At 39.7% G+C, this 144,179-nt stretch overlaps 4 protein-coding genes and 1 long non-coding RNA gene across 10 annotated transcripts; 2 read left to right on the forward strand and 3 right to left on the reverse strand.

The window, feature by feature from the left end:
* The first annotated feature begins 332 nt into the window (after positions 1-332).
* On the forward strand, positions 333-2,028 carry LOC146307711 (uncharacterized). The gene is made up of 4 exons (XR_014772721.1): positions 333-400; positions 1,369-1,407; positions 1,571-1,648; positions 1,890-2,028. It is a non-coding gene; the product is annotated as an uncharacterized LOC146307711 (long non-coding RNA).
* Positions 2,029-10,230: 8,202 nt separating this feature from the next.
* cdv3 (carnitine deficiency-associated gene expressed in ventricle 3) lies at positions 10,231-16,007 on the reverse strand. 2 transcript variants are annotated; one of them, XM_084746989.1, is made up of 5 exons: positions 15,584-16,007; positions 14,741-14,814; positions 13,764-13,900; positions 13,354-13,516; positions 10,231-12,412 (listed from the first exon to the last, which is right to left on the reverse strand). In XM_084746989.1, the coding sequence occupies exons 1-5, from the start codon at positions 15,770-15,772 to the stop codon at positions 12,286-12,288; spliced, it is 690 nt and encodes a 229-aa protein (XP_084603115.1). In that variant the 5' UTR covers positions 15,773-16,007; the 3' UTR covers positions 10,231-12,285. The 2 variants fall into 2 exon arrangements, with proteins under 2 accessions (XP_084603115.1, XP_084603114.1); XM_084746988.1 differs by having other exon boundaries at positions 14,741-14,817; positions 15,584-16,006.
* A 2,073-nt stretch (positions 16,008-18,080) lies between these two features.
* On the reverse strand, positions 18,081-79,787 carry tmem108 (transmembrane protein 108). 3 transcript variants are annotated; one of them, XM_084747546.1, is made up of 6 exons: positions 79,197-79,787; positions 43,783-43,866; positions 26,089-27,318; positions 24,972-25,123; positions 22,618-22,675; positions 18,081-21,239 (listed from the first exon to the last, which is right to left on the reverse strand). In XM_084747546.1, exons 2-5 carry the CDS (start codon positions 43,820-43,822, stop codon positions 22,625-22,627), a joined length of 1,473 nt encoding a protein of 490 aa, XP_084603672.1. In that variant the 5' UTR covers positions 43,823-43,866; positions 79,197-79,787; the 3' UTR covers positions 18,081-21,239; positions 22,618-22,624. The 3 variants fall into 3 exon arrangements, with proteins under 3 accessions (XP_084603672.1, XP_084603670.1, XP_084603671.1); XM_084747544.1 differs by lacking the exon at positions 22,618-22,675 and having other exon boundaries at positions 79,197-79,772; XM_084747545.1 differs by lacking the exons at positions 22,618-22,675; positions 79,197-79,787 and adding an exon at positions 64,141-64,262.
* Positions 79,788-84,449: 4,662 nt separating this feature from the next.
* Positions 84,450-126,384, reverse strand: dnajc13 (dnaJ homolog subfamily C member 13). Of its 3 annotated transcripts, XM_084746749.1 has the most exons (57): positions 126,228-126,384; positions 121,714-121,794; positions 112,655-112,730; positions 111,717-111,866; positions 111,205-111,246; positions 110,922-111,122; positions 110,434-110,640; positions 108,855-108,950; positions 108,480-108,571; positions 107,603-107,769; positions 106,629-106,708; positions 106,355-106,524; positions 105,377-105,476; positions 105,110-105,217; positions 103,952-104,107; positions 103,812-103,868; positions 103,603-103,724; positions 102,962-103,037; positions 102,680-102,775; positions 102,441-102,581; positions 101,073-101,090; positions 99,175-99,257; positions 98,924-99,077; positions 98,316-98,419; positions 98,056-98,215; positions 97,907-97,969; positions 97,390-97,491; positions 97,107-97,211; positions 96,625-96,827; positions 96,389-96,473; positions 96,122-96,276; positions 95,752-95,797; positions 95,505-95,659; positions 94,879-95,080; positions 94,669-94,784; positions 94,409-94,487; positions 94,179-94,314; positions 93,624-93,808; positions 93,425-93,499; positions 93,215-93,334; positions 92,267-92,662; positions 92,064-92,177; positions 90,878-90,994; positions 90,525-90,702; positions 90,322-90,413; positions 90,135-90,234; positions 89,935-90,009; positions 89,732-89,844; positions 89,452-89,621; positions 89,283-89,325; positions 88,622-88,795; positions 88,346-88,525; positions 88,061-88,201; positions 87,828-87,971; positions 87,272-87,371; positions 86,880-86,984; positions 84,450-84,993 (listed from the first exon to the last, which is right to left on the reverse strand). In XM_084746749.1, the coding sequence occupies exons 2-56, from the start codon at positions 121,779-121,781 to the stop codon at positions 86,929-86,931; spliced, it is 6,744 nt and encodes a 2,247-aa protein (XP_084602875.1). In that variant the 5' UTR covers positions 121,782-121,794; positions 126,228-126,384; the 3' UTR covers positions 84,450-84,993; positions 86,880-86,928. The 3 variants fall into 3 exon arrangements, with proteins under 3 accessions (XP_084602875.1, XP_084602873.1, XP_084602874.1); XM_084746747.1 differs by lacking the exon at positions 86,880-86,984; XM_084746748.1 differs by lacking the exons at positions 86,880-86,984; positions 101,073-101,090.
* Positions 126,385-131,052: 4,668 nt separating this feature from the next.
* Positions 131,053-139,530, forward strand: lztfl1 (leucine zipper transcription factor-like 1). The gene is made up of 9 exons (XM_084747736.1): positions 131,053-131,379; positions 131,681-131,805; positions 133,185-133,379; positions 136,567-136,624; positions 137,090-137,161; positions 137,590-137,655; positions 137,743-137,820; positions 138,735-138,911; positions 139,406-139,530. The coding sequence occupies exons 1-9, from the start codon at positions 131,377-131,379 to the stop codon at positions 139,511-139,513; spliced, it is 882 nt and encodes a 293-aa protein (XP_084603862.1). The 5' UTR covers positions 131,053-131,376; the 3' UTR covers positions 139,514-139,530.
* Positions 139,531-144,179: the final 4,649 nt, after the last annotated feature.

The raw sequence follows: 144,179 nt of genomic DNA on the forward strand, positions 1-144,179 counted from the left end.
GGTATTTGGTTACATGTAAAAGTCAAATTTGGCATTTCTTTGTTTCCACAAAGATTTCAATTTTCATTTTAATATGACACTGACATAAGACTTAACTAGAAATACAGTTGATATTTATTATTTATTGATTTATTTCAGAGCTCTACAGCATGCATCATACTTTTTCTTTGAAAAAGATCATTTGATTATTTAGCAGCTTTATTTGAAATCCAATGTCCATGTCCTTTGCAGGATTTGACAAACAGATTCAGGTTAAATGGATACTAAGCAAACACTAGTATGTATTTGGACTACAGTTAAATGATTTTAAAATTTCAATTTTCAGTGGCTGTATGGGAGCATAGTTGGAATGAATGGCACAAGGCCTGACTCAACCAACACAACAACCAACTCAACTACGGTGGGTAGACTTTTTACCAGAACATGATTTCACTATTCTCAAAAGGCTTTAGGATTAAATGTTCATCAAAATGATGCCGCCTGCTTTGGACAGTGTGAATTGTTTCGATTAAACTTCAGTTTAGATGAAGTGAGGGCTGCTGCTGCAGAGGAGGAAAGAGATTTAAACCACAACAAAATGTGTCTTTACATCTGATCTGGTGAGAGGGATTAATATTGACACAACTGGCTTTTATCTTATGTGGGACAAGTGTTTTCTATAATATAAACCAGAGGAGTATTGAGTTTGGCACTGAGTCTGTGATAGAGAGGTTTGGAGAACATGAGGCTTGATCCAATGTGTTTTACTTACAGACTAAACTAAATAAACGTGTCCCAGATGTTGATATTCACAACGTTTTTACAAGATGCAACCTGGAACACAGCAGTACGACATTTGACTTTCCTAATACTTTCTTTCTACAGTAGAATCTACTGCAACTACTTTTCTTTCAACCATTAAGAAAAATGTTCCTACTTCAAAGTGCTCACAACAAGATCTGTTGTTGTTTTTTTGGCACTTTGACCAACAAAATGCCATTTAGTTCCATTATATTCAAGAGAAAGCAGAGATCTCTATTGCCAGTGTCTCCAAAACTCTACAACTCACACCTTAATTATCTAGATGGATAAATAGCACTGCAGGCCAGAAGACAAATATATATTTTTGATTTTGGAGTGAACTGTCCCTTTCCCTTTGCAGTTGTTTTTCTTTTTCAAGAATCACAGAAAAGGCTGGAGAAAAGCCTGTGTGTATCACACTGTTGCTATTTCTATGAAACAGGTTAATTTTTTGGATTATTTTGCTGCTTTGTTTGAAGTCCAAAGTCGATTACCTTGCAGGAACAAGCAAACAACTACTGTTGTGTCACTGGATTAGAGTAAATATGTACATATTTTTTTTATTGAAGTGCAATGACTCTATTTCAGGCAACAGAGGGAGGCGGACAAAATGTTGTGAAAGTACAGGTGAGTAAACTTACTTCAATAAATAAAGTTCAAGATTGAGACACCAAGTGTGACTATACAATAATGTCAACTTCAGATTAAGTCATCGTTTTCATTAATTGATTGATTATTTGTTTATCATGCTCACTTCACCGTCAAGTGTCGCTGACTTTTTCTCCTTCAGTGGCCGCCTGGTACTCGGGTGCCGGTTCATAATAATTTGGGGTTTGGTCCACCACCTGCTGATGGAGAGGACACCCAGGTAAGACAACAAAAAGACAACATAGACAAGGACAACAAAATACATACAGCATCCTGAAATATTTCTTATTTTCTCATTTGATGTTGACTGACAAATTGTATCGAATCTGAAAAATAAACTAAAAACTTTGCACAATTACAAGTCTCATTTACACTGCTCAGGATGTACAATATGTGTTTCAAAAGAGGTTGTGGCAATTTGTTTTTTAAGCTTAAAATGCTGGTCATCTTATTTTTTCCAGGGAGAAACAACAGAATGACAGAAGACACAGGGCAGAGCGCTCAACTCAACAGTCCTAATGGAGAAGTACCACCATCAGAATGAGGAGCTACCAGACGATTTAATCATTCTACTTCTTTTAATTAAACATTTTATTAAAACCACTGTGTGAAAATGTCCTTTCATTTCCTTACTTGGTTAGTTAATTAAGATCAGTTCAGGTCTATTCCTCAGTAATGCATTCACTTTTAAGAAATTTATGCCCACTCCACAAAACTGACACTGACAAACCCAGATAACACAACAGTTTAAAGGATAAGGCTGTCAAAAAATTCTTAATCAGGATTTCTGCAGGTTTCAACAAATTAAATTATAGACTTTATAAGACCTTTTGAGACCATTTGAGACACTTATGAATGCAGTTTAAGACCAATTTTACACCCATACTGGTAGAAGAGTTCCAGCCCTCACTGTAGTCACTTTAACTTCTGGTTTCATTCACTCTAATTTTTGTTGCAGTTTTGTTTCTTCATGGTCCACCTTCTGTGTTTCTGGTTCTTCTGTGAGGATCGTGTTAGCAGTTTGAGAAGGCTTACACAACCCATACATCAGTAACAGAGACATTTCTGTAGCTTGTCAGCGATGTTGCAGACGCAAAGATGTGTGTTTTTAAAGGCTCACAGTGTGGAGATAAAACTTGGTGGCGCATGCATGGAATATTTGGTGACCACAGAGTAACTTTTTGTGGCCACAGGCCATAGGGCCATGGTTAATATCAAATCATGAATTGGATTTAAAAAATCAGCCAACAGTAACCACCTGGATGATCTGTACTAAGAGGAATTAGAGAACAAGAAACTCCATCAAACACCTAAATAATTTTTAAAAAATTAGATGTACATGAAGTTAAGATGTCCGCAGAGTACCTTTAACTACTATATTTTGCTTTAAATTTAAAGCTATATATATGTGGGCAAAAAATTCACATAGACAAAGTGTGGTGGGGCTGACAGGATTTTCTGGTTCTTTCACAGTCAAGTTTTTGATAATGTCTTCAAGGATTTCTGGTGTAAAAGAAGCAAGTTTTATTAATGTTTTTAATTTCCCCTAATCAAAGAAAAGGCTGGAGAAAGGCTTGTGTGTATCACACTGTTGCTATTTCTATGAAACAGGTTAATTTTTGGATTATTTTGCTGCTTTGTTTGAAGTCCAAAGTCGATGACCTTGCAGGAACAAGCAAACAACTACTGTTGTGTCACTGGATTAGAGTAAATATGTACAATTTTTTTTTATTTATTTATTTTTTTTATTAAAGTGCAATGACTTTCTATTTCAGTCAACAGAGGGAGGCAGACAAAATGACGTGAGAGGACTGGTGGGTAGACTTAACTTTCATCAAGTAAATAAATGATTAAATGTAGTTTTCTGTAGAGGAAGGATAAATGAAATGTAGTTTAAAGGGATAGTTCACCAAAAAATGAAAATTCAGTCATTATCTACTCACCCTCATGCCGACGGAGGGTCACGTTTAGTTTTTTAGTCCATAAATGCCGCTGGAGTTTCACAGGAAAACAGTGTTGCAGAATCTCCCAAACATTTAAGTGAATGTCACCAGTTTTCAGACTTAATAAAACAACAAAATAAAAACATAAAATCCCTCCAAACTGCATTGTTTGGGAGATTCTGTAGTGCTGTTTTCCTGTGAAACTCCAGCACTGTTTTGTGGACTTAAAAAAATAAACCTGACTTTCAACTGGCATGACAGTGAGTAGATAATGACGAGTAGATAATTTACATTTTTGGGTGAACTATCCCTGTAAATTTCAGAGACATAATGTTAACATGCAAAGTGTAAAACTGCTTAGAGAGCAAGGAAAATAAAATGCATACACAGTACCCTGAAATATTTCTAATTTTCGCATTTGATTTTGACAGACTAACAGTGTCTAATCTGAAAAATAATTTAAAATTTTATGCAAAGTATGTCCAAATGTGTTTCAAAATAGGATGTGGCAATTAACTACAAATGTTTAAATTAGGTTTTTTAGCTTAAAATGCTGGTTTTCTTATTTTGAGCTTACATACTTGGAAAAGAGACAGCAGGGTAGTTAGCCTACATTACAAGCTTAATCCAGTGTGGTTTACTTACAGACTAAATTAAATAAATATGTCCCAGATGTTGATATTTTAGAATTAATTCATACTTTTCTGTCATACTGTCTAACTATCAAACAGTACTGTTTGCTAGAAAGTAGAACACTAAATATGAAAATATGAAAAATATGAAAAATATTAAATATGACCACATATCCCTCCAGGTTTTCACTATCCATCGTCTTTTCAGTTGCTGATCAATTGGGAAGCAGTGAAATGATAACGATTTGTCATGTTCGGTACAGATTCGCAAGGCTGGCAACATTCTTATTCAAGGTTTCTGCTGGTTTCAACAAGTTGAATTTCAGACTTTTAAGACCTTTTCAAGACCATTATGAATGCAATCAGCCCAGGCATCGCACCGTGACACATTAGCTAGGTGTGCTTTGAAAAATTCTGACTGGGCTGCACGGTTGGCATTAATAGTTACTGTCTGCAGGGCTGCCACTAACGATTATTTTCATTACCTATTAATCTGTTGATTATTTGCTCAGTTAATTAAATAGTTGTTTGGTCCATAAATTGCCGAGCAGTATTTTCATAAAGCCCAAGATGACATCGTCAAACATAATATTAAAATTTAGGGAATTTGTTAACAAGTAGAAAAATATAGGCTGAGAGCCTTGTCCTTTTAATTGGGAACAAAGCGATCACACTTATGAAAGGGATAGCAGATGGCAAGAATTAATGCAAGCTGATAAAAGTACAACAGTTGAATCAACTGGTCCACTATATGTAAAGCTAATGAATGGGGCACCAAATGTCCGTTTCTAGTACCCAGTTTAAAGTTTAAAAATTAAGATACGACGTTATTCACATGGATTAATTTTTATTTTCGAGCCTCTTCTCTTTTTAATACAATACAGCAGAAACAATTAGTCAGTTAATCAATAAACAGACAGTTCATTACAAACCATTCTGATAATCGTGCAAGTCCTTTTTAAATCAAAAGGCCAAACATTCTCTAGATTTATGATTCTTAAATGTGAAGATTTGCTGCTGTTCTGAAAAATAATCTAAATGATCTAAATAAACCCAGCAGGGATCAGTGCTCTCTGACATTGTTTATGTTAAGAACAATAACATAAATTAAGTTTTTTTTTTATAATTGTAAGCATGTTTCAGGCTTCAGTGTGCTCACTTATATGGAAAATCCCTCACAAAAAAACAGACAAAACATTAGGGTTAAAATGTGACTAAATTATTAAAGCAATCAACCTCAAAAATAGAATGTTTTTGGATTAGGAACAGCTTTTAATTACACTTACACTTTTGGATATGGATTAGGTTGAAATCTTTTTTTTATTTTACATATTAGGCCCTTCACTTCCAGTGGCCTGATGTGAGCACTTTAAAAGGGGACGCAGTAAACATCAATTGTAGGTAGACTTTGCCTGGGTAAACAATTTCACATTTACAAACAAATATACCAAGTCGGACTTTGACAGTAAACTTGAACTAAAGTACAACACTTTCTCCAGTCCAGAAGTGTGACAGACTCCACCTACTGATATGGACACTATAAAGCAGGTGTATGAGATCAGTGTCACTTATGTTCAAGATGAGAGGGCTTATACTGCTGTGTTTGGTGGGATTCATTCTTGCAGCCTCGGTAAGACAGGGTGCTAACATTGGTGCATTTTTCCAGATTTCCTAAAAAAGAAACATCTTAAGATCGATTCAAAATAATTAACACTGCTGATGTATGACACGCATGTTTTACGTATCATGCTTAACGTATTAGTCTAACCCAATAAATAAAAGTACAGCACTTTGCTTCTTACTTTGTTATTTATTGTGCTGTATATTCAGCATTGTAGGACTACTAACAGGTTAGTGTTAGACATAGGTTGCAGAATTAGACTTGATTTTGCTGCTTTATTTGTAATCTTAAGTGAATGACTTTGCTTAAACAGAATAAACAAAAAGGATATTATGCAAATACCCAATGTTGTGCCTTATGTCTTGTATACTTACTAACTTCAAGTGCTACACTTCAATTTCAGTTGCCTAAAGAAGAGGCAGTGCCAGTTACAAATGAAAATAAGGTAGGTGAAAAAAGTGGCAGCAGGAGGTAAAAGTGATTTTTAGTGTCCAAGGGATCACTGAACGTACTGAATGGACCAGCAAATCCTTGCATTTAAGAAGCTGAGCCACCGTGTTTTATATTTTCGCTTCAAAAAGCTGGCCTAACTGGCTGGCAACTAACCCTTTTATCAAATGGATCAATCGACTAATCGTTGCAGCTCAGCACCAAACTACAGGAATCCCAAAGAGGGATTACAACACAAGTAAGTCTCAAGCGTCTCGCAACTCTTTTTAGTGGAAAATTTTCACAAAAATAATAAAATAACATAATAATAATATGTAAATTAAAACCTTGCCGTTATTTCCTCCTTCAAATGGTACCTTCGTGGTAAGGAAAAAAATGACGGTTTTTTCGGTCGTGTCCAGAAGGTAACCCCAGACCCGCGAAAGTGGTCATTTTAAACCAAACCGTCATCTTTCCCTGTGACCGACTGTTTTTGTATTCTTTGTCCTAAATAGATATTAAGCAGTGTTGTCACATAATGAAACATAATTGGGTTGTACAAGTTCGACGGTGAAAAAGAAAAACACATTGCGTGAAATCTCGTGAGATTTTCGTAAAATCTGGGGTTCCCACGTGGACGTTAGACCGAACTGCAGAGGTCACAAATCCGTGTAACGTTAGCCAGCGGTGTCTTGCCGAAGAGATAAAACGAGCAAACACGCCACAGTGGTCATTCACAGCTACATATCACAAGTTGGCAATTAAGTGCTCACGAGGTTACTCCAGTTAAATGTGACCACCTACAGCGGTTGTCACCTCCGGGGCTAGCTAACATTAGCTAACATCAACTTTAGCTCCAGAATCAACGTCAGTGAAACTTAGCTTACCTCCGTCACCTTGCTGTTTTTGTCCCTCGACCTGTTCTCAAAACCAGTGTTTTCGCCTTCTTCCCCAGAGGTACTGAGGTTGTCTGTGTCTCTACTTTCTCCATTTTCACTGTAAATATGTTGCCAGTTTCTTGCAATTTACTCTAAATTTGATTAGCCCGCCATTTTAAATTAATCTCATTTACAACCGGATTAGCCTCAATGCAGCAGCAGCAGCAGCAGCAGCAGCACTGCCACCTTGTGGCCGGCGACGGTAATAACAGTCCAGGCATTTTGACCAAAAGTGTGGATCAACCTCACACAACTTGCAACATAAACAAACTCAGCTGATTTTATGTCATCCAAAATATGTTTTGAATGAGAGACAAAAGTCTTGTGGAATCGTATAAAGAAAAGTTTGGAAAATCACCTTAATGTGATCCTGTCAAAAACTCTCATACTTAATTACAACAGAAAAATTTGATGTTAATTACTCAAAATAGTCTCCCCTATAACATGTAAACAGTTCTGAGAGATCAAAGTGGTGGTTCAAATGTGCTACTTCCAGAAATTATGTAAATTTACATCACTATGTTTGTATACTTGTGTATACAAGTGGGACTGTCACATGATTATCAAGGCCAAAAGAAAACAGTAACTGTTATCACATCTGTAGAAGAGTTTGTAAAAAAAGATCCTCTTAGTCAAATTCATCTTTAACCTTATTGTGCATTTTGTCGCTTTTTTTGTCCAATGAATTACACTTGAAATACAAGTGTTGGGAGGTGGTGTTAGTGTCTGTAACCATAATTACACTTTATGGATAGTGAAAAGGTGTGTGTGTTGTGGGGCCACAAATAATATGATATGCAACATCACCAGTACCGGTACACTGTGACATTTCTAATACAAGGCAACATAAATTAGCACTAATCCACATAAACGCTGAAACTGAATAACAGAAATTTACACAAAATTATTTAAGTGAATAGCACTTTTACATTACTTTCAAAATAATCATGACCTCCATACTGGCACTAATCAACATAAATGTTGGCAACAATGAACATTAATTCAAACACTTGTGCTTTTTTGTTCACTTTTTAGTAAATCTTGATATTACGAAGATAGATTTCCAGAAAACAGTGAAGAACCAATGACTGATAGAGAGCTGAACATTATGATGTTACAGTGAAGTCAACCTTTGACCTTTTCGATATAAAATGCTATCACATTGATAACTTTTTTTTCTTTTCTTTCAGCCTGATATTGTCTGGCACCCTTTTGAAAATGACTCGGGTTTTGGAACTAAAGCGCCTTCCCAAAATGTGACCCAGGTAAACTATTCAGCACTCAGGACAACTTTCATTTAGTAAAGTGGCCTTTTGTCTGAAAAACAACCTTGAAAGATGCATGTGGGTGGCAATTAATTACACATTTTTTAAGATATATATGGTAAATGCTGATGATCCGTTCCTGTCAGGGGACGCAAAAATGGCAGACGACAAACAGCAGCGACACTGAAGAGACGGCCACAATTTAAATTCCAAAAGAGACACAAATGATCATTTAATTATTCTGTTGGTGTTACTGATGCCTTTAAATAAACATTTCAAGCCTGTTGTGCGAGAAAAGTTTTTTTTTTATTTGTTAATAAGTTTGGTATAAGGTCAAATGGAGTGCCTACTCTTTCCAAAAAAAGACCAGGACCTTCTGATAATTTATGCACGATTTGTCAAATTTCACACTTACTCTGACAGGAGGTGACACCAAGGAAATTCAGCAAGGGATTGTGGGAGGAACAGCAGTTTAACACATGGACAACACCACCTTTTATGGACAAAGACACTGTAGAAATGTCCATTTTCAACATTTAAAAATTCAGACAAGACTTCATTCACAAGGATCACTTTATTTTTTTGTTAGGCTCTTGTCTTTTCATCACAAATATTATCTATGTCCACTCAACGAGTCCCAGCAGGGATCAACGCTCCAGGACATCTTTTATGGAGAGGACAGACACATAAAACATAAATCCAGTTCCTTTTCACCGATTCTAAACATACCTATGCTTGTAGTAAAAACCCATTTGATTTTAACTGGGCATACAACTATTTTGTACGTGGATCTCTTGGTTTACGTGACTGTTTTTCCAGATAAGCAGCTGCTGCAACTCTCTGGAAATTAAGTTATGCACACCTGTTCTATGCAACTGCAATGAGGGCTGACAAAGCATGTTTACTTATGAGGAAAAGCCTTAAAAATATGAAAAATCTTAAAACTTGGGTTGAGACGCACCGCTTTACAACAAATTATAAACAGGTGTGAACCACTGTCACGAATAAAGATGAGGTGTTTCCACTTTCTCCCACTGTACATACATGAAGCCAAACTATCCTGGATACGAGCACAGAAACTCTACAGCATCAAATAACTAATTAAAACCAAAAATCAGAAAAAAATGAACACCTGAACAAACATCAGCATGATATGAAATGCATAAAATGTTTTCCTTGCTTCTTAGTAAATCTTGATATTACAAAGATAGATTTCCAGAAAACAGTGAAGAACAGATGACTGATAAGAGAGCTGAACATTATGTTACAGTGAAGTCAACCTTTGACCTTTTCGATATAAAATGCTATCACACTGATTACTTTTTTCTCTTTTCTTTCAGCCTGATATTGTCTGGCACCCTTTTGGTAATGACTCGGGTTTTGCAACTGAAGCGCCTAACCAAACTGTGACCCAGGTAAACTATTCAGCACTCAGGACAACTTTCATTTAGCAAAGTGGCTTTTTGTCTGAAGAACAACCTTGAAAACTGCATGTGGGTGGCAATTAATTACACATATTTTAAGATATATATGGTAAATGCTGATGATCCGTTCCTTTCAGGGGACGCAAAAATGGCAGACGACAAACAGCAGCGACACTGAAGAGACGGCCACAATTTAAATTCCAAAAGAGACACAAATGATCATTTAATTATTCTGTTGGTGTTACTGATGCCTTTAAATAAACATTTCAAGCCTGTTGTGTGAGAAAAGTTTTTTTTTTATTTGTTAATAAGTTTGGTATAAGGTCAAATGGAGTGCCTACTCTTTCCAAAAAAAGACCAGGACCTTCTGATAATTTATGCACGATTTGCCAAATTTCACACTTACTCTGACAGGAGGTGACACCAAGGAAATTCAGCAAGGGATTGTGGGAGGAACAGCAGTTCAACACATGGACAACACCACCTTTTATGGACAAAGACACTGTAGAAATGTCCATTTTCAACATTTAAAAATTCAGACAAGACTTCATTCACAAGGATCACTTTATTTTTTTGTTAGGCTCTTGTCTTTTCATCACAAATATTATCTATGTCCACTCAACGAGTCCCAGCAGGGATCAACGCTCCAGGACATCTTTTATGGAGAGGACAGACACATAAAACATAAATCCAGTTCCTTTTCACCGATTCTAAACATACCTATGCTTGTAGTAAAAACCCATTTGATTTTAACTGGGCATACAACTATTTTGTACGTGGATCTCTTGGTTTACGTGACTGTTTTTCCAGATAAGCAGCTGCTGCAACTCTGGAAATTAAGTTATGCACACCTGTTCTATGCAACTGCAACGAGGGCTGACAAAGCATGTTTACTTATGAGGAAAAGCCTTAAAAATATGAAAAATCTTAAAACTTGGGTGCACCGCTTTACAACAAATTATAAACAGGTGTGAACCACTGACATGAATAAAGATGAGGTGTTTCCACTTTCTCCCACTGTACATATATGAAGCCAAACTATCCTGGATACGAGCACAGAAACTCTACAGCATCAAATAACTAATTCAAACCAAAAATCTGAAAAAATGAACACCTGAACAAACATCAGCATGATATGAAATGCATAAAATGACAGAATCCATCTTTGGGAGACATTTGACGTGTATTCTGAGGTTTTATTTTGACCATCTATTGACACAGAGGAGGTGAGGTTTATCACCTATACTGCAGCCAGCCACCACGGGGTGATCCAGATGTTTTGGCTTCACTTTTGGGGAGTTGTTGTGTTATCCATCTTTTTACATGTCAATGTTGTGAGCTCCATATAGTCAAACAAACTCATTACATGCTTTTAAAGTGGTTTCCCGTCATTTTTCTTGATATGGCAGCATCTGTGACCACCAGGCGTCAAACCACAGTAAAGCATGTTACCAAATGATTGGTTTCAGATTAGAAACAAGTTTTAATTTCTCCTTTGCTGAGACCAAAGTAAAGCAGGGGCAGTAAAATCAAACAGTTGATATGAGAGACGGTTAGTAGTTGTAATCATCAGGCAAACTACAACAGCACTACATTCTTAAACAAAAGGATTTTTTCTTTTTCATTTGTATATGTGGGGGTTATTTTGTCACAGAGTGGTGAGATCCAGAGGCAGGCAGCAGCCCCGTGAGACAACAAGCAGAGTTCTCTTCAGATGACACAGCAGTTTCTCTCGATCAGTAAGGCCACTTTATATAGAAATTCTAAATGAGGACCACAACCTATCGCTTCTTGTCCATAGATCTTTGCAGAGTGTCATCAACATGAATGAGGAAAAAACAATGCTTCAAGTTTCTAAATTAAAGAGCCTGATGGCCAGCTTGTAAGTGGGGAGGGTTGGTGTTTGCCCCGTTCACCACCACAGCGAGAGAGAGAGAGAGAGAGAGAGAAAGAGAGAGAGAGAGAGAGAAAAAAAAAAAAGCTCAGTCCACATCGTCACCACCAGCTATATCGCTGAGGTAGTATCCCCCACTCCCGAAGCCCCAACCGCAACTCAAAAACCACCCCAAAATACCACGTGCGATTGGGTTATAACGATCTTGCAAAAAAATAGATATTTTCACAGAAGTTTGTAAAATCATCTTGCCTAAAGTTATCTCCGATCCTCTGTGGCTTTATCGAAGCAAGTTGAAGTCCAGAGAAAAGTTGCGCCAACACAACTGCTGCTCTGAGTACAATCCACAAAGGACAACTACGTTGTCTTTTGTTGCTGCTGCAGTGTTGTACGTTTGGGTGTATTTTTGCTATTTCCTTTTCAATCATTCCCTCTTTCAACAGCCCCTTCAAATGCAGTCCTTCAGTTTTGCCGACCAATGTATGTGAGGTGTGTTACTGATTTATTCAAAGGGAGTGTCACTGTATTTGCCGCACTGGTGGTGCTGTGTATGGGTGTATACGAGGCTATGTTTGTGTGCGAGTAACCAGTGTGGTGATGGTGGCAGCATGAGCTCTGTCAGGACCGCAGTCACCACAGCTGGAGTTCAGCTTCCTTCAAGGGGCTGGGCCGGACCGTGCTGAAGGGGCCGGGGGACGGAGGGGAGCGGCTTTACTTGTCCCCAAGGATGGCGTACTGGTTGTCGAGCTGCAACTGCTGCATAGAGGCGCCACTGCTCTCCTCTCTACCACGGTTCCTGTGTTTCACAACTTCAAAGGTCTTCTCCATTTCTCTGTCCCTGAAACACAGACACGTGTCGCTTCAGTCAAACTGCAAACAGACATCCTCCACAATGTACAACATTAAACCCAAGAGTAGAGTAGAATAGAGTGAATTTTATTGTCCCTGAGGGGAAATTTGTCTTGCGCAGTGTTATGGTCCACTGCCTTACATAAAAACATCGACAGGCATTTGACACAATGACAGACAGCTACATCTAGGGATATTAATGATTAATCATTAATCGGCTAATTGCTGTTAAAAATTTAATTGATCAAAAAAGTATTCATTAATAATTAATAAGTCTAGGAATGGCACTAATTGCACAGCATTTAACATCGTCTTGTCTGTCTCTGCCAGACAAGGCAGAGACATTTGTTGAATAAGGAAACTGAATTAAGAAAAGAAAAAAACTAGAAAATAAGAAAACAATTGTAACTAATTTATGATTAATCTGTTGTTAGCATTTTCAACTATTAGTTAAGGAAAATGCAAAAAATGTGAAATCCTGTTACATCACATGAAAACATCTTAAAAACAAAGAGTAGGGATAAAACAATACCCAAAACTCAACTCACAATAACATCGATATAAAAAGTCCATGTTACAACTTAGCACGATATTAAAAAACAAAGAAAATGATGACATGAAAAAAAATCTCCTTTAAATAATAAATGTGATGTGGACATATAGAATTTGTTTTTTCCTTTTAATTCAGAGTGCTTCTGCTTTCAGAAAACAAACAGTGGATGTCATTACAGTATGTATTGATACTTTATCGCAATTTTCTACATATAGTTAAATTCCTGATAAAAACGGCTTAAAAAGAAATGGCTGAGTGCTTAAGTGCTGATATATTTATTGCACATTAGATCCATCATTAAACATTAGAGTTCAGCAGCTTGATGGAGGCTGGAACAAATGATAGCATCGAGGGGCTCCTGACTGAAATCTACTTACTTGCGTGTCTCCACATGCTTGGCGGTGGCCAGTAGAGACGGGAACTGTGTGTCACTGAAGATCTCAGGAGGCCCCTGGTTGTGTGATCGTTTGGTGGTGGTCAGCCGAGCCCCTGGAGGGCGATATACCCCAGCAGGCTTCGTCTCTGGCACCTCTACATCCTCTGTAATTAAAGAAATTACATCAGTTAGAAGATAAACATATTTTCTGGGGTAAATTTGTTTTTATTTTATCAAAACACAAGTAAACCTTTGTAATTAGAGGTTTACAACTACTTCAGGGTGTGCACATGATTCTTTAAATTTTGAAAATGTGTACAGCTTGGAATGCACTAGAAAAATTAACTCTGTCATAAGCTCCCATGACTCTAGTGTCCCACAATCAGCGAGTGCCGAGGTTGGTTTACTCACCCACAGGTGCAGCTGCAGGAGCCGGAGCAGCACCAGACTTGTTCCAGGGACCAGATACTTTGTCTCCACTGACCAGAATGATCTCTCCGTCTTCACCAACCTCCTCCTTCTCGTACTCCTCTTCTTCCTTCTCGTCACTGTAAACAGCAACAGAAAAGAAAGAATTTATTTCTTTGTGATCCATTTATTCATTTAACAGCACATATTACAAGTATTTTGTTATTAAATCTAAAATAGAAACTATTATATAAACTAGGGATGGTGAAAGTGAAAACATGCACACCAAAAAGTAAAGTAAAAATTTATTTTCAGTCAAGCTGTGTTTTTCCAGCATTATGAGTGTATTACACAAGTGTTTTTCAATAATGTACCCCCTTTGAAATAATTTTTCAGCCAACACCCTGACCAGTGCAAAACATTTCTGCTAGAAAAAAAAGTCTACATAAAGAGGTATAATACAGGGCTGTACTATCAGCACACCAGACTCTGCCCCACAACCAATGTACGATGAGCGCCACATAAAAACAACCTGTCTAATAAAGTTTAACAAACGAGTGAGTGTAAGACAGCATTAAACTCTTGAAAATACTGGCAGTAGTGTAGTCAGTATGGAGATCATTTACTTTAGTAAGGTATCAAAGGTAAAGGTGCTCAATATGCAGTAATATTGTGCCATGTATCTCTGAATTTCTCAACACAAAGGAGCAACTGAAATTTTAAATTAATATACTTGGATGGGTTTCTCTGGACAGGAAGGGTATGAAAAACGCAGTTAAGTAACTAGTAAATAAACCCGCAAGACACATGTAGTGGAGTATTATGTACAAGTACCTAAAATTTATAGTTGAGTAGAGTACTTTTGAGATTTTGGAGAATGGGAGCCATTTATAGGGGCCATGATCCTTGCTGGACCCCCACAGAGGCTGAGATATTAAGGACAAGATGTCATGACAACCAAATACATATGTTACTCTCACCTTATCTGTAAAGCTTGGAGCCGGAGCCCGCTGTAGTCCACTTCTTTCTGCTCAAACTCCTTCCATTCCTCGTCCTCCTTGGCAAAGGAAAGCATTACTTCATTGAATATTTCAGTACAATTATACTAATAATGTCTTATAACTTACCAGTAACATAAGAGTATATCTGTTTGGGAATGCTTAATTTAGTGACGCTTTTCTTTGTTATAAAATTGCACTCTGGCAAAGTCTTCCCAAGCAATGGTTACACAGGCCGTAACAGGTTACTTTATGGTTACCAACCATTGTGACAAGTCTTTTAACGCTATAATAGGTAACTTAGTTTTGTCACGCAATCAAACTTTCGTGTCATTTGAAGCAAAAAAGCAGTCAGCCTTGTTACAGCTGGTGACAAATGGCGGCTCGGCCTAGCTGGACAGCCACGATTCAAAGAGATGACAGCTTTCCCATGCGAACACAAGGCCACAATCAACGTGAGAACTCGTACATGAGCCTCAAATGTTATCATTTAATCAATATTTTGACATGAAATGAGCGATAATGTCGTAAAATACAGCACAAAACTGGTGTCGTGCCACATTTTGTACCCCGTCACAATGTGTGCCACGGAAACCATATGCTATGTTAGCTAAGCTAGCACCCGGCGTTTTCTCTCTTCATGTCAAACTACATGTCAACAGTTTTCCCTCATAAATTGGTGACACGTTTTCTGACACGCTGGCAGATAATATGGCTGGATTTAAGCAGGAAGCAGATTGTGACAGGGGGTACAAAATTTAAGACGGCACCAACGTCTGTAAAAGACGTTGAAGCAAAAAGTTATCGTCGGTTAGCTTAAGTTACCTTTTCAATCTGTGCGTCTTGATTCTCATTTTTGGCCGACTTCTCCTTCTCCCTCTTCGTCTTTTTCACCGCAGCCGACGTGGGCCCCCCGGCGGCGGACTCCTTGCCCTTTCCTTTCTCTTTCTTCTTCTTTTTATCCCGCTTGGCAAAGAAATCGTCCAGGCTCTTCTCTGTTTGTACATCCGCCATTTTCAAAGAGCAACGTTAACTAGTTTAGCTAACCGAGCAATGACAAACGTGAAAATCTGCTTTCAGAGAACGAGACGAGCTGTTCAAACGGTCAGAAAAGATGGAGGAGCTCCTCAAACTGACGATTTAACTCCTGTTAGAGGCTGATAAATATGTCCACCCTGGAACCCTAGCCGAATCGTTAGCCACTCTGTCAACCATGCCATGCACGGACTATTTGACAAATCTGTACCGTAACCCGGAAATACTTCCACCCTGAACCGGAAACATTATGAGCCTTAAAAAACGAAACAAATAAAAGTACATATATATATATGAAACATTTTTTGTTGTTGAATTGTTTACATATGTTATGTTTAAACATAACTGTATAGCTCAAACAACATACAGATAAGAAAAGTATTAACTATCTCATATATATCAGTAATATTTCATTTTATTTTGATTTAATTTTGATTTCTATAAATATCTAAAATTATTTTTAAACTTAAATATAACTTCAGTTCTTTTCAAAAAGTATTTGTTTTATTATTTTGTTTTTGTTCCATTCTAATAAAAATTCCTGTTATTGCTATATAACAAGTAGTTATATGGCAAAAAAAAAAAAAATTAAAAAAAAATTAATATATACAAATTACAGTAAAAGAGGAGTAAAAGAAATTTTTCAGTCAATGATAGAAAATTATAAAATTATACAATAACAGTTAAATGTGTCTCATCAGATATAATCAGTCACATAGTGTCAATAACTTCATCATCTGTCATAAATCATCCATCACTGTCAAATATAAATCCTGCACAGTATAGACAGATATACATAACCACCTACTTGATGTATAAACATTTAGTATTTATTTCTTTGCTCTATTTTTATTGTTTACACTTCACAGAAACACTTCACTTGTATGTTTATATTGTATGTTGTTGGTCATTGTTACTTTTTATGTATATGTTTATATATACCTCTACTCTTTCACCTACTTCACCTTCATAACAGTTCTCTGTTTATCTTCAGCTATCTTTGTTTAACTTTGTTGGCCTTATTTTAGCTGTGTGTCTATTTCTGTATTTCCTGAAAATTGTTATTGGAACTGTGTCAGCACACTGAGAGCTGCTTTAAAGTTGAATTCCTTGTATGTGTACACATACTCTGTCAGTGAAGCTGCAATTGCAAATGCAAATTATTACTGTGATCTCATCTTTGATTTATTATTCCCTACCACTGACTTAGCATCTCACAATTTTGACTAAGTCATGAGTTAGTATCTTAGCATTTAGACTTTTTAAAAAATATTTCAATTGTGACTTCAAATGTCACAATTTAATCATTTGGAGTTACTTTGAGTCTAGTGGATCTCAGAAGAATTCTTTGAGGATTTCATTTTTGAATATTCCTATGATTTTTGATTTTTTTTAAATTAGTTTATTAACTAATTTTGTTTTAAGCATAACCATTTATAGAACAAGTACACAGCTGGATTGAATGCATTTAAATTGATTTTTTTTTTTTTTTTGTTTACAGAGGATAAATCAGGAACTCTACATAGATTGTTTACATGATCTTGTTTTGGCTGAATATAACCAAAAATCTTTTTTTAAATAGATGAAACACTTGCAACACTGCCTCTTTGAAAATGCATTTGGACAGAGCCAACCAAACAACGTGTATCTACTAATTTATAAATAATTACAAATCTGGACATTGAAAACAGACGCTGTCATATTTTGCCATATTCGAATAGGCAGACAAATCTGTTAATAACACTCACATCAAATTAAGCCTCTCCCCAGCAGGAAAACAGGTTTGTAAACAGATTACTGAACTGATGTCATATGCCCAGAGCTGGAGGTCACCTGACCAGACGCAGCGCTGGTACACAAAGAGAAAATTCCAGCACACCGCATCAATGGATGTGCTGTGGTTGGCGACACTGCTTTGTTATACAGCAAACCGGTAAGCATCATATCTAACCAGTGTTGCTAGATTGATTTGATATTTTCCAGCTCAATAATTGGTCAAAATCCATCCAAACTGATAAAAAAAACCCACACAAATATTATCTACAATAAACAATACAATTTAAGATAAGATAATAAATAAATAATAGATATAGTATTTTAAAGCCTCATGGTACAACAGACCAATTTCTGTCAACCTGCCCGAACCCATTTTGACCCGCACAAAGCAAACCAAAGCTGTATCTAAAAACAATAAAGCACAGTAGGTTACATAATAATAATTTTTGATCATTATTATGAAGTTAAAAACTGTTTTAAGGAGGATATATGAAACAAACAGATCAGTCAGTGTGTTTTTTCCTTGTTTTATTGCTCAGCAGTAAAAAGTACAGTGTATACTACAGTACAAAAAATACATAATGTTGAACACTGCTCCACCGTGCCACTGAACGCTTTGTAAAATATCCACTTTTGAGCGTGCAAAACAAGAAGCCCAGCTGTGAGCATCCAATGCAGGAAATATCAATATGTTTAACCGCGTTATTCCACGTCACCTTTTTGAATCGGCGACTTCAGAACAACATCTCACAATGCAGAAAATCTTTAGCGACGATAGAGGCAGGCAGCATCGATTATTGAAGAAAACTGCAGCAATGCAAAGTGAAACAGATGATAGAAGGACCACAGGTTCGATAATTCAACAAAATATTCAAACACACTTTTTTTTTTTTAATCAAACCGCCTCTGTATGTGCTCACAGTAAATATTCAGCATACATTATTTATCTCAGTGTTTTTATTGGTCAACATCTTTGACAGCCTCTAACACGTATAATGTGGTCCAGCAACTAATTTCACAATCATTCAACATTTCAACAAACACAGTTTGCATTGATGGACTAACACAGTATTTTATGGAGGGAGACATTTACAGTAGCAAGGTTGGTCTAATGTTGCCTACAGCGCTGAGAAACTCTCTCTTGAACTGGGATATAACCAGTAGCCACTCCACGGTACAGACGACAGACAGACAGACAGACAGACAGACAGACACATACAGAGGCACAGACAGACAGACACACAGAGAAACAGATAAAACTGAGCTGAAAAGTGATATAAAGTCTTATTTGACTTAAAGTAACAGTGATATTTGGTTGAGGGGGGCAGCACATTTTGACCTCATCCATCCACTTTTAAGTCACGCTCACACTGTATGCTTACATGCACAAACAGGGCATTCACACGCACGCATACTGATATATAAAGGGCCAACATAAGGAATTAAGACATCTATGTGGTCCCTCTTAAGAGAAGCTGGTGACACATGAGGGGGAAAACCGTTTCAAATCAGTCAAAACTGCAGGTTGTAAACCCCAAATCGTCCAAATATTCTGCTCAAATCAACCTGGGCCCATATTTATCATACTGCTATGAGTCAAAATTTGTGCTAAAGTTCACTTTTACTAGCAAACTTAAGAATAAAAGCTATGGTAAATAGCTGATTTCTCATGACTTGACATTGTTCTCAGATTTAAGAGAACTTCAGAAGTAACCAGAAGGGGTGCACACAACAAGAATAAAGTTGGCATTGATTTTTGTTTGCAATCACTTTCCATGCATCCATCTATCAATCTCTGAGTTCAAAATTCTCCTTATTATATGATTTCTCTGATGTACCTTGTCTACCAGCAGCAGAATTTCTTTCCTGCTTAAATTTGCAGTTAACTTTCCAGTTAATTTTGTTTCCATTTAATCAAACGTCCTATTATTCAATCCCTTTTAAAAATGTTTATAATAGTTTTAAAACTGCTTTAAATATATATATTTTTTGGCCACTTGGGAGCAACAGAACCAAGCTGTCAACACACATTGACATATCGTCAGCTTTTAAGTTGATATGTTGAACCTGTTAGCAAACATTATCATTCATTTGGAGCTGTATTTCTCTTGGCTACGTGTCCAATATTCACTCTGTTTTTGGTCTTCACCAACTCCAGAGAGAAACATCTGGTGCTTTAGCTGCTAAATGCTCTGCTACACTCACCAGCTAGTCTCTACCTGTGTACAGATGGTTTTTACAGATTTTTCAGTGAGTGATAACAAAACGTTACATCAAAACGTTAATTTTTTAATGCCGTTATCCCAAGACTACAAGTTATTGTTATAAAGTTCCTCTCATTACATATAATATATATATATATGTATATATGTTAGCGGCTTTCCATGCCAGCATGCATAGGTGACGTCTTGACAACTGTAGGAAGTGATTAAAGCTGAAAATGTCAGATCAAATGTCAGATCAAGTAATCGGCCTACCAGGACTGATAAATACATCAGACTGTAATTCAATCAAGGTCGAAGCAGACATCAACTTTTGAGTTCTCCATAACTACGCCGTCTCATGATAAATTACCTTGTTGTCGTCTTTTGCCTCTTTGAGATAAATTTACCCATTATCACAAGAACATTAGCTTCGATTTCTAGAGATAAGGAAGTAATTAATAATTCTTGAGATAACGGCATCAAAAAAAAATATTGCGAGCATGGCTGTTCTCAGCTTCCGTAAAGTAAAATGTAGGTGGATTTAAAAACAAAGAATGACCAGCGGGACAGATGTACTTAACAGTAAATCTGTGTCTCTGATTGGTTGCTCCTGCTCAGATCATCCATGTTATTGATCATGTGATCACTTGATAGCTGCTCTTACTTTACCCCATATATAGGAATAAGTCTCTTTATAAATATGCCTTTTATTCTTCACTATTAGCAAGAAAAGAACTATTTTTACTCCAAAGTTTGCTCTTTCTAAAGGACCAGTGTGTGGGATTTAGTGGCATCTACTGGTGAGGTTGTAGATGTAGAAGTATATTCCCAGTTTGATGAATATGGGCCCTGATCTCACAAATATTTTTGCCACGAATTGCTGTTTCCCCCTCAAGACATAGGTGCTATATTCAAGTTCAACAGGCTATAAGTATTTTGGGATTGATTTTAAATGAAAAATAAAACTACAAAGAACAGCTTTAATGTTTTCATAGCACGTTTCTCTCTCTCTAAAGCAGATTTCATGTGGCAACATCCACAGTGCACTCACCATCAAGCCACTGTAATGAAAACAAAACCACATATACTCTGTATTTTATAAAGACAATAAAAACCTTTTATCACAATTAAGCCTTTTTGTAGAAAATGTACATCAGAAAAATATGCGGGTGCATTCTCATAGTAAATAGTGTCTGTTTTACGTCACTCTTCTTTCTGGTTGCTCTTTGTGTTTGTCATATACAGTATAAAGTCAAAGTCTCTTGAATATTTACCACATATATAAAATAGACGACAACAGCAGGGGGAGTAGAAGAGGAGGATCCAACAGTGTGTCTCTTTTTCTGTCTCTAGATGGCAGATGCTTTGTCTCTGTTGATGAAGAGGGTCTCCTGGCAGAAGGGGTTCACCAGGACCACGCTGCTGCCACTGTAGTCTCCATTAGGGGGTAGACAGGTGTCGTGCTCCTGCAAATGCACACACACACATAAAGGAAAATTAGTTGCACTTAATTTGCAGTACACTGATAAAACGTAACAAGCCATACTTTGTACCAAATTAAACAAAAACTACAAGTAATATGTGTTTATTTTAGACAATATTAAACCCTTATTAGACTTTATTAGAGTGTAATTAAGAACACATAACATCAGAACTGTACTGTAAACTAAAGTGAAATAACATATTTGCTACTTCCTGCACAGACTTATTGTAATACTGTGGGCAAATACTGGGATTTGATTGGGTCTTGGCTACTCTGTTAATTGTACTGGACCAGCCAAAGAAGCAGATATGTGATTTCACTTTAGCTTGCAGTTCAGTTGTGTGTCCCCAATTACCCTCTAAGAAAATCTAATAAGGGTCTAACAATGGGAAATTATACACTTTAGTTTACAGTGCAGTTCTGTTGTAATGTGTCCCAAATTACCTTGAAATGAAGACTAATGAGGGACTAATCATGGGAAATTATGCACTTTAGTTTACAGTACAGTTCAATTTCAATGTGTCCCTAGAAATCCTATTATTAAGTGTAATAAAGGTTTTAATACTGGCTAAAAAAAACTATTATTTCTAGCTTTTGTCTAATTTGATACAAAATATGTCTTGTTACACTTTATTAGTCTACTGTTAGGTGTCTGGTGTCTAATCAGGGTATAACTACTGTCTAATAAAGAACATTTTTCTAGTTTTGTCTAATTTGATACAAAGAATGCCTTATTGTGTTGTGTTAGTGCAGTGAAAATAAAGTGCAACCGAAGAAATTTAGCAGAGGAGGCCTAACTGTTAAACAACAGCTGTGATTCACGATCAGCGCTTCAGGGCTTCACCATTAGCTGCAGTCTACTGTGTCTAAGTCACACTACAGGCAATGAGCACACAGTCTAGTGTGGAAGGAATAAAATATGGGTTTGGTGCACCCCAGGGCTTTTAAGGAGATGGTGAACAAAGATATCTGACAAAGCTAGATGAGCGGAGATACAGAAGGAGGCGGAGGGTAAGATGTAAAAGCTTCACGAGCGAGCGCAGAGACAAAAGGGAGGGATGACTCAGAAGAAACGAGGCAACAACAGGGGGACTTCATGTAGGGGGGTGGGTGATGTAGAAGCGGTTGCTGATGGTGAGTCAGCAGTAATAAGTCAGTGCTGGAGGGAGGTGTGAGAAACAAAATTATCTGTTTTATAGCAGAAATCAATCAGCACAAATTTATCAGCACGATCCAATCAAATCAAATCATTTTAGGGCTTTTATGATCATTTCTCCCAGAGCACTGTCATTTAGAGCACCAGGGAGGCTAAATGAGACTGCTGCTCTACAGAGACAGGTAAAGCAGAGGGAAAACAACACCTGGGTGTCACCAGGGGCATCCCACACAGGATCCACCCTCGGCTTCCCTCTCCTGACGCTGCCAACCACAGGCGGCAGAGGCATGCAAAACGAGCGATGGAAGAGGAACAAAAAAGGACACACAGTGAAATGGTCACTGGGGAGAAGGTGGCAAAAACATGCAAACAGAACAAAGCAATGGTCCCTCAGAATTATATGTGAGAGAGCATGCAGTGGATGGCAAAATTGGGAAAATGATACCATTGTTATATCCTGCCAATTCCACTAGATGGTGCTGTAATGCACTGCATTTAACACAAATTGATGCACTTAATCCAGATCTTATCCTGTCATTTTTTTATCACTATAACAGACACCAAATATTATTTGAAAATTGGCAGAAATATACAGCGGAGCGACTAAAAAAATAATGGGAAAATTCACAATCTCAACTGCAAAAACAGCCGACTGGCAGCATTTGTCAGCTCAGAGATTTTATATGTTACAAGAGTTTGCACACAAACATCAGACTAAAAAGCTTCTTTCATCTTAAATAATTAAATATTTTAGGGACCATAACAACATGCAGCATGCCAAACAGACAAACACTATCGATGATAAGATGGCACTAAGTGCACAATAGATAGGCTCATGAGACTGACAAATATTGTTAATTGGAATCAATCAATCAAAAAGCCAATCCTATCTATCGATAGTGCACATTTTAAAAATGACACTAGACCAGAGTGCTGTACAATCAATGCATCATGCATTAAGAGTTGTTTGTTATTTTGTATATAGCTCCTACATTTAAAAGGAATATCTAAACAGCTCTCTACATATATTCTTGACATTCTGACTAATAATCTATTGTAATCAATCTATAAAGGCAAGACTTTTGAAATATAACGTGCGTCCAAATGTCCACTGTAGAGCAACCCGCACTTAAAAATGTTTGACCAGCCACCAACCAAACTAAAATCACAGAATTTCACAGTTTATACATTCATGTACTGGTGGAAAATACTAATCAGAGGCAGAGTAGGACAGGTCATGAATTTGCCCTCCTGTGAAAAAAAGGTATGTGGAGCCCTATGTGAAGTAGCCATAGTTTAGTGCATAATAAATGTCTTTTTTTCAGGATAAAACTGCACATTTGAGAGTGCCCTGTTATTGTGACCAGTCCAAGTCACACCTGTACAACAACCCTGCTGTCTAATCAGATCTCTAACACAGATTTTTTAAAATAATTTGTAGGGCTGCCTGGACATTCTTCAGTCAGTTCAGTTTTGGCCATATAATAAAAATATTACATGTTTTTTTATTTCATTATAGCGCCACACTAAATTTCTCTAACTACAGGAGTATGTTTTACCACCTACCCTGCATGCTTTACACTCCATCAACTCATGAATCAAGGGTTTATTTTAACAAAACCATAATGTTTTTTGGTGAGTTTTATTTTGTTTCAGTGAAGTTTGACTAAAGCGGAAAAATGAGAGTTTTTGAAAGGGAGTTAGTTGGTCAAAGCAATGAAACAGCTGTATCTTACTCTTTAAAAAAGCTCTGTCACTGTAGCGATCCTGGCAATAATGTTGTCCGACACTTTTAATAACAATCTGAGCACAAGTAAATGGCTGACAGCGCATCACCTCTGCTTCATTTCTATCACTCTTCTCTGCTTTCATCACAGTTGGTTTTGTGGTTTGTGGTGATTCAGACACTCGGTTTGTAGTTTACTGCTTGTCATACTATTGCACTGATCTGTGTACAGTGACGCAGCTAAAAAGATGATGAACCTTGTTTACCAAGCACTCGTTTCACCTTCTCTCAGGAAGGAAAGGAAAGGAAAAAAACATCTGCTCAACAGGAATAATCTCAGTTAACCGAAGGGTCTCAGAATGATGATTCAAATCTTCGACTGCCAACTATGTCAGCAAAGTTTGAGAGAAATAAGCCTTTTGTGCGCATAAAAGCTTTCTTACCTCAACTTATGAAATATGGGAGCAAATAATGTTGCATTTATATTTTTGTTGAGTGCAGATGGATAAAAAGGCATGCAGGCCAGAGGAAAAATACGTATTTTTGATTTGGGGATGAACTGTCCCTTTAATAGATACCCTGCAGGAAAATTCTCTTTTTGCTTGTTCCCAGCAGCATCCCTGTAAATCGTAGTAATACAGTGTCATGCTCAAGTGCACTCCAGCAGGCCCCGAGGCTTGCTGACAGGCGAGATAGGACATGGATCCTCTTGTTGTTTCCGTACTCATTAAAAGCATTCTGCTGACTGATGGTGAAACATCAAGTAAATGTCCCTCCACTTCTGTGTGTGCAGCGCTGCACTCTAATAGAGTCAGTGTGCCAGTAGTTTGTACCTCACTCTCCAGAGTGTGTATCTCTCTGGGCAGCTCCACAGCGTGCCTGCTGAAGTAGTCCATGGTGATGGCGTTGTTCCAGTAGCTGAGGTTGTTCTCCTGACTTGACGACTTCTTCTTCCTCCTCATACAGCACACCGTCAAAAGCACAGCTAGAGCGGGCACAGACAAGGAGAAGAAAGCGAGGGTTAGTACGGGTACTGGAGGAGCTGCTGCTTCAAATAGGCTCCAAGAGCGCCCACACCGGCTGCTCAGGTAGAGGCTGTCATGTTTCACGACAACATGCCACCGAGAGAGGAAATTGTGGTTGAAAGGAAAAATAAAATCCACACTAAAATACTGTTAGAAACGGCTACTGCTGCTGTGCCTCGGAGTAATTCTGAGCTATCTAAAACAATAAAGCTGTCTCTCAGTAGGAAATTTTCAGAGATCATGCAAGAAAATGATTTAATTTCAAAGGGGAAGAAATCCTTGCGTCTCCAGCAGACCAAAATGCAAAAAAAAATTATTAGTGTTTTGCCTAAGGTGAAAAAAACCCCTCTTCCTTCCTTGCTGTTATTTTGCTATTGCACTCTCTCCAATTTAATGCAACAAGATCAAGCCCTGAAGGCTGTCTGGAGGCTGTCAAGAACCATTTTAAAAAATGAGGGAGATCACATACTGAGGCGAGTGTAAACCAGGAGAGTTGACAAAAAGTGAGGGGATGAAATGAGTAAATCATAACATGTTATTACGAAATGATTCAGCTGTGACCTCGAGTGATTTCTTTCCGAGAGTTAGATGAGAAGATTGATTGAGCGCTCTCATAGCTGTGTGTTAAAGCTATAATACGTCACATTTCCATATTAACAGATCTAAAAACGCTAGACTTATGTTAAATATTCTAGTTCTGTAGTTACATTATCTTGAATGATTCCAGCTATCTTCAAACACAAAAAATCTGTAATTGACCTATCCTAAATTACGCCCTCAAGTTAGTTAATGCAATCTACATCAATCGTTAGCTAGACAGTTACATCTGATAGCCTGTGATTTTATAATATTTCAACGAATTGTGCGGCCCTATTTTTTACATTCATTAAATTCACCCTCTTCAAGCTGCTGTGACATTACTTACAACATGAGGACACAGGCACACTGATGGCCAGCACGATCCACACAATGTCCATCCTGCTCAAGCAGATGGTCATGCGGGACGGCGGGGAGTCAACAGTGGGGCCTGAGCTGTTGTCGGGCGTCCAGGGGTCCTGGGTGGTGGCAGGCACCTGTCTGTTCAGGAAGTTTCCCCTGTCTGCGGGCTCCGAGTTGTTCCCCTCCATTGAGCTGCTGTTGGACAGCAGCCCTCCAAACTCTGTTACATTCCCCAACTGGTGTCCCAGAGGGACATTATTGTCTGTGCCATTAGCTTGGACCACCCGAACCTCCTCAGTGGTGGCCTTGTTGGCTGCAGTGTGGTTGTTTGGGATATTTGCTGGACTCTGTGTCTTGAGGCTGGGCTCAGTGGACAGGGCTGGAGGGGACCCAGTGGAAGTTAGATTCTCTGGTGGGGTCTGGACTAAAGTGACAGACCCGACCTTCAGCTCTGTCACCAGTCCATCAGTGGGGGGCTCGTTCGCAGCGTTCACCTCTCTCAGGGTGATGGCGTGGTGAGCGTGCTCCCTGAGTTTCAGACCTAGTGCTGGGTCAGCATCCAGTGACGGAGAGGAAATGAAGAGATCTGGAACATCCTGCCGGCCAGGTTCGGTGGGTTCCTCCACACTCAGCTTCTGAGGCTCTACGTGGTGTGCAGCGAGTGTGTCTCCTCTGTCTAATCCAGAGCTGGACATGAGAGCCAGGGGGTTTGAAGCCCGTCTGGCAGTAGATTCCACATCTATATTTGGGAGCTCTGTGCTGCTGCTGCTGCTGCTGCTGCTGCTGGCCTGGCTAGTGCTGACAGTGACTGGGTTATGGACTTGAGGTACCCTGACCGATTTGTGCATGTGGTTTACAATATCAGAGCTCGGCTCCAGGGGCTGATACACATGACGCTCAGTGCTCACAGTGTTTAGGGTGATGGTATTTGTGTCGTCATGAGCCAGGCTGGAGGTTTGGGTTGTGTGAACCAAGGCCAAAGGGTGGAGGGCGACAGTAGGGAGGATGATGTTTGTAGGTTGAATGCCTCCTTTGGGTGACCATTCCCCGCTACTGGAGCCCTCCTGATGCCAGTCCTGGGATGGAGGTTTGGGGGCAGACAGGGGGCTGCTGTGGGCGGCTGCCATGGAGACAGGGTCCTGGGATGTCTGGCTGTGGTACAGCTCCTGTGCTGATGACACCAGTCCTACTGACAGTGCTAGGAATGCTAGAACACCTGCAGAGAAACAGAAAGAAAGCTGATGATTAGTGCATGATGACGAAGAATATCCTTTTTAGCTTCATGAATTACTGGATCATTTCCTTGTAAGCCAGTGAGCACCAACCAGGATTTCAACACTGACTGCTTGTTGAAAATTATTTGATATTCGGTCTGAACATCTAAGGCTTCATTTTACCTCTTTTCAACCAGCAAAAATGTGGTTACAACATCAACATGTTACAAAAACCAAATAACTTTGATGATGTGTTCAGTTGTAGGTTGAAAGAGAGATGATATAAATGTGAAAGCATTTCCCCAAAGTCATATTGCACTGCGAGGTGACACATTTTGCCACACAAAGACATAATTTCAATGTATTCAATGTTTCATATAAAATGTCATATATATGAACTGTACAGACTGTGCGCTGCCAGCGGGAAGCTTTCAGGACATTATAATTGGAGAGGTTCTTCATGTAAAAGAAAGACATTTTGCTTCTTGGTGTAGCCAAACTCAAGTACTTCAGCATACTACTTACAACTTCGACTACTCCAGGATATATGCACTGGGAGTATAAAGAGCAACAGCGAAGTTTAAACAAGTAAATTTGGGTGTGAGTCCTGTGTAGGGCAGATTTTTAGATGTAGTTTCTTGGTTAGGCTCCAAAGTGATGATAGGCTATTTTTCAGAGGCTATTTATTTGCAGACAAATGTCATTGTTGCAAATCCCAGTGAAATATGGTTTACATCTGAACATTGAATCAACATTTTCAAATAGTCAATGAAAAAAATGTTCACTTTTGCACCTTTGCACAAATTTGGACTATTTTACATTCTGAAAGAGGGTTTTATTCTAAGAAAGATGTGCATTAACTAGGGGTGAAACAGCACAGGACTTTTGGATCAGCATGCGTCTTCCTCGGTCGGGACGCCCTGTGACCAAAACTGTCAAAATCATCTATTTACATCTATTATTTGCACACACAGCCAGAGTTTGTAGTGTCATTACTCCTGGTTAGTTACAGTGAAAATAGACAAAAAGGTGGTTAAGGAGATCAAACTGTGTGACGACACTGTTCACCTCAAGTCTGTGCAAACAGTTCAAACACATAATTTACAGCAGCATCACCTGAGAGTGTTGATTAGCAGAACGAGACAGACGGGCAGCTGCTTCGAGAAAGTGTTGTTTCATTATTCTGTCCGTTTAAATTGTTTGTGCTTCACTAATTAATGTTTCACAAAACTAATGTGATGCTAGAAACGTTTAAATAAAACTCGAAATGAGAAAAATATACTTTTGTGTCTTATTTATTATTATTGATTAATGGACTGTTAACGTTTTCAGCTTTCGGATAATGAAAATGCACACAATTTGTGACCCAAAAAATAGTAAATCTCTTCATTTGTAGGCGAAGTAAATAAGAGTGTATTCTCAACATATCTGCCTGCCTAAAGACAATTTCTCTTAATGATCTTGTTACACAAGGCTAGATGAGCGTGCAGCCCGGCGGCTGTAATTGACTGCTCAGGTGTTGAGAGGAGATGCGTAGCCTTGTCTTGCATTCATTATGCTCCTCAGCCTTTAATCTACTGAACCGCTGTGTTCGTCACTCACCTAGTTTAACTAGGTGAGCGCTTTATTAACTGCATTATTCACTAGACGAGTTCCACTGTGCAGTCAGGACTGCGAGGATGTCTCTGCCTTCAGATGCAGAGTTCAAACAAAGCTGCTTTGTTACTTCACTGAGATGATAAAATAACAAGCAATTATTTGATTCTAATCTCAAGATAACACCGAAAAAGGTAATTCAGTGTCTAGAATTCGGTCTAAAAATCAGGCAAGTCACAATAGGATTAGATGTATTCATACTTTTCCAATGGAGTTTTAAAAGCTTTGATCGTTTTCAGCACTTTGAAATAAGGTGTCTTTGTTATTAAGATCCAGCCAAGAACATGTCAGCAGACTGAATAAACACGTTTTCTGAACAAATAAGTAAGTCAAAATGCATCTACAGACAGTTAAATTGTCAATACCACACAAAATAATGACTTGTAAAGATATTTTTACAGCAGCAGTCATAGCGTCCAAATAGCCCACTTAACATGCTAAAACCATCTCAGAGAGCCTGACAGATTCACTTTCTCCGGCTCAGTCCCATAAGGAGGCTGAGTAGTGACAAGTCATTAGCAGGTGCCTGTGGGGAATATCGGTCCTATTATGTTATCCAGACAGCAAGAAAAGTCATAGAGGGAGGAACGTGCAAAGGCTTATTAATTTCCCCTTTGCTCCCTCCCCTCCATCCCTTATTGACACTGTTAAACACAGCTAATGTGACGCATTAACAGAGCTCCCAGCGGGCGGTCTCTACGCATTCAGCTGAGAGCAGAACATGCATTAAACGCGAAGCTAACATAATCAAAATTCCTGTCTGAACAAGGTTATATGGCATGTTTTCAAGCTCAAGGTTGTTTTGACACATTTTTGCATTTTATTTTTTACTTTACTGGTTTAGTGTATGAAGGATAAAGCTGGAAATATTCTACAATTTTCAGATCTTCGAATGGCATGAAAAGACCAAAGCCGACACTGGTTTAGGCCCGTCCCTTTCTGATGCTTTCTCACTTCTCAAACCTGTCCGTGACACTCAGCCTCGAGGCCATTCGCTCCTAATGAAGATGTAAATTAAAACGGCTCAGAAACTTCCTAAGACAGCTGGGCTCTGTTTGGCAAACTTTTTCCACACAGGAAGAAATAGTGCATTAATTAGGGACTATTTTCAGCTGAGGAGTCATGCATATTTGGTTTGCTACTGTGTGTTTATGGCTGCAGGACAGTTTATGTGATCACGGTAATAAAGGAACATCACACCTTGTGCAACAGTACGGCGCACTGTTGTGTTTTTTAGGTCAAGGAGGAATAAGTTTAAGCTTTGGATACACAGACCCTTTAGTCAAGTCATTGCTGCTTTTGGCCTTTTCATAAGATATTTTGAAAATAAGAAAAACGTAGAACAAGACCAATCCAAAGTCATATACTACAGATAGTCTGCAGTATATTGTCAATGCCATATTGAAATATTTTGGGGGTATTATTGTCCAACCCTACTAGACAAATTTGCCCATATAGAAAAGATACAGCCAAGATAATTTTATACTAAATGCTTAAATGTTTTATCTGAAACGTGCATGTAATATAACATGTACAGTCAAACCAAATACAAAATCTCCAGTACATGTGTGTAAAATGAGTACTTACTTATAAAAACATACATAATGTTTGAGTCATACTTAGTTAGAATTATGTAATACGAGAAAAAATGTGTCATAGTATGAGACATAGAAGTCTTCTAAAGCATTTTCCATATTGATACAGACACACACACACACACACACACACACACACACACACACACACACACACACACACACACACACACACACACACACACACACACACAGATGTCTTGCTTCAGTCTAAGAAAAGCCTCCAAGAAGCAAAAAGGGCACCGACATCAAACAGACAAAGAAATGGTTTAAATATCTGGATGCACAGAGTTGGGTATTCAGGAGGTCTTTGTAATCTTTGGAGGGAGAGAATTAAGCATAGTGATTAAGGGTACCTTATTTGGCATTCATAAAAACACCCAAAAATTACAGAGTCAGAGAAAAGAGAGTTTAAAGCCGTCAACGTGACCTAGATGTTGTGGCCATCGTTTGACTGTGGTGCTCCCTCAGTAACTATGGAAACCAAGTTTCCACTTCCAAGCGGAGCAAAAGAGAACGAGATGTTAGACGAGGTGAGAAAAGAAAGCTGTACAAAAGAAAACAAGTAGAAAGGGACATAATATTTTAGAGAATCACCCAGGCAACAGTCAATATCAATAATCTCAAATTTCTTCGCCGTAGAAAAGCTTCTCCATCCTGTTTCCTCTTTGTTCAGCGGGGGGATTTAAAATACACCACAGTAGAACCCCAAAGCACTGACTATTTAAACTCAGCCTCTGAATCATTAATCATTTTCCTCCATACTCAATCACACAGACTACCAGGATAGAGGGTCCAAGCCCTGTCTTCCATTAACCAAGCCTGTCACGTCTCTAATCCACGGAGCCCACTCCAGACCCATATCTGAGGAGATAACACACATGGCCATCCTTGATTTATGACTGCTCGTCTCTCCTAAGATGATCCTTTAAGCAGGGAAATGGAAGACAGACAGATCCAACTTATCAAAGCTTAAGTATCTGGGCTATTGTTGACCATCGGTAATGTGAACAGTCGTCACATTAGGACAGATTTAGAGGATAAGGCCCTTTGAGATGCTCACAAAACATAAATTATTCTCTACTGAAGAAACAACAAGACCAAAGAATGAATTATGTCTAAATAATAAATAGCAAAATCATAGGTACAATATATCAAATACTAACTTTTAAGATAGCAAATGTACCTCAGAGGAATAATTATATTTTTCAATGCAATAAAGTAGATAAACCAGATAATAAAGGAAGAGTGTAGATGTTAACAATGCTGTGGCAAAACTACTACTTGACTCAAGTAGAAGTACAGATTCAACTTATTTAACCAAGTAAAAGTGAAAAAGTACAGGCTCTGAAATAAATAATCAAAAATAATCAACAATTGTCTTCAAATGCATTAATGTTTTGAAAATATAAGAGTGGAAGGTACAGATAAAAATTGTCAGATATCTGAAAAAGCTGCTTAAGTGCAGTAACAAAGTATTTGTACACAGTTACTTTCCACCTCTGTCTGTCTTCAGCCATACCTTCAATCTGTGCCGAAACCTGGCTATCACAACCTGGCAACCCGGCAGCCTGCTCCTACTGAATAAAACATGGCACCCACACTCCCCTGAGAAACAAAGTTACATCAGAAATGAGTAAACTAAATGCTGTGGCACACACACACACACAAACAGGAACATATTCTTCTGATTTGTCCAGGAGATCAGAAACATGTCGTTTCTCCCTGATCTGTAACATGGAGATTAATATTCATTCGGGGACTTTGCAGTTTAGTCAAATCATATTTTATTAAAGATTGCATCTAAAATGTTAAAGAGGAGAATCTGCTTTTTAAGTACGTTTGCACTCAGACATCTCGCTGCTTGTATATTTATTAGTGCTGAATATATATTGAGGTTAACACAGGCTTTTAGATTCTGTATCAAATGCTGTATTGACTTCTTGTTAGTTTTCAGTGATACTCCTTGTTTGACTTTAGTAAGAATAACAGTATCTCATTATTAAGGTCATAATAACAAGGGAATTCAGTGTGAGTGTGTTGTGCACGAACTCGAGGGGTAGAAAACTGCGACTGCGTTTTTTTGAGCAATATGTGTCTATGCAATGGTTCCTGATCCAAACTGAAGGACAGCCTACTCAACTGATGTTCTATGAGTCCACATGAAACAGCCGTCTGATTTCCATTTGGTTCACTGTAATGCAAATAACGTGTTTGGGCTCTCTGACCTGCCAAGACAAGCAGCAGCTCTTTGTGAACTGAATTCACCACTGAACTATTAACAGCAACATCCTTCAGACTCCCTTAAAAAAAAATCACATAATTTTGAGAGTTATTGAGTGAGGAGTTATTTTGTAAACTTAACAAAACCCCTATGGCGTCATTAAGTGTGATGCATTCAGACAGAATCGGGCGCCGCAGCAACAACAACAAACAAAAAGAACCACAGCTGAGAAACTGGGTGACCAATCACAAGCCAGTGATTAGACTCTCTCTACAGTCAGCATGAAAAATCACTGAAAACGGGTGCTATTCATGTGGAGTTCATGATGACACTACAGTTCTGTCCTCGCTTGGTTTATTTCAGGTACCCAACACAAATTTCTGCGTCTGTCTGCAGTTTATGCTGCAAAATAGCAACACCACGAAGCTGACTTTGGCGTGCGCCTGTGTGTTTCAAAGAGAGAAGGACAAAGGAAAAGTGTGCGGCTGTTGGCAATCAAGGTACAGACTGGATGGGTTACGCTGTCAGCACAAATAAACACCCTCTTACACACACACACACACCCACTGCCACACAACCCTGCGGCTAAATGCTGCAACGCCTGGTTCTGTCTGAATGTGGCCTATGTTGTGTTAGTTTGTCACAGGATCACTGTGCTTCTACCTGCCAACATTTAGCAGCTAGTTGCTTAAACACACTGTTTCAAATGCTTTCACCATTTGCACTAAAGTTATGAAAGAAGACAACATTTAATTCATAGTAAATGTGTCAAATTTTACAAAAAACAATAAATTGTAACAATATAGGCTACTTCTTTGTTGCCCTTGGAGAAAGTCCCCAGGCTTCTGTAAAAAATCACCTAACTGTTTGAATTCTGAGTTAGAATTAAAATTTTATGAAACACTATCTATCACAAAGTCTTTCTCATTCGGGATTTTCTTATAAATTCTGCAAATGTTCAGCATTAAGTTGTTTCTATCTTTTGAGTTAAAAGCGTTGTGTCAGTTTGTGGAGTGTGTTGGCTGCTGTGACGCCAGCTAAAAACAACAACACACATCGTCTTTCCAAATGGAAATGATGTAGGTACGTGTTTATTTGCATATAGAGCGGGGAAGTGAGATCTGATCACAAGCGGTCACTTGAGATGCATGTGGAGACACATTGTAATGCCAAGTGTGAACTGACGTACTTAGAGCTGCATCCTTGTGATCAGTAGACCCAAGATGCATGTTGATGGCAGGTGTAAACAGGCTCTTAGAGCTAATGAGGAGATGTTTTAGTGCCTTCGGCTGCATGAATCGCAAAAAGAAATGGAGACAAGTGGTGCCAAGCAGCAACAGCTTCTTAATTTTTCTCTGAAACATGCTAATCGTGGCGGTCAGCCATGACACTGTGGCAACGTGAAGAAGAAATCCATCCATTTTGGCCTATATAGTATATGTTATATTGCTGAATTCCTGTGTGTGTGTGCAGGGATTACATGTGTATCCTTGTGTTTTACACGTGCACTGTGTTGCACACTGAAGCAAATGGGTGTAATTTGTCACAACGGTTGGGTGTCTGGCTGATGGAGTGAGAGTGTAAGCAGTGTGAACGCAGACAGAGAGACCGGCCCTGCCTCCACAAAGACATGCAGCGGAGAAGCAGGTGCACAGGGAGTGAATTAACCAGAGAAATGATTGAAAAGGCTCCAGAAGTGAATTGAGCTTTATGAACATCCATTATTGAGTTGAAGCACTGGGAAGAACATGAGAAAATTGGATGGAAAAGGGGAAGAATAGCAAGGTCGGACAGGGTGGGAAAATGTGCAGGAAGGAGGCCAGAGGTGTAGTGGGAGTAAGAGAGGCACATGTGTGGGTGTTTCATCATTGATAAGACATGGATGAAAGCAAAAAGGTTGGATTAGACACATTAGACCAAGGACCAAAAAGGACATTAAAAGGAAAAGAAGGTGTAAGAGATAGGAGAATATGGAGGCACTTTTTAAAAAAAAAACATTCATCTTGCTCAGCAACTCTTGTCTACTCAGCACGATTTTTACACCATTGTGCCCGTTGGCTGTTTTTGGCCTGACATGATATTTTCTCACAAGCACAAAAAACACCCACAGAAAGAGCCAGTCCATTTTCAGTAGTGATGACGCAGAAGAGGAGGCGAACACACAAGAATTCTCTAAGTCTTTGCTCACAAGTCGTTTCACTGCGTGCCAGGGGTGTCAACTCCTTTTAGTTCATGAACCATATCCAGCCAAATTCGATCTCAAGTGGAACGAACCAGGGGCAGCCTGGTAGCTCAGCTGGTCGAGTGTGTGCCTCGTGTACTTAGTCAGTGGACAACAGGCAGCAAACACATGACCACTGCAGAGGATTCAGACTGTTTTTCCCCCTTTCCTATCCTTCAGTTGTACAACCCAATAAAGGCATAAAGGACTTAAAAAGTGGGCCAGACCAGTATTACCAGTACAGACCATTGTATTACCTAAAAATAACAACACCTCCATTTTCCCCCTTTCTTTTAGTGTAAATAAGTACAAGTACATTCTGAAAATATTCACAATTAATGAACCATCCATTTGTTGTGGCTTACAATTTCTGTAGCCTGCAGCATGTCTCCACAAACTCATCCTCAGAGTAGGCAATTGGCTGTGGATGGCTAATTTCTTGGCTACAACTAAAAACAGATTGCTGTTTTCTAGGGTTGGATGATTGGTCGAATATATTGGCTATAGGTGACGTACCCAGCTATGGTTACAACTAACAATTATTTTCATAGCTAAGTAATCTGTTGATTATTTTCTCGCTAAATCAGTTAACTGTTTGGTCTATAAAATGTATTGTACTAAAAGCCCAAGATGACATCCTCAAATGCCTTGTTTTGTCCACATCCCAAAGATATTCAGTTTACTGTCAGAGAGGACTAAAGAAAACAGAAAGCATTCATGTTTTAGGAGCAAATGAGGACAGACACATCTGTGCGAATATACCAGTGACTGTTAGTGACGGCGATTTTGACAAATCACACTGTTCCTCCTCAAATCTGCCAATGCCTCATTTATTTTCTCTGGTCTCAGTTATCTTTTGTGGTTCTTGAATTTTGCACCATGATGAGTCTGACATTGGCACTGAATATTATATTCTTTGACCATTGAAAGGTGCTGTGAGCACACCGAGCATCCTGGCGTTCATGTAGAAGAAGAAATAGGAACTTGTCTGTTTTTCTTGAAAAATCCAATGGTGTGCACTTGTCCACTTTTGGACAAAGATATTTTCCACTGGTGGCTCCTGCATGAACAATAAAATGTGCAGAATAGCTGCACATTTTATTGACTAACTAGAATTAATGACTCTTTTGTCACAGTATGTGACACTGAACTAAATGTTTTGTCCTTCTTCTTCATATTTTATAGCAGTGGTTCCCAATCTTTTTATCTTGGAGCTTGTATCTATGAAAAGCTGAGCCCCACCAGCTGGTGCACACACACCAAAGGAACAGGTGATCAATTGCAAAGCTGATTCAGTCCAAAATTAACATCAATTAAATTGTTTAAATTCTCAGAATCTTTTCATTTGGAAAATGTCTCTTTTCTAGTATAAGATTAACATTTTCTTTTAACAACTCAACAGAGTAGGTGGATACACAGTCATCCTCACTAAAAGAACAATAATGATTCATTATCACACAGCTTGAGAGGTCACAGAGGTTGGGCTTACGTAACCATTTTTGATTGAAAACAAAGAAAAAAATAGTTTTTAAATAGCTCTGTATACAGTCATTTATAAATTGTGACTTTAGTTGTAATGTGCTAATTTAATTTTGATCAACTCAGAGCAGAAAAAGCCTTGGGGTCCTCCTGTGATTTTTGTTGCCTGTACCCCACGTTGGGAAACTGAGGCTTTACAGGACTGTAGGATGACACACAGCTCTCTCCGTTATCACACACACCAACCTGTTGCCCCCTCTATCTATATCACCCAGCCGATCATCTCAGAAAAGCACATGCTAATATCATGGAGACAAACACCACCCACCCAGAATTACTGTGAGATTATGCCCCCATTTATTTGACTGATGGCGTCAACCTGTTTTCCATTAACTAAGCTCAGGATGTGTGGAGGGAGGGGCAATTTATGCAGGAAACCTGCTGAATTAGGGCTCTTTTGAATGCATAGGGAGCCGGTGACATTCGTTGAAGTCCTCCATTGATGCCATCAGGGACATCAATAAATCATGTTGCAAAGCAGGATCCTGTGCACTGATCCAATGCAGGCTTTGTCCCACCAATCATTCATTATTAGACTCAATGTCAGGGGACAGGGGCCAGAGTGGCTGTCACTGAATCTAAAGTTACACTGCTGAAATAAAAAAACATCACTACATTTACTCCAGCTGATGAAACTCTGCATTATGTTTTTGCCATAAGCTAAGACCCTATTCCAGAAGAACAATATCGCTCAGGCACATGCATCATGAGTCTACCAGCCTAATCAATCATACCAGAGCACTTAGTGTGCGGTACGCAGGCTATCAGTGCTTATGCACTAGCCTGCCTGCATGATCAATCCTGAGGGGGGGCTGCTCTCCGTGGAGGGTGGGATATTTATCTTTTTTTTCCAGGGGTCACCTCATTCTACGTGCACATGGAGAATGATGTGGTTTGAATGTACGGCGACAATCTGCCTATGAAGCAAGTGTGTGAGCCAGCCGGGATGGTTGTGTCGCATCATCAGTGGGCAGCTGGCAGTGGCACTTTTCGAATTGGAGGCTCTACAGGAAGCCAAAAATAGGAGCTGCAAAATCATCCATCAACGAGGGTTCGTCAGGCTGTACTTCTGAACTGTTACAGTTCTTCCTTTATTCACCGTCATGCAGCCTGAGCAGGGAGATGACAGAGCAGCGCATACAGGGGAACAAAATACATACGTCCAATGACAATCTGGACAAGGTCACATTTAAAACTGCAAGCTTCATGAAGATTAAATACCTACCAATATAGCAGAATTATGTTGTGTATGATATATTTACTTTTTAATATTGTTCTACATGCTTATGAAATATTTAAAGGAGAAATGGGTAACATATTTACTGAACTAAATCATAAAATGAACATGATATGTCATCAGAGATTAAGGAAACATGCTAAACTGAAATACTTCTTTGTTAGTTGTTGATACTGCTTTCTAGATTCAATTTGGAGGTCAATGTCCCTGCAACTTGCAAGTAATCTGTCTGAGCTTTAAGTTTTTTTTTGCTGACCTAAAAGTAGATATTCAGTTGTAGAACACTCTCGTCAGGTTGTTTCTTCTTCATTTTTTTGGCTGATACCCAACTGGGGATCGCCGCAGCTGATCAATTGTCCCCAGAGCATCATCTGTGTCTTGTTGGCAAACCGGGCATGGGAATCTGATTTTATGATCCTCATATTTGATTTGGCACAGGGTTTTTATGCCCGATGCCCTCCCAGACGCAACCCTCCCCATTTATCCAGGCTCTGGACGGACAATTAGTAATGCACTGTCTTGTGCATGCCCAGTGGCTGGGTGGCAAATGTGCTACATCCTTGAAATTCCCAGAAATTATATGACCTTTAGTGTCCAAAATGGTAACAATTTTTTTATCTGTCTGTTTCTACCTACAATTGTCCAGTGCAGATTTTTTTTTTTTTTATGTACTGCTCTGGATAAAATCGTTAACTTAATGTCTGAAATAAAAATGTATGAGAACTAAAGGGAATAACTGTATGTTCAGCTCATTATCTAAGGGGATAAACACACATTAGTGCTATTTTGGAAGCCCCAGGGCATTGAAGCATAACCAATAATTAAGGATGTCCTCCTGACCGCCCCGTCGGCTCTCCATGGATCACATTTAGCCTCGTTTATGCTAATCGCAACCACTCCACAGCAGCGGACAAACCTCCATGGGATTCCCCCAAATCCCTCGGGGCAAGTGGAGAAGGCTTTATCTACCGTGCTCATCAGAATACCAATGAGGCTTTATCACATCATACCGGCACACACACCGCGGCGGCTCTGCTACCTAACACAAAATGAATTCATATCTCGCGTCTGAGGATAAAGGCTGACAGACCCAAACCAAAGTAATCATAAGCTTTAAATGGGGAGTTTTGTTGAAGGTAGTCCAAGCCTTTAATTTTAAGCTTTGACGTGCCGTCAGAAACAGATCAGATCCATCAGCTTCAGGCAGACAAAACCCTTTATCAGCAGGCCGACGGGAGAGCTGTCTGACTAACTGCTGCTAAGATTGGATTATCACGCCTGGACAGAGCGCTATGGGCCCTGACTCACTTCAGTGGACCCACTGCACTATTGAACTATTACCACTACCAACAGTACTATTACCAGTACTACTACATGTACCACTATCACTACTACAATTAATACAACTAACAGTACTACTGCAGCACTATGACATAAGCATTTAGTGACTGAGTCTGAGTGACAACCAGTTTTAAAATAATACCTTGATGGAGACTGAAATATGATCATTTACTTGACATCTAGTGGTGGTGATACACAATATTCTGCAAGATTTTTTTTCTGTGGTGTATGCAGGGTTGTTTTATGGTGGTGGCGCCCAATGGGATATCTTTTCACAGGGCACAAAAGCCCTGATGGCAGCCCTGTCCACCACTGTTGGGGCTTGAGTTCCTGTAAATGTGTGCATAGACACTGTTCTTGCTACTACTACCACTGATGTGGTAATGATCCTCCTATTCCTCCTGTCACTCTGACTTAATTGTTACTGTTTGCTTCTAGCTTGTAGCTGCATACATTTGTGTTAATTTGGACATCTGCTGCTAGTAACAGTTGGGTTATAAAGAAAAAATCAAATGTTAAAATGCAAAACGATGAAGTGTGAAGCTATAAAAACTGGGTGAATCAAAGGGTGTTGTGCTCTACAGAAATGCTTCCATGAATGTCGCTCTTCCCAATTAAGAATACAAAGTTTGTTCAGTTATGTAACAGTGATTTCGTGATTAATTTGACAGATCCTTCTGGAAATCTTCCTACTGTAGAGACGTATGTGTCGTGGGTGTATAAATAGAGTGTCATCTTTACAGTAACATAAACAGACACATTCCTTTGGTTTGCCCCTGGGTGTGTTCGTCTGCCACTGTGCGGAGAGCGTCTGTCCCACGGGGGGAAACAGACAGATAGGGCACATCCTGTGGCCCGCTGGAACCATCCTGGTGGAGGAGGACTACTGCATGGGCGGAGCGGGGAGGGCCCTACAGATGTGAGCGCAGCGATAAGAGGGGAAAGCTTTCGCAACAGGATAATGGCTTCCTGTTTGAATGCTCTACAAATTGTTTGTCAGGTTACAGCAGCTTTGAACAGAGACGTGTTTATCAGAGGATCAGGTGGAGGGAGAACGGGAAAACAAGAACAACAAAGGGTTCTTGTGCTGTTTACTGGGATAATGATTTAGCTGTAGCGACTGTGACAGCGGCAAAGGATCTAACAGGAAGGAGAAACGTTAAACAGGAAGTTGTCTGGAATCTGGGGAGCGCACTAAATTACAGGCCTGCAGATATACAGCTCCATTAAAGTCACCGACACTGACAGTGTTTTCCTCATACTGAGAATTTCGACATTCTTGCTGTTGTTTTGCCACTTTAAAAAGACCACAAACTGTTGCAGCACCACACTTTAATCACACGAGACGAGACAAAGTCAGATTGGGAAGATTACTCAAGCCTTGTGTAATCATTTACAATTCACACCAAGTGGTCTTTCAAGCTATCATTCATTTTTTAGGGAGCTGACTTCAAAACACAATTTGCAAGAAATTGCCTTACTTGTCAGGCTTTGCTTTGAAGACCGAGCTGCCAGACGAAACATAATTGGCAAGAAACAAGTAAGTTCTCCCCATTGTTTCAGTGTTCGCTTAAGTACATGGGGAGCACTGACAGAAAAGGTAGAAAATAGGACAAAAACCAGCGCAGAAGGCAGAGATCAACAGTAAAGATTGCTCGCTTGCCTGGGGCAAGTGAAATGCCACGTCCAGCATTTTTCCCAACAAATGGTAAAAAAAGCACATAACTATTTTCTTAACTGATTAGTTGTTAAAGTAATTTTTCATGTAAAAATGGCTAAAAATGCTGTTGTTTTTGGTAAATTTTCAGTTTTCCATCAATTGAGAAGTAGGCTCATGAGCGTTTTGATTTCCTTTTGCAACTAGTAGAGTTGCCCTCTGCTGGTCATTAGAAAGATTACAGGTTTAAGGCACCTCTGCATTGGCTTCACTTTTCAGACCTGGAAGCTCCATCCACTATTTATTACGTGGTCTAAGATCGTGATGTGGATCATCCATCTTAGTTCTTTTCTATCTGCAGCATCTCTTCTCTTTCCTGCAGCTAAAGGATGTTAAGGCACATCTATCGGCTTGTCCAGAGAGAGAAATGAGAAATGTCTCTGTGCTGCATAGAGACAGAGATTTCAGAAGGGCCTTTCAGCTCTGCACACTGTAAAAAGGGAACCCTGATGGAAGTGTAACGTGCCTGAGGTAACTCTGGCCCCTGCTGGATCAACTGAATATGCAAAACGAAAGGGAGTGCTATGCTTTCAAAGACTGGATCTAACTGAACAAAACCAAGAAGAACCTCTATAATATGGTCTCAGTATAACCTCTACACAAAGCTAGTCCGCAGCTTCGACTCACACTTCCCTTTTTCATATTAAACTGCTGGAGTCTGACCCCGCTCCACCTCTGCTACAGCTTAAAGCACTTCGCTCACAGCAGTCCAGTCTGAGTTTATCACTTCTGAGGGATTGAGGCAGATTTGTCTGCAGACAGCCTTTGGCTCCGCTGCCCTGAGGTGGAGCTTCGGGGTGCATACCAGATATCATCAGCCTGTTTAGCTAACTGTCCAGGAGCCTGGTGGGTCCCAGTCTGACCCCCATGTTCCATATGCATGTGACATTCTGCGCTGGTAGCCTGCCAAAGCTCTGTACATCCACTCCCAGAGCCTTGATCCTGTCCTCTGAATTTCAAGCAGCACAAACTCCAACTTTAACAAGAACTAAGGGGATAGATCACTGTATGTACAGTATCTAAGGTCTACAAATTGAGGTTCCCCATCAGGGTCTCCAGCTTTAAAGGAGTGTTCCTTTATTCAGGCATGACTGTACACCAAGAGAACAAAGCAGCATTATTAAAAGGTTCTATATACATATATATATATATATATATATATATATATATATATATATATATGAGATTTTGAACATTGATATAGCAGCAAACAACTATTTGCTATGTAAATATATAGTGGAGTAATGGTGTTCTGTGCAGAGAAATAAGTCATACTACCCATGTGTGTTGTAATCCAAGCTTTTCTGTTCTTTGTTTTAGTAGCTGCTGCATGTTAGTAATGTGAACTCTAAAGGTGCTAAAGGGCTCTAACTCGACTCAGACCTGGCTTCTCTTGTCTTCCATGCGAAAATAAGTAACTTCATGGGTACATAATGTTAAATTTCCCAGACCAGATTTATTTGTTCCGCAAATTTTGCAATCTCTAGATGTCGCTGAATGTCGTAGCACCATTAATGGATTAGTTTGAAATTTCAGGAAATACACATATTTGTTTTGCTGGAAAACAGAAGAGAAGATGGATACAACACTCATATCTGTCCATAAATATAGAATAAATATAGAGCTACAGTCAAAAGACCAGAGCTATTCAACTTCAATAGCAAGTGGGCCAAATAGGAAAATCACTGGGGGGTCATGGGCCACACAGAATACTTATTAAAGGCTACAAATAACCGGCAGCTTCTTGAGTCCCGTATCTGACACTTGGGCCTCTGATTGAACAGGCTTGCAGCTGACTATTAGCTTACCTTAGCATTAAAACTTGAGGCAGGGAGAAAGAGTTAGCCTGGCCCTGTCAAAGGTAAAAAATCAGTTTCCCAACATCTTTAAAGTTCCCCAGTTAGCATCTTATATCCTGTTTGTTTAACCTGTACATAAATTATGGTTTTAACTGGGATTATCTGTTATACATGTATGTTGTATAATGTCCTAATTAATGAGCTGTAGAGGTGCTGGAGGGCAAATGTTTTTTACCTGACAAAGCAGCCAGTTCCCCCTGCTTCCAGTCTATATGCTAAGCTATGCTAACTAAGTCCTGGCTGTAACTTCTTATTTAACTGACAGATTTGGGTGTGGTATTGATCCTCTCACCTAACACCCTACATGAAAGAGAGTAAGCCTCTTTGCTAAAATGTCAAACTATTTCTGGAAAATCAGATTGTACTGAAAGCTCCAATATATATGACTTGGCATTTAATAATAATATAGAAATGCCTGAGCAGCAAACAAAATAGATGGCTGGCATCAGCCAAAGTCTGTCGTCTGAACCCAAATCTAATCAGTATAGAGTTATATTGTCAATGCGCAGTATTTTTAACCCTCACACTCTGCAATCATACAACTAACTTCAGATGTCTGATGACGCGAATGCTTGCCAGTCAAAAACATGTGCATCATTCCTATCTCTATCATCAATCCCATATGACGTGACTGCAGCATAAATACTAAGCAATCCCAACCTTAAACAATGGCTGAATTTAGAAATTTCAACTTAAAATGGCCCCAATCTGCAATATGTTTCATGTAATGTGGTTACTACTCACTGGAAATTTCCCACTGCCTGATTTTTTCTTTTCACAATCATTAAAACTCAATTAATGACTGTTAACTGTAACATGTAATGCAAAACTCTCAAAAATAAACCAATTATGTTAATTTTTCTTCAAGTAAAGATGTTTGGTTATCATACCAATAAAAATGTACATTGTTTGTGTTCAGTTCTTCTAAATTCATATTTGTAACACAGACGTTTACAGATATTGTCTATTTTAACTATTTTAAGCATCTGCAGTGCCGACTTGCATCCTGAATTCCTGGTTGCACAGCCAGGACACCCTGCTGATGCCCTCATCTGTCTCCCTGTTGGGTCTACTCACTCAGCAGCTGGCAGCGCAGGACCTGCAGGCTTGTCTTCATGGTATCATGTGATCCGGCTCCTCCTCCACAGTGCTCATGGTTATCTAGTAAAGAGAAGAGACAGGAAACACTCAGCACTCCGGTATAAAAATCATAATTATTCAAGTCATGGTCAAGCATCCGTGTGATATACCGCGATTATGTCTGGGCAGGTTTCAGTCGAGTAGACATGGAGAAGGAAGAAGGGATTGTAGACATGATTGTGTGGATTAACCCTGACAGTTTAATCCTGGTAATGACTGCCAGACAACAGTTACAACTCTCACAGCGGATGATATGAATTATATCTACTAACATTTCGCTATAACAGAGCAGGTCGGACTGCAGTGGCGGTCAGCCTCAGCTGCCAGGCTTCAAATCAGCATTGGCATCCTGCAGGCTGTGCTGGTCAGTAAAACCAATTATGGAGCATTAAACATTGACCAGTAAGCCTTGTTCTGAGACAGCCACTGCATGTGTGTCAGCGAGGCAAGTACCCAAGGGTGCTCTTTAGGAGAATGACTCACTGATGGCCTTCTGTTAAATGAAAGGCACACACACATCTCCTTTCACCCCCAGAAGAGTGTGTGCATGCATGTGTGTGTGCATGTTTGCCTCTCTTTGTGGAAATGCCCTTGGGCAACGCACGTGCCCACACCACTTCAAAAGGAGAGTATTTGAACATACACACACACCTAACCACCCTTCACCCTACCTGCATGAATAATCTGTTGTGAGTGTGACTTGTGAAATTGGATTTGCGCCCCCCAGGACGAGGGGTCTGGTTTCAGGCAACCTGTATTTCAGTGGGAGACTTGTGTGAGAGGATAGGGACAGACAACAAAAGCAAAGGGTAGTAGGGTACTGATCCTTTCATAAGGCTTCATTTCTCATAAATGCAGCCTTGCTCCGGAGACTGAGAGGAGGCAACACACTACATCTGAGTCATCCTGTTTATATTGCTGCCATTGTGGCAACCTTTTAATGGCTGCAAACTCTGTGGGCATATAAATCTGAACCGTGCACGACCAGACTATTCTGAGATTTTTGAAAACTTTGTTGAGTAATGGTGGAAAGAACAGATGAACATGCTTGTGCACACAAAGAAAAATATGACAAAATGTTTAGATTTGCATACAACAGCGACTATGACAAAGGTATAACTGCTGAACAATATTGCACATTCTGTAATAGGTGCTGGGCGTTGTTGAATACTCTGCTTCATTCAGATTCAGATTCAGATTTAAATAGCTTTATTGGCATTAATAAAAATGTTACTGCCAAAGCAGTTTGCAGAAAATTCACAACATATATGTATAGAACAGACTGTTGCTATGGAGGCAGTTCTGATCATAGACTAGAGGAGCAATAACATAATTTTAAATCAATATTTTGTATCAAATTATTGATTTTCTTTAGTAAATAACCATGTCATAAGTGGGGTATCTATCTATCTATCTATCTATCTATCTATCTATCTATCTATCTATCTATCTATCTATCTATCTATCTTGTCATTCTCTGAATAACTAGATAAACCATGCAACAGGCAGGAAATTTTAATAGACCTCTGGTGTATTTGCCTGTTAACAAGGGGAAATCAAAAGCATGAAATAATGGGCACAGCACTGTATCAAATAACAAATTGGAAAGCTCATTTCTCCTCCTGGCTCCATTCTCCTATTACAACACGGAAATAAAGAATAAAATGAATGAAAACAATAATGTAAAATAAGCAACTAAACTGGCTATTAAGGCACACTTTTGGATGATGAATGCACACAATTCTGCACTTGTTCCAAGTGTTTAGAAAATGAAAACAGAGATGCTTGCTGCTGTGCTACCCTTAACTCACAGCTTTGACTATGAAGGCGTGGGCTCAGTTGTAATATAGTGCGAGTAATTGCAAAAGAGATGAGGCTGCAAGAATACAGTAGTACCAGCAGAAAATGAGTTTTTTCCCAGAGTCACATCTGAAGAACTGATACTAGCTGCAAGCGTCCCAAACCCCTGCTCACATCCACTCATAGCAACTCATAATGCTGCAGTGACAGACACCATTGCAGCTTCACTGTGCTTTTAATTTTTTTAGTGTCATGTTCCTGCCCTAATGAGCTCAATGGCAGGGTGCGAAGAGAGCAGCTGAGCCTCTCCACGGTGATTACACCTCATCAGCGCTGCCAGGCCAACGCAGGCTCATAGACACGCTCTTTAATTTGCAGGGCACAAGGGGTGAGGCTAGGGGAAGGTGGGTTGGGGGAGAGTGGATATAGTCACAGGGAGTGTTTCATTTATGCTTGTTATCACTGTGCAGAGCCAGGGTTTTGTTGAGAAAGGAGCACAAGCTGCATGGACAAGAGACAGGCTGCTGCTCGGGCCTCCTGCTGAGCAGCTGAATCATGGTTCAGCTCTGCTCTGCTTTTACATGCAGGTAAAAGATAATACAGGATGACAGTCAGGGTCGCAGCACTGCCATAACCAAAGAGGTTCACTAGTGGCTGCTGACAGTTTTGTTGCTGCGATGCTTAACACTCTACCACCAACACAGAAACATGGATTCATATCCAGGACTTGCTAGCAGACGGGAAGCTGGTGAGGGATCACGTTCTTGCTGCTGCACAAGGGACTCCTCCTGGGTTGGTGGATGGAGACCCTACATGGAGGCGGAGTTGGTCTGTTCACACAGACATTACCACTACGTTACATTAAAAAAACGCAGCCCCCTCATTCACTGCAATGACACCGCTGCGTGGATGCAGCAGGGGTGCTAACACACAAAGGACTCCAACAGTTTATTTGGATTCCCATTAGCTAAAGCCATGACGTCAGCTAGTCTCCCTGGAGTTTGGCAGAGAGATCAAATATTGACAACAATTACATTATTATACATTCAGATAACACATAACCTACAAAGATACAAAATGCAAGCTAATCTACATCAATAAGTTAATTGTTAGCTCAGTTAGCGGTCTTATTAGACTAGGACACAGCCTCCAAGACCAGTCGAGGACTGTTTGAGGACAAGAATACAGTACCAAGATGATCTGCAGTGGCTCTGACCAAGACTATGACTAGGCAGATAATGAGGACAAGGTGGATTCAGGCAGGGACAGGAGGCGTGAAGCAGTTGAGAAGCAAGTACACATCATCTGTCATGTTAATAAGTCTATGAGTATTTATTGTTGTGAAGTTGGCAGTTACTTATTCATGTGTTTTGAACAAAAAGACTTGTGTGATGTTAAATTGTGTTGAAAAAATTAACATGTACAGTTTCTTCATAGCCCAAAGAAGTATATTTTAACAATTAAAACAACATCAGAGACATGCGCCGAATTGTCGACTAATGACCTGAACTAGTAACTATTAGCTGACAAGGAAAAACTTAGCAGCCCTACTGTTCACCGCACAATAACTTTCCATAGTTGAAAAAGCATCTTTTTTTTAACCTCTTTGGCATCTGATACCCAAACTACTCAAAACAGACTTCCAGGATCATATTTCATCACCTCACTGACATCTGAGAGAACATACTCCCACCAGCGCTGCCCTTTGTCTTTTTTTAAACTCACTGTTGTTTGGTCTGAACACCCTGTGAGACCTGGAGGTGAGAAACTTCATGAACAGTATGTGTTAATGCACTTTTGAAGTTTAATGCTTTAAAGTGAAAAGAAGGCAACTTCATCTGTATCTGCGAGGGCAGATGGATGTCTACACCCACTCCAAGTCAACAACAGTGTTAGCAGTGACTGCAGAGCATAAGGAATTTGGCATTCCAATTAACCCTTCTTAAGTCCCGCCCCCTTTTGCTCTGTGCTCCAATGCAACTGCACATTATGCAGAAGGAAGTGTGCATCCACTCATGGAGGAGAGGCCATCTAGTTCTATTATATTTGAGAGAAGCCAGACATCTCTACAACTGATATCTCCAAAAATTGGCATCTCACACAGAACCATATGTAGTTTTGATTTTGGGGTGAACTGTCCCTTTAAATGAATGAGTCAAACACTAGGCTACTGGACTGACCAATGATAGGAGGATTCACAGATGCAAAAATGCATCATACTTTTCCTTTGCTTCACAGCGTCAGTTTAGCACTTAGCGCTTAGCTTCCTACTGAAGAGGGAAAAAAAATATTGCATGGCAACTGACATGCACACAGACGGCAGCCATCACCATGGCAACCCTAATAGTACATTATATTCATATTCATTCACAAGGACATTTCGGGCCTCAAACAGAATTGGGAAAGAAGAAAAAAGGAGGAGATTTGGAATTACAGAAACCATATAGGCAGAGTGAGAAATCCTGGAACAATCTGCTTGTCTCTGGGACTCTGGGTACAGGCTTTATGCATGTGGTCCTGCTGACAGGCCCTGGTCCCCGAAGGTCCCAGACTGCAGCTCTGAATAGTGTGTCTGGAGGGGGCGCAGACTGGAGGCCAAAGCCAAGGTCACCCGAGACGTCACAATGAAATAAGCCTGTCACTCCATCTCTCTGTGGCCACCAGCCGCAGGGATAACAATGCTTTTAATTTTGGACTTCCCTCGATTCTGCGGTTATGTATAGGAGTTGTGGCAGCGGGCTGGCTGCTTGCCCACAACGGCTGCAGCCTGAGAGCTTTTCCATAACAACAGAGGAGGAGGAGGAGGAGGGAGAAGGAAGGGAAGTGTGGGAGTCGACAACGACGGGTGTGAACTACTGTTGTGTTCTCACAGTCAACTGATAACTGGACCTGCAATCACAACTGTTCCAACTGATGCTTCTGCGGTGCCACGCTCTCATGCTTTGGTTTATCTCCGCGTTCTGACCTGGACGGAGCTTCTATCTGAGGGAGGAGGTTCAGAGTGGAGAGAGGTGAAGTGTGAGAACCGCGGCTTTGGAATAATTGGACGGATACATGCAGCAAAATTTTGTGATGTGTAAAGATCAAGATAAATGGCAACTGCAGCAAAACTATTTCTCTGTTAATGAGGTCCTGTTTTTAAAAAGGATAGTTTGGATCATTTGTAGTGAGTTTGTGTGATGTGTATTTATAGTCAGTGTATTACCTACAGTAGGTGGTGGTTGGCACATCATCCAGTTTGGAGTAGCAGGAGTACTGGTACATGACGCTTATCATTGCACTGCTATGGACAGAGTCAGCAGCAAAATGTAGGGTAAATGGGGGATGTTTGCAACATGGGACAGTTGCAACAAGTCTTACTCCAATCAGAAACATGCTAGAATGATGATCCTCATACTGCACATGCTCAGTTAGACTCTCCTCACATAAATATATACGTTGCAAATGTCCCCAGTCTCTGACAGGGAACCCTCATAATATGCCAAATAATCAGACTCCATTAGCAAAAACAGCAATTTTCCTTTGCAAAACAGGGGAGCTGCTGGCCTAACACTGCCTCGATCTATTTGTTTGTTTGTTTATTTTATTGTGGGACTTTGGTGAACCTGAACTAGCCCTTTAAAACACTTAAGTCACACAATAACACAAACTTACCAATCGAAGTAGTGGTAAATCAGCAACTCAAATATTCTGTGAGGTACAATTACTGTTCTTCCCAAAGGAGTCTGGTGGCTTTGAAGAGAATGATATTTGGCTTATATAACTGTGGTTTCCCGTTGGAAAAGGCTGACTAACAGCAAAGTAAAACAGCAAAAATATTATGAATATAGCATACACTTCAAATAATATAAACTATTTTTGGTGGGCATATATAAGGTGGCCAAAATGCATTTTGCTGTTGACCCTGTCCATATCAGTGCAGTTCTTACTGTAGCTTCGTACACTGAGACTCCAAATTGGGGGCTTGCTGAACGCCATCTACTGTAGCTAACACACTGGCTATAGATAAGAAGCCTGCTTCAAATAATCCACACTATCCCTTTAACGTAATTTCTTCTTTCAGCATTTATAGCACACTTACAGTAGGATCTCAGTGGATCATACAAAATGTGGTTACATCATTGCTGAATTCATTGCATCAAAGCGAGGGCTCGTTGTGATCTCAGACTGTTCAGCTCCATTTCAACTTGTGTGAAACCGACTTCCCACAGCCCTGCCCTTCCACAGTGACCCAGGGGACATTCTCACACAGAGGGCGTCCATTTTTCCTTTGATGTTGTTTTACCCTTTAATGGAAATCAGCAAACACTCCCTGATAGCGCTGTGGCTGCAGTCTTGCTCTGTCCATGTGTTTCTTGCATTCATGTTCATAAGGCCCCAACCTTGCGGAGATTGTGGCTGTAATTCAGCTTTACCTTTGAAGGTGCTGACGCCATCTTGGTGACCTTGCAAAACAACCAACTGTTTGGCACCAGCCACATAAGACTGTGGCTTATTGTGCAACAGAGAAGCTGATTACTGACTATGAACAATTCTGTTATGAAACCATTTTTCGTCAGCAGGAGCGTTAAAAACCAGTGCCAGTGACTCAAGCACAAGATAGACTCTGAGGCTTTGATAACTTAATTGTCCAGCCAGGATACACACAACAACTGAATGGTTACAAATATTGATCTGATGCAACAACAGGCCCAAATCAAATGCAAGCAGCAAGACTACAAAGCAGGAATGGGCTTCCGGGGAGCTTTCGAAATCCCTCCATCCCAGAAGGCGGACATATTGCTGAGTCACTGTGGCGAGCTGTATGTGTGAGCGCTGTCAGTCGCGGCCCTGGATGGTAAACCTGGCAGGATGAGTTGCTGGTGCTGCGTCATGAAGGCTGGCAGAGGATGAGCAGGTTATCAATCAGCTGCACCACTCTGCTCCAGGCCCTGCCCGCGGTACAGCAACACACCAGCCATTAAAAGAACATTAGGCTCCCAGCATGCCGTTCACTCACCCTCCCCGCCTCAGCCAATCACTACTATACATCATTTGGTTACATAAAAGCAGAAAACATAAGCCTATATGATACTAGCTTCAAATATTGTATCTTTAAACAAACATTGAAGAGTTAAAAAAGCTGTTATGGATGCAAAATGTTCTTTACTACTGAATAATTACATGTGGCACAAGCTGTATGGTCCTCAGAGGAATAAAGCATATTTTATTCAACTTCATGTCTTTTCTAACTTTGTTTCAATTTCTTTTATTTTCTGTTTAAAGTTTCTGCAAAAATATGAGTTTTTGGATCATACTGAGCACAGTGATGAACACCAAAGAAGCAGATTTTGCCGCAGTGTTTGTTTCAGAAGTTTCTACTGAAAATTTCATGTTATTTTTCTATATGAATCTGGGTCACTGTTGGAATCTTTTGTAAAAGTTGTAAATCCAAGCTGACTACATATTCTACAGATCCTACATGAAGCAGCATGACAGAAATCCATTCTTTTTAAAGGTCCGGTGTATCAGATTTACAGGGATTTACTGGCAGAATGTGGCAGAAATGTCAAAATTGCTTCATTTTCTGTTTTCTTTACTGTTTGTGGACAAAACAAGACATTTGAGGACGTCGTGTCGGGCTTTGGGAAACTGAACAACATTTTTAAACAGAGTAAGTGACAATGAAAGAAACTGTTAGTTGCAGCCCTAGTTCAGTTAGATCTGGTGTTGCATCCATTGACAGCTGTTTCTTTTATCAGACAAACAGGTAATGAATGAAAGCTTTGTAGGTGGGATTAGGAATGGATACACCATCCTCTTGTATTGGAGCCAAAAAAAAATAAGAGACAGACAATTTGCCAAGAGAAGTGAGACCAGTGTGGTCGAGATCGATGCAGCTGTACAGAAACACCAATTCCTAAATTGGCAAATGTTTCAAAGTGAGCTGCTTCTGTGTTGACTGAAATTATGTTGGATTGATGCACACCTGCCTCTGACCGGTTATGTCAATACAACCTCCTCCAACAGAAAACCTGAACATCATGTCAGATTTAATAGGCAAGTAAAACGAAATGGCAGGTCAGTTTGATTATTAAAGTCCACATGAAGCTGAAAGCAGAGTGCTAGCTAGGGAGGGCATGAACGCCACGCCACCACATCCGTACAGCTACAGATGTCAAGTAACTGAACTGATTCTTCTGAAGCTGAAGGTTTATTAAGGTGGTGAAAATCTATTTTTCTGTTGCTAGTTTGCTAACTAACTCATGAATCCTGGCCAACTCTGTACCACTAAAAGTTGAAGCATGATTGACAGGTGAATGTCATGATATTATTGGTGGAAATTGGTTGTTTCTAGTTTGCATAAGGATGCGTAACATTTTAATGAACAGATTTTCCATCATTTTGTTGCAAAAATGCAATGAAGTAGATTTTTTTGTTGTTTTGTTTGTTATATGACTGGGTGATTTAAAAAGGTTAAAAAAAACATTTTTCATTTCATCTTGACTTTGAGCTAAGGATAGTTAGCTATATGGACCAAATTTTATTAAGAATAAAGGGGAATCCAGGTAACCAAGCTCTGCTACATGCCCATAAAGCATCTACAAACAAATCTCCAGGTATGAAGCAGTTAACAACAACAAGTAAAACGCCTCCAGGTTTGTGTTCATATGTCACCGACGGCGGCATCATGTTTATACAGATAGATGTAATGTGCTCAGTGAGCAAGCTGTCAGCTCACATCCATGTCTCAGCTATAGGCCCCCGGTCGACATATTTTATATGTCAGTACTGAGAAAGCAGGATAGTGTAGCATGAAAGGATGATGCACTTGTCAATAGACATTAATGTTGAAGCTACAGAGCGCAGCACAAGAGCAGGAACATACTGTTCTGAGTATGTGTTAGTCACTACCTTATCTCAGATATTAGTGGGAGTGTTTCTTTATCTTACTTTGAAGTCCTCCATCCTCATTGTCATACATGACAAAACAGAGAATCTCAGCTTCACTCTCACATCGCATCAACAATGAAAACCTATTGTAGCTCTCACAGGATGAATGAATCTCTAACTCGTTCAGTGGAGAACTCCCACTCAGGAAGAGCAGTGCTCAGGGGCAACTGAGGAGGAGTTGAACAGCATCACCGGCCTCTTCATTACTCAACACGCTCACACACAGCCAGGACCAATGACTAAAGCAATTCATCAGAGGAGGCATGGCCGAAGCCCTATCTGTAGGTGTGTGAACACATGTGAGACACAGACAGAGAGATAAATGGTGGTCAGGTAGAATTCCTGCCCATTCGCACAGCTGATACAGGGTCCTTTCACAAGAAGAAAGTTTCACAGTATGAGCTTCCTGTGCTCTTCAGAGTTGTTTTACATCTTTTGGAGCAGGTCTAATCAGGTCGCAACTCTGTCATAACAGGTCTCAAGTCCTTTAGGGCCAGTCCAAGTCAAGTCAAAAGCAAGATATTACAAAGTCAAAAACCGAGGGTTTTGCTTTTAAGACTCAAGTCTTTTGCAGTTTAGGATGAGTCTGAGTCTCAACTCTGTCTTGACAAGTCTCAAGTCCTTTAGGGCTGGTCCAAGTCAAGTCATAAGTAAGATATTACCAAGTCAGAAACTGAGGCTTTCGTATCTAAGTCTCAAGTTCGTTAGACAGTCCAAATCAAGTCTTAAGTCCTAATTTTTGTGACCTGAGTCTGACCTGAAACTGTGTCCCAAGTCTAAAGTCCTTTAGGGCCAAGTCAAGTCATATGCAAAGCAAGGCTCTAAATTAGAAACAGAACCTTTTGCTTTCAAATTTTGGTCTACTCAAGTATGCCATGATCCACCACAGTCAAGTCCAAATCAAGTCTTAAGTCTCAACTGCTGTGACTTGTGTCCTGCCTGAAACTATGTCCAAGTTTCAAGTCTTTGAGTCAAGTCTCAAGTAAGTCAAATCTCACAGATGTCCAAGTTAAGGCAGACTCAGTTCTACAAGGGTGCTAAAGCATGCACTGCAACTTCAATTTAATATTTTGCATCCTCATTTGAAATGCAAAACGCAAGGTGGTAGGTCAGACATCCATGGAGTCCACAGCTGTCCGTGTACATGTCCTTTTGGTAGTCAGGGCGCACGGATGTGCATCTTCACACGCATCTTCTATTCTGATTTGTGTATGCGCAGCAGTACAATGTGCAACTGGGCAGGGTGAAGGTGAATATAGATCAGCGGGTGCAGTGATTATTAAATTCTCTCTTAGCCAGTCACATCACTGGTCTTATAGCTCTGAAACAGCTGTGCCAGTCACAGTAAAATGATAAGCAAACAGAAAGCTTTACCTGAGGTGTCATGACTGTCATTTTATGGTTTCTTTTTTGAAAAGTATCAGTTCAGGCACCCTTCAGGCACTGGGAGACTCAAGTCCTCATCTTGTTGATTTAATTTTACCTTGTCAAGTCTTTATTGTGTCAAGTCTAAACTAATCATGCCTCAGAGCAGTCTGGTCTAATTCACATCTCAAGTCTTTATTTTGTTTATCAAGGTCCAAACCAAGTCTCAAGACAAAAGGCTTTATTAAGTCCAGTCTCACAGCAGTCAAGTCCAAGTCCTCAATGTTATGACATAAATCAGGCTTGATCTAAAATCTCAAGTCAAGTCGAGCCAGCGCTTTCAATGTTCTATAAAACTGTAAGAGAACGTGTCAGACTCAGGCATCGTCACTGGGCAGTCATTAAGACCAAGGGAAGGCCAGACTGTCTGACGGGTTCGGCAGGGGATTGAATCAGTGGAACAAAAAGTGAGACAGGTAACAGAGCCCCAGGGAAGCACCTGTGACAGACTCGTTATATCACTGGAAACAGGACACCGCAGACTGAATATCAAGCACTTGGAATGATTGAAGGAGGAGTGCTGTCAGTAGGTGCCTTTGATTACTGCTGTTGAAGTCAAACCCGACACGCCATCAGCACACAAGGCAAAACATTACTTGTGATGTGCCCTGTGTTTTTGTGCCCAAAACTGTTGTCTGTCTTGACATATTTAGACATTACATTATGATATTTAGAGACAAGGGAGAATTATTGCTAGAATCAAAGAGTAAAGACTATTTTGCACCAAAGTTCAACAATCACCCGCAGCGAAATCCATTATCCAACCAACAAAAGCCTCATTTGGCACATTTTTAAGAAAGGGAGTGGGCGATTATGGGAAGATCACAAAATCAACTAAAACAAAAATAGAAGAGACAGTTTGAGAGAAAGAAAGCACAGCAAAAAAAGTTAAATTACGCCGCTTCATCACAAAGACCTCAATGTACTGAACATCACAGATAGATAAGCTGTTAGATGATGTCCAACACTGAGTCTGATTTGATGGATTTCTCCTGTAAGACCTCCCAAGTGGGTGATGGTTGGCTTTTCTGTTATTGAAAGTGCACAGAAACTCACACACCTGGAGACTTTGAGACCAGTATTACCTGCAATTTCTCTGCACAAGCTTATTCCTCCTCTCCTGAGAGAGTTCTTGAGCCAGGCAGTAAAGCAGCAGACATTGGGATGCAGCTCACCCTCGCCACTGTCTGAGCCGTAAATATCCTCCCCTCTATCTCTGTCTCCCTCCTTCTTCTTTCCGTCCTTACGTGACCCCTGGCCAAGCGAGTGACTGACTGCGAGCGGCTCGCTGTTGATGAAGAGTAACGTGAAACTACAGCGTGTCACGTCCCGCTACGCTTGTCACAACCGGTAACACAATCAAAGAATAACATCGCCGCCAAACAGGTGAAAGGGGCTCAGGCTGACAGTTAAATTCACCACACTCACTGGATGCATAATGACACTTGCCAGAGTCATTTAGTTTTTGGTGCATTGGACTGAATACAATCCAGACACTCATGAAATCCACATTTTAAAGTTCTCACAAAGTCAAAAACAACCTTTAAATGCAACTGAATATATTTGTGGATAAAACAAGACATTTGAGGATCTCATCTTGGATTTCAGGAAACATTAATTTATATTTTTCACCATTTTCTGACATTTATAAACCAAACAACTATTTTTCAATCAATCGGAAATAATGGACCAATTAATCAACTATGAAAATGTTTTAATTTCATCATAAAAACATTATTTGGAATAATAAATTGTCAGGCTCAGTAATCATCTTTACCTTTCTTCCTCCATCTCCTACACTCTTCTTCTTCTTATCTGGGCTCCTTTAACACACAGTTAAAAACAGGAACACTTCAGGGGACAGCTCCAGCTGGAGACAAGCCAACAAAAATGAGCACTGTCCCTGGGAAACGGGGACATCTGGTCACCCTAAGGTAACTGTAACTGTTAGCAGCATTTAGCAGGCAGCACTGGGACGAATACAGTCTCTAAGACCGACAGGGAAACAGTCCTGAGGTTGTTTACGGAGTTTGCTGATGGAAAGCTATAGCACTACTTGTTGCTAAAGTGAGTTAGCTAACTGTGCTGTTAGCTCAGTTAGCTGTGACTCAGCCCAGGGGTGTTGGGAGAAAAACCCAATAAGAAAACCACCTTCTTACTGTAGCATAGACAAGACGAAATGTATCCATGAAACATTTTCTCCATGGTATCGCAAATGAAACATATTTCTCTTAAAACAAGGCTGGTATCATACAGACTTGTGGATTCTACAGGAGCACATATCATTTTTTCACAATCTTGAACGCTATTGGCTACTGTGAATGCCAGTGAACGTCTGCAACATGTCCCTCCCTAGCTGCCTGTTTTTACAGGAAACTTTTAACCAATAAACACTCTGCTTGCCGAACTTTAATGCACCCCAGGTCTGCAAATGTTATGTCAGAGTAAATATACAGCATATCCCTATTACAAATAATTATAATATAGTGTTTTCAACCCAAACACACCTCCTTGAATATAAATATTTGATCACACAAGAGATTATTTGAGTGATCAAGCTGATATAACTGCAAAGCCACATAAAAAAGGATCTGTGCTAAAGGGTATAAGTGCTTTCTAGCAGCATTTGGTCGATAGCAGATTGCCTTGTTTCAGACTGTGCTGTTCACAGGGGATATTTGATTTGTCGACACGTTTTCCTCCCTCCTGTTTGTGATTCCGCACTAATGAAGTGAAATGAGGTACTCTCTGAACAAAACACTTCTTTCAGTTTTGTTCACCAAAGAGAGAGGAGAACGGGAGACAGAACAGGTCAAAAGGCAGGATGAATAACGTGAAAAAATTATTTTGTACAAGGTGTCTGATCCGCAGCCTTGAGAATAAGTGAATAATTAGACTGCATATGGAACTAAGTTAAAATGAAATGAAAGCGTAACCCTTTCTCTGCCCTTTTTGTCTTTCAGATCTAAAACGCCCGGGGAAAAACATTTGATCAAAGCCTCATCTTTGGCTTCTGTCTCACAGCCAGATCTCCAGACCGTTACATCTCTCGGTGCGGCTGGAAGCTGTCAGGCCGACAGACAGATTGATATGTAAAGTCTGCCTCTCTAGCTTGGCCACATTGATTATCGGACCAGCGCCGCTCGATGAGGCCACAGTAACGGATAACAAGCACATAATCCGCCACGTAATAGCTGTCAAGGGTCTAAATTTACTCCAGAAAAATAGGCTGGGAGACCTTTGATGAAGTATTTGACCTCATCAATCAGAGATTTTATCACAGCTGGATAGCTACGTCTCTGTAGACTCAGCTTCTTAACTTCTAAAGCATTATTTTCATTTAAGAAAAACTATTTTCATACTTGATTCAGACTCAGCTAATGTGGTTTTGACTACAGCTCTTGATTTAGCTTCACCAAAGGCTGAGACGACCAGTTTGTCGAGTGATAACTCTCATTGCTGTATGTTCTCCAAGCATGGATCCTTGGCAGGCTGGGGATGATAGTGTAACTTTGAATAAGCGCACGGCTGTCTTATTCCCTGAAGCGGAGGGAGACGTCAGAGGGAAAGGCTGTTACCGCTCAGTAAAGTGATCTCCAACAGCGGTTCTAACTCAGGGCTTGATGTTGTAGAGAAGCTGTGAGCTGCAGGGCCTTTCTTCTCCTTCATCTCACATCTCTCTTTGCTCCCCACTTCTTTAATGTCATGTCATGCTTTCATCCGAATAAGTATCTTCCTCTTCTCTTATCTTTTCTCCAGGCTAGGTCTTCATGCTCAGAGCGCCTTGAACCAAAGAGGGCGTTTTAAAGCTGCCGGGGGTGGGACATTTCACGGGCAAATGGAAAGTTTTTGAAAAATACAAATACAAAGAATAATTTAAATACTTTCACCCAGCAAGTAAATGGGAACCAGCGCTTCAACCTTTCTTGCAGCTATGTGTATCTATGTGCACATTTTAAGTGTGCAGAGTCTCACTCACACTTCAGCACAACGAAATGCTGATTCTTCTACTGTATATCGTTTTGTACTAACAGTGAATTATGCCAAGCAAGTACAAAACAATGTAGTTATTGAGCTACTTCAGCTCAGTATAATCTATTTCCAATACCACACATAGATTACAAAACAGGTTAAAAAGTTTTTCATAACTGGGGCTTCATTTATAAAACAAAAGTTTGATCTTTAGTATGACACAGATTTAGGGAGTAACAGATTACATATAACATATATTAATAGTTTTTTTTCCCAGTGAACATGAAAATTGTATTGTGTAACTGATCATTTCCAATCATATCACAGATAGCAATTGCAATTTCAGTCAAAAATAATCACAATATGACTTTTTTACCAAACCGAGCAGCCCTATTACTAATCAATAACTTTAAGTTAACAGTGGATCAAATTATTATATGTAGTGTAAAAGGGGCTGCTTATCATGACATGATTGTTTTGGTTTCATGGCCCTAAGTTTTACTGTTTCGGTTCACTCTTCCTGTTCTCATCAGTGTTGTTCTCAGTGAAAAAGTTCTTAAAATCCCATATATGCTTTCTGCACCTTCAGCACCAAACAGCAGTCAAAATTAGCAACTCACTAATGAACTGGGACATTTGGCAGCTAAACAGCCAGATGTTTCCCTCAGGAGCTAAGAGGAGAATGACTAGAAACACTACTGACAATGAAAGCTCATGCTGTTCTGAGTCTCCTGAATGTAAATAGACAACAGTCTTAATGCGTGTTCTGCCTCAAAGTGGCTCAAAAAAAAAAAACAACAAAAAAAAAAAACAACCCAACAAAAAGCAGTTAATGCAACTTAAAAGTCGACATTTCTACACTGTTCCTGCACTTAAAACACAGTGAGAATTAGGACATAATGTGCAATTTTCACTCATCATGCAAATGTCAGACAAAGACAAAAGACAAAAGAAAAGAGCAAGCTATTATCATGACTGAGGAGTGACATTCAAAACGTATGTAAGCTGTACTTGAGAAGTGGAAGAAATTCTGACTAATCAAGTTTAGCAGAATTTAAAGAAGACTGACAGCAGACTGAGAGGAAAATTCAGGGTTGCATGCTTGCATTACAGAAGGCTGACTGTACGGTAAAATGAGTGTCAACATAAGTAAGTGTTCACTTTCCCCTGTGTACACCTCTCTGACATCAAATTAATAAAAAAATCTACCTGAAAACACAACTGCCCTGCTCCATCCATTTATTTTGTGTTTTAGGTAGCTTTAGGTTGAAAGACTGATCATTATTATTATGAATATGACTTCTGTTATTATTGTCTAATTTTAGGATATACTTTTCCTTTTGTCATATGGACGTTTAAACAAATGAAAAGCTAAAATATGAGTTGTCCAAAACTTTTGATTGGCAGATATGTCTGCGTTTACAGGAGCAGCGGAGGTTAGCAGATTTCTTGTAAAGCCGGTGACGTGGGTGTCCTCCATCTGACAGACAGCCCGTCTGCAGCAGGTCGAACACCTGTCACACCTCACTTTCTGCCAATGAAGGTGATGGCCGACCTGCTGGTGGCCAAACGGCACTTCAGGGACAGCTGACATGTTTTGAGAGTCACCACTGTGAGGAATAGTATGACTCAGCTGGAGAAACGGCGCTTTTCAAAGTGCACAACGTGAGTCAAGATACTGCTGAAAGCCCAGACGAAGACCCGCAGCGGTCGAAACATGTTGGCATTTTAAAGGAGAAATCTGTAATATATTTACTGTAATAAATCATAACATGGTCATGATATGTCATCAGAGATTAAGTAACGTGCTTGGTTAGGTTTAGGCAACAACAACTACTTGGTTAAGTTATGAAACAAAAGTACTTTGTTAGGTTCAGGCAACAAAACTGATAGGTTAGGAGTCAGGCAGAGCAGTGGGCTTTTGTTTTCTGGATAATGGGGGCAAGCTTCACCTTGACAGACAACTAACAGTTATAAACAGCTGAACAACTCACATTGTAGGACTCATTCTTGCTTCTTATTGTCAAATTATGATGTAGTGCTTGTCTTGCACTCCTGCAGCCTGCCTGAGCTTCCTCAACTCTGGGGAGGAAAGGGCAGTTGGAAACAACTTAATTCAACCATTGACTGTATATCAAAAAAACATTTAAACCTATTTATTATACTGCAGTTTGGACTGCAGTAGTAATTTTTGGATGTGCAAATGTTACATATTGCTCCTTTAAATAAAGGCTATTTAAGTTTTAGTTGTTACTATTTATATTTTTCTTGTTTACCCTGTTTTTTTTTCCTGTTTTCCAAGAGCATCCGCCACATTGTTCATTTATGATCGAGTATACCAAGCAACCACTCATCTCCCTTTCTCATGAGTCAAGAATAATTTATTTATTTTGTAGTTTTTTCAAAGGTTGAATGACTAATTTGTTATGAATCAATTCAAACTGCACCAGGGGAAATTTATGTGTGAATATACACTCGGTTTTAGAAATCACAGATTATAACTGAAAGAGAGAAGCGCCACCTTCCTGAATAAGACCTTATACATTTGTCTTGTTTGGAGCAAATTATTTCTAAATTATGATTAGACTCCTAAAATAATTTCAGCACAGAATGAAACAAGAAGGGAGCTACAGAGAGGGAGAAATATGCAGACTGAATGAAGAATTTATCATTAAAAAATTATCTGTGAGATAAGGCTTCAACCAAAGTGTGAATCTTCCTTGTGCAACTTTAAATTCCGATTCTCATTCAATAATAAGCTTTGCTTTTCTTTGTCAAGGTTTAGAAATGGTTAGCAACCTCCATGGGACATCCCGTCCAATCACATCTCTCTGTTCAATCTGTGCTCTGCTCTGATTGGTGAGGCAGGAGGTATTTTTAGCTCCAGATATTCAATAAAAGCAGACACTTCTCCAGAGATTTTAAATTGAGACAAACAGACAAGCCAACACCACAGCAAAATAGCATGACACAGCAGTTGCACTGCAACGCCAAGGGTGCTGTCAGCCACCATCTATCCTGCAGCCCCCCAGCGGGCATCACAGTTAACACAAGGCCTCCCTGAACGCACCTTACCCTCTTATACTGAGCAGGTAAAGAAAGCCAGCCATGCTTAATCACAGAGAGGAAGAGCACGAGCACAGGCTTTGATACACAGAGTCAAAACTTTGAGAGTAGAAGCAGTATTAGAGCACTGCAGCACGACTGCTGCAACATTAAACTGAGAAGGACCATTTGTCAAAGTGCTTCCCACTGAAGTCCCCTCTGCGAGGCTGTTTCTGGTCTTCAGACTCGTCCACCGGCCTCAGAAGAAACGGTGACTCATACATCGATAAAGGTTAACTGCACTGCTCTCACATCCAGACGAGCGCTGATGAAAGGATGGATCTTCACGTACGAAAGAAAGACGCAGTTTGGAGTTGAGCTGCGTGTTTAAATGATTCATGTCACCTAACAAAGTATCAGGCATGAACATAAAAGCAATTTTATTTGCCTTGAGGGCGAGAGATTAAAAATGTAGTGGTGCAAGATGACAAACGCAGGATCGTACCCACGGGGCGTGAGCCTGGCCTCACTCTTCTAGGTTTTACTTAATGCAAAATAAGACGCCCGGGGTTGCCACCAACATTGAGGGCATAATACCATAAACAAGTCTAATCCCCTCAAATCAACATAACAGATGTAACAGGGTGGGACAGTGTGTTGATTTCAACATGCTGGGTGTTGAGTGCAAAAACAAACTCTGGTCTCTTAGAGTCACTGTCAGAGCGGTTTGACGTCTGAGGGGACTCAAGTTATTATTAATGAAGATGCTGCAAAATTTAATGGACTAATGTAATAGAAAAGTGGTTCCAACCCTGGGGACTGGGACCCCCTTTGGGGCCGTCAGATAAATCAGAGAGGTCTTGAGATTATTTACAAGAAAGGACTTCTCCATGGGGCGGGAACTAACAATTATTTCTAATTATCAATTAAGCTGATGATTATTTTTAGTCTAGAAAATGTAAAAAAAATGTGTTAAATAGGCTCATAAAACCAAAACCAAAGGATTCTTCATTTATGATCAAAAATGACAAAGAAAAACAGCCTGAAAAATCACAAACTATTTATCAATTATCAAAATAGCAACTTATTTCCTTTCAAATGACTAATCAATCAATCAACTAATTGTTACATCCCTACTCCTTTCTTTATATTGTGAAATACTGGATAATTGACCAAATAATCTTAACTCAAGATCAACTAACTAGCTTCATTGCTACTGAGGACAGTCAGATGCACCAAAGATTCACAATGAGACAAAACTGTTTTTGAATGTTTCAGGGAAAAGTTGCAGTGGTGTGAACTGATCCATCTCAGCTCGACGAAAGCCAGGTGATAGCGTCACCAGAGACTCAGCTGTCAGGTAAGCAGTGTCTAAAAAGATACGTCACCTGTTTTTAACAGCCAATCAGCTCATAGCAAAGTCAGCTGGTCACGTTGGTTACAAAGTTTTGGACAGAGGAAAGAGAAGTTCACCTCATCAGTTTGTTTGAGGAACAGCCTGTATGACACAAGGCTTAAAATGAAAATTTACTGCTAAACTCACAACTTCACTGCTTTTGCTCTGCTCCCTCACTCCACTCCTTTAATGTTTTCGCCGTTTAATCATTACTAGAAATGCAACTGAAGCAAGTAACTCACCATCACTGTGCTCATTCATATTTAAAGATGTTATATCTTCGATACGGCTATAAAAAAAAGCCTGAAAAACCATCAATTAGGGCTAAAGTACGGAAAGTTGTTGCTATGGAGACAATACACTGTCTCATGTGGTCGCATTCGTGCAAACTGGCAGGTTTTCAGAACGCTGCAGACGTTTGCAGGGAGTTGAAAGTTTCAACTTGTCGTGTCGCGAATCTTTGGACTGAATAGGACTTAAATTAAAACGTGAGATGGGAAAATCAGTCTCATAGACAAATGCAACCTGTGACGAGTAATCTAAGCAGATTTTTCTGGTCTTGAACCCTCATCCTACCAACAAATTATACAACAGCTGACTGGGGACCCAAAGAGTTAACTACTGTAAGAAACAAAAACCTAGAAAACCTTTAGAAAAGTTAAAGTAAATTTACTTGTTGTGTAAAACAAAAATAGTAGATGACATGAGGAAATCTCTATCTGTATCTTTTAAAATGAGTGTGTTACTTTAAATTATTACCCATGCAAACATAAACTCAACCAATAAATAGTTCCATCTATTGAAAATCAATAGGTGGAGTTTATAGAGTATTACACTGGTATATTAAGAAGCAGGAAGTAAAACAGAAAACATGTCATTCAGGACTCAACAATAAGAAGCAATTTTTCATGCAAAGTGGCGGAAAATGTTGTTTTCTGCCTCTTAAATATGGAGATTTCCTGCTCTGCTTCATTTATTATCAAATTAAATTATCTTGGACTGTGGTTGACATTTTTCACTGTTTTCTGACATATTACAGACTTTGCAGCCTTAGATTAAACATGACAATTATAAATATAACTAAGGGCTGTGGGTACCCCAGTCAGTGGGATTAAGATTAAAGGGTAACAAATCAAAAATGTTGGGAAATAAAACTGTGTGTCTTTTACAATTGAGACCGATGTGCGACTAAGGAGACTAAAGAAACTGATGTAATCATAAAAGGGAATAACTAACTGAGGAAATCCCTTTGTTCCAGAACAATACTGTTTGTCAGTTCCACTGAATTCCACCCGCCTATTGTCACATTTTTGTTCCCTTACATCTTGAAATGCATATCTTTCCTGATCTGATAATGTCACTGCGAGTATCTATGACCAGCACGGGAGCTATGTCCGGAGCGGGACAGGAAACAAGGCCTTCTGGTGCCCTCAGGAATGTCCATGATGTAGACACAGCAATCCTGTGCTGCTGTATACAACAATTTGCATCACGAAGGAGGAAATACATATTGCTTCCACTGTGTCTCTATACTTCCCGCCTCGGTTCAAACATACTCTCTGCAGAAACAGGACAGCAACATGCCTCTAGAGTCCAGGAAGTTCCTCACTCTATGCACACATTCCTAATTTTACCTCTTGACGCAGCCTCTTGTCTGGGTGACAATGGCAGGAACGAACAGCAGTGGGGTAGGATGTTTTTTGGAGGGGGGGCGCGTATTGTACCTCGTTTCCTTGAGCGGTGCAGCAGGGACTGCCGAGAGCCAGCTGGGACGAGAGAACGAGAAGAGCCACATCCGTAGAGAACGTCCAAGGTCCAGAGGTTTCCCGCCGAGCGATAACCACGTGTCCGGAGAGGCAGGGAGAGACGTTGTATTGTTCTCCTCTCTCCTACTCCTCCTCCCCACTCCGCTCCATCCCCCACTATTAGAGAGACGGATTAAGTCCAAGAGCTGCTAGTCCTGAGAGTGTGTCTGGCTCGCTGTACGCACACACACATAGCGTCAATTAGGCCTCCTCTGTGTGATTCAGGCTGACAGACGAAGGCAGATGCACTCTACAAAAACATGACAAGGACAATTGGTCTGAAACTGGAGAATTTACTCATGGATGAGGAGCCCAGTTGCTCAATTCTCCAAACAGACTAAAGGCCTAATAAGCCAATTACAGCAAGGCTAAATTGCATGTGGTACAACACACACACACACACACCAAATAACACATGCAAGTTTGTGGTTGGCACACTTCAGAGGTGATTCAGAGTGATTCAGAGCTTGGAGTCTTCCATCCGGACAGCGGTGACCTTCTTAAGAGAGCAAGAAGTAGAGAAGAAGCGGTATTTGGTTTGGTGCTGGAAGTGTAAAACTTGATGGAAAAGGAGCAGTGGCAGCCACAGCTTTAATGGCTTGAGCCGGCGCTCCCTGCGGCGCTGGGACTGATGTTTACCTGGAGATGACAGAAGATGTGACGGCGTGCGGACCTGACAGGGTTGACATTTTAAAGTGAGATCCTACTGAGGACAGTCCAGTGGGAGTCCAGTTACAGTGGAGGAGGTGTCACTGGGGCAGAGTTGTGACACATTATTTGGATTAATATCACGGAGCAGACAGCCCCCTGTGGTGCCAGCACTGTCATCAGAAACACAGCAAATTACTAATAATGGCGTATATTAGAATTGGCCAATCTTGCGTGTCTACAGACTAGAAAGACAAATTATCAAGCAGACAAGCACTATTTGTACAGAAATATCTCTGAAAAAAACATCCTGCAGTTTATTGAAAATAAAGAGAAAATCAACAGTGTGTGGGATTGTGTTCTTTGTTATGATCCTATCTGCTTATTGGACTTTCTTAATGTCCCTGAAGGTGCACAAATCAAATTAAATTAAAACCCGATTAAGAAAATTAACTTTCCCCAAACTGACATACCCAAAATGCAACTAATGATTACTTACAGTGCTGATTAAAATCTAGTTTCTTCATGATTATTTGATTATTTATTCACAGAACTGTGGGAAAATGGCCATTTTATTACTAAAAACACAAGGTGGAATCTTCAAATTGCTTGTTTTTAATGCTAAAGTCAGCATGCTAACATGCTGTGTAGCAGGTATGATGTTTCACCATCATTTAGGTAACCTAGCACGCTACTTAGCATCATGTTAGAATGCTATAAGTACAAGCCAAACTGGAAACATAACTAAAAACTAATACATGATAATCAAAAACTGCATGTTAGCATGCTGTAAGGACAAGCCATGCTGCTAGTGTGGCTGTAAATAACTTAAAACAGACAATCAAGTTGTTGTCTATTCATTTTCTGACACAATAAATCAATCAATTTCAGTACTGAATTCAAAGCTCTGAGCTGCATGATGTCTACTTTTGCCTTGAAACTTTTGAAAGCCCTTCAGAAACATCAACCACCTTGGAAACAATTCCAGTTTCAGGGACATGATTGGCCTAATCATTGCTGACAATGACTGAAACCCTCAATGAGAAACAGCCATTAATATCTTGTAGCATCCAAAAATAATCCTTGTTTGTGAAACTGGGCCACACAGTTGATAATTGCTGTCCTGCTCACAGCATCAGGCTGAACCGCTGTGAGCAAAACAAGGCAATTATTCTGAATCAGTTTTGAAGTCCTCTTATGACACTGAGGCAACCATCTCTTGCACAACTCTAACACTCATGAACGGGAACACACAAGCTATATGAGGATTTGTGTTTATGTTGAGTTAACTGTGCAATGATGGTTCATTACATTGAGCTTTGGTGTTGCACTGAGTAAATCTTATGCAAGAGGATCAGGGTGTGAGCTTCTCCTAGGATGTAACGTCAAAACCCTTTAGTAAATAATGATGTTCCTATAGGTGTTGGGTAGCTGAGCCTCAGAGGAGGCAAGAGTACACACGTTCTGTACTCAAGTAGAAGTGCTTTTGTCATGTCATGTCTTTCTACATAGTTTTCGTCTTGTTATGTCTTTTCCATTTTTGTTTTTTGTCTGGTTACATCTTTTTGGTCTTGTTACATCTTTTTTTTTCTTCTTATAACCTTTATGTCTTTTATATCTCCTATGTCTTGTTACATCATTCAGCTCTTGTTATGTCTTTCTTGTCTTGTTATATCTTTTTTGTCTTGTTACATCTTATTGCATCGTTTGTCTTGTTACATCTTTTATGTCATGTTATGTCTTTTTCATCTTGTTATGTCTGTCATGCATTATAAATACTGATGGACACTCCACGGAATCGTCTATTCTATGTGTTATTGTCTCATCCATTTAGGCTTGAAATCTGTCTTGATGTTGGGGAGGTGGTGCACAATGATGCAAAATACAGATAATCAATAATTCCCCTCAAATGCATTAAAACTAAAGTAATGACCCTGAGTAGCAAGTGCCGAAAATGCAGGAAGTAAAAGCAAAAAGTTGTCAGAAAAGTACAGTAAAGAAGTATTTGTACTTTGGTTCTTTAGCCTAGCGTTAAAGTTTTGAAGAGTATGATGTTCACATTAGGAGCTTTAGCATGGATTACTGTCAAACATGCAACATCCATCAAATATCTCTCACAGATGCCTTTCGGAGAAATAATGAAGCAATCAGTGCAACCACTCAGCACGCTAATTACCAACGCTAGCCCGGGACGCCCACCGGCAGCATCTTGGAGCACTTGTGTGTGTGTGTGTGTGTGCGCACGTGAATGTGTGTGTGTGCGTGCACGTGTGTCTGTTTTTAAAATGCTTTCCAGGAGAAAAATGTCTCACCAACAGACGTTTAATTACCAGAGGATGGAGAGCTTTGGTTTGCCCGTGCCATCACTCATGGCTGAATTAATGAATAGGTAAACAGCGGAGGAACAAACTCGACTCAGCATGGACAGGATGAGATCTGTGACACCACAAGTGCTCTCTCTCACACACACACACACACACACACACACACAGTCAGCAGTGTTTAATATTATGGATGAAATGGTGGTTCCACACTAGAGATGGAGCATCACACAGTCTATGATTAAGTGATAAACCACAGCTGATGCACACCCTTTACATCCAGCTGGTTACATAATGAACTGTGTTTCATCAGCGAGGTACATGGAGTTATCATAAATACTGGTCTCCACCCACTGAGGGACAAATAAACAAAGTTGACAAATTAAAGAAAAAACAAACAAAAAGTGTCTTAGTAAGGTGTTTTTCCACCATGAGCCACCAGCACAGATTAACTCTCTCTTTACTGCATAAAAAACAGACTATAACGTCCATAACCTATTTTTCAGTTAATTTCCATATTCTTAGTCTCAATCCAAGGACAAAAAATACCAAGATTATGGGGTTGTCAAAAGCAAAGCACAGCAAAATCTTCCAGTGGGTCATAAGCAATGGTCGAAAGGAGTTATATTTCCATACATTTTGTTTTTTAGGAAAATGTTGCATATTTTGCCACCTAATAATTTGTCACCCGTCTGCAGACACCACTGGGTCCAATTTGCTGTTTTCCAATATTAAAAGAATGCACTAATTTAATACAAGTGGCCTAAACTGCTTACTTTTAATTTGAATAGAGAAAAGCAGCGAATTGTCCCAGTTGAAAAGCTGAACTGTTTTTGCTTTTTTTAAAAAAATGCCTTAAATGATAAGTGATTATCAAAATAGTGGATGTTTACTTTTCCATTAATAGATTATTAATCATTTCAGCACTAGATGAAACGATTTTCCGCAAAACTTTTCTGCTGCTAACTCTTTCTTTGCATATAGTTTCAGAGAGATGCTTCCTCACTGCATCCCGTCTTGGCTTTAAACTGTCACGGAGCAGAGTTGCACAGAAACAAAACCAACCCGGTGAAAAAAAAACTGTGCCAGACAAAATGAATGTCAATGGCATTCCAGTGGCCTGTTTACGGCTATCGTAGTTAAATGTCAAATGCTCGGCCCCGCGGGGCGACAGGGCTGGCTGGGAGAGAATTTGCAGGTGTCTGTGCCTCCATCACTCTGCTGTCTCTCTCTCCTCTGTGTGATGTTGGGCGTGGGACAAAGCATCGGGATGAGCAGCGGGATCTATTATTAGTGGAACAGTGAAGAATGGAGCGAGTGCCCAGGGGAAAGCAGGGTAGCCGGCCAAACCTCACGGACATTATTTTAAGAGTCGCTGCGGTGACAGTTTCTGCAAAAGATGACTTCTGGACCGCAGAAGGCAAAACTGTGGGAGCGTCACAATTTAGAGGACCATTCCTGTGGTTCTGCAAGTTGTAGATAATTTACTACAAATCACTTGCACGTTTGCAAACCGAGCAACCACGTTTTAAAAAAGAAAAGCCCAACTCGAGCCAGTGTTAAGTGAGGTTTTTAGATTGATGTTCTTTCTCAAACACAGAATAGGGGTGAGGTTAATTTGTCTCACACAATCCATTACCATGGGAACCAGATTGGTCAACACATGATGAGCACTAGCATGGAAAGCAGTCACTCTCACAACGCAAGTTACGAGACTGAGGATTTTTGTGGAAGAGAGCCAAGCTGCATCCCTATCTCCCTGGCTAACCCTACATCCCCGTGGGGACGGCATCACTGCCAATATGTGGCACACACTCAAGCCAAGTCAAATTTTATTTATATAATATTAGCCCAAAATCATTAAACACAATTAGCCTCCAGGTGCTTTACTCTTCAGTTCATGTCGTGTCACTGCAGAGGGAGCAGCTAAAGCGTCACTGTTGGTAGAGGCACTGGAGGACAGCATTCGACTTCATGCTTCTATTATAGTCATACATAAGGCTGTCACAATATCAATATTAAAATGAAAATCGATTGAAATGAGCCTTCAGTTTCGATAAGTGATGATACCTCTAGTCATATGTCATAGTTTCATTTTTGCCATTTTAACATTGAGTGAAAATATTTGACGAACAGTCTGGTTAATCAACAGTGCAAGAAAATGACTCAGAATAACATGACTTATCATAAAAATGCCGAAATACACTGGAGTGGGACTTTGGGGCACTTTTGCTGCCCCTTGTGTCACCAAATCAACAAGGACTGAGTGAGATGAGAAGATCAAAAAATACATCCAACATCTCTAAAACTCAATATTTAACATCCTGCATCTTGTCTGTAATTCTTGGCTGGCTGTTCTCAGTCGTTATGCTAAGCTAACAGATGTTTTGCAAAGCAGCCATTTTGTAATGTAACAGAAGTGCAAAGAAGGTCAGCAGGTCAAACAGAGTCAGGGAGCTGTTATTCTGCATGTTGGCTCACTGGAAAGGCTCTGCTGCACTAAATGGAATGGGACCTTATTGAGTATCTTTGGTAACACCTGTGTTTATCCAACTATTTAATATCAATGTGGCTGCTGCCTCCTTGCTCTAATACACAGGAATGACACAGAGAGTGGTATCAATCTCCCCCTGTCATTTCCAGCAAGAAAGTGAATAAGCATAATTCACAACACGCCAAAATATTTCTTTAAGGATTATAAGTTTAAGGAGGTCAAATTTGCAAACGCACTGGCATGAGACTGCAACTGTGTATGCAACAGAAACAAGAAAGATGTGGAACGAATCCAGCAGCACCAGATGCATAAACTCTCATTACAGTGTTGAGAGGGAGAGAAAAATCATTGCAGTTACTACAGCATGTTTGACATATCGTATACCACAGCGAGCTGCGGTGTTTTTACAGCACAAACAGCCGGCGCAGCGACCAGTGTGTCCAATTTATTTGCAGCTTCTGACAAACCCAAAACGTCAAGTCATCTCTTCTTCCCCAAAGGACACTCTCCTCTTCAGGGAGTCAGGAGGAGCAGGAGGAAGAGGAGGAGGGGAGTCATTCCAGCAGCTTCAGCAGCAGTTTCATTCGGCTTGTGCTGCCCGTCGTTCACAGCAGTTCACCATTCTCAGTGCATGTGAGATAATCTGGGTGTGAACACGGATCTCGTGGTTCAGCGGATCGGGGTCAGAAGATATGAAAGTGAAGACAGTGAAGTTAGTGAAAGACACTGAAGGACATTTTAAAGAGGAAATATTGCCAAGTGTCTGGTTTGATGTTAGACCAGACGTCTGCCCAGTGGCCCAGTGGATTTTGTTGTTGCCATGTTGCTCCTTTCTGCTGCCAATGCTGTACTCACTCCAGCATCAATGTCCTCCCTACACGATAATGCCACTGTCTCCATGGTGATGTAGCTGCCACCACTACCAGCAGCACCACAAACACTTTCACTCACAAACACACACAAACATAACAGGCGAAATCCCACTGAGTCATTTTGCAGTTTGTTTTTTTTAAATGCCGCTCTGTATATGGAAATTAATTTGCAGGGCCAACGCCTCGCTCCATCTTATTCAGTATTAATGCTGTCTCAGATTACTAGACAGCTTTCCAGCCCCTCGGGGGCCACGAATCTCTTCGACTGGAGAGCGAGACGGAGGAGGAGGAGAATGGGAGCAAAACCGTGTAAACTGCTCTCTAATTGGGGGTGACAAGCGCCGATAGTTTCATATTTGAGGAGTTCTCCCAGAGGTGGTTAACGCAATGATTACAATGAAATGTCAGCTCCCATGACACCTTCACCAAGGAAGACGTCAGGGACATACTTCATTCTAGCCTGTGAGCTAGCAGTCTTGTAGGCTAAGGGCAGATTCACACCTAAAGGTCTGTGCCTGGATGCATAAACTACTCTAAGTTTTAAACTGGAGTTTAAAGTTTTGGTGCAACAAAATTAAATTAAATTTAATTTGATTTAGAGTAAAAACTAAAGTGAGGTTTAAAGTGAGGTTAAAATTTTAACTTTATTAATTTTGAGCTAGTTTTAAAGTTTGGTGCAACATAATTTTAAGTTAAACCATGATTTGAAACGTGACCATTTACTATGGTTACGTTTCACTCTTTAATGTTTCTGGAAAGTATTATTGTCAGTTGTTAGCTAGCTTAACTAACACACTTGGTTAGCCTGTGTTAGCTAGCTGCTCCAAGATGGATAATACAGAGAAAATAAAAAGAAGCAGAAAGCCAAACTGGTTCTCATAAAAAAAAAAATGGACGTACAAGAACATAATCCAAAGTAAATTTAACCCAGCTGTTACAAATTTGCACAAGAAGAAGATGCAGCAATAAGGAATTGACAAAATCAGAGTGAGAAATCTTTCTGTGCAATGAACTGGAGCTGAAGTCATGAAGAAGTATAAAAATATTACTGTGAAAACATGAGCCAAACATCGCAGGAGCTAACAATAAAATATCAATAAAATGATAGTTGGCCTAGCTAATGTAAATATAGGAAACAGAGTTATGTTAATGTTTGGCTAACTAGCTGCAAAGTTGCTACTGCTAACATCAAATACACTGTACAAGTTGCACATCGCTCATAGTGTCCAGTGGGTTTTTCCTGTCCTGAAAAATGCATCATAGTACCAAACCTGCTACACTGCTAGTGTGTGTCTGTCAATCATGCTGCTATTGTTTTCATAGTTTAGCTTCCTTAGTCCAACTAGCCAGCTTATACAACAAACGTACAGACATATGGTGCAGACATGAAGGCCCTTTTAAACCCAGCACGGGGATATATGCTCACCTGGCAGGGATGCGAGAGTTGATCTGCCTGCTCCCTTCACTGGAGAGTTTTCTTGGCTGAGTGAGACAGCTGGATGCTGTTGTCAGAGCGACAGTGTGGAGCTGCTGTGACTACACTGGCGAGCTGGTGAGCAAGTCAACTTCTCTGTTCTGGGACAGCTGTGGACATAACTGCGGACATCGTCATATGCCAATTTTGATATTGCTCAACCCTTACTCTGATGGTGTTCACAGCAAAAATGATCCGCTCCAGGCAACCTAAATGAACTGCACCAAGGGGGTAAACGCTCCAGAGTTTGGTTCAACTGGACTAAACAGGACTGGTTCTTGTTTCTTGTGTTGATAATCAGCAGAGGACCACACATAAGAGAGTATTAAATAATTTAATAATGCATGCATTTCTCACTTCATCATGAGTCAAGTTTGTCCTCTGCCAGTCCGTATTTAGTAGTAAATGTGCTACTAGTTCACCAGTCACAAAAACAGGAAGAGAAAATGAAATGACACATACAATGGTATGTTCCAGGGTTAAGTTGAACCGGACCAAACAAGGCTGGTGTGAACTCGCCCTGAGAGTTCCTCAGAAAATCACCTTTTGTGCTTAAAGAGCATTTTGGCACAAAGCGCACCCTGTCGCAGGCTGATGAATCCTCTTCCTTCTTCCATTTCCTATGTATTTAACTTTTACCTCATATGACCCATCGAGCACTTGACTCCCGCCTTGCCGAGCACTGTACATGAGGAACACCAGCCCTGCTGGTCTTCAGCCCATCAATCAGGCTGTCCAGCAGCCATGAAATGAGCCGTATGCGGCATGGGCAGGGCACAGAGAGAAAACAATGGTTTTTATACACTCAAGAGCTCCGGATTTCCTTCCCTGGCATTTGCACTGCCTCAACTTGGAATCAAACAGCTTGAAAAAGAGTAGTGTGAGTCATGAAATCAAATGCTGGCTTTGGCAAGGTGATTACGAATGCAGAGGGTGTGTGTGAGTGTGTGTGTATTTGGAAAAGGAAATGCTTCGATTTAGAGTAAAGCCGAGATGACCAAGCATTTAAGACAAGATAGGGGAGTTGTTCCCCCCGTCACCTCAATCCTCCACAACAATTAGCTGCTGACAGTGACATAGAGCACAATAATAAGCTCTACCTTGGGGAGGGGGCTCCTCAGTCCCCAGCATATGGTGCTACTTTAATCTGCAGCCTCTACAAGATGAGTCTGGCCAGTACACAAGGTTCGATTTTAACTGACTGCATGCTCAAAAGCTTCGACAAAGACTATGAATACAATCTGCTGTGTCCAGATGGGATTCACAAATTATCAAGGAAAGGATCTTTGTGCTTTTTAGTGTTGCAATAAGTTCAGCGCTGAAAGAACAAATATCTAGTTTGAAGAAGTTGCCAAGGAAACCAGAGACTAGAAGCTCTGTCTCTCAACTTGATAGAATAGCACTTTTCTGGGTGAGAGGGTGGCGATTTGCTTCCTCGCTGGCCGGGGTCACAACCTTCCATCCATTAGAGGCTCTGACTAATCCCCATAGGTGAGCCCAGCCTCAGACCCCGTAATCATCGGACTGACACCTGCTAGTATTGTCCCCCTTCATCACATGACCCCCCTCAGGGCCCGGGTTTGCAAGGGTAACATGTTTCCCCCCATGGACCTCTCCTCCTCCCACCAGGCCTTTTCATAATCCTATTAGCACCGGTCATCTGCACTGAATTAAAAAAAATGTGACGAATGATCCTAAAACACAAACCCTCTGTGTCCCGAGGAGTCCCTGTGTTTCACTTTCCACGTGAGGATAATAAACACCAAACAAAATATCAGACACATTTTATCCTTCTGCAGGACATTTTTTGAACATTTTGTTGTGTGACATGACTGGTTTAAAGGGGTTCTCAAGTGTTAACAACACAAACACCCCTCAAACAGACAGGGGGAAGAAAATACCTCATATTAAAGTAGCAACTGCCAAACTTAATGGTCTTATCGGTCAAAAAATCTCAAAATGTTTTCATAGACTCAAGTTAAACCCAGCCTTATGGTGTCCTTACAGAAAAAGGCACCAGAGATTGTGTTAAGCCTTCAGAGCATTTAGTATATAACAAAAAAACATTAACTGTATCCACATATTTAGGTTGATTTATCACCTGATGATAAAATATTACTGCAACAGGCTAACATGTCTTTTCTGCATTGCCTCATATGCAATGCCTCATAACTCTACCCAAGGCATCTTGGGATCGTCAGTGGGTAGCTAACAACGTGTTAAGAAAAACAATTTCAGCTTTCAAGAAAGAAAAATGGACACATAACTACAAAAGACATTCAGTGTTGGATTTATCTTTATGGATTTTTTTAACCACGTTTCCAAAAAGATGCAGCAGCAGGATCAATCGAGCCAACGTTGTAAAGAGAAAACACCAGCGTTAGCATTAGCTTAACTCTTAACTCTTTCTTGCTCAGCTCTTTTCAGGACTGACCCTGTCACCAGCAGATGGAAAATAACAAAGGAGACTTTTTGCAGTGTTTATTAAAGGACACGCTGTAACCTGAACTGTACATTTACTGCCAAGATTATGTTTCTGCTTTGCAGCACCTGCATGCAGCACACTCTTACGCACTGCCCTATTCATTAAAAGGTGCTACGATCAGGACAGTATACTTAAATAAAGTTCAATAAAACGTAATTATTAAGGCAGTTGCGGTTAACTGCAATCCTGCAGGAATATGCTCCTTTGTCACCTCAGTAAGAGAAAATCCATACCATCACAGCCTTAGATAACATCACCTTGGATACTACCAACAAAGTGAAATGTATGTAAAAACTTCAGATTCAGGCTTTGACTTATCTTTCTATTATTCCACTCAAAGCTAAAAATGAGCCTTTGTGTGAATTTTAACCCTGCAGGGATCTGCTGCACGTGTTCCTCAGCCTGCCGTAGGAGCTCTATCAAATTCTTCCCCAAATCTCTGAAGCAAAAATCGCCTTACATAACACATTTACAGCGGCTATTTCCTGAGAAGGAACTCATTGGGCCCTTTCACCCCTTGGGTCCCTCTTGGCACAGAGGGTGACCATCAGTGGGTGGAGGTGCAGATTGGAGTGGCATGGCTGCAGCTGAGGAATGTGAGGAATTCCCCTTGTAAACACCTCATGCTCGGACGGTCACCACCGCACTCTTATCTCCCCGTGCCCACCGCCCCCTTTAATCATCATAATGGTTAGTTATTCATTACCAGCGCCCCCTCTTCTTCTTCTATCTGTGTTTCCTGTGGCCTCTGCTCGGTCAGGGCAGGTGGGGTTACCTCTGCTCGAGGCTTTTGTTTACCTGAGGCATATCATTCACTCTGATAGCCCCGATGGACAAACAGAACCTGCTCTGACACTACTGTATACAGTACAATGGCTTTCAAATGCCAACAACTTGAAAGAGAGGGTTTTCTTCTTTCTGCACGACTGACCCAGGCTCCTTCTGGTCCTATGGGAACGCTCTTTAGCTGATAGGATCATAAGTGGCTGAGGGGGAGAATTTATTTTTCTTCTTGGTTGAATAGAGCAGCTTTCGCTTGCTTTTCAGCTCGGCTTCTCCCCCCGTGGTTCCTGTATATGAGCCCCGCTCAGCTTAAATGAAAGTCATTTTGAAAGCATCTCAGGGCCTTCGTTACGCTCTTAGAAATAAAGGTGCTAACTAGAACAATAAAGGGTTCTTTGGCTTTTTGGTTCCCAGTGGAGCCTTCTATAATGGTTCCAATTGGAAACCTTTCACAGAGTTTTACCTAGAACCCAACATAAAGTGTTTTGTGAAAGGTTTCACTTGGAACCCACTATGAGAGGTTATAAAGGAGAACCCTTCTGTGGTTCCAATCATTCTACTGAAGGTTCTATCCAAAACTTTTCCTTCTTCTAAGGGTGCTAACCACAACCCATCCAGGGGGCTCTGCAGAGAACCTTTTTATACTCCAAGGGTTTCATGTAGAACCTACCCACGTGGTTCTACTGCAAACACTTTATATACTAAGGGATTTATCAAAAACCCACCCAGGGGGTTCTACTACAAAAAAACAGGTTTCACAGGTTTCATCTAGTATCCACCCAGGAGGTTCTGCCGAGAGCCTTTATACACTTCAAGGTATAGAAGGTTTTGTGGTAGAACTCCCTGCGTGGGTTCTAGATGAAAACCTGGCCATATCCCCAGGGTTTTATCCAGAACTGACCCAGGTTGTTCTAACAAGAACCCTTTTATATTATAATGCAAAGCTTTTCAACACTCTTCGAAGAACTTGTTCTCCCAAAAGGGTTTTGTAATAGAACCCTTAGTCTTACAAAGAACCCTTGATGAACCCTTTCTTCAAAAAAGGGTTCTTCAGAAGCAAATGGTTCTGTGTAGAACCTCAGCCCCTCAGGAAGAACCCTTATTTGTAAGAGCGTAATACTTTGTGGCATTTAGAAAACACAGGAAGAGAAACCGCGCAGGCACAGGCCGGCTTTTTCCTCCCTTTGCTTAAGTGAAATCCTGTTTTGGCCACTCGCTGTTTTGGAGGAAGGTGCGAAGTCCATCCTGAGCACATACTGTGTAACATGAGGGGCCCGTGGGGGCTGCATTCCACCTCATGGTGTACCACTCTCCACCAGTCATGAGGGACGCTTACTTACAATCATGAAAGCCGCTCACACCGCCGTAGTCACGTTCCCCAACAGTTTCCCATCAGCTCCAACTTTCTGCTGCCAGAGTCAGAAACCAGATTTTCCCATTTCCTGGAACTTCCTCCATAGTTTTTTTTTTTTTTTTTAAGGGAGGTCTGTTGCTCTGGATGGGAAAGCTGATAATTTCCGGGTGTTTTTCAGTGTTAACGTAGACTTTTCCTGACAGAGGTGATAAGAGAGCAGCTGTGGAGATTGTTCTGCCGCTGCCCTCTGAAAGTTCTTCCCATTGTTGACAGTAGGTATCACACCAAATAGGAAGGTGTTGAAATGACCGAGACACACTTTGGCCTCTATCACACAGAACAGCACCAGAAAGAACTGGCAGGATTTGTCAGCAGTAACCTCTAAATGTAATGGTAACTGTCCTCTTTATGTCATTCATCCAGTCATGACTTTATGAGTTTTTTAAGGGAGGTTTTCTTTACACAAATCAAGGATCAAATTATCCAGGGTATCATGTGTTGTACAAACTGTGAAGCCCATTGGGACAAAATTGTGATTTAGGTAGACTATAAACACCCATTACATATTCTCAGAACACAGGGACAAGTCTTTAAAGTGCTTGTTTTTCTTATAAACACTCTGAAAATATTCCATTTAAAATGAAATAAAGCAACAGATCTTCATTATTGAGAAGCTGAAAACAGAGAATCTTTGATGTCGTGGTGGCTCTAGGGGTGGCAGCACTGCTGGTCCATCACTTTTTAACAAACATCTCGACAAATATTGAACCAACTTTCATGAAATTTTACTCAACTGAGAAAAGTCTCCAGCAAAGGGAGAGGGCAGCTAACTCTTCCAGTAGAGCGTCCAACATGTATCCCCATGCTGGGTTTAAAAGGGTCTTCGTGTCAGCACCCCGTCTGTAACTTAGGTGTGTTCAACTTGAAACAAAGTTAGCTGGCTAGTAGGGCTGCAAAAATAATTGCAATAAAATTGCAATATAGCCGAGTGCATTATCCAAATGGCAGAACCAGAACCAAATCGCATTTTTTGAAAAAAGAAAAATGTATGAGAAAACAGCATTATGGCCGATAACGGTCAGCCATCAGCAACACTAGTTGGACTACTAAGTAATTTTAACTAGCTTGCTCTGTCTTGTGTTGTTGCACTTGATGCCTTGTTAGCTTTTGAGTGTAAGTTATGAAATCATGACAAATGCAGGCGTACAGCTGTTTATATTTACAACAGTGCACTGAAGAAACTGCAGAGTCACCGAGTCACACAAAACACCAATTCTTGAATGTTTCTTTTCAGATTAATCAATTGTATTCAGTGAAAACAAAATGATTTGTAGAAAGATGAATCTATGACACAAATCATCTTTGTCTACCAAGTTACATTAAATAAATGTTTGCAGCCTTGCATGATATCTCTCTGGATACATGACGGGTCCCTGAGCATCGTGCCTAAAGAATAACTGTCCTCATTAGTGTAAAGTTCTCTGCTCGTATGTTCCCTAATACCCATTCATGGTATCACAGCATGTCAGCTCGACCCGAGGAAGCTGTCAGCTACAGATGTCAATACCCCCGCTGACCCCTCTCCCTCCCCCCACCACTGCACACACATGGCACTGGAGGATTGTCCCCCAGAACAAAGGAATGGGGGGTTTCTGTGGAGAACAGGCAACCAAACATTCCTGCCACAATGGAGAGAGTGGCCGGCAGGTTCAATTAGTACACACTTTAAACTGGGCTCTATACGAACCCGCTGTGCACGAAAACAAAGCTGAATGGGATGTTTGGTGAAATTCATGGTAGTCTTGCATTTTAAGAGAGTTTCTCCTATTATCGGCTTTGTTGCTGCCATGTTGCCAGAGAAATAAACCACTTGAAGGACACTTTGAGCTGAGATCTTCAAGCTGCAAGATTGATGGCTTTCTCTCTCCTGAAAAACTTTTTTTTTTTCACTTTTGGAAATGAACTTGCCTACTGCTCACTGCTGCAAATAAACTGGGACCACAGCCAGCCACTGCAAGGAATCTTTACCATTAATCTCTCCAGGAATTAAGTGTCACCCAAAGTCTAATGAAACACTTTAGAACACATCTCCTTAACTGGCCAAGATAGCCTTCTCCCTTTTGTAGGATTGTCAAGGGAGTCTGAGACTGTTCCCTCACAAAACATGATCAGTAAATTGTAACAATTCCTCCTTTTCGTCTTTCAAACGATTTTGCAGGAGGCTTTCAGAGAGCTGGCCAGCAGCAGCTCAACTTCTGATGATGACAGCACCTTTCTATGTCATGCAATGCATTAAATGATGCTCTGAAGGGAATATGTTGGGGTATGTTGCAGTGTGAGTTGGATGCAGCACTGACAGTGATTTGATGCGTGTCTGTGACAGTCACTGCTGATCATGATTGCCTGGAAACCTCCGGACAAATCCTCAACACAATCAATACGCAGAGGTACTGGAGGAGCACCCAATCAGACACCCTACAGACGGACACAGATCAGAGGCTGAGCTGTCTGATCTGAAGTGGAGAATCAAACTGATGTACTTACCTATTACACAAGGTGCGCCGTAACGTCGGGTACTTGGCGTATCCGAGAGAAATGAAGCCCCAGAACCGCTGTCACACTTCACACCATCCAGGCGCACATGTTGCCAGTCAGTCCCCACAGAGAAATGTCACAATCCTGAGCTGCAACACGGAGCCGGCGGACTGTCTGCAGGCGCGGAGCGTGTCGCTGTGGGTCGCGGCACAGCGTGTCCAAGCGCTGGATAAGATGCGTAGGGCGCCACCCTTTGCCGGACCTCTGGGACTCTGCGCCCACCTTTCCTCCTCCCTCAGCCTCCCCGACGCCGTAAATAGCGGGACATGAAGCGCAACTCTCCGCCTCAAGGCAGCGTGATGATCCGCGGTGATGAAACTGTGATCCGTGGTCGCTCGTTAATGCGTGGTGCGCAATTAAAGAGGCGCGCAGGACGCCGGTGCCACCCACTAAAGGAGGTTTTCGTGGTGAGTGTACGGGCAGGGAATTTTAATGAGGACTGCTGCAGAGTTTCCTCCCTGTTCGGAGAGTCGTGCTCTCCCTGTGCGCTGAAATCGACTGTCCCGACAAGAAAACCTTTAAGTTACCGTACAGGACAGGAGGGGAGAGGAAGGGGCGGGATGACGACACGAGGACACAATCAAACTCAACTGTGGGCCACCTGCCAGTCAACAGAGAGGGACATTAACCCACCCCTGTGGGACACCTGTTGACTGAAAACAGTTCAGGCATCCTGACCAACCAAAGAGACAGATGTTAAATGTCAGGTGTTTTATATCTTGTTACATATATTAAGATAAGATAAGATAAGATAAGATAAGATAAGATAAGATAAGATAAGATAAGATAAGGCAGAACTTACCGAATCCCGGAGGAGAAAGAAATAAGAAGAAATAAGTAAAAAAAAGTACACAAAAAAGAAAAAGTAGCCAGAATGTTACACATGATAATGAATGTAATATTGCACATGATGTTAAATGTAACATTCTACATTTGAGTAATAATGAAAAGTAATTTTGCACATGATATTAAAAGTGATATTGCACATGGTATTACATGCATGATGATAATAATAATGAAAAGTAATATTGAACAAGATAATAATAATAAACATAATATTGCACAATATATTAAACATATTATTGGACATGACAATGCAACAATGTTGCACATGTTAAAATGTAACCTTGTGCATGATAACAATAATGAAGTTATATTGCACATGATAATGAAAGTAATATTGTTCATGATATTAAAAAAGAAATATTGTACATGATAATAACTTAAAAGTAACATGGCATGTGATAGTGACAAAATATTATTGTACATAAACAAGTAAGCTTCCTGCATTCAAACCGTTTACTGAAGTAAAATTATGTAAAATTTCTTCTTTTCTTTCTTTATTTCTCTCAAATTTTGTTCCTCCTTTGCCAAAATAATCCACCCACCTGTCAGGTGTGGCATATAGAGATGCAGATTAAAAAGCAGCAGTGTACATTGGATTGATAACAATAAAAGATCACTCTAAAATGTTCAGTTTCATCTAGAGATGCTCTGATACAATTCTTTCCTCCCTGACACCGATTCCGATGCATGAAATTTGCATTTCAGCCAATACCAAGTATTGATCCCATACCAGTGCATTTAAAAATATGTCATATGTTTAGTGTCACTGTCCTGTAAGAACATTTTGCTTACTTTGGTCTTTCACCATAACAAAGTTGTATAAAAGATCATTATTATAAAGGATTTACACTAATTAAAGTACCTTAACTTAGCTACCTTAGAAACCTAAGTACATGTTTATGTGATTCTTGTTATAGCGCCTCCACCAACACTTGAGACTTTTTAGAGGTTTAATATTGATCATCTTTTTCTGGAGAGTTTTATTTCTTGTTTGCTGTAACTGAAAGCTGATAGTTTTCACTGATAGTTCAGTTGGTGGTACAGAGTCAAACACTGCATGCTGTTTTTGTACAAGTGACCTTAAGCTACTCTCTTCTTTGTTTGAGGCCCCCAGAGGCTCCCGGACCCCGCAGCCTGAGTCATGTTCCTCTGTCAGAACAGCTCTTTCTCCTCTAATCCCACACCTCTCAAACAGCAGCTCAAGCCTGAATCTGTCGGGCGGCTGTCAGCTGGTCCATCTTTTTACGAGGTTAAACCACTTATCTGTCCATATGGGAGGGAGCAGGGGCATCTGACCTCGGCTGGCACCCTGGTATGAAACGGCACATTGCTCTACCAAAAGCCTAAATCGACACCGGGTAAACAAAATCTGGTGTTTACTGTGTGGGGAGATCAACAGTAGATACAAGTGGCCCATAATCACATGGGTGAGGGAAGAGTACTCTCAGGTGGTTTAGGTTTGAGAGGGTTTCGATTGGTCATTTCAGCCACTGGATGCCTCTTTGACTTTTTGTGAACAAGCGTAGAGGCACAAGAGCCGCTGACTGACAGTAGATAATTATTCTAATAGATGCAATGAAAAAGTGATCGCTTCAGTGAGGACAGAGCTGCTGGAAACAGCCACACTGAGAGTGGATTTGATTTGAATACAGTGCAAATACGAGCCAATCCCAAAACATTAAATTAAGTCATTAAATATACCTGCTCATTATAGTTTTTCAACAGATAAATCAGCACATTAGAAAGTCATTTTCTCATTCTGCTGCTGAGAAATCACTTGTAACAGCCCTGAGTCTTACAGTGTAGAAGCACTGCCCCCCAGAGGCCACGTAACAGCATTGTGCCCAATTACAAAACGTGACTCAACATTTTCTGCAGACCCTCATTGAGTCATCCATCACAGCTACAGTCTCACAGTGCAGCCTGCTGCAACGCTACTGAACGAGGATGCTAGAGCTGCAAAACAAAAACTTTGCGCATTTTATTGTTATTTATCATTATTAATACTGTTAATGTGTTAATGATGATGATTAGATAGTTAAAGAAACTATTGAAGTATTAATGAGACAACTTTTTGATCTTAACTTTGTGTAAATTAAATTGTGGGGAAATACTTGGTTGATGGATAATGTGGTAAAACATAAACATACTGAGTCTAGAAAGTACTAGAATCAGCTATTTTAAGTGCTACAATCTACAAATACCTACAAATATAACAAGGCACAGTCTCAGAGTCTTCAGTGGTAAAACTGGCCTCATCAAATCAAATCATGTCTTTAATTTGGAGGTTAAAATCAGATCATGATGATATGATGTGGTGTGGAAAAATGAAACCAATATTTTTATATTATTCACTCCCTGAGAAAATACTTGACATAATTCTCCTTTTTGGCAAAGATAAACTGCTTTTGATTCCTGCTTTTCAAACACAAGCAAACAATAATCATCTCTAGACCAAAATGTTATCAGTGCAGTTTGTTTCTTCTTATTGCCTTAACTCGCTACAAAAAAAAAAAAAAAGAAAAAAAAAGATACCTTAGCTGTTGTCACCCTGCTGGCTCAGAGACTGATATCGACCAACTGGAAATCAACAGTAGCAGAGAGCAGGAATGAAAGTGTGAGTGTTTTGTATTTCCCTCTTTGCATAGAGATGCATTTATTTAGAGTAACTGTATTTCATAGTGAACAACATACACGTATCTTCTACCAGTGCCAACTGTTTAAAATTGTGGATAAATGATTCAGATGCAGTCAAACTGGACTTTGATATCCCATAATCTTACTTTTGCTTCTCTCTGATCGGACAAAAGTAACAGTTGGATAGCGCTTAACACTAGTACTTTAATATTTAACATGGTATTTGAACAAAATCCTCTAAAATGGGGTGAGAACATTGATGAAGAAAGTTTATTAGGTGCCTGTGTTTCATCCTGACAATCTGCTGCAGATGAGCTGCAACAACGCACCAGTGATTAAATCTAAATATTTAAACACACTCCAACCAAAACCATTTACATTTATGTAAATGTATCCCTATAGATTCATTTACAGTTGCAACCTACAGTATTTGGGTTTACATATATATATATATATATATTTGAGAAAGCAGTTTATTCAAGCATTTACCGATTTAATAAGGATTTTAAGATACATTTACCACTGTTAATAAACACTGTGCTTTGTTTTTCTAGCTGTTTTTGGATATCGTTGTGTGTTCAAAGGCAGAGTGATTTGGATTTGTCTGAGCTGTTTCTAAACGCATCAGGATGTCAATTACCAACATTTTGGGTTGGTGTAAAGTCCAAAGCAAAGCAAAACAAAGGAAGGAACAAAACAAAGGAAATAACAGGCAGATGGTGGAGTTTCTGCAGACACAGCCAACAACACACACTTCTAGTGGGTCATTAATGATGATTAAAAGGAACTGAGTCTTTACTTGTTTTCTTTATGCAAGTATTGCAGATTATACCTTTAATAGCTAATAATTATGTCTTTTTATTGCACATAGGAAACGTGATTGGTTGTAGACCAGCAACTTCCCACTTTAGATGGCTTCTCATTGTCACAACCCATTTACCTGATGAAGGTCTAGTACTGCAAATAAATGTTAAATTGCATATTATAAAGTCTGCAGGAGTTCTTTTGCAACTTGTTGGTCCACTCGTCCAAACTTTTTTAATGTGCAGATGTGCAAAGCGTTTTTTGTTTTATAAATGCCAGCAAACAAAGTTAAAAACAAAACAATAAGCAGCTAATTTTGTTGAAATCAAATGTAAATACAAAAGAACAACACTGTGGATTCCCTTTTATTCTTAAAATTTTATGTACAAGTGTGACTGATTTATTTATTTTTGTAATGTACATTCAATATAGAAAGTTTATATACGCAATATTACATTGAACATTTCACAAATTGCACTAGTCTTTCACATAGATTCATAATCAGAGTCAAAGTCATTCGTCATGTCTTAGCAGAAGCTCATTTCTGGTGGTTATTTATTCACTTATATAAATATTCTAGTGCTTTTTGCATTCTGGGGAAAAGGAGAATTACTTTAAAAAAAAAAAGTGAGGCAGAAAGGGCAGCCTTGAAAGAGAAGAGAGCAGAATGAACGATGAATTAAGATCAGAGGAATAAGAGGCCGGACATCTGGAGAGCAGATCTGTGTGGAGGTCAGCATCAGTCTGAGGGGTCAGTAGAGAAACAGGGACACACATATTTTCTGATTTCTTATTTTTTAACATAGTTTTCCTTTTCCATATTAGAATCCATAATGTAGACTAGTAAATGGCATGTTTAAGTAAGAGGTGGGTAGGTCCAAACAAGGCTAAGTACCCTCTGTTCAGGATTTAGGGTCAGTGTAGCCAATCAGGATATGACAAAGAGGAATAAGATCATTGAGAAGAGACAGTTAGACTATAATAAGCCTCAGTCTTCCAATGTCTTTCTCATGAAAAACAAAAATCTAGAGTAAAAAATATATTCATACAAAAAGTAAACTCTTCTGTGTGTCATTGGAAGAAACAAGAAAAGTAGCACAGAAACAAAACATCCGTTAAAACAATTTGTTTATGAAGACTTGAGTGCCGTTTGTAAAGGGGAGAGGAGAGTGATGCTGGAGGAGGTGTTTTGGAGCAGATTTTGGTGACGGTTGACGGCGGCCCGCTCTCCTCCCCTCTCCTCCGTCTTCTTCTCTCTCCATCCCCTCGTCCGGGAGCTGAACGGTCCCTCTCTGAGCTGTGGCCGTGAAGCCGCAGGGCAGTCTGGGTGGCCTGAGCGTGACGCTGTGTGTGTGTGTCCGTCAGCCTTGGTCTCCAATGTCGTTGTCCACGGGGGGTGGGACGCTGGGCATTACCGTGGTGCCAGTTCCTGCTGTAAGGTAACCCGCTACTCCTGGACCTGCAGGAGACAGGACAGGACGGAGGAAGACGGTCAGCACGGGTGGGGCTGTGTGGGAGAGCTGCAGCACTAGGGGTGAGCTATAATGACAAACTAATCTAAAAGACGACTGTATGTACAGAATGGAGGAAGGGCCACTTCTGATTTTAGTTATTAGATGCTTCTGACAAATGTTGAAGGACGGGTGACAGAGTTTGGAAAAGTTGCTGAATTTGAAGTAATGTCAGAGGATGAAGACAAATGAATATCTGCTCCAGTCATCTGTACTTTCTCTCAGGAATTTGTTTTCCCTTTTCTGCTGCTTATTAATGAAATTACTTTCATGTATTTCCATTGACTGCTGTAGAGTTTTTGTGCCAACATCCAGGTTTGGTCAGTAACCAAGACGTGCAGCCTTTTCTGAGGCTGTTTTTTTCCTGCTGAATATTCAACTGAAGCCAACTTTAGGACGTCTAAACCACAGAAATGTCCAGGAAAATGTGTGGAAGCTGCTAAAACTTATGGAGAAGGACTTGGGTCAGAAGGACAGAGTGCTACGTTTTGCATTTTGGAAATTTAACTATTGAAGAGTCTGATAGTTTACTAGTACAACTTTTTGGATCAAAGTGCCGATCTATCATATAAAAAATTAACGCCTTTCTTCAACCAGTCTATTAAGGACGTCAATTGATGAGAAACTGATTTGTTGTTCAGACAAGTTCATCTTCAGTTGACCAAAACTGACCATCTTGTCCAACAATTGCGAAAAGAGTTTTCAAAATTTACACTTACGAGGCCGTGAATACCACAAGAGGAAAGTGTTCATAGGAACCTGAAAATGGTAAACCAAACTTCATTTGAAGGCAGCAGGAACAGCTGCGAGTTCGGACGTGTTGTTTATGTTAAGCAGCTCTAAAATGGCCAACCTCTGGGCTGATAACACGCTGCGTAAAAACTCTGTTGAGACTTATTTTGGAAAACAGAAACTCAAACTCACATTGTCATCATCATCATCATCCTCACGTCAAGTCATTTCCGTTTCATTATTAAAAGTAATTTTAGAGGTTTAAAACTGAACATATGAGTCTATTAAATTGATGTCATTGACCATTAAAACTGATTGGACAGCAGAATGTTTGTGTGCATGACACGTGCATGTGATGTGAAGGGGGCATCTTGGTCATTAATCAGGCCCTGATAAGTAGCATGTGAACAGAAAAATGAATGCTCTAACTGTAAGTGAACATATTTTCATTTTTAATTTAGATACCTGAATATTTAATAACTGTTAGTGAGATTGTCAAGTCAAGGAGACAATAACTGTAATATTACAGTTCATGTAAACAATACTCATCTGGGTGAAAAAATAATTCTGTTGTCCACATTATTAATTAGTTTATCTAATTTTCAGGAGCTTTTTGATTCTGTCAAGGCAATTCCTTCCAAAATAACACTTGCTTTGTACAACACTGCAAAAATAACCCTGAATTTGGTCCTTTTTATTTTTTTTGTATTGTAAATAAGAATAAATGGTAATTTTAACCCCACACTTTAATTAAAAACTTCAATGAAAAGAGATTTTTCTTTGAATTACTGGCTACATGCTGTGAACTTTTTTTTACTTTCTTCCAGCTCTAGTGTTTTCTAATTGAAACCCATGCTAGTCTCTTGCCCACAGCAGACTGTAAACTCCCTGGCATTTCCCAAATCACATCACATGAGACAGTAATCACATTCATGTGTGGATGTCAGGAACATTTTTGTGGGATAAAGAGTCAGTGGATGGAGATGAAGATGGTCTGACATTATTTTCAGTAATGCGAAGATGGAGAGGGAGGAATGGAAAAGTAAGTGTGGGACAAAGATGGAGGAAAAGAGGGAAGGGCAAATGTCAGGTCAAGGTCTACCTGCATCAGAGCAAGCGAGAGGAGGGCTGCGAGGGCCCAGCTTAGGAGTCTAGAGCCCGCCTCGCAGTGGGCTGCTGGCGGCCAGGAGAGAAGGAGTGGATACCCCTGAGGAGGAAAACGTTGAGGACAAAGAGGAAGAAGGGAAGGGCAGAGCCAGGAAGTTACAGGATGTGGAGAGAGAAAGGGCCGCTGGGTTTAAGCACAAGTGAGGAGTCAGCCACAAGGTGGTGTTTAGGATAAAGCAAAGCATCAAGATTCAACAACAGCAGAGAAAAGACTTACCTTTTAAAACACTCAGAAAAATCATTTAAGAGCTTTGATTGAGAAGAAAATGTCAGGTTTTGTGTTTTGTGAGAGTTTAATAGCAGCTTAAGTTCATAGAAACACTTTACCTGTCAAGTAACCTGCAGTCTGAGACTCTGAGATGAATAGATCATGTTTCTGGTCTTTGAAGGCACTCCACACCGAGGACTTCGCTAGAATCTCATTCACCTGCAAAGCAATTATCGGTTAAGAATTTCAAATAACATGAACAACCAGCATGATGTAATTTCTAACAATTATTGGACACCTGAAGTCGAACATATCAAGCAAGAACGGGAAAGAATTTCACTTTCAAAACTTCAGCAATTAGTGCCCTCAGTTCCCAAACATTTACTGAGTGTTAGAAGAAAAGGTGATGTAACACAGAGGTAAACAGGCTCCTGACCTGACTTTTTTGGAGCGTGTTGCAGGCATCAAATTCAGAATGAGTATAAATTTACAAAAAATTATATAGTTTATTCGTTTGAACATTAAATACCTCTGCACTGCATTTGCAAATCATTGTGATGTATTTTTATTTGCATTTTAAACAAAGTCCCAACTTTTTTGGAACTGGGGTTGTACTCTGCAAATAAAAAACATTACTAATCATCTAAAAGCTTTAACAGTTAATTCCGGCCTTACCTGTTCTCCAAATTGCAGACTGCGAGTCATGGACTTGAGAGCCTTCACTATCTGGGCCTTTGTAGCCGAGGGGTTTTCTAGAGTCTCCAGTCCGATTCCTTCCAGTAGCTTGAGGAGGTATGGAACCAGCTCCACTCTCAGAGCCTGATCAGTTCATTAACCAAACGACGCGGTCATTAAACATGATGCCCATAACAAAATAAAATCAAACAATAATGCTGACTGGTATTTACCTGCGCCACTAGTTCAGTCTGCTCCTTCTGGAACATGCGGTTGAGAGCTTCACAGGCCAGTCCGGCCATGTCGGGCCGACATTTCATCCCGGTCATGAGGGGGCCGATGGTTTCCAGAGAAGCCATGGAGCGCACACACAGCTACAAAAAACAAGTTTTAGCCAAGGAGACAAAACTTCTCTTCCTAATAAATGTCAAAATCTTTTAAACTGGACTTTTAATAAATACAAAGTGTGAAAAAGGGTGTACAGAGTTCAGAGAGTTAAGAAACAGTCATGTCCTGACCTCATTGTCTGACAGCACGTGGAGGAGGCGGATGGAGCTCTTGGGCACGGCGTTGTTCTTGTGGTTGAGTGCTGCCAGGATGCGAGGCAGGTGACCCAGAGGAGGAACCTGATCGGCCAGCTGGCTCTGTGAGCTGAACAGACATACTGCTGCCGTGGTAACCGTCTCCAGGGCCTCACCCTGCAGGAGAACAGAGATGTCAGGAAGAGGTGAAAATCGTTGGCCTGAGACAACAGAATGCTGTGCATTTGTTTTCTCAATAAGGGCGCCGCTCACGTTGGGGTTGTTTTTCTCCAGCAGCTCAGTCAGCGTCTCCAGGAGCGACACCAGGAACTCTCGAGGCTTGCGCAGCACCCAGCCCGGCTGAGCAATGAAGATACGCAGGAAGACACCGCCCACTTCTAGCTCGCCCTGTCCTGCCCCATATGCCACTGTGAAGTCCTCTGGCATCTGAAAACACAAACCAACAACTTATTGTCACATTAAATCAAACACAACGCATTACTGTTTCATGGAAGGATTACGAGACAACAGACCCCATGACTGGGCACACCCACCCTCTGCTAAAAGAGCTTATACAGATTTGAAGAGACACAGTTTTGCAGTTTTTTTGAGTCTCTGTGATAAGTTTGTCTTTTTGAAGTTGTTTTATGTCTCAGTGGTACTTCTTTGTGATCTTTCTGGTAGTTTTACGGCCCCCCTTCATCAATTTGTGTGTCTTTGCCCCTTGTAGTTGTTCTGCATCTATTATAGTTATTACTGTGTCTGCAGTTTTGTGTCTCGTCGTGGCACTTCTGTCTCTTCTTGGTCAATCTGTGTCTCTTAATCATAGTTTTGTGTCTACTTGTAGTCTTTTGTGTCTCTTTATGTAGTCATATGATTGACTTTGGTAGTCAAGTTGATAGTTAAAAGTTAAATTATAAATTCTTACACTTACTTTCCAGTTAACATCAGGATTATCCTTTTGCTGTTTAAAGTGCCTGGAAAAAATTTAAAAAGTAAAGAATTAAGTTCAGTATCATATCACACAGTTAGGAAACATTTCACACCTGACTAATCGACAAGCTATTGGTTAAATATGTTATCGAACTGGACTCATGTCATACTCGAGCATCATCTCCCGGACAGTCGTGGACACTTTCTCCCTTGAGTTGTCGTTCCAGATGAGTTCTGGGTTCTCATGTGTTCCCTCGAATATGTGCACTGCTGCCTCGGCGTTGTCTCGCATGGCGTCCATGAACACACCAGGGAGGAAACGCATCAGCGTTAGACGCACCTGGCAGAAAGCAAACGATTAAAAAAGGATGATTAGGGGTTAGATGAGGATCGGCAATGATGCAACAAGGACATGCATTATTTCACTTCTTATCTATCCATCGCACTGACCTTTGGTCCGACCAGCTTGTCTGAGGTCATCTTGGAGAAGAGCTCTGCAGTCTGCGTGCGGACCTGGGGATGTGTGCAGTTACAGAAGAGGTCGAGCAAGTAGATCAGAGCACCTGGGGAGCAAAGAGATAAGCATGAACATCCAAGCACATAAATATGGAGCAGTCTTCAGAAAAAAACACCCAACACAGAATCACACTGACCTTTGGCCATAGCCTCTTTCACTATCTTTGTGTTAGAAGTCAGCGCATACAAGGTTTCCAGCACCATTTGCCGGCCTAAACGATACAAAGACATGTTTTAATCCAAAGATACAACACTGCAATACTTACAGAGAAGGCAGCAAAGAGCACAAATGATAAACCAGTGATTTTTCTTTCTGTTTTAAGAGTTTTCTTCTTACTGGAGGGGAGGGAGTGCAGCAGCAGCAGAAGGTTGGACAACACCAGCGACTCTGCAATGTTGCTAACACATTCTTGATTTGATGTCACTGTATTCACAACCTGCAGGGGAAAACAATGTGAATAAAACGCAGGGAGGAACATTTTGGGAAACACAGTAATTAGATGTCAGGACCAAATAATCTCTACCTCCAACACCAGCTGCTGTACTCTGCCGGCCCCGTGAACTCGCAACAACGAGAAGAGCAGTTTGAAATGTCCGATGCACTCTGACTCAGAACCTGAAAGGATACGAAGAGAACTGCTTAGAAACATAAGCTCTAAAATTAGGGCGTCTAAATTAAACACCTCGACAACAGGTTGGCCAAGCTGGTTGAAGTGTCATATCTCACCGGGGTTGTTCTTGATGACATTGCGGAGAGCCTCTAAAGCCATCTCAGCGAAGCGGAGCCTCTCTGCGTGCTGCTGGGACTCCACCTTGTTACTCTGACTCATGGCCAGCAGAGTGTGGAGGTACTGAGCCTGGGAGCCGACGTAGTCCAGCAGACTGGCTGCAAACGCTTTCGGGTACTAAAATCAGAGATGGTAGAACACATTATGGCATTAAAAAAAACATTTTACATATTTTTCATGAGCTGATCTGAGCTTGAGTTCATGTTTTATCCTACATAAAAATTTGATGAGCAAACGTTTTTTAAAAAGCAGACTGAATGTGGCTGTGATACCATCTTGTTGTTGTACTCACCTCGAGAGGGAAAGTTGGTTGCTCATTGTAGACCCGCACAAAGATCTCCCCAACTATCAGCTCTTTGCTGTGATCACTGAACACAAACTCTGCACCAAAGCTTTCATCATTCTCTCCCTAAAAAAAAAAGACCAGAGAGAGGATGCAATTTTCATAATATCAATATCAACAGCTTTTTAGATCAATCTCAAACATGGTTGTAGCCTCTGCATCTGGGTTCTCAAAGTTTCTTCTGATTGTTAAAAAAAATCTGAGCACCCAAGAAAAAAAAACACGACCTGTGTCACTTCATCCGAGGAAGTGTTATCTAGCTTACAATAAAAAAAACACCTTTGTCTCTACACGATGATGCATCATGATTGGTATAGTGAAATAAATTTAACTGGTCACTGAAAAAGGGCATTTTAAGAAGTTATTTTTTATTATTTATGTGAATTCTTGAGCGCATTTAGATACAAAAATAACTAGCTTTGAAAATTACAAAAATACTGCAGATTCTAGGAGGGGTGCACCTGAATCCAAATATGTTATTTAAAAAACACAAATAATGTGACAGAAACATATTACTTCTATCTTAAGTTGCTCATTATCATTTGGAAAAAATCAGCTCCATGATTACCTCAACACAGGTAACAAAGCTCACGTCTGCCTGAATCAATCACTAATTTAATGCACCAAGATTATTCCCTCCAACTAAAGGATATTTTTACATACTTTGGTATTTGAGGTTGTATTTTCAAAGCAAAACACATTCATTCTTGATTTGTAAAACTTTTTTTTTTTCAGTTTCAGGTGGTGGTGGGCCTCAGACAGTTTAGAAAACTCAGCGTAGCTAAAAATAAAGAGGAAGAAAGACATGAAAAGTTCAGAGTAAGGATGTGGAAACATTTAATTATAAGCCAATACTAAATCATTTTGATGCTTTGTAGGCACAAGAATTGTTTTGCCAATGAATATCAGGTTAGAAGATAAAACATTTGCCCAATTTAACGTTGCGTCCGGTATAAACCACCACTTGAAAACAGATCATTTTGTTGAGTCTCCAGTATCACTGTTCTGTTTCGTCTTTTATCTATTCTCCGAGTAAAGTGAGGTTTGCCAACCACCACTTACTCTGCATCATTTGTGAGGAAATTTAATAAATAAAGCTTGGAAAAGAAAAAAAGTATATATATTTTATTCCTACCCTTTTGATGTTTCCCTCCTGCTGACCCTCCAGGAACTCCAGCAGCTCCGCTCGTGTTCCGTTGTTCCAGATCAGGTACGGGTTCTCAGAGTTACTATTCAGCAGCTTCAACACCTGAATGCACAACAGGGCACGTAGAGCTCAGTCTGGTGTTGTGGTTTATGTATGTAAACATTTGTATCCACCTGTACAACATACTGTACCTCAGCAGGAGATCCTGTTCCCAGCTTCCTGGAGATGTAGGGTGTCAACATGGCCGCTAAGCTCTTGCGGATGGTGGGGTTCTCTGGAGGTGTTCCCTCGACACCGTTGGTCTCCGACACGGGATTGTTCCCGTCCGGGGTGTGCGGCGTCTGGGCGTAGCCTCCCAGACGGCTGAGAGCGACCAGGCTGAGCTTGGCCAGGTTGTTTGCGACCTCCTGTTGGTTTGTTTCCTGGCTGGCCTGCACGCCGCTCTCCTCCAGGGTGTAGTCGTAGTTGAAGAGGTGGACCAGCAGGTGCCAGAGCACGCCAGCGTGGTACAGATGGGTCTGTAGGAAGAAATCCACGGCGAAGGAGCTCACGCACTGGACCGCCAGGGCAGCGGTTTTTGGGAGACCCTGAGAGGAGGCGAGAGGGAGAACATGAATCCATGAATTTATTGACTACTGTTTGGATCATTTTCTGCTCGTTGTGTGTGTTTATTGCTGTTCATTTATATTTTTTTTTTTTTTTTTTACTACCCATCTACAATTTATTTGTATTGTTTTTCAGTGTGTTCTTCCCTTTTTGTGTGATTCACCTACATGTTTTGTCACATTGAACATATTTATATGCACATGCAATCGTTTATGAAATCGATTCTGTTGATTACAGTAATAAAGTAACGGGATGGGTATTTATCAAACTCAATCTGTGATTTATTGGTTTTTTATGGCTTTAACTACCAAAACAGCCTCTTTAGTTTCTTCAGTAAAGCAAGCGAGAAAATCTTTGTCAACTGCAGGCTCTAAAATGCACGTAGCACCATTTCTAACTGATTCAAGATCTCACAGATAAAATTACAATGACATGATGCTGAAAAATACTGCAGACAGATGGAAGATTTTTATTGTACAGACAGACTTTGTAATTACAGAAATAAGTAAACATAGCAGGTGTGTGATCCTCACCTTTCCATAGAACAAGATGTGACAGAGGTCTCTGATGATATTGGGCAGTTCGATGATCTTTTCCCTGCATTCCTCAAACTGGGCTGCTACGCTGTAGCACTTACAGATGTGCCCGCACACCTGTGGCACAGATAAATGTTGAAGCGTCAGAGAAATCATTACAGGCAGTATTATACATAAGGTGTGACTCAGTGTTTGGTGATATTTTACCTGTACGGCCATGTCATCAGGCTTGCTGGATGCAGTTAACACGGCAACACACCGAGAGAGAGCCTCCAACAACACCTGATTAAACACAAAATTTGATGATTTATGTCAATCACAGTTCCTCAAATCCACACGTGGATGGACCGATATAATGTTCCATGTTGACTGGTCGATATTTCAGGATTTGTGAGTATGTGATTACCTCGATGCCGTTGTCGCGGCGCAGCTCCTCTGCGTTCAGAGCCGAGCAGTTGACAGTGTGGAAGGCCAGTTCAACGGCAGCTGGGAGGAGAGGGGACGTCTTGGAGAAGAGCTGATCATCCTCTGTTTCCATCGTGATCGTTTTGATGAGCATCGGGTATCCCGCGTACTTGTAAGGTTCCAGCTCTGTTTATAGATAATGAAGTTAGTTATTTTTTTACTGAAATCATTCAGCAAAATGTTCCTGAACTTGTTTCTTTTTTGAATGTATATGTAGAAAGAAAATAGCAAAAATGAAAGAAAAGAAAATTGATCCATCCACCAAGGTGTCTACATACATCAGCAAGGTAATGTATGACTTTGAGACTTGTTAATGCCACAGTTTAATGATACTATCTCATGGTAGAATTCCTAATTTCTATGCTGAAGGTCATTTATTACCATGTATTATTATTATTGTGATTGTCAGCCCCCCAGTTTGGGAGCCACTGCTTTAAGAGCTTTTACTAGTAAATTTGAATTTAAGACTTTAAGAACCTGTTGCCTGCCTACGCACCTTGTTTGTGTCGGTTGAACAGGATGCTCTGAGTTTTGAGGATGAGGATGATGTTTTCTGGGTCGGGCCCGTCCACGATTCGTGCCGACTTCGTACAAAGGAACTCGTAGGCTTTGTTGACTTTCTCAAACATTTCCTGAAAGATTAAAGTTGAAATGAAATCTGTGGGTAAAGCTACAGGATGTAAGCACGAACGTATACGTCATGTCAGTAATGATCTTTATACGTACTCTGCCCTCGGGGTTCTTGTCAGGATGGTACTTCTGCGCCAGTCTGAAGTAAGCTTTCCTGATTTTACTCTCCTCATGCCTGAAGACAGAAACACAAACACTTCTTGAGTCCTACTATCCAACTGACATTATCCAACTTATTTTTTCCTTCCACACTCCACCAACTTCTTCGTCTTCACCCACATCCGCCACATTTATTGCCACTCATCAATAAACATGATTCAGGACACAAGACGAATAACAACTCAAAGGCCACTCACTGCCCCTGTCCTTTGGGGAGGTTGAGGACTTCGTAGGCGTCATCTACAGACATAGACGGAGGCTTTTTCTCCACCTCCCTCTTCCAGGCTTCAAGAGTGTCTTTTAGCAGCTTCACCTGTAGAAATAAATGCAGTGGACTTTAAAAGATGTCTTAGAAAATACAAGCAGGACATTTATAAGCTTGGATAAATAAGGAAAAAGAGACATACAGGGTCTCGAATGGGCCAGTTGGGGAAACGAGTGGTGTCACACAGATGTCTGAGGTAGTAGATGTTGCAGAAGAGCTCGTTGTCCAGCTGAGGGAAACTGATGACAGGGATGGGGCAGTACTGGTAGAGGGCCCGCGTGTTACTCTGCAGCCTGGGGCTGAAGTCAGCTACGTGGGCTGCAATCTTCTCGATCATCATCCGCCTGAAACAGAGAGGTCAAACACAATGTGTTAAAATTTCTATTGGTCACGACTCTCTATATATTAGCTGGATTTCCACCCAAAGTAACCAGAGCTTATAGTCTCAAGAGCAACTTTTCAATAATCTGAAGGGTCTGTCAGCCCATTTTGCCAACTAGGGGCAATTTAGGCCTATCAAAGTCATATTTAAGACACGTGAAGGCCTAAAATCCACTTTATTAGATTTTAGACTTTTGAAGGAACTGCTGAAACACTGTCACCCCAAATGTCCTGTACTTTTGCAAAGTAGCAAGTAGCAAGAACTTTTTTGGAGGTGATGTTTCCGGAGTTCCTCCAAAGGTTCCTAAACCCTGCAGAAAGTTCCTGTAAACAAAGCTAATGTCTTTTAAGGCACACTAATTAGACATAATATAGACTAATATCTACCTCATTTCACTGCTCCAAATGGCCTCAGGTGTGTCAAATTCTCCGAGGAATATCTCAGAGATGCGTTCAGCCTCGTAGTTCTCCAGGTAACAAACCATGGCCTCAGGCAGCACCGGACCCAGAACACTCCGCTGCACTATGTCCTGACCCTTAGACTGTGGAGGAGGCACATCAGACACATGTCAAAAGGTAATTGGAATCAAACAATAGAATCTGTTGCAATTCATGCAGGGAAAATCTACTTTACCTCCTCTGATTTGAAGGCTTGTTTCAGATGTGTGTACTTCAGGAACCTGAGGGAAGCACAAAAATGTCTCATTAGATCAAAAATCAAAATCAAAAACCTTGTTGCTAGTGTCAACGTGTAAAATAGTCCTCCTAGTGTAATATTTAATTTGTAATTTAAATTTTGGTTTAAAGTAAGTTTGAGTGAAGAGGAACCTTAAGTTGTTTTTTCTTAAAGCAAAAATCAAACTACTGAAATCAAATTAGGATGAAATGTCAATGGAATAATTAGATATGTAGAATGAGAACATGAGATCATAATAATAAATAAACAAGCTCTCAAATCCATCCTGGTGATAACTTAATAACTTGTTTTTGTTGCATGTTTTCACCTTGCAACAGGAAGCACATTGGATCCTGTGTACATCATGATGAAGAAGAAGACTCCAGTTAAATAGAGGCGCTGCAGATTCGGGTTGTCCTGCATCACCAGGTACAGGACGTTAGCTACCTTCTCCACCAGGATGGGGTCAAATGTCAACAGCAGCTGCAGTGGACAAAGAAAAACAATGCCATTTTATTTAATTCAGAAATTCACCCAAGCGGATATGACATCATTTTATAGACTTAAAAAAATCAGAATCAGATTATGAGATTACCTGAACGATGTGAGGGAGGCAAGCGTTGTCACTGATCATCCTCTTGATTTTGGGTAAAGGACGGATAATGGCATTATCTTGGTCCCTGAGCAAAAAGCAAATAAACAAGTATGTTATGGTCATAGTCTAACAGTTTAATGTTTCAATAAAAAAACACATACTAGATTGCTTGATGTACAAATTTTATAATACCATGAAAAGACATTTTCAAAAAGGAGGTATGTTCTTGCACCCACCTGCTGGGGTAGTAGGAGCACATGGTGATGAGCATGTTAAGGATTAGTGTAGCCAAGTCGGACTCATTCATCACTGCCTGTCCAGTGGCCAAGAGGCACCATTTTAGCTGTGGGATCGCCTGCAGGGGACGCCAACCGTCCATCCCCTGAGCCCAGCAGCGCGTCTTTGCTGTCAAGACACCTGTGTTCCAAAACTCCTGCATCTGGATAAGGAAAAGTAAAAACACAACACAAAGATGAGTACAGGAGATTGCTGCAAAGGAACATAACACAGTAACTGCAAAAGGTCAATAAAAATCAAACAGATGCAATGATTTTTCCAACATGTGTCCTTGAGATTACATCAAAATACATTAGAGGTCAATTTTTCCTCTATATTATAATAAAGAAAAAAAAACAAATTAGTATCTGCACAAACAAGACGTTATTAGATTTACCAGCATTATATTACATTAGAGGGGCATTTTAAGGAGAGCACATACCTCCTCAAAACTGAAAGGCCCTCTTCTTTCTTTGTCTGCGTTACCGAAGTACCACTCCTTCTCGCTCTCCCTCTTCATGTCTGGCGCTGCCTCCAGCACGTTGCTCTGTGGAAATTAAAAAGGCCTCTGTTTGACACTCCAGACAGATTAATTAAGATTTTTACACGCGGGTCAAGGTTGAGTTAAATCTCATCTACAGCTCATGGGGAACTACAACATCATCAGATATATAGAGCCATTCTTGTCCTATAATATAACTGAAAAGCTAAAGCTGTGAGTTCACCTGTAGGGGCACAGTAGCTCTGCTGGTATGCAGATGGGCCAAGGTGAGCAGATCCACCAGTATGCGTACTCCGTTTGAGTCCATCACCTCCTTTACATTTTTCTGCAAAGAGAAAAATTAATTATTACTTAAAATGGAAAGACAGAAAATGTTATTTTCCTGTTTTTGTGTCTATCTGACTAAAGGGGACAAAAAATTTGCAGCCAGCAGAAGTGAAACTCAGCTACAACAAAGTCCCTCTGAACAACTGTGCACTTACAAAGAAATTCCATTGAAAGTGCTTGTTTTTTTGGCCACTGACAGGCTCAGATTGCTATTTTAAGAGTCTGACAACATTATGGAAAGGATCCCTATGGAGAAAGACCCTTTTCAAAACACAGGAACATTTTTGTTTAATCAGAAACAGGGGCTGTCTTGCTCTGTTCAAAACAACCAGACTCCACTGATATAAAATACCAAAGTTGCTCTCTTAATGAGCAGGCGACTCCGAGAGGCAGTGTTGCTTTGAAAAGCTTACCTTGTTGAGAATGAGTTTGTTGAGGAAGAGGATGAGTCTGTCTCTTTCCAGTTTGTCTGTGCACTGCAAAAACACACAAGTATTTTGTATTTCAGGATTAATTTAAACACACAGAAACACTTCCACTGCAGGAGTTTGCCTGTACTCACTCGGTCCAACATGCCCACAATGTATTTTGTGTCCGTGAAGGGGCCGATCTCCTCGTAGCACTTCCCGTAGACTATAGCGAGCGCCTGCAGGCACAGGCACTTCATCGTAACTTTGGGTGTAAGCAGAAAGCGATGGTAGAGTTCATTGAAGAACTCGTATCTAAGAGCAAAGAGAGGCAGAAGCACACATTATCTTTTAGGATTCAGTGCAGAATGATAATATCAGGGCAGCTGGTCGGGTTGTCGTTTTGCCGTCTTACGATCTCTTGATGGCGTTTGATTCTTCGTTTTCATCCTCCTCAAGTAGCAGACGCAGGTAATAATCCCCGATCTTTATCTCATCTGAAAGGCACTCGTATTTCACCTGCAAACGTGAACATACACACACAAATTTAGCTCACAGTGTGTTTTTGAGTTTTAGACATAATACTGAGTGCTTCTCTCTGGGATTAGGTTTAGAGGTCTGGCCTAAAACTCCAGCAGTGCTTTAGAGATACAGATGGTTCTAATTATGGAAGGATGATGAGACAACAGGTCCCTGGACACAGACATGTTAAAGGGCCCAAACCCGTCCTTTAAAAGGAGCACACTCAGACTGTAACTTTGTGCCCCCCTCATAGTCATTTTTTGTCTCCTTGTGGTACTTTTGTTGCTCTATAGTTGTTTGTGGTATCTCTGTGTCTTTGTGGTCATCTTGAGTCTGTTTGTAATCATACGATTAACTCTGCACTTTAAACAGATGCTGACACCTTGGGCCACTGGACCTGTGCCCAGTGGGGCCCGATCAGTAATTCATTCATCGTTCTAACAAAATTAGTCATGGGATCCAGGAAGCGATGAGTGTAAAATTTTCCCGTTGAGCACAAACCTCAAACTCCTGGTGGTTCCAGGAAATGACGGTGGCACTGCCAAGCTCGCGGTCCACACTGAATGCACGCATCTCCCCCTCCAGAGCGTCACGCAGCTCCTCCCTTGTCTTCAGGTTCCAGATGAGGTTGGACCGAGCGTGGTCGAGCTGGAATCTGGGGACAACAGAGGAGCAGGTTAAGACAGTGGGCTGAAAAAATATGTTTTGCAGCCTGTTGTGTAACTTTAAGGTTGGAAGAAAAGCAAGTAGACCTGTAGTAGAAAAGCTCCCAGTTGACTTCAATCTTTATCCTCTGCCGTCTCTTCCTCAGGATGACGGGCTTTTGGTTTGGGTTCTGAAAACGACCAAAAGACACAAAACTTTGAGGAACCGTTTCATGTTCATTCACAGCATTCAATATGTGTCCTTTTTCAGTTTATGGCATGAAGAGAGGGGTGAAGATAAAATGACATGAATACATGAATAACATTTTACACAGACAAGAACACCAGAAACGACATGAAGAGAACCAGTATGGATGACAATGAAACAAAAAAATATTTTTCAGAAGGGAGAAAGTCAGATATTAGAACAAATAAACAAGCAAAAAACACACCTCAAAACAATGTCATCGTTACACAAACATAGAAAATAATGTTTTGACACACAAAAACCAAGCTGGGATCCCAACATTGGGTGTGTTCTGTAATTCTTGCTGGGCGAGACAGATCTTTGCAGAGCAAGCAATGTCGCCTTAGTGCTTGCTGCTCTGTGTGAAAAGTGTCCTGAGATAACTTCTGATTTGATTTAGTGCTGTATAAATAAAAATGACTTGTAAATAAATTGACTTTATACAACATGTGATGCATTTTGTGCTTCTCAAAATTATAACGGCAATTTTCATAAATCTGTTTATTACTGTTGCAGAGAGGAAGTTACTACTCAAGCCTTTCAATTGCAGCTAACTTATTACTTGCATTTTTTCTCTCTTTGCATTATCAAAAAGGGTGTGGACAATGTAACATTGCTGACAGCAGGGCCATTCAACTTCCAAGAACATGTTGGTTGAACAGAAATATCACTGTGAGTTCATGGGCCAAAATACTGTCAATTATTTGCTGCAAATAAGTCTTTCAGTTTAATGATAATAAATTACTGCATGGAAGAAAGCAGTCATGTGCATCCCTTATCTTTCACGTTAATGGATTCATGGTTATGACCAAGGACCACTTGAATCCATTTAAAAGATTCTAGCAGGCCCTGTGCTTTCCTTCTGCAGTCCTCCAAATCCTCAGAAAAACTGGCAGAAAACAAGCCCTGACTTGACTTGTAGTGCCTCTTTACAAAATATTCTTTTATCACAGCATCAGTTTATTACTTGTTGGGGCTGGCAAAGTAAATAAATACTTTGTGCGATTTTCACAATCAACTTTGCCCCTTTATCTTTGAGAGAGACTGGGAGCTTGTTGTTAGTTTAACTAACGCAAATTTCTCTGTGGCTGACTGACCCAGCATGCAACATGAGGCTTGACTGAGGGAACGGCAGGTGCACAGCGGGTGTTATCTTATTGCAGCCAATCACAGAAAACGGGTGCTTTAAAAAAAAACATAATCAATACCATATTGGTCCAGATCCTGCAGTCTGTGGTTGGATGTCTCAACATAGCTCAGAGATATTTACCTTCGTTTTTATTTATCATATTAGAGACATGCCAGTGTGATTTGCAGGGAGCCTCTTGCGGGCCATAGAAAAATTCAAAAGGGTCAAATTCAGCCAGTGTGCCGCTGGTTGAACAGGCCTACCTTACAGGCTGCTTGGCAAAGGTCCTTCTGTTAATGGTAATTATACTCATGTCTTAAACTAAATAGGGTTATAATTTATTGATGGCAGAACACTACAGGAAATGTCCTCTTACTGACAGTAAGATACCAACAGACATGTTTCAGATCCATGCTTTTATTATCTGCTGTATAATATCATATTGACCTATTTCTGTTTTCTTGCATCTGTTTGAAGCCACATGTGGAAATCCCTTGTGAATAAAAGGTCATCGCCTGTCTGAATTAGAAAACACACTCAATATATCACAGGAAGATGGAAAACTGGTTTGGTGAAGAGAAAGAGCATGGAAAGGAAACAGCATGGATCCCATTGGTCAGTCCTACTTACCAGGTTATTTCTGTCCTGCTGCATTGTTTGACAGCAGAGAAACCAAACAAGACACAAGGGGAGGGTGGGGCAGAGACAACACAGAGAGATTATTGTTCCTCAGATCAAACAGGGATGAATCGAAACAAAAAGGGTCACAGGTCACTAGAGTAACATCATACTAAGAGACTGAAGTACAGAACTATCACTACAACCAACAAAAAATTGCTATAAATACATATAAATGGAGCATATGCTGCAAACAGGAAAGGATGATTGGGATTAGGGAATACTTAGTGAAAGCAAGCCAATCTAAACATGTAGGTGATCAGCCATTTTGAGTCACTTGAAATGAAAATGTAGAGAAGGAAGGAAGCCAGGTGGCATTCAGGTGAAGTCAGTTTTTTAGGTTAAAGTTTCATTCGAAAGTAGATTTAGGTCTTGTAGAAACATCAAAGAGCAGTGGCCCAAGGTTTTATTAAACCGTCTAGAGGAAACCACTAACCTCAACACACTCGCACACTTTCTATGACAACAACTCACACAAGTTCCGGCAGAACCTTGGTCGACTTTCTCCTTTCCTGTTTCTTGTATTTGTATGCTATGTGCTTGGCTTGTATATGTTGAAAAGAAAACCATATTCTGAAGATTGTTATAAGATGTTACTGAGGGATCTGTAAAAACCTGAAGTTAGCTAATGTTAGAAAATTATGGCTGCTAACTAAGGAAGAATCAATTATTACATATAATTCAAACGGGAGGACCTTTGGTCACATTCAAACCAGGGATTGCTTTTATACCCAAAGTTCTTAATTAGAGTGTTTTCTTGCACAAAGTGCAGTGGGTTTCAATTTAGTTTTTATTCAAATTTAGTGTAATTTTCCCCCAAAACTCATGCAAAATTGAGACTGAAATTCATTGAACTTTATAAAAGTAATGCTAACTTCAAAATCCAATCACGTTTTAACATACAAACATAATTATTTTTCAAGACCTTTTTGTTTCTGAGACTTTTTGGGGACCCACAAACACCCTCTCAGACACACCTGTAACAGAAAACTTTTCACAGAGCTTAAGAAGAAATGTCTGTTAAACATATATGAAAGTTAAACAGCAAATATGCAAGGCACAGAAAAATCAGATGTGATCTTGACAGGTACGGTTTCCCCAACGTCAGGCAGCGTCACAGCTCTCACTGCTATTCATGCAAAATAAAGGCAGCAGCTGAAAAGTGTGTTATTGAGTTTGCCTCTGGATTCTGCAGCACTGTTCAGCATCAGCAGGAGGAGGAGCAACAGACAGAGACACCTGAGCAAACAGTCAGCAGCAACAGCAGCTTGTCTGATAGCAGGTAAACCAGCTCCTTTGTGAAGGAAGATAAATCCTCACCTCCTTCTGGGCTATGCCCATTTTATCTCTCCAGTGCATCAACACCAGATCAGCCTTCTCCTTGGCAAACTTCTCCACCTCTTTGGCTGCTTTTCCTGCTATCCGCTGCCACTCAGGCACCTTGTTTCGATTTAGCTGGTCCTGTGGGAAACAAATACAAAACACCAATTACAGATGTCAAACTCTTTCTTTTTGAGATTTTTGTTCACTCTGCAGATGCGATGTGTTTGTTCAGGTACCGTGGCGATTTTCAAGTTGTCACGGATGTGCATTCTGTCCACATCTTTCTCCGGCACTGCGTCAGGACTGTCCAGGTACGCCAGCAGGCCTGTCGGCTACGAGCACACAAGACAAAGTGAAATGGGTAAACACTTATACAGAGTGCCTCAGCTGCCAAACAGAAGCATTGGCTTACATCCTGGAGTACTCTGCCCGTATCACCATCATTATACTAATAGATTCTGCCATGAATAACGACAGGCATCAAATATTTGTTTAAAAGTCTGGACTTGCAGCCTTACCAGTATTCTCTTCAGAAGATTCATGGCAACAGGGTTCTCTGCAGTCCACAGGCCCACAAGGTGACGACTTAGCTGCCTGATAAATAAAATTTTGAGATAAGCAGCTAAACCATTTTGTTTTTGCTTATATACAGAAGCCTTTTCTACTGTTATATGCAATAACAGGGTTTTCCCTGCCTATATAACTCAAAGGTGGGCCACCTTTGTATTCTTGGCTGCCACATTTGTTGACTCTTCCAATAAAAAATGCAAAGGATTCTTTTATGCCAATGTCTTTGCGCTTTTGCAATATTAGTGAAAATTATGATTGATAAATTGTTCTAAATTGATCTCATGCAGCACACCTATTTTGATTTCTGATGTGAAATTAGTTTATTTTACATAAATGTTTGAATAGAATGCCTGAATGCGTTCATTCCTGGTCTGAAATATTTGCTTTTTTTTTTGTTCTATCTTGGTATAACCTTTAAATCACTTTTGTATGTCAGATCATGACTCTCTGTCACTTAAGGGCTCTGTGTGCACCGTGCACACCACATGTTCTTTAGCCTTTGCCACCTTTGTCTTGTATCCAGGGAAAACCCTAATTGTGTCAAAAATCCGGATGACTAAGTGACTGTGTGGATTTATTGAGTTTGGACCTGTTGGTGAGCATCCGCTGGTCGCTGCTGATGGTGAACAAAGATGTGTGCAGGTGTCTTGGCAGAGCCCCTTCACTCAAGGCCAGCTCCTGCATCTTAGTGGCTATTTCCTTGTCTCCCTCCTAAATTTGAACAAACACATGATGGTTATCATCACAAAGCATCAGCACTGGAGTCAATCATCACACCAAACACACAGGAAGGCTCACCTCAATAATAGCTTTCATCACCAGGCCTGCTCCCTTCACTATCGCCATAGAGGGATGCTAGAGATAAGAGCAACTTAATTCAATAAACAGGCATCCACTGAATTTACATCACTCAGCATGCGTTCACATAAGTGATTTACCTGGAAGAGTTTGAACAATGTGCGTCCATTGGAGGCAACCATCTCAAGCAGCATGTCAAACTGCTGCCCCTCGGTGGTTTCGCTGTACGGGGCGCAGAGGGCGAATGTTAAGAAGTCCAGTAAGGAGCTGATTACCAAAGCTCCTGTTCCATGGTCCTGGAAAAAAAGGAATGACACCTAATGTTTAATAACTATAACAAAATATGTCTGTCAACAATCTTTTTCCATGATTAAAACAAGACACTGATGGCATTAAATATTAACTGTGACTATAATCAACATTGCAATATTGGTGACTAAATATTTTTATTGACAAAAAAGTGGATATTAAATATAAACAGTTTTTTTATGCAGCGGTTTTGTTTCCAGTGCTTTATGCACTGTATCAGGACTACACCAGCAGAACACAATGAGCACAAGGAAGACTTTGGGCGACCATTAAACTGGTAACAAAAGGTTTTATTGTCTGTACAGCTCTCATTGTTTTATAATAGTTTTAAAGAGAGTATTGGTCCTCTGGGTAGTTGTTGTTTGGGTGCATGCTGCAAAGCTGCATTCATATTCTTTGAACCTGTTTTTCATCAGATAATTAAACTTGACTAAACTGACAAATAATATATGGATTTTGGCTAGAGCAGTTTGACTGAGGTGTTCATTAAAATCTGATGACTAAATATAAAAAAGACCAAAATACAGTTTTCATTTCCTTAAGTCAGACTGAAATAGTGACAGTCATGAACCAAAATTAGCACCAGCCAAATGCCGGTAAAATATGCAGGTGGCTGGTAGGTTTGTTTCACTTTCCAACAAAAAGAACAAAATATAATCTATTGAATGGCTCATAAAATTTGAACACTGACTATTCATTTGGTTGGTGGACAAAAAAGTTAATTTTTGACTCTGGTTATGGCTTTGTTTAACTAAGATAAGACTAACATGTCCAGACTTTTAGTAAACTAAACTTGACTTTAAAAAAGAAGATGAAGTTGACTAAATATGGTAAAAAGTACTAAGTAAAAAAACACAAAAAAACAGTACAGCTAAGATTCTGAATATTACAGAAGAGGTTTATGAAACTATATGAAACAAGTTTGTAATACAAATTTCATTATTCTCCTGAGGCTGCAATCAGCTCGCTGACAACAGAAAGAAATGTACCACATTAGTGATGAATTTTTCAAGGAGGTTTTCAAGGAATTTCTTTGAGGACAGCAGAGAGGCCTTGTTGAGCTGCTCCTGCCTCAGGTCATAGTCATCGTGCATCGGCTGCAGAGAAACATGAGAGAAAAGGTCTCAGCCAAAGATGCCAGTACCAGTGAGTGGAGCTTTCACACAAAATCCTGACTTGGATCCACAAAGAAGACAAACATGGGTGATATTTATAAATGCATTTAGTTGATGTAAAGATATTAAGGAGATACTTACACACATAAGAGCACAGAGCATGTCTACAGCAGCATGTGTCACACCATTGTTGTTCCGTTTTAAAGCTTTTACCGTCTTCACTCCCAACTTTTCCCTGAACCTGGGACACACAAACATACAATCACAGATTTAGCAACACTACAAAAACGAACATGCCTTGAAAAGGCTGAGAAACACAAACAACAGAATATAAACCATACAAATACAGCATAATTTAAACGAGGTCTGGGGTTGGATACACAAAGAATTCATTGCTCCAGAAGTGGCTTGTTGTTTCTTTTGCTCATAAAGTGTCACAGCATCTTCCTGTGAACTAGTAAGTGTAGCAGCATAAAAGAGATTTTCCTTGAAGCAAAAATATTATGCATTTATAATGATCTGTGTCTTGTGGTTGGGTGGGGGGAAACACCAAGCTACCTTAGCAATGAATCTTTCAGGAAAACCAATTATGGCTCATTTGCCTCACAGGAACGAATAATAAACAGTAAATACAGCTCCTCTCATACATCTCAGTGACCCAGAGAGACTACTAGGATCTTAAATATAATGATATACAGGAATTTAAAGGATAGAGAGGGAAATGCAGATAGTGGAAGAGAGATGGAGGCACAAAAATAAAGAGTATGAGATGGCCAGAGTGGAAGGTCAAGACAAATCGAGGCAGACAGCTGAGTGACATAACCTCCCTTCTGAAGTGCCTGTCTAAAGGCCTGGGATGAAAGACCGAAGATAAAAGAGGAGAGGGCTGATCGACAGACAGCTAGAAAGACTCTGGAGGAGAACAAGAAGGATAAGAAACAGGCAAAAAGGGCAGACTGAGATGTATGGATTCATATTTACGTTGCATCTGTGACTCCAGACCCTTGACCAGACCTTGGAATGACAGAGCATGCCTGTTAACAGCAGCTCAACATAAAGTGTACGTCAAAAAAATAAAAAAAGCAAGAAGGTGAGGTGGGATAACGGCCGCATTCTTACTTAGGCAGCTGTGTGAAAGCCTGGAAGCCAGCCTTGGAGGCCACCAAGCGTCGAATGGCCTGGAAGTGGCTTTCCAGCTCAGAGTTAAGTGCCGGCAGCTCGGCCTCCTGGGATAAAAGAGCCAGGATGGCGTTGTTGATGAGCTTCTCTTTGTTCTCAGAGAAAAGACCCTGAAGAGAAACAGAAAGAGAGAGATAAAGGTGGGGAAATGAGTGTGGATCCTGCTCAGGCAGAGGGAAGGACATAAATCACACAGGAATTTGAACACACTCACATCTTGGGTTACTGCATGCAGCACTCCACTGTAGGATATGTTGGCGTTGAATCTGAACACTGCATCCGCAAAGTTTCCATCTGAGCGAAGGAAGGAGGGATGGAGAAATTAAACAAAGGAATATATCACCTCAAAGATTTGCGACAAGATGAACTGAAACTTGCAACTACTTGCAATGTGCAGGTCTGAAAACCTGCCAGTTTACACCAAGACAACTAGATGAGATGGTGTAGTGTCTCTATAGTAACTATTCTCTGTACTTCAGTGCTAACAGCTGACTAATGTTTTTTTGGTGGGTGAATGTAATTTGTAGAGTCTTAAAATATGAATGTTCACAGTGATAGTGAGTTACTTGTTAAAGTTGTATTTGAAGTATTGATGAAACTGAGAAAATATAAAAGATAGTGTGTGACAGTGAATGAGAGCGGAGTAGAAGGTGTGAAGTTTCCAGTTTAGCAGTAAATTTTAAGGCTTGTGTCATACACAGACTTCCTGTAGGTCTTTCACAAGTTAAATTTAAGACTTTTCATGACCGCCTAAATCTGCCATTTCCGACAGTTTGCAACTGACTTTATCAACTGACTTCTGTTGAAAACAGGTGACCTCCCATGGTACCAATGTACAACAGTTTCTGCATCTCTAAAATTTAAAACAGATCTTATTTTTGCAATATTTCTGAGGTGATGGAAAGTGAATTACCACACAAACATGCTGATGTTTAGCAGGTATTATGTTTACCATCTTAGTTTAGCATGTTAGCATGACATTATTTGCTAATTAGAACAACAGAAGTACAGCTGAGACTGAAGAGAAAGTCATTAGTATTCGGCCATAAAAAGAAAAAGTGGCCTAACCAAAGCGACAGATGAAAAATTACAGGATCTCTGAAGTCAGTAGGATTTACCCTCTGGGGATCATGGATCTATGATAAAAAAAATCCATGAATCTCATGAGACTGAAGGGTTTAGACTCACTCGGAGGTGCTGCCAGGAATTTGAGATGCAAACTCTCCACCTCCTCATCCACGGGCATGCTCAGCAGGCCCCATCTTTGCCCTCGCTGTGTGGGGGCCATCTTGACACACACGTCCCTGTTGCCTGATGCGCGGACTCCATCGAGTAGGCTGGCTAACAGGGAGTCCCTACAGACACACAAACTAACTCAGCTAAATGCATTACAAACGATCTGTGTTACGGAGAGAGAGCAGCGAGCGCACAGTAACAGGAAAGAGTTAAGGAGGAAATGCAGCAGACACATGCACACAGGCGAATTACTCATCATGTAAATCACTCATTCTTTAGAAAAGGGACAAAAATGTTGGAAGAGGTTCTTCAGTTATGCTGGGAATATATATTTTAAAGGTCAAAGTCTTTATCTTATCTTATCAGCCCATCTCTAAGTATAGAGAGAGAAAAAAGACATTTAAAACAAAGATGATTATAGTAGTATATTTTACATTTATGTTATCAGTCAGAATTATCAGTTTTAGATTTTGAAGGCTTTAAGTTCAGAATTCTTGTCTGAGACAATAATAATTGTAACTTTATTTAAACAGCACCTTTAAAAACACACTTTATTCACTTTAGTTTTTGTTAGTTTGCTTGAAAAGACAAAGTAAAAAATATTAAGGCAGGCTAAAACATTTAATAAATTACTTATGTTTCATATACATAAAAAATGGAATTACAGTGTTAGTAGTAATAATTTTTAAGTTTTTCTTGGCAGGACATGATGTCCTAATTCTCAAGAATGGGTGAAATACAGTAAACAGCACTGAAAAATAGCAAAAACATAAACATTGGGCAAACCCACAGGACCATAAAGAAAAGTGTATGAGTTACATCTGCGTACCTTTCTGTGGAGGAAAACTTCCTGATCTGACCTCTGATGAATTCAACTGTGAACACCTGAGGGTTGTCTACATCACAGATGAGAGCAAAGACCTGAAGGGAGAGACAAGAGGACAAGAGTGAGAAAAACAGAGGGAGGGAGCGGAGGGCGGGGGGGACTTCACTCATATCACACAGACTCAAGTGCTTTCATCCAAGCTGTTAACTTACAGTGATGCAGTTCATACATAATGAAACAAAGACCAGCAGCTCAATTAACATTTATCTTCACGGGAGTACGACACAGACTGAACAAAACGCTCTTCTGTATTTGTGTTTCAGCCTGAAATTTTTATGAATTGCCGTTGTTGTTTTGGTGTAGTTTCTGAGTGCTCACCTCTCCGAAGGGTTTGATGGTGACTATGTTGTATGAGGCTGGGTCTCTCTCCACTAGACATGTCTCTGTCAGGGCCAGTATACGCTTAACAGGCTCCTACGGGAAGACAAAAGATACACACAAAGATAAGGCATAATACTAACAAAACTGATTAAATATGTACTACTTCATGAAAGAAATAAGAAATATAACTTCAGAGCACAAGCAGGTGCTGAAACAGTGGATACTTCTAAATTATAAACATTATAAGCATCACAATAAGATACCTGAATATTTTCCATATGAACAATAGATCCTGTCAAACAATTTGCTAATTGTCAACATAACAGTGTGCCATTTCATAGAAGGTGAGAGAGTTATAGTGACGGGGAGGATAACCAGGACATTTGGTTGGTTAATTAGCTAATATTAAGTTGGTAGATGTAAGGTGTAAATGCACCATGATTGGAATGAGATCGGATCTGCCTGGGGTGGTGGTCTGGCTTGTACTGTGGCTCTGATCTCATGTAGGTGTAAATGCAATCCGTACACAACAAAACATAGGTTTAGCTAACATAAAATATATGTCGTTGAAAATTTACGATGGGAAATGAATGATATACAGTATGAAATATCCTTGTGTGCAACGCTGCATTCATCAGTGCAGCCGTTCTGCTGTTAACAAGGCATAATTTATTTAGTCACAGAGAACTCTGCAAGCCAGTATTGCGACACACCGAGACAAACCGACATATTTTTGATACAAAGAATGAGATAAGTTTATGTATTATGTCTGCAGAATTCACATTAGGGAAGTAATTAAGAATACATTTTAGACTGTGATACACAAAGCATGTTAAGTTTCCTCTAACTCAACAACTCACAAAGCTCTGATATTTAAAGGAAGCTTGGGGCTGCTTTGCCGCCTCCTCAAATTACTCATGAGCAGGTTTTTGCTGTGCAGGAGAGGGATCCGATCTCACTAAGAATAATGATAAAATACCAGGTGTAAACACAAAGGCAAGATCAGATTGTTTATTATGCAGATAACATATCCTGATGGCATTTTAATACCAGGTGTAAATGGAGTGTTAGAAAGCCAAACTTAGAGTCATGACTGTCAGATCTTGTGAATGCTAAACTGATGTGAATTTGAGAACTTTTTCGAAATCAGAGACAAGGCTGTTAAACATATTTACAATTTGACACTACTGATAAAGGTTCTGTAAGCAAAAATGTGCAGTATGAAAACATACAAAGCATTATTGTGCTGAAAGTGGATTCAGAGAGCAAAGAAAACCAGCTAAAAACTTTCCAATAATTCTACTTAATACATTTGTTACCTACATTTGTGTAATTTTACAGAATGCGTGTACAATGCACAGTAGCCTGTAGAATATGACACGCACTTTTTGGTTCCCTAACAGGAAACCTGCAATTTTCTTGGTTCAAGCTGGGAACCAACTTTTCAGGTTCCAAACCATTATATTGTGGTGGAAACGCTTAGAACTGGTCAAAATCAGGTGCTTGTTGGTTGAAAAGGCCTATTTCAGAACCACACGGCAACGAGAACAGAGGAGGAGAAACAGAGTGTCCTAACCGGGTGTCGAGGGGTGATCTTCTGCACCACGAACTCGGCCAGTGAAGTGATGCTCTCGTCCGAGCTGTACTTCCCCAACCTGTCTGTCACGAAGTTCTCGAAGGTCAGGGCCTCCTTCCTCAGCCGTAGAGTGATGCCGATGAAGTTCCCAGCATGCTCAATGGCACTGCGGATGATGTCATCCCGGTGCTCCGAGGCAAACAGATGCTAAGAGGAAGAGGCAATAGAAAAAGGTATTGTAGTTAACTAAAACTAAACTAAAAACTAAAAAAAAATGTGAAAAAAACTTAGAAACCAGACTTTTGAACAAATGCAACCTAACTTAATAATAGTGTACTTGCAAAATTAACTAAAATAAATTAAAAAATATAGGAGAAATATCTTTAGTTTTAGTCTTTTGTCCCAATTTGTCACTCTAACAAGCATTAGGAAGCTTTGGAGCCCCCGGCAAATACCCCCCATATTATAATGAAAAAAAAAATACATACCAGCCTGCTGAAGCCCCCATAAAGGATGCAGAATCCTCCCTGGTAATCAGAGACCTCAACAAAGCCCTCTACGTTACGATAGTCGTAGGAACACACCACTCGGTTGGTGTGCGGGTCGATCTGGTCGATGCCGCCCGGTGTCACCTCTAAACTCACAGACTTCCTTGTGTCGCTCCAGTGGTGCTTGTAGCAGTTGTAACGCTGTTCGGCACACATTTTTGGCGTCACCACAGTGGCAAACATTCACTCAAAACAATAATTTTTATTCATAGATCATACTTACCCTGCCTGTTATCTTTCCCTCTGAAAACTCTGTTCTGAATCTCTGTGAAGAAGAAGAGGACAGACACAAACTTACAAATCTTGCTGTTAAATCATGGCTGTGTGACATTTATGATGTATTGTCTTCACTGCAAAATTTCAAATACATTTAATGAGCTCTATGGGGAAAAACCCATCATGTTGCGGTCTTAAAACACCTCAGCATAATGAGCTTATTTCATCACAGCAACAAACTATCTGCTGATTCACATTTGTGATAAACGCCTACAGTGAGTCAAAGGGCCTGTGATTTGCAAGCACTGCATTCCCAAACAGAACATCGCACACTACGTGACTGCTGCGGCTGTTTTTTTTTTTTTAGACAACACAGCAAACTGTGCAGCTATGACACAACCAGAAAGCATGGATAACCCACATCAAACACCACTTCTGGGACCCTTTTCATGAATATGTTTATGAATGTCTGTTTATTCATTGTGAAGTAATGCAGCTGCGAGTGTTTATCCTCCTCACCAGTGCTTCTGTGAGCAGCTCTGTCCGGTGCTCTGTTGAAAACTTGAGCGTTTCAGACTTCTTGCCACTGCCTTTGCGGAATGTGAGGTTGAACTCTGTTCCCTGACCTTTTCCTACTGGACCGATACCACAGATGTCTCCATAAGGCCACTGGTACCACAGACAGCAACAACACAGACATAAACACATTGTTATAGTCACACACAAGCAGTTTGAATATGAAACAAGATGTTATGGTAAGACTTTAATTAAAATCCCCTCTCCTAAGCATTTAAAAATAATATCTAAACATTTAATAAATGGTTTAAAACACAAGCAGATATTAGTGTTACTCCTTATGATGGCACCCATAAGATTCACATAAAATGTTCCTGCGACGAACCAGAACCTGATCCCTTATATTGGCTGTACAGAGGGAGTTCTGTTTAGCTTTATTAATCATCTTCAAATAACAAACAGGCAATATTGTTGTTTAACTAACAATAATACTGAGCAGCATGCTTTAACAAGAAAAAATAGTGAAGAAAAAACAAATGTAATACAAAAATTATACGTATACCTATAAATTAAATTAACTTTAATGCAGGTTTAATCCATATATAATGCCAGTAATTCAAGGAGAAACAACCATGATGCTATTTTCTGTTAAGCCATTTTCTTGACTCAGGTTTCATATTTAATGTGTATTGATTACATCATGTTTCATGTGCTAATCAGTGTAAACACATGCTGTTGCATGTTCAGTGCACAACTGAAAGCTTAATGCATTTAAAGGCTGGACACAAGACGTTAAAAATACTGCTTTTCAGCTTTTAGACGAGAAGAGAAACAGGCTTCAAATGGCTTTTCAGTAGTCACATCCCACAACCCCTGCAAGGAACTGATACCTACAGTAAAGAGGAGCTTCCTGAATGATGGCAGGCTGCACACATACTGACCTGATTTGTTACTTCTAGTGTGGTTGGGTTGTATGTGGTGATGCCATGCGTCCCCACTGAGAAGACTCGCTTGTACCTGGAACACAGAGATGAGTCAGACACGCAGCCTACAGCCCATCACAAACACCTACAACAGCACAGACAGTCACATAACATTAGCAGTGAATGTGGGAAAGAGGCCGACTGTGCGGCGGTGTTTCCAGTGTGGGGGTTAGCTGAGGCAAAGCTAACAGATCCAGTTAGCCCTGATAACTCTGTCTGAACATCACTCTATGAACTTGTGATCTGAAGATTTCGAATGTGCCAAATATATCACAGAAATAAAGCTCGATTACATCAGATAGCAGGCAGAGTGGTGTGAGAGGAAAAGGTCCAGTAGCAACCCCACTGTCGCCTACCGAAAGCTAACGATGAGTCAAGGACAGGTGACATCACTGGGGCTCAATTAACTGATGATATCATCCACATACAGGTTTATTGTGTCAGTTTCCAGACATTTTTATGAGGCGATGGTTGAGATAAGGCACAAACAGGGTGGAAATATGATGAGAAAATATCAGTAACTGCCACCGTTATAGCTTCAGTTACAGACTGGACTGAAAGAGATGTAGCTTTAATTCTCACCATCATTCAGTGTAGACATGTAATAACAGACTGAAGCAACTGCAGCTGTGATTCATGAGTATTTACCTAAATTAGTACTCGGAAATGTCCTGTATTCTTTTTGTATAGTCTCTCAGTGATCTTAAAATGAAAGATCACAATTTTTGGTACGTTAGTGGTTCTGAGTCATTTCTGATCCTCTAAGTCACAGGAAATGCTATGAGAGTGGCGCTTTCTCGCATAGTAGGAAGGAAGTGTGAAATTCTGTTTTTCCAATCTTTCTGCATGTTACGTTGAGTGAATGTGCAAGTGTGTGAGCAGTCAAGCACGTCTGCATGTGCTTGATCGCCATGTGGTTTGCCAACTGTTTCAGTTCTCATTTTTGCCCAATTCATAACTTTCTGCCTGGTGTTTGATATCAAAACAGGTCATTTAAGGTTTCTGAGTTTAAGTGGAGGGTCTGTTAAATGCGAGGGTTTGATTATTATCTTGATTAATCGATTAGTTCAGTCTCTAAAATGATGACCATTGTTTCCCAAAGCCAAATTGACGTCCTGAAACGTCTTATTTGGCTCACAACTGTCATAAAAAAGTAAAGAAACCAGAAAACATTCACATTTAAGAAGCTGGAAAAAAATTACTCAAATTGATTTAGCGATTATCGAATAGTTGACAATTAACACAATAATTGAAAATAATCGGCTAACTGATTAATTACTGCAGCTCTAAACAAATTTGCAGAAAATCAACAATAGAAAATGTAAAGTATTGTGCATTTCCATTAGGGCTGCTGCAAAATTACTGTTGAATTCAACTCAATATGGCCAAGTGCAACATACAAATCACAGAAGCTGTGATTTTTTTTGATAAAGCTCAACCTAAAACGGTGGAAAACAACATGGAAATAACGATGGAATATGACATTTCTGACATCTAGCTGTTTTTATACAGGTGAAGGAAAACCATTTTAACAATTATGCAAAAGAACAGCAGTGATCAGGCGATTATATAACAACTGTGACAGGCCTATGTACAACATGTTCTTCTGGCACCTCCATAGCACTGTTAGCCTGCACACTGAACATGCTGACTTGGCTCCTTTCTGTCTTGCACATCCTCATTATGTCAGGACAACATTAAGAGATCGAGTGCCCGGCCAGTTCTATTAAAAAGCTGAGTTAAAGTAAGTCAAACTGAGACATTGCTTCCACATAAAGCATTCATACTTGTGTACAGAGTTCAGGACTAACATAAACAGACAGGACGGGCAGCAGCCCAAGGCAAGGCCGGAGTCAAATATTAGGTCAAAGCACATCCCACAGTCAGTCTCCTTCCTTCTCCAGAATTATACAAATGTCACATCCTTTCTGTGAACCTTCCCGATTAGAAAGCCTGTTGAAATTTATTCTTTCTTTTCTCACACTCCACTACTCTCTTCCTCTATCATCTTGGACCACAAAGTTTGGGACCATGACTCTGTCCTGATGTCAGGGTGCTGTCTCTATACACACTTTGACCTTGGTGTTAAGAGGCTAGCTTAACTGGGTGTCAGCACAAACATTGTTAATTATTCATTCTCTGCGGGTGGATTTTTCTTCCCTTAATTCTATCTTAGTACACAGGCTATATACAGCCCTCTCTGGCCAGGGTGAGTTTGTAAGACTAACAAAGACTGCCATTTTCACTTTACATCTCTTCCTTTGATGCTCTATAACAAAGACGCTTACTTAAACATTTCGTACATATTTTGGAAATTCAACATACTTGTGATCAGTATATGAACAAGGTTGTGTTCTACATGAAGAAGTCACAGTTACTATCTGTTTGGTTTGAGCATCTGACAACCAATTACTTGCTTTTATGCTGTAACCGTAAAAATCGAATAGATACAGAGCTCGTCTTTGAACATAATGGAAGCATGCGTAACAGCACAAGGATGATCGTGACGGACATTCCTTTGAAAGACAACCAGAAAGCAGAAAGACAGTTGAAAACAAACTGATTTTCTGACTGAAGCATGCCAATTACTGCACAAAGACAAGTGCCTCTCTAGCCAACTCCATGACCAAGTGAAGCAGTTAAAAGCACAGTTTTGTCTACACACATAAAAGCCAGAGATACCTGCTAAAATAAAGTAATACCCGCATGCAGGAAGGTGGGATTAGTTGAGATTAAAGTAAATTTTGGACAGTAATGTTTATCATTTATTGAAATATGTAGAGACCATTGGTATGAGACAATCTTACCGATGTGTTTGAATGTTTTGACTTATCTTATTAACAAATCCCTTCACATTACTACTGATCATTTTACAACTCTGCTGCTGAGGTTCACATTTCCATTCATACAAAGATATGAAAATCAACTCAGCAGAGACTTGAAATTGGCCTGTGGTGGCTAAACATCACAGTGAGCACCAGGTCTGCTTTTATTATTTAGTTTGTTTGATATACATGAAAAGCAGACATGATGACATGATGTCAGCCTGGGCGATATGAGCAAAATCTCATATCTTCACATAAATAATTTCATATGCAGATAACAATATGGATCACAACACAGCACATTTTATGTAAATTTAATGAAAAAAAATGTTTAAAATGACCACAAAGAAAAGCCTATTTTATATTATCTTACTCTGAATTAAAAACTCAACAAATAAAAGGGACATAGTCATATTTGATTAGTTTTCTCCTTTTATTTAAACAGTCTGTGCAAATTTCAATTATGCATGTAACAAAATTTAAAATATGAAAAGGACGTTTCATACCCAAACCATGTCTATGTGACAGAAGTAGCCAGACTTTCACACAGTCCTGTGTTTACAACGATATACACACAGGACTGGGAGGGTTACTGGAAACCAATAACTGTCATGACAGTAGAAAAACATTCACAAAAATCTAAATTACTCTGGTACAGCACACCTTGAAAGATGGCAAGTAACATGATGAAGCTGAGATCTGTACTAGAGATGATAAAGATTAGTTGTACAATGAATAACTGGTCCTTAAGGGTTTGGTCGATTGAACAAAATTTAATCAATCAATTACCAAATAAAGATCTTAAATATGACAGATTATTTTTTATGAGCAATGTTATCTGATATTCAAGTATATGTGTCTAATATATAAAGCTGTTTTTAAATAACAATTTATTAATTAATTGATTGTTAATGTTACCAATGTGTGATTAAGGAAAGTGCTTACAATTTGAAATCATAAACTATATATGAAATGGTCCTGAACAGTGGTCTGGATCTGCAACTCTTCCATAAAAGCAATATATGAGGAGAAAAGTGCACATTATAAACTTTACAAGTACAGCTTACACCTTATACTGTATACAGCTTGTGATAACAGGTTACTCCTGGTTCAGTCATACTGTACAACATGGGTGTAGAGCTTTTCCTACCACTTCCAGTATTTCATAATGTATCACATTAAGCAACTTCCTCTATCTGACTAAACCCTCTTAACAACCGCCTCCCTCTTTAAATACCATTTTTCACAAAGACAACTGAACTGAAGATTTGTTTGACTACATAAAAAGCAAGAAAAACACTACATAATCCCCAATACACTCAACAAACACCGGATTTCAGGGAGGAGAGCTGAATGTGAGAAACAGACCGCCTGTAAAATGATGGGAACATCTGCACTGAAAACTCTGATGTATAATTAACACACAGCATAAAAGATAGTTCTACCACTTCTTATGTGCTGGTATGTAAAACTGCTAGTGAGCAGCACAAGACTTACTTATTGTTGGATGGCTTAAGAAGTACGAAGGCATTCAAAAAAGATTCAAAAGAGTCTGTGATTTGTATTTTCATGCTCTAAAAACTATAGAAAAATGTTGTGTTTGAAAAGTAAAGCCCATACATGAAACAAAACTCTGAAAGAATCCATTTGAGTCAAGAAACATGCAAATGTCCTTCATTAGGACCACACAGATCTAATATTCTCTACAAGTTAGAGTCACAAGACTTGAATTAAACATGATCATGAGCACAGACAGAGGGGGAAAATGCAGTTGTAATGCTAAAGCAGCCCTACAACATTTGAGGTCTAGTCATCCGTGATTTCAGTCTCTCAGACATCCAGTGATTTTTACAAATTTGATTATGTCACCGTGCAATCTGAAGCACGGAGAAACACTTGTTTTAGACACGCAAAAAGGAAGCCAGACAGAAAACAGGGGAAACTACAAAACAACACCACATCATAGTGGATTTTTTTTTATTACCCTTCAACTCCCTGCAGAACAGATGACTGATATTCTCCATGTTCCTCACCAATATGCTGCCATATATTCCAGTTATTAAAAAGTCTGACAAAACATGAGCATGTGTCAAACTTATGACCAGGAGCTGAAGCCTGATTTTTATTCATGCATTTTAACTAAAGTAAAACTGAACTTTTTCATATGTGCACTTGAAATAAGCATTTAGAGTAAAAAACTAGGATAGTTCTTGGAGAAGTTGACACATCAAGTGATACTGAATATTATTATCTAATATGCTCACAGTTCACATGACAAAAGTGCTTTCTATATATGGCAAAAGGAGCACACTAATCACAGATGAGTTTAATTAAAGTTTACATTTGCTAACATGTTCTGTATTCACAGTGAAGAGCTGTGCAAGATGATCCTGCACCTGAAACAGATTTCTCAACCCAAGGCCATGGTTAATTTAACTTTTAGGCAAAACCTGGAATATTTTGTCCATGCTGACAGATGTTTTCATAGTTTGACTAAAATAAAACTTAAAAAGAAAAAAAAAGGCTCTGTCATTCACAAGCAAGAATGGGAGCTTGAATAAAGGATATAACTAGATGGGCTCTTCAAATGATTTCATTCTGCTTTTATTTACATTTTGCACAGTGTCCTAACATTTTTAGAATCAGGGCTGCATTTTGGTTGGTGAAAATCAAACTGGACAATTGATTTTCATGATTTAATATCCACTGAAGACAAAAGTAGCCCACAGTATCTGAGGCTGGTATGAAGCAAGATGAAAGAGGATATCCTGAAATACTATGGCACCTTCTCTTTCTCTTTTTGTTCCAGCTAATAAAGCTCTGTGTGACTTGTATCCTCTTTATGCAGAAGATGACGCAGATCAACTGAATTGTGTTTGACCCATTCATACGAGACTGCTGTCAAAAACTAATATCTGCTTGTCAGCATTTGGACCCTTGCGTCCGTCACTGCAGATTCGCTTCACTGATCAGCAACAGAATTGCATTACAAAAGCACCAAATAAAAATTTCATTTTCATTTTTCTCTTCTCACACGCTCTTTCATGGTTGCCCACTTATTCTGCATTCAATTCAGGCAGACAGTGGAAACAGCGAACCAGATATCATTTATCATGGATGAGAGAAGGACAACAAAATTAGGTGAGGCCGGCAGAGAACACTGATAAGCAGGGATGTTATGATTAATTATTCATTAGAATTTAACAGATTAAAAATATATTAATCGATTGGGGAGCTGCAACAATTAAATGATTATTAGCCTTAATTAATCGCCAACTATTTTGATACTCGATTATCTTGAATATGAATATTTTCTGCGTTCTTTTTTTACAGCCGGGTGTTATGTAACACTAGGGTTGGTTACCGAAATCTGGGGCCAACATGCCCCATACAACCTACCAGACCAAATCACAACACAGATTACAATGCCTCATATCAGTGACAAACGCCTGAGCTGTCTATTGAAGTAGTTGCCCTCTGGTGCAGACACTACAGACACATAATCAAACGTGCCTAGTTAACATTACAGCAACATTACTGACACCACATGGTTCTGGCAGCAGGTATAGTTATGCTAGGTAGTTGCCACAGTAAAAACCAAGCTAAACAGTCTAAAGCGTATCTGTATTTCGCCTCAAACAATTCCAACATTGGTCGAGATGTCCAACAAATGTGTAAAAACAATTGCGTGTAAACAGGACAGACATTTGGTGACACGCCGAATCCATGTGCATGCAGAATTACTAATACTGTCCTGTCCGACTCTCATATTTCTGTCTCTTTCTCACTCTAGAGACCCAGATAAATGACCTTCAAATCTTAGAATCGATAAATAAAATTTTCATCCTTGAGTCATATTCCACCCAGGTCAGGAGGAGGCTCACGGACCAAGGTCAGCTTGTGTCGACCCGTTCAGATCAACCATCAACACAGGTTTATACTGCATCACCGCCTTCTTCTAAACTGGGTTATCTGTCTCCACTGTCCACCACACACATGCATCAACACTGGTCTCTGACGGACACTTCAGGAAGCATTAGCAGGATGAAGCTTTGATGATGGCTAATGCTCTGCAGGCCTGCTTAAGTTACCCAAGTCAATGGCAGGCCTTAATGGGACAAAGACATTTAGAGAGCAGGTATTGGTAATGTGATCTCACCGGCTCACAGCTCAAACTGGAACTTGTCCATTCTTTAGTTCTGAGGGCCACCAAGTACCTACATCATGCCCCATCTAGTTTTAGGCCTATAATAGCTTTAATGTGTGCATTTATATAATTTATGCAATGAAATCTATGCACTGATAGAATTCAGAAGTGTAGATTTAATCAGTGGATGATCATGTTTACATCATAGACACAGTAAGCTGCCCTCATTGTTTTGTAATGTGCTGTGAAAATTCACATCTGTTGTTATGTCAGCACCTCGAATTGGGTTAAAGTAAGGTCACAGTTTCACTTGAGACATACTGTACATACTGCAAACACTCTCTTCCTGTTTTAATTCAATCTAGAAATGAGAATAGTGCCCTCAGTAGAGTGCAGATCTCTGCCAGGTGAAGAATTTACTAAAATACTACCACTACTGCCAGATGCAACCATCAGATATTTGTGAGTTTTGAATGAAGTGTTTTTGTATACTATAGTATACTCATTCATAGGTCAGAACCTGCATGTCCCAGTGGAAGATGTGGCTATTCAAAAGGTTGATGCCATTACAGTGTTAATGTATTTAATGTGTATGTGTTGGTATCATTACACCTACCCAGGGACTACAGATCAAAATTAGCCAATACGGCTAAACTGGCACATTTACAGAAACGTTTATGAATGTGTACTGTCTCTGTAACTTAAAACCTTAAAAAATAAATTATGTTTTGGCACAGAGCTGATTAGATCAACCCCAAGTAACTAGGGATGTTAATTATTACTCATTAATTGATTAATCACCATTATGAATTAACCAATTAAAAATGTATTAATTGATAATTTATTAAAAGTCTAGAGATGGCAGTAATTGACCCTCATCTGATATGGTCTGTTGAATAAGGAAAATTTAACTTAAAATGAGAAAAAAAATGAGGAGGAAAAAAAGAAAAAAAATGAAAATGAGAAAAAGTGTGTTTTGTGTCTTATTTGACCTAAATATTAATGATTAATTAACTGCTCATGCTTTTTTAAGGAAAATCCACAAAATGTGCATCCCTACAAGTAACTTTGAAAATGGTCAAACCAGTTTTCGCCCACCAAAGTTTAGCCCAATTTTGGAGTATTTGAGTACTTTCCCAACAACCATGACATGGTTGTTAGAATAAATTGTTGTCTGAGGTCCTCTGGTTTCATATGATAGCAGTATCTCCACTCAAGCTTTAAAACTGAGCACACTATGGACTGATGTAACAGTCACACACACACATAAACAACCAAACATGTGACCTGTTCTAGGATTACACCTGGTGGAGATAAAAATAATGACTGACGAATACAATCAAACTTGGCATAAAATACTGAGTGCACAAAAATGTCAACCTTGTAATCTTTATAAGGAAGACACTACATGAAAGAAGGAATATTTACTTAGTTGATTGCATCTTGCGACAACCAGCAACTATGTAAAAATATCAGAGTATCAGTATCACACTGTTCTGTCCTGGGATAAAGACGTTATCTATTCAAGATAATGCAGTGTTTATAACAAACAATCTATTTACTTACGCTAACGTAAAATGTAGGTTGAAAGCTACTGTCGTTTTTATGAGAATATAGGGAGAAATTGATGAGAAGGAGAAAGAATAATATCTGTGGCCTTGGGTAAAGCAGCTTTTCATGTTGTCATCCACACAATACATGAATGTCAGTACCAGTGCTGTGCTGTGTTCACTGTTAGTATCTGTTTCTCTTGGAAACATTTCATAAGATAATGCAGCTCTTTAAAACACACGTCACTACTGCTGATCAGTGACTGCTGATCTTCAGACCTCCTATCCCTGGCTAAAATAAGGAAGGCAACACAATGGAAGCACTGAGTCAGGATTTCAGTTATTTTTCCAAATTGTCTTAAAAAGGTGATACAGGAAAACATTTAGGTTAGCGCTGCCTTATGCATAAACCAAAACAAAGACGATGTGGAATAGATAATGCCACCAGACCTGAAATCCTATCAGTGGGGTTAAAAAACAAGCTGTGGGTCTTACTTTCCCCTCCAGGAGTGTTTGGTGGTGTAGAAACAGGCCAGGTCTTTGTTCTCTTTGACGACATTCATCTTTTCACAGGACCTACGAAACAGAAGAAAAGTTACTATTCCTGTAATCAGAAAGTGAGACTCCAACATTTTCAGCACAGAAAATAGTTCAGAAAATAATGTTAATGTTTTTTTTTTTTTCACCTGCCTGCTTGAGAAAGTGGGTCAGAAATGTACTTGCTCGTAGTCAAATTTTTACTTGCCACTGTATGAACTGGCCTATTATATAACTACTGTTACATAAGGCAAACATCGATCTCTCACGAACAACTAGACTCCTTTGGTAAAAACCGTAATTTTGCTTAGCAAAACATAGGAGTTGCTGGTCTAACGTTGTCTTGATCTTTTAGTTTGTTTGCTTAATTCAGATTCATCTAAGTCACACAAAACCACAAATTAACCAACTGATCAGGGCAGCAGTACACCAGCAAGTCTGGTCTTCTGTAAGGTAAATTACAGTTCTTCCTAAAGGAGTCTGGTTGCTTTGGAGAGAGCAAAATTCAGCCAATATAACTGTTTTTTTTTTTTAGGCAGACCTTTCATTTGGTGACTAAAATGCATTTTGCTGCCGACCCTGTCAGCAGTACATTGCTTAGCTTCCGTGCTGGTGCCCCTCTGCTTTTACAAACTGGGGGGGGTCAACCACCATTTACTGTAGGTAATACACTGCCTTTCGGTTTAGAATCAAAAAATCTGGAATACCCCTTTAATGTCCTTTCTATAAGAAGTGATCAGATGACCTGCACCTTTACAAGTCATTACTACCTCAAGTTTGTGTAACACACACATTCCAATATACTGCCACACACACTTCACACAGTCATTCAACATTTTGCAGCTGGAAGGGAGCCTCCCTCCAGACACTCCCTCTGCTACAGAACTAATAGAATAAAGAGAGATTATTCAACAACAGAGAGAAGGCTATCGCTCCATGACTGGCTGATTCTTCACTGTCATTACCTCAGCTATGAGCCATGGCATCAGGGCAGCTGGCTGCACATGACTTACAATTTATTACAAACCAGTGATCCTTGACATCCTCACGCCCTCCTTCATGCATGTATTTTCACAGGCTCACTTTGAAAAGAGGCAGCCACTGGGATACAACCGGCTCAGCAAAACACAGAGGAAGTAAAGGTCTTTCATTCCAGCCTGATATCAAAAACAACATAACAGTGCTCCAGCTGAGTATGTGTCAATAAAATCTGGTGCAAAGCCAGTGTGGCCTATTGATTGCCTAGATAAACAGAGGTTAGGTTTAGTGTTTTGGCCCAGCAGTGCCCATTTTGAATGAAAAATCCTTGTAATATTAATTTAACACAGCTAGATGTTCTCAAATCTGGACAATAGATTAACTAGGGTCTGTGTTCCTGTCACTAAATACCAACAGTTTCCTTTAAAACACAAAGCAATGGTGGGATGATTAAGAGCGATACTTTGCAACAGATTGCTTCAAGCTAATTAAAAAAGAAAGCATCAAAGAAAAAGACCAGAATAGAGCAAATGGTGGGAATAGCCTAACTGCCTCTCAGATCCTTAGTGCAGTAATTTGCTGGCGGCTGCATTGTGACAAGGGGAACCTGTGTCAGCACTCTGCCAGGATCCTGGAAAAATCTGACTCCAGTTTTCCTTCCTCTCCGTTTCAGTGACCGTCTGAAGCAGCAAAATAGCCACAAAAAATTATGGAATCCACTATTCACCAAGGGGACAACTGTCTGGCATTCAAAGAGGGCAGAACGCAGATATGAGCTACTTTCAGGTGTCACAACACTGGACGAGGAGCCTTTAAAAATTAGCCTCTAACAGCATCTCAATAATTGATGCCTGTGCTAGAGAAACAAAGGTGCAAGGAACAGTCCGGTGCCAAGTTTTGCATCAACAGTTTTTTTTTTTTTCAAACACTCATTCATGGGGCTGCATAATGAATCTAATCCAAAGCAGGGGGCTGATGGAACGCACAATAGGAGATGTTAGGAGCAGCAAGCAGCGCACAGCGTGCTCTTTGCTGCTGCAGAGGGCAGTGCAGTTTTTATTATATTACTGTGATGAGTGTAAAAAAAGACCAAGGCAGATTCCAGGATTGTGTCATGTGATTACCCCTCCCTGCTCTTCCTGCCTGTATGCAGATCAATAGCAAATTATTCATGGGCAATCCTTGACAGTTTAACGAAAAAAAAAAAAAAAGAAGAAGAAGAAGAAGAAAGTAAACAGGAGGATAGTCAAGTCAATGGAACGAGGCCCAAAGCCAAGCACACACAACATTTACATGGTAACTTGTTTTAGACAGGTCTCACAACTTTTCAGAAACTTTAACAAACACGGCTTTTGATCATTGCCAACACAGCTGACAGTCTATACAATCCAGGAGGGTATACTAGTGCTCGCTTCAAGTAGCACTGCTAATAGGATTGTATCAAACCTCTAAATGAGACCTATCTGACTGTCCACCTCTTAGGAGGTAGTGACTAATCAGACTACAGCCACAGGTTATAAGTCTCATCATTGAAAATTAACACTTAATACTGCCGAAACAGCTCTTTTGGTCTGCTTATATGTTAGTCTTAAGTCTGCTGTCTACCCACATCTGTTGGAAAATTGTTGGATCTCCTGCTTCCCTTTGAAAGGTAAAAAGAATAGGAAAACTACTGCTGCAGAATCAGACAGTATGGGTACAATGGTCAAGCTGTCATGTGCCATGTCATTACATCATTATATGGCCCTAAACATTTTTGACTCCTGTCACAGTTAAAACTATGCTGAATAGAAAGCTTTTACCTTACCTGCACTTGCAGTACAATAAAAGTAACATCACATGAGCCAAACCTCAGCATTGACCACTAAAATAACACATCGAAAGGGAGCATCTGAACCTTTTCATATAGCCTTGAAAGGCTGGGCAGTATATCTATATTATTTTGATATTGTAATATGAGACTAGTTATTACCAGACTGATCTAGCTGTTCTATTATTTGCTGTTACCCACTTAGTCATTAAATCTACATCACTGATGATTATTTATCAAAAAAAAACCCATCTTATCAATATGCAACAATAGCCATCCCTGCAATATTGTAGAATTTACAGATTTATCTTAGAGAAAATGTGTATATGGAGATATATATTGTACATCGCAGAAAAAAAAAAATTAAGATATTATTTGAAAGTCATATTGGAAAAGCTCAAAAAATAATAAGTACTGTAACTAATTACTATTTCCATTATTAATTAATCTGACAATTATTTTTCACAATCAATCAATCATCTATTTGGTCCATAAAATGTAAGAAAATGGTGAAAAAATGTTGATCAGTTTGCCAAGTCAAATGCCTTATTTTGTCCACAAATGGATCGCTGCAGCTCTACTTCACAATCAGATATATCACACAGCCTTGACAAAGCCATAAAAATAATGCATACTGTAATTAGGGCTGCTGTTATTGCTGTAATTAGAGCTGTTGTTCGATTCATAAAATGTCACAAAAATGGTTAATAGTTTCCCAAAACCCAAGGTGATGTCCTGAAATGTCTGGATTTGTCCACAACCCAGAGGTATTCAGTTTGCTGTCATACCACAGTCACATTTCAGAGGCTGAAATGAGTGACTTTGGACATTTTTCCTTAAAACAAAGTCTCAACGCGATTAATCGGTCATCAAAATAGGTGAGTAATTTAATGCCTGACAAAAAAACAACAACAAACAAACCAAAAAAAAAAAAAAAACAGCAAATCGCTGCAGCTGTAATATCACGCTTGTTTCTGCAATGCTGTTGCCTTCTTGAAAGCCGTTTCTGCACTGAAAAAAATGTTGCAATGTCCTCCCTTTATTTGGCAATTTTATGTAGCAATCTCCCTACCGAGACGGGAACTTTAAGGTCGGGAACTTACTCGACTTCATCTTAATGCGGTTCTGTAAGGATTTCATGAACCACTTCCTTGCAAAATATGACAAACTTGCTTATTAGTTAGTTACACCTGACAAGAGATTTAAAACTTGAAGTTACACAAAACGCACAAAAACGGCGATTCTTAAGTCCATTTGAGGATGTGCGCTGGCTCCTGATCTGTCAAGTAAATCCATGACAAGCAGCATTAACGGTTACCTGCTGGCTCTCAAGCGTTTAGTCAAACTCAGCTTCATTGCAGCGGGCCTACACGGTTCACTGTTTGGTTAAAAACAAGCACGACAAGACAGTTTTAGCGATGTTAACGTTATTGATCCACCTAGCTCGAATAACAGACAGCCCAGACACTTTTGTTATCAGCATTTGTTTGTTTGCCAAATGCAGAAAAGGGCTGTGGCAGCAGGCTAATGTTGAGTTAGCTACAAGCTAGCGGCTAACTAGCACATCATCACTTGGGTTTAATGGGAGAGCTAGCTAGCTAGTCGCATTAGCAGCGGGGTTCAATCAAGCAAACATGGAGAAGATGGCTTGAAGAGTGTGGCAGGTGCTAACGGGAGCATTTACCTGTAAAATCTCTAACGGGTGTTGTTCGTAGGCGTCCCTCAGCCCCCCACCCTCCTCTGAGTGCGCTCAGTGCTTCTCAGTTTTCCCACTCTGATGCTGAAGTTGCTCAGTTACGGCGTATTCCCCCCCAACAGGGTTCAGGACGCTGCCATATTCCTGATACCAAAAGAGTGCTAGTGCGCATGCGTGAGGCCTGCCTGTCATGCGGCTGTCAGCTGATTGGTTTGTCCGGACGCGGAATTGTCGAGATACCTGACTCGAGAGCAGTTTTTCTTCATTTTCCTCAGTGTTTTGCATTGATACATACAGTCAAAGCTGATCTGGGAACAGATTATTGTTTTAGACTAATGCAGGCAGTAGAATCTTCAGTTTCCATTTGGGGTAATTTGAAACAAAGAAAAATGGCAATGAGTAAACAAATAAATAAGTAATAAAAGAAAAAAGTAATAAAAGTATAATAATAATAATAATAATAATAATGATAATAATAATAATAGTTTTATTAGTAGTAGAAGTAGTATTAGTAGTGGCAATAGTAGTAATATTAAACATTGATTTTATTTTTCTAGAAACTTACTAAGATAAGAGATAAAATATTCCTTTATTAGTCCCACAATGTCGAAATTTATAGTGTCACAAAAGCAAAGCAGATAGCTAAAATATAAAGAGGCACAAATAAGAATACAAAAATGTTAAAAAATCTAAAAGAAGAAATTAAAAAAAAAAAAGAACAAATTAAACAGAGGAAATATAAAAAATAAACATTGGAACATTTTACACAGGGAAAATATTACTTATAGTAAAAAAAAAACTATATTTAATGCAAATGCTTTTGTACTTTTTTTTTTTGACTGCAGGACTTTTACTTATAACAGAGCATTTCTGCTATGTTTGCTACTTTTACTTTAGTACATGATCTGAATATTTTTTCCACAACTTGTTTGTGAACTGCTCTGATGAAATGTAAACTAAATTACACTAATCTCTATTTTTACATTTGCCTACCTCTGCATGTTTTGCTTCATGACATCTTTCAAGCAGTATTTTTTGTTTTTCAGCTTTCCAGATATCAGTGGCCTGTTAGGTAAAATGATACACTTCAGGGAAGAAGGATTATTATGCCCCCTAGGGACACTGTCCCACCACTGCAGTAGCAACTGAGGGTAAAGTTCAGCCAGTTTGTACAGTATGTGCCAAGTTTAAAACACCTACAAGAAGGCTGAGTCCAGGACAAAAATTAATCTGCCACACATGAACACATGCATATTCAGGCACACAAATCTGTGCTATCAAAGTCACAAAAATTATTTAAAAGTTAGCAAAGTTAATACTTGTTACTTATAAACATAATTTACAGTAATACATGTCAATTTTAGATGGTTTCCTCTGTCAGATAACAACTGAGACCCTAAATTAGACTACTTGGAAAAAAATTTTTTTCTTGTAGTTTCCTTTCCTCTACAACAGTTTACTCAACAAGTATATGCCAACTGCTTGTTTGTATAAGCCAGCAATAATTTACTGTAATGCTTTAGTTTAATAATATATTCTACCTTAAATTCAATTATTTTCTTTGCATACTTTTGCTCTTGCAATAACCCACATTCCTCTATAATTTAATTTCTTTGGCAGTTTGATAAAGTAGCTTGTACAACAGCTGCAGACATGACAGCAACATCCACCAGTTTTGGTCTGAGCTAAAATACAAGTGAATAATGAAAAGTGACCGCCATGGTCTGGTGAACCACCGCAGAACTGCAGCATCAACATGTGGGACTCTCACAAAAACTCTGAAGCATAATCTACAACTTGAAACCTTTCAGAATATGGTTGTAACCTCGTCTTTGTGTGAAATAGTAAGCGACTCACCGTGATTGAAGGTAAAGGGGAAACATCTTGGCCTCTGTGACTGACTGATGTTGCACACTGAACTTGAGCTGGGTAGCACACAGTGGTCACGTTATAAGGCATCTGATTAGGTGACCAACCATGCGCTGCCCGTTAGGCTAATTTAATTACAGCTAGAGAGACATGAGGAAAAAAAAATTCCATCTTTTTTTTCTCAGAAACCTACTTGACAAAATGGATAGTGGTGATGTCCTTTAGGCTTCAGTGACAGAAGACAGGGAAACAGTGTGGCTGAATCTGTGTGAAGTTTTTATTTGCCCAGTGGTGGAGGACGCATTCAGATCCTTTACTTAACTTAAATTAGCGGAGTAATACCACACTGTAAAAATACTCTGCCACAAGTAAAGCTCTGCCTTGAAATGATAACACAAGTTACATGTCAGGAAAATATTATATTAAAAGTGAAAGTACTCAATGCTGAAAATGTCCCCTGTGACTATTGGGATATTATTACTCATCCATTAATGTAAAAGCAGGATTTTACTGTTGTAGTTTGTCGAGATGGAGCTCATTTGACCCATTTTGTGAAGGACTGCAGCTAATGATTTTTTGATGATGTCATAACGATTTAATTATGAATTAATGTATTGATTATTTTCTCCATTAATCAAGTAATTGATTAGATTATAACAGTTCTGAAAATAGTGAGAAATGAAATCAAAATGATCAAGATCCCAAAGTGAAACCTTCACAATGCTTGTTTTGTCCAGTTCAAACCTCTAAACTGTTAAAATAAATAAATAAATAGAAGGATGTTAAAATAATAAAAAGAAAAGCAGCAAGTGGAGTTTGTGACGCTGGAACCATGACATGTTTTTGCATGAAAGAAAACTCAAAATGATTTCCTGTTAATATCATTAACAGTTTAGAGGTTTGAACTGGACAAAACAAGCATTGTGAAGGTTTCACTTTGGGATCTTGATCATTTTGATTTCATTTCTCACTATTTTCAGAACTGTTATAATCTAATCAATTACTTGATTAATGGAGAAAATAATCAATACATTAATTCATAATTAAATCGTTATGACATCAGTATTTAGGATGACATCATTAAATAGACTGAGTTTTTATCAGCATCACTAACTCTGACTGACGTCCAGCATCACTTGAAATAATAGTTATTAAAAACTCAGTCTATTTAATGATGTCATCCTAAATACTAAGTGACATCCATGGTTTTTTCTTAAATTTGAATGAGCATGGTAAATTAAATTTAATATTTATCAACAACAATTTACAACAGCATTTTACGCTCCAGCAGACCTAAACACCTGTGTGTCACAGCTGCCACAGCAGCTACACAGTCATTGCCACTGAGCTAATTTGCTGGTTAACAGGTTATTCAGTGGGACACCACAGTGTGTTCTGTTTCTGACCAGCTTGTATAACTCATAACCACTTCCACATAACCTCCCCACACCCCCGTACTCAGACAGAAGAGGCTCAAGCAATTCAATCAGTGTATACCGCAACCTGATTTAAAAAAAAAAAAAAAAAAAAAAAAAAGTTCTATATGTGCCACTGTAGAATGCTAGTTCAGTCTGTGGCTGTGAACAGCAGGGCCAGCTGCTGAAACATGCTGCAGAGGTCTGTGCTTTAATAAGTCTCATTATTCTCAGGACCCTCCTCTCACACTTCCTTTCTAGCTCTATACTGCCATCTACTGGTGCATGCAATCATTGTACATTTAATCCAATCACCTCAACTCTTCATTACCCATAAATTCTTCAGAAATTCCATTGAATAGAAATACAGACATCAAAGTACAAAGTGATTACCAGTGGGTGTTTTTAAACAACAGTTTTTGACCTTAGCAAAATAACAGTTTGTATGCTATACACAATTTAAGGATGATAAGAAGATATTGACAATTTAATGTTAATATTTCTGTAAATGAAATTTGGCTCTTATGACAATGCTGTTGCATTAATGCTGTATATCTTACAGGCCATTATACTACATATTTTTCCCACATTCTTTCTTATATTTCTCAGCAACTTACATGTACACATGTACAGATTTGATCGCTTTTTGTTTCAGAGTGTTATACTGAATAAATGTGTTTCTTGAATTTATTGCTAAAGGCGACAACACATGACTTCCTACCTGGAATTTTATATTTATGGATAAGGAATTTCTCCATTATAGTAGTAAGTTTAATCATGTACATATCTGTGCACCAGCTTCCAGGAGACCAAACAATACACTCTTTCAAAGTAAAACAAGCCATTCATCAATATTTTTAGCAATAAGAACACCTAGTTTTCCACATATATGCAATGTCTTTTTCTTTTTTTCTTTTGTTCTGTAAACAGTGCAAGACACAATACAGTGCAACACAAAATATTGCCATCCACCACCCACCCACGCAGAGTGAGAATCAGTACTATGCGTACGCTTTTTTTTTTCACACTTTTTGTGTGGTGTATCCTCAAACAGACAGGACAACACAAACTGAACAAGTAAAACAATGTTAGGAGTGTAGCCGCAGGTAAAATAATAAAAACTAATGAATAAATAATAAAACTGTAAAAAAGAATAGGTTTTCAAATAATGGAAAGACTTCACATGCAAGATATTGTATAAAATCACTCCCCAAGCATTGCTATCCCTAGACATCAATAAGTTTCTGTATATGGCACCTCAGTAATACCATGACTTGCCTCTCGCGATATTTGTACGTGTTGTTTCTTCATTGTGCATCTTAAACAAAGTAATTATGTTTTGCATTGTGGCAATGCTGTGTATACGATCCGGTCAGATTTAGGGGCAAAAACTCCACTCGCTAGGTGTTACGGGAAGCTCATGGTTTGGGTGACTTGGCCACTCTCGCGAGATCTTTTGTGGGTCTAGGATCCCCTTCTAGACGCGACACACTTTTGTTCCATGATGTACGTAGCGCCGTTGAACGCACCACTAGTAACCAAGGTGATGACGCTCTTCTCCGTTACCAAGGCATTCTCAAGGCAAACACTAGCTGGATAGCTAGGCTAGCCAATCTGCCAGATAATCTTATAGCTATGATATAACCCAGTTCAGCGTGTTTATCAAGTTTATCTTTAAGTATAAAGAAAGCTGACTAGAACCATCGTCTACAGCGGCTATATAGCCACTTTAGCTTGTAGTCATTTCGCCGCGTGGCCTAAATTAAAGCCTGAAAACACCCATTTTTCTTTTGGATCAGCTCAGTCTACAAGCTAGCTAACTTAGTAACATTAACGTTAGCTCCACAGCCACCATGGTAAGTAGTGCTGCTGTTTATGGACAACCAGACCACCTGTTTGCTTGTAGAAGTTGTTATGCTAAACGTTTAGCTCTATTTTATTTGAAGACGAGTAGTTAGCAAGCATCTTCATTGATAGCTAGCTCTAACTTGTATGTGCGAGCTCATATGAATAGGCCCTGTCACATATTAGCAAGGGAAATCCTCTTGAAGTTAGCTTATAAGCTAATTGTTGTTTCAGTTACAGCCTCTCTCTATCTCTCTAAGTCCATCTTTCATCTTTGGTGACAGTCGTTTCTCTTTTCTTGTCTCCACGTAGGCTGAATTCGGGTTTAATGAACACCACCAGAATGAAGTCATCAATTACATGCGATTTGCTCGTTCAAAGAGAGTCCTGAGACTGAAGACTATTGACTCATGCTTTGAAGAACTCAAAGACAGCAGGTGACTGGTCATACTTAAGCTTTTGAAGTCGTTTATATAGAATTTCCATTTTAATTCGCTTGACTTTCAGGACTGACAAGAAAATGTTATTCAGCAATGTTAGTCTTTCTTTTTCCTTCTCCCCTTTTTTTTTCAGGCACAATCATTTTTCTACATTTAATGTGTTTTTTTTTGTTTTTTTTTTTTACCTGTGATTCAAAATACGTGTAAACTACCACAAATATTTTTTGCTATGGTGTTAATACACACACTGTACTTTAAGACAGTGATTCCCAACCTTTTTTCTTAAAACACCCATTTTCTATCATTGAATAAACTGATGACCCCAGACTAAGTGACAGATTATGTATATTTCATATTATATTGAATGCATGACAATAACAGTATGGAATAAATAATAATCTGTACAATTAATTCAAATAGTGAAAACAATAACTGCAGGAGTTTTCTGTGAAATGATTTGGATGGATTTAGAACAGATTATCACCCGTGAAGGTTGCATCAGAGATGAGTTTTCCTGATATTTTTAGGATTTTTTTTTTTTTTTTTTTTTTTTTTAAATATGCAGCACTTTGTATTATGTATCCTTTTTAATTTTAACAGTTGTACATACTTAATAGACTTTTTTCTTTTTGACAAATTCAGTATTTTCTTGTCCCTGACACTTGGCCTTTATTCTATTAGCTCTTTGGTTGTTTTAGTTGTGTACTTTTCCAGTACAGGTTGAGGCTGTTTAGCAGAGAGAAGGGTTTATGAATAAACGTTTGATCAGGTGTTCCCTGTGCCCTTATCGTGTGAGTTTTTTTTTTTTTTTTGTTCACATCTTAAATAATAACCTAAACTTTGAAAATGATTATTTCAATTATGTTTAGTCACAGAAATGAATGTCATGCTGAGATATAGTCCTTATGTATGTTTTTAAAAAAGTTCTCTTACACCCCATAAAATCAAGACGACCTTGCAACTCCCTGCAAGGCTTTGATGACCCCTAGTGGGGGTCAGGAACCAGTGCTTTAAGGTTGCATGGATGTATTAAGGGTACTGCAGACAGACTGCTCCACTCCACTTAGCTTCCCTGCTCCTTTATACAACAGATTTAATATTAAGATGACACCACTCATGTTGAATAAAGCTTTGTTAGGGTCTGAAGAAGTTTAACAAATAGAAAACACTCAGGATTTTATGACTCATTATTACAAAGAGGAATAACTGACCTTGTTTTACAGACATTTCTTTTCTGGTGGAGGATATGAAGAATGATTTCTGGGCTGTACATATTGTTCTAATGTTATAGAAAATATAAAACACAACAATTAAGTGGTTCTCAGTCAGGGCAACCCGTAATGTGTTCATGTGTACGTGTGTGTCTCTCGCTGAAGGCTGGTGGACGAAACCTTCACAGTGGACGAGGTGAGGGAGATGCTGGATGGGCTGCAGGCGGTGGTGCGTGGGGAGGTGGAGATGGAGCTCATAAACACAGCCCACACTAATGTGCTGCTGCTCAGGCAGCTCTTCTCCCAAGCTGAGAAGTTTTACCTTCGACTGCAGAGTGATATCTCAGAGCTGGAGAACAGGTGAGCGGTAGATTCAGATTTAGGTCTGGTCTGTTGATTGCCGGGTTAAAGGTCCAGTGTGTAAGATTTATGGGGATCTATGGGCAGATTATAGCAGAAATTGAATATAATATTCATAAGTATGTTTGCATTGGTGTTTAATCACCTGAAAATAAGACTTGTTGTGTTTTCGTTACCTTAAAATGAGCTGTTTATATCTATAGAGTGTGCGGATCCTCTTCTATGGAGTCTGCAATGTTTCTAGAGTAACTCAGAATGAACAAACCAAACACTGACACTAGACGGGGTTGTCAGTGTTTTTCGTGACTCTTGTGACCACAGTAGGTTCTTCTAGACACTTGGAGGGGGAGGGTGATGATGGTGTTTTCACCAACCTGCAGGGTCACCGTAATATCTAAATCCTAGACACTGGACCTTTTATAGGCTAAAAACACCCAGCGAACATTTGCTAAAATGTGATATTGTCAGGTTTGCTCCCACATTAGTACAAAATGTTTTTAGTCGGATCATATGGAATTTAGAGGGCCTCCAAAGTCATGAAAGATAATATTTTGTATTTAGCGTTAATTTTTATCTTGTTCTTGCACAAGATATGAATCTTGTATTAAGAAAAACATCATATTCCTGATCTTTGAGAGTTCTGATGCAATGACAATAAGTCACATTAAATTAGCTGTAAAAACATCTTAAAGTTCAAATGATGTGACAGTTAAAGGTCAAACAGAGTGCCACCCCAAAATAAAAAGTGAGCCAGGACTCTAAAAACACAGTACACCTTCATGTTCATGAGAAAAACTTCTTTAACTTTGTACCACTTCCTCTTCAGTCTTGTTTAGGTTACATCTCTTGCATGTAACAGTGTGTACCTGGCAAAAAGGTCAATGCCAAGCCACAGGTTTGAACGCACTGCATGCATTTAGCACTTTTCTTTCATCACCATGGTTTCCTTTTGCAGTGATGTTCAGTTGGCCCGAAAACCACAACTATTGCTATTTTCTCACTGATTTTTAAGGTCAGTTCACCCAGCGTTTAAAAACTGGACTTGAAGAGCATAAGGTCACCCCAGAAACAATGCCTCTGTTTCTCAGGATAATTTGCAGACCTCACTACAGAAGTTTTTTTTTTTTCTACCTTCAGAATATATTTGCAATGGCATGTGAGTTTCATAGTATAATAACCGTGTCAGAAAATATCAAGACTTCATGGTATGCGGTTTTACACAAGTATTATCATTTTCAGTTACAATGGCCCTCAAACATTTGAAAACGGTTTATTTTGTTGAACAAATACTTAATTTCACAATATGTCGTGTTCTGACAGACATGAAACTTGATATAAACTTGAAATATTTTTTTAAATAACACTAATACGGTAGAATTTAATACTGTTATTAAGCTAATGTAAACAGTGTGATAACTGTAAATTTGCTCACCACAGTATACCATGATACCAGTATACTGCAGCAACCTTACTCTGTAAGAAAACTGTTGATAAGTAGAACTTTGTTATCTTGAGTAACAAGGAAAGATGCTTTTGAGTTTTCATGAAATTATGCCGTCAGAGAGAAACGAATAACTCTTGTAATTTGAGTGAACTAACCCTTTAATCCTTACACTTGGCAGAATTAAATTGTATGTATTTATATGCATTTACAATAATTTAAAAATGAACTTCTATTTCATTGAATATAGTTATAAAGCTAATATTCAGCCTTTTTACTATTCGCAGCTCATGTTTTATGTAGAGCTGAAACGATTAGTCAGTTGAGAGAAAATTAATTGTCAGCTATTTTGATAATTTATTAATTGTTCCAGTCATTTGGAGCAAACATTATCAAACATTTGCAGACTCTTGGTTGGACAAAAGAAGCAATTTGAAGATGGCACTTTCTCCGTTCTCCGTTTCTCTGTTATTCTTAGGAATAATTGGTGCATTAATCATCAGCTTTATGAGTGCATACCTTTGAAGTGGTGCAGTCGCATACACGTGTGATGAAACAAAGTCAAAATAGTAAAATAGAATTACCTAAAAGGTCCTTCTTGCTGTTGTAGTGAAAAAAAAAAGTGCCGTGGAGTGTTTTTCCATATTGCAAGCCTGAACACAGAGCAGTGTGGGCACATGTGATACCACCAGTAAGAAAGATAAATCACATTTGAACTGTTGTCAGAATGCACTCTTGACATTTTGACAAAGGATGTATTGCGGCTTTTTGGCCTGAGGTCTGAGAGCATTGAAGTATTTATATACAGCAGATCAGAAATTATTCACAGCGCTGCGAGCTACAGGAATCTGCAGTGAAATTAAAGAATATCAGTGGCAGTTATGTTTGCTTTGATATACAGATTTGAATGTCAAACTAAAGCCGAAAGCACACGTCATCCTGTTCCTCTTTTACCAGCGAGATAGAGGAAGCAAGACTTTTCCACATTCACCACCGTCACACTATCTGATCTTCACCGTCTGAGCAAAAAGGTCATAAATTTCACACTTCTGCAGCTGAATATTCTGAACCTGCTGCTAACTAATGCTGTTGTTGGTCAGTTTGATCGCTGTAAAGCTCCACAGTAAACGCAAGTTTGAATCCATGATATTCGGGTGAACTTAATGTAACATCTGACCTCTGTCACCTTTTGCCTTCTTTAAACTCTCAGTATGTTTTGGAAAATGTTCTTTTGTTGGTAATATGCACATCGTGGGTGGATAAACAAGCCCTAAAGTTTTTTTTTCTCTTCAGGGCCTCTACGTGACTGATATGGTGTCAAAAGAAGAAAGGAATACGCCCCATGTCACAGTCTACGTGTGTTTAGCTGCTTTTTAAAAACCACATTTAAACTTTTCAGAGGGCTGTTCTGCTCACCACAAAGCATATAAGTGCTAAACTGCCATCAAGAACAACGGTGCTCATTTTGCTTGACAAAGATGCACAACCGCCAAATAGCAGATTATAGTTATGCCAAAAAACATCAACAACAACATTGTGGTGGCAGAGTGACAGTTATATGAGGAGATAGATAAATAAATAAGGTTTCACTCTATTCACTGTTGCTCACAAAATATTGACATTAACTTTCCATACTTTGTATCCTGCCGTCTTAAAATTTGGAGATAATATTAAAGATTTAAAGCTTTTCTATTCCCTTCTGTTTAATATTTGTTATAATTCTTTGCGTTCTTTGCACCCGTACAGGGAGCTGCTGGAACAAGTGGCCGAATTTGAGAAGACTGACTTTAAAACGGCTGATAAGGTGAGCATAATGTGCAGCTCTATCGCATGTAGGACCACAAACATCACTGTCAGTGTAGTCGTTAATCATACGTTTAAAGGATATTTATACCCACATGGAATCCAGTAACTAGAGAGCAGTGCAGCGTTCCTTTGCATTTTAAGTAGTTTTATATGTCAGGCCGCCTGCCCTTCACACGTATCTGTGCGGTTCAGCAGTCACACTTCACTGGTTGAGGTGGTTTCATGATGAAGAGTTGCAGAAAAACAAATCGACTCTGTAATGCGATACTGTGCTCTTTCATGGGTTTGGCCGCTCACACATTTCTCAAAAGGTAGACATTAGTCACCTTTCAAAGAAAAGCAAAACCAAACACATATAAAAGCAGCGTTTTTTTGTTCACAGTTACGTCTCAGGTTTATAGTAACGTAGATTAAGAATGCTGCTGTCATTGTTTCAGTTGTAAAGTGTTGACTTAATTTCCAGATAAACCAGGAAACAAGCAAACCCAAGCTAGCACCACTTAATGAAGGCGGGGTGTCTGAACTTCTTAACAAGGTAAAGAAATATATTGCATCATTTAGAAACCCCAATTCCAAAAAAGTTGTGACGCTGTGTAAAACATTAATAAAAACAGAACACAATGATTTGCAAATACTTGTATTCAGTGAAATACAGTACAAAGACAAGATATTTAAAGTTCAAACTAAGAAACTTTATTGTTTTTTGTGTCCACAGTTCTGAAAACTGAGAATGAGTGTATATTTAGTAAAGACGATAAAGTTCATCCGTTTGAAAATTAAATAGCTTGTCTTTCTGCTGTATTCAGTTGAATATAGGTCATAGTATTGGGAAATAATTGCATTATGTATTTATTTATGTTTTTCACAGCGACCAAACCTTTTTGGAACGGCGTTTGTACATTTATGGTAGAAAGTTGTGCCCTTATCCATTCACTCCTTCACACCTCTTAAATATTTCTTCAGGAGATCACGAGACTACAGGAGGAAAACGACAAACTGAAAGTCAGGCTGCGGACCTTAGAATCCCAGGTATGACAACTAGCCATACATTTTTTTTTTAAACAAACAGCATCTACTTTATGTTTGTTAACTCTCTGCTCTGATTAATTCTCTCAGGCAATGAGTGCACTCGATGAGAAAACCAAGGCAGAGAGAGCTCTGAAAGACCTCCAGAAGGTGCAGGGTGAACAGCAGGTACAGTTTGGAGTTTTGCTTCCAAGCAGAATAATCTGCCTTTGTGACATTTTGTGTTTGCTTTCCATTTTACTACTGTTTTTGAATGTGTTGCGTCTGAACATTTACTGTTATTTGGCTTTATCTGCTAACTTGGACCTCACGTGGTATGTATCCAGCCGACCACAGGGTTGCTTTTGTCCGTCACTGTGTATAGGAACACGGTTTAGATTCTGTGCTGTAAAGATGTAATAGCCAGTCCCTCCAGGATTTTGCAGGGTTTTATTTTGGATTGTTGCGGCCTAAAATGCTTGATTTCACTGTAGCTTTTCCAAAAAAATGTTTTAGGCATTTTCTGCAATGAAATAGTCTGAGCAAGTGAGAAAAAAAAAGATGTTTGTTTGGTGTGATTTATTAAAAGGCAACTTGTTTCAGGGAGAATAAAACCACACTCTGCTCTAAATGTTCCAAGTAGCCTTACCAAAAAGACTCAGGATTACAAAATATGCTTTATTTGTATTCTACAAAGAGGCAACTGTCAGCAAACACAAAAATATACAATATAAATGTGCACAGAGGATTGATAGATGTAAGTAACAATGACAAATCTTGTGTTCTTCTTTGTACCCATGACAAATAATTAAATAAAATGTAATTAAACATTGAGTCGGTTCATAGAGACGTAAATGTATGACTTTTGTGTAGGGGACTGCTATGATTGGTGGAATTTGAGAGACAAACTAAGATGATCAGCCAAATTTGCAGAAAAGTTGTGGCAACTAGACAAAATTGCAAAGTTGTGCAGAATTCATGGAGATTGGTTTATTGGTGTAAATTGTCGCGATCGCGACATTGCAGCTTCCTGGAGGGACTCAACAGCGATGATTTGTCATTCATTCCATCTGAACCTGTCTGTTGTTTCTTTTCCCTTCAAGCTGGCTGCCCAATCCCAGGAGATCAGCAGTCTTGAGGACACAGTTGCAGCTCTGAGGGAGGACTATGAAAGGACTCTTACTGCCAACGCTGTCTCCCAGAGGGATCTGCAGGAGAACCTGATCTCCTCCAAACACGAGCTTCTGCGAGTGCAGGAGCAACTGGCCCTGGCAGAGAAGGTACATCACTGTGGTCGGCCAGATTGAACTGTAAAAACTGGGCACTGCTGATTAAATATGGGAGAATATTCTGGTACTACATTGCCTGCTTCTCTCCCACAGTGTTTTTAGAAACATTTCAGTGTGCTGTTTAGCTGTAATATGAGAAACTTTGTTGACCACGCAGGCGGCCATTTTTTGACGCTGAATGTACAAGCCAAAACCAAGCACCGTCCAAGTTGTGGTAGATCAGCCACAAGCTTTACACTCACAGTATCATCTCGGTACTGTGTATACTCTGGTTGCACAAAAACAATATGCCCGTAATGCCAAACTCGTGGATTCAAAACGATAGTCCACAAACGGATGGGTGACATTATGGTGGCTTCACACTTGGTTTTACAAGGTACAAACAGTAACGCCTACCAGATGTCAAGTATGAAACAGTTTGTACTGTATGGTTGCATTTAGCTTCTTTGTAGCTACTCTTATGTGTTTATGTGTGTGGTGTATAGGAGTTGGAGAAGAAGTTCCAGCAAACTGCTGCCTACCGCAACATGAAGGAGATCCTAACCAAGAAGAACGAGCAGATCAAAGAAATTAGAAAACGATTGCAGAGGTGAGTTTTCATCTCACAATTACTACAAGGAGTTTTTAACCATTTTAAACGGTTTGCAAAATCAACAAAAATTGCTTACACAGCAAAAAAAAAAAAAAAAAAAAAAAAAAAAAAATGGAAACGCTTCAAGCAACACTGGCATTGCCCTTTAAAGGGATAGTTTGGATTTTTAGAAGTGGAGTTACTGGTCTACTGCTGTCATGATCGCTTAGTTTGTTTGTGTTATCGTGTGACTTTGGTGAATCTCAACTAAGCTTTGAGAACACCACAGTCACACAATAACACAAACAAATTAACCCATCAAGGCTCTCTGATGGCAAGACAAAGCAGTGAAAGTATTCTGAATATAGCATACACTGAAACTGATATTGATATTTTGTGATGCGATTGTTTTAGGTGGCTAAAGCCTTCGTCTTAGCCTTCTACACTGCTACTCCTGCTGCTTCTCCCAACTGGCTGTACTGTAGGAAATAGATACAACCCTGCTTCCAAAAATTGGAACTATCCCTTTAATTTGAAAAAAAAAAAAAAAAAAAAAAAAAGTAGCTTTCTTGTACAGAAATGTGTCTAATTTCAGATTTGTATCGCTTGTCTGTTTCAGATATGAGCCCAATGAATGAGTTTCACCCAAGACAGCTGCTTCAACAGGTGTCCAGAGGGTGAGACGGGAAAATTTATGAGTGCGGGTTTGGACGGGAAACCATCGGTCCCACTGCTGTAAGACAACAGAGACAGAAAAAAGCACTTCCGCGAGGAACTGTTTATTCATGCTTTATCTGGCATCTTCAGTAGTTATTGGCTTTAGTAAAGAGCGGGTGCGCGGGGAGGTTGGCAGTACACACACAACTGAACAACACAAACCAAGTAGTGACAAATGATAACCTTCTCCAGCTGTGCTTTTTTTTTCTACGTCTCAATTTGAAGCTCACTTACAGTAGCTAGCAGACTTCCCTCAGTGCTCTATGCAATTACTATCATGTCCATGTTTGAAGAGGCCTTGTCCGTTTACTGAATTGGACAGATACGTACTGTCTGCCTGAAGCTTTGCAGTCTTATCTATGAGACAGTTGTAGGTCATATTTAGCTTTCTAGCACGGGGATATTGATTATTGATATTTTAGCTGATCACTCTTAATTTTAGCAGCCCCTTTTGTAGTCAGACTTTATTGAGTTAGACCCAAGAAACCCTCCAGCTACTTTGTTTATTAATATTTCCAATGATGTGACATTCTGTGAAAGCCTCATCATCGAAAATATGCCAGATTTCTTGCATTTATTTTTTCTGCTCTTGCATATTGAGTGACATGGTGACATGGATAGTGATCTAGAATGATTTCCCTACTTCCCTACACAACAAAAGGGCATAGAATATTTTTGTCTGAAATCTTAAACTGTGTACTTTTCGTATTGCCGGAGTGTAAGATAAAAAAAACAAAAAAACAACATAAATATATACATGATGTTCATGAAGTAATGCTCTTGTAGAGTATGATACATCTACCCTGTATTACACTAGATGTGCATTTGTTTGTATTGTGCAGAGTATGGGGTAATAAAAGCTGTTACCAAATGTAGGTGTAGTCTTTTTTAGTGAGTTAAGTCATACTTGCCCATCATTGTATTGTTTTTACAACCCCAATTCCAAAAAAGTTACGACATTGTGTAAAATGTAAAATAAAACAGAATACAATGATTCCTGTATTCCTATATTCAAGACAAAGACAAAGACAAGATATTTAATATTGAAACTGCCCACCCAGTAAGCTTTTTTGAACTGAGGACACTAACTGTTGATGTTTTGAAAGTGAAATTATGTCTCATTCTTGCTTGATATATGACTATCAGGGTCTCTGTTGTTGTGTTTTGCTCTTTACAATAACATGGGAGTCTGGACTGCAGGCAGGCCGGCCTGACACAGATGCTGGCTTTTGAAGTTAGTGCTGGTAGCAGTTGGGTATTTGTAGCATCCTTTGTACAATGTTATTTTTAATATAGTTTTTAATTCAGTGCTGCCTGAGGGGTCAAAGGTCACAGGCATTAAATATTGCCCCTTACACACAGAAATCTCCAGATTCTCTGAAACTTTTAATTATATTGTAGGTTGTAGATGGGGAAATCCCTAAATTCCTTGCAGTTTTGTGTTGACAGACGTTCTTAAACTGTAGTACCATTTGCTCATGCAGTTTTTCACAAGGACTTGAACCTCAGCTCAGCTTTGCTTGTGAAGGACTGAGCCTTTTGAGGAAGCCACTTTCATACTCAGTCATGATACTATCACATGTTATCAGTTGACCACTGTACCTTTTGAGCATCCCACAGATTTTGCAGTCTTTTATTGCTCTTGTCCCAACTTTTTACAAGCATCAACTGCAGAATGAGTGTATATTTACAAAAAACAATAAAGTTTGTCAGTTTGGACATTAAATAGTTAACCTTTGGACTGTATTCAATGGAATACAAGTTGAAAATTATTTGCAAATTATTGCATTTTGATTTTATTTTATGTTTTACACAACATCCCGACTTTTTTAGAATTCGAGTTGTAATTTTTTACTTAAAATTTAAGTTGAGGGTATATTAAAAGGTGCAATAAGCAATTCTGGAGACCGACAGTAGATTGTTGAAGTCATCGAAACATCAAGTGAATTCACTGAATATTGGCTTTCTGACCTATGATTTTATTCTAATATCTGAGCTGTGCTGCCTGTTCAGGCCTTATAGAAATATCAGACCGTAAATATGCCTTGTGAGGACTGAAAACACGTCCATGATGTCTCCCTCTGGCTCGGTGCATGCTGGGAGAGGCTTCAGGCTGTTGTGAGACTTGGAACAGAGGACACATCAATAAGGACATATTTATTGATTATGACAGATAAAAGACTGTGTCTGGAGCTGATGGGCTCAACAAGGGGGCGCCATACTGCAATAATGCACACTATTAGATATTCACCTCTCCTCATAAACTATGAAAAGCTGTGCACTTAACTGACACCAGAATGAATATCTTGGTGGCTAAATGTGGTCCCAGTTCATGCAGTTACTGTTAACAAATATAAAGTAAGCATTTAAGAGGATTTGTGAGCTGTTTTAATGAGTTTCTATGAGCTGTTTTTTTTTTTTTTAATTAATGAGCTGCAGCATTACCTCGTGTGTTAACCACCGTATGGTTTTACGGGCCAGTAGATCTATGAATGCTCCAGTCTCCTTTTCTCAGACATTATTTTTGTCACGTCCCTCTGACGGGCTAAAGCTCTGTGGAGAAAGTCAAGAAAAGGGGAAGAAGGAGAGTGGGGGTTACAGACGTCCACGTCAGGACTGAGGAGGTCACATTGTTACAGGGTCACATGTTACATGGTTCATGTTTTAAGTCCCCGAGCCTCCTGGATACCCTGGATACATCAGTGATCATGATGAGGGAGGATGCAGGCAGTGTGGAGTGGAGTATGAACAGTGACATGAAATTTGTAACTAAGGTAAGATAAATAGATAAATATTTTTCTAGCCCTTTTTTTTTCCTTTATTGGATAGTAAATATGTGTAGAGAGAAAGGGGGGTCAGGTTAGATCAGAGATGTCGGTGTAACTGTACTTGTTGTGTGATGACCACACTAAACTTCTGTTAAATTTTTTTTTTTTTTTTGTGTCAAAACAGACAAGGCCTGGTCTTGCATACATTTTCTCTACAGCAGGCCTTTTCAGTTGCTCCCCTGTGGGCCCTTGAAAATCTTCAATCCAGCCCTTTGATCGCTTATAAATATGAAATCATTGTGATTTTATTGTGATTTAACCTGCTAACATTCTAGTTATGGATGTTTTTTTATGGGTTTTTCAGCTGACCTTAGTAACAAAGGTCACACTTATAGTCATTGTAAAACAGCATTTAAAAAAAAGAAAAAGAAAATCAAAGAAAGATGAGTCATTATATCTACTGTTAAGCACAGAGACACCTAAATTATTTTAAAAAGTAACTTAACTTAGGGTAGTTTTCCTCTACTTTTGTACATAATGTTTGCTCTCAAATTCTGAAAACCAGTAAAATGGAGAAAAACAACAAACAGGTGCATCCTTTTACACATTTAAAATCCTAACTTCACAGGTCAGACACAGGAAATGTAAACATCCGGCCCCTTGACACTCCACTACTACTACTTCTCTAAAAAAGTAACCGAATAGAGATGCTTTACAGTGTGCAGGGTTATTATGATCATATCTTCATTTTATATAACATAATACTGGATCAGAGACTGACCAGTTTAGATCAAACACCGTCGAAAGATAAGACAAAAAAAAAAGTCCCTGTTTTTTTTGTAACAGCTGAAACCAAAAAGGGACAAAAAATGCTCATGAGATGCATCCTTCAGCTGTTTGTTATCGAATATCAAAACTCTAAATTTGGACAACGCTTTATAACTTGTAGCTTATCATCTGCATTTGCACAATGCTGTTGCTGCACTGCGTCGACATTTCGGTCTGATACGAAGCAAATGCAATTGTTTAATCGCTTCATCTGCAAATGCGGCTAATGATGAAATAATGCAAGTGTCTACAAAAAGACCTCGATGTTGTTGCCCCGCATGTGTAAACCAAAGTGTACTTAGATAGTACCCTTCAGACAGCTGTTAACCCGCTGTTTTGTTTACAGTGGAACTTTTCAAGCCACGGTCTGCCCTG

This window comes from Lutjanus erythropterus, chromosome 21 (assembly GCF_056507025.1).
Source record: "Lutjanus erythropterus isolate fLutEry1 chromosome 21, fLutEry1.hap2, whole genome shotgun sequence".
Taxonomy (NCBI): Eukaryota; Metazoa; Chordata; class Actinopteri; order Lutjaniformes; family Lutjanidae; genus Lutjanus; species Lutjanus erythropterus.

Coding starts and splice junctions, on each gene's coding strand:
- cdv3 (XM_084746988.1), bottom strand. CDS start 15,772: ATGGCGGATGTACAAACAGAGAAGAGCCTGGACGATTTCTTTGCCAAG. Junction 13,901..14,740: donor CTCCAAGCTTTACAGATAAG/GTGAGAGTAACA, acceptor TGCTGTTTACAG/TGACGAGAAGGAAGAAGAGG. Junction 12,413..13,353: donor AAGCATGTGGAGACACGCAA/GTAAGTAGATTT, acceptor TCTGTGTTTCAG/GGACAGAGAAATGGAGAAGA.
- tmem108 (XM_084747544.1), bottom strand. CDS start 43,822: ATGAAGACAAGCCTGCAGGTCCTGCGCTGCCAGCTGCTGA. Junction 27,319..43,782: donor CCTGCGCTGCCAGCTGCTGA/GTGAGTAGACCC, acceptor GTTTCTCTGCAG/GTGTTCTAGCATTCCTAGCA. Junction 21,240..24,971: donor TACACACTCTGGAGAGTGAG/GTACAAACTACT, acceptor GTGCATTTGCAG/GAGCACGACACCTGTCTACC.
- dnajc13 (XM_084746747.1), bottom strand. CDS start 121,781: ATGAATGTCGTCAAAGAGAACAAAGACCTGGCCTGTTTCTACACCACC. Junction 92,178..92,266: donor GAACAGGATCTCCTGCTGAG/GTACAGTATGTT, acceptor TTGTGCATTCAG/GTGTTGAAGCTGCTGAATAG. Junction 90,010..90,134: donor GCTGCACTCCCTCCCCTCCA/GTAAGAAGAAAA, acceptor TGTATCGTTTAG/GCCGGCAAATGGTGCTGGAA.
- lztfl1 (XM_084747736.1), top strand. Junction 133,380..136,566: donor ATCTCAGAGCTGGAGAACAG/GTGAGCGGTAGA, acceptor GCACCCGTACAG/GGAGCTGCTGGAACAAGTGG. Junction 137,821..138,734: donor AGGTGCAGGGTGAACAGCAG/GTACAGTTTGGA, acceptor TTTCCCTTCAAG/CTGGCTGCCCAATCCCAGGA.